General features: G+C 38.1%; 3 protein-coding genes across 5 annotated transcripts; all 3 read left to right on the top strand.

Annotated features, from left to right (window-relative positions):
- The first annotated feature begins 33,517 nt into the window (after positions 1–33,517).
- On the top strand, positions 33,518–91,773 carry LOC134853836 (ATP-dependent RNA helicase DDX3X-like). 3 transcript variants are annotated; one of them, XM_063869770.1, is made up of 11 exons: positions 33,518–33,623; positions 59,156–59,258; positions 59,367–59,534; positions 69,805–70,057; positions 70,137–70,407; positions 70,652–70,864; positions 83,453–83,554; positions 84,934–85,217; positions 86,042–86,211; positions 88,527–88,826; positions 89,520–91,773. In XM_063869770.1, the coding sequence occupies exons 1-11, from the start codon at positions 33,579–33,581 to the stop codon at positions 89,924–89,926; spliced, it is 2,316 nt and encodes a 771-aa protein (XP_063725840.1). In that variant the 5' UTR covers positions 33,518–33,578; the 3' UTR covers positions 89,927–91,773. The 3 variants fall into 3 exon arrangements, with proteins under 3 accessions (XP_063725840.1, XP_063725837.1, XP_063725838.1); XM_063869767.1 differs by having other exon boundaries at positions 59,156–59,534; XM_063869768.1 differs by lacking the exon at positions 33,518–33,623 and adding an exon at positions 58,979–59,057 and having other exon boundaries at positions 59,156–59,534.
- A 12,976-nt stretch (positions 91,774–104,749) lies between these two features.
- LOC134854049 (coiled-coil domain-containing protein 170-like) lies at positions 104,750–112,143 on the top strand. Its single transcript, XM_063870119.1, has 5 exons — positions 104,750–105,069; positions 107,318–108,551; positions 108,770–109,103; positions 109,669–109,860; positions 111,524–112,143. The coding sequence occupies exons 1-5, from the start codon at positions 104,991–104,993 to the stop codon at positions 112,040–112,042; spliced, it is 2,358 nt and encodes a 785-aa protein (XP_063726189.1). The 5' UTR covers positions 104,750–104,990; the 3' UTR covers positions 112,043–112,143.
- Positions 112,144–121,366: 9,223 nt separating this feature from the next.
- LOC134854312 (peptidyl-prolyl cis-trans isomerase B-like) lies at positions 121,367–128,136 on the top strand. Its single transcript, XM_063870518.1, has 5 exons — positions 121,367–121,479; positions 121,656–121,946; positions 124,528–124,684; positions 126,678–126,802; positions 127,800–128,136. The coding sequence occupies exons 2-5, from the start codon at positions 121,668–121,670 to the stop codon at positions 127,929–127,931; spliced, it is 693 nt and encodes a 230-aa protein (XP_063726588.1). The 5' UTR covers positions 121,367–121,479; positions 121,656–121,667; the 3' UTR covers positions 127,932–128,136.
- The last annotated feature ends 6,605 nt before the right edge of the window (positions 128,137–134,741 follow it).

Raw genomic sequence — 134,741 nt, 5'->3', positions numbered from 1 at the left:
TTGACACAGTTTTCTCTAGAAGAAGTTCCTTGACTCTTCTCTTGAAAGACTCAAGAGGAGCGACGATGTCTACACCAAGACGGATCAACTCGTTGACGGGTTTCTCAACGCGATGAAAGAGTAACTTCTCAGTCTGCCACTTCTTTGCTGTTTGAGTTGTGCAGAAGATGGTGGACTTCCGGCTTGTGGTCACCTTAAAAAAGTAATACGCAGGAAACGGCAGCTCTGTAGGACCATGTAACATTTTGCAGAATAATCACACATCGTTGAAAATAAGATGGTAACATGTAGACAGAGTTTTCGTGAGAATTAACTGGTCTTTATAGGGCATTGAACCAATTACCCATTTCAGACAGTTTCGATTAAAACATTGGTTTTTGGTTTGAACATAAAGAAGGAAACCAAACAGGGGATGCATAAAAAATGATACTCTTGATACACATGTTAACAAACATGAGCTTTTTGGATTGAGAGACAGTGAAAGAAAAATAGCGTTTGATAAAATGAAGTGACTTGTTACATGACAGCAGCTTATTATGGATATGTAACATCCAGTTCAAGTCATCAGAGACAAGTAAACGCAGGTCTTTTACTACATTTGCAGTTACGTCCTGGTTGACGACCATCACATGACGAGGAAAATTGCCTTTGAAAACAATGAGACTGTACTTATCGTGATTGACCAATAAATAATTTGCAGTACACCAATATTGATATTGATTTTGTAAAAGAATCAATATCTGTAACATTCGCCCGGAAGATACATATCGACGGATAACAAAACTAAGTCTTAAGACGACTGGCTAGCGTCTAAACAGAGCTTTGCATGTTTTTCACCGTCTCTACCAAGCCAGTACTTTTCGGTGGTCTTTCTTACATCAGGCCGACAAAAACGCTACTGTTCTCCGGCTTCGACCAGAACGCTCAAATTAACTGAATTACATGCAAAATTAGTGAGCTCATGGCTGGGTCTCTGTATCCCCAGACCACGAGGTCACTCCTAAAAACAGGGCTACTACTTATCATATTACTATTGTTTTTGTTCAGTAGATAAAAATCATCATCTCCATCGAAGATGGATCAACCCTTTCCCCCAACTCCTAGCACCTCATCCTTGTCAAAACTAATCAAAATATCAGTTAAATTCAAGTCAGGACATGACAGGATGCTAAAATTCAATACAAGTTCATAAAAGTTCCCGTCCCGAGACCCTTCCGGATTCTTGAATCCGGCGAATCAAGCTCCTTAACCTCAGGTTCACGCTAACTCGGAGGGCTGGTCTTTACCCTTCACCGTTGTTCGCAACGGCCTTGCAACTATTGTAGCAGCACAATAGTTGCAACTCGGAACGTCCTCTGCTGTTCGGTAGTTCGTTGTTGTTTTTTAGTCTCGATTTTCGTACTGTTCGTAATCGCAGATAAAGTTGTTCTGTTTCTTTCTACTATTTTAGCCAAAATGGCCGTTTTAACATTTCTCAGAAATGTTACGTCATTACTTCGAAAATTTAAAATTTAGAATTCCAGAATCTTCTAGCCTTCACCGTTTGGCCAATCGTTCAAATAACGTCCTTATCCGTTCTAAATCGCCAATTCGGAAGGTTCACTGCTAAAATCCTGAATTCTGCAGAGACTGCATTTTGGCCATTCTGGTCGAATGTCACATACTCCCCGGACAGTCCGGTCAATGTCCTCATTGAATCGCGCAATGTTCTAAATGGTTACAGTGTCATCGAACAGAATTTACAAAATGCACGAAATTACTTTTACCTACGTCACATCGACTCACTGCAGAATATAAATGGCATCATACTACATCACTATAGCCTTCAAATTCTTTCATTAATCTGCACATTGAGGATATGACTTAAGATAAAACATATTTTCTGACTTCCAGTGTCAATATCCCGATTGAAACTTTTTCTCCTAGATTTAAAAGGTGTTGGCTTGCAGGACAGTCCTGCCAACCAACAAGCTAAAATTATCCTACTATGCTCCTTCCCTTCGGAAATCTTGCTTGCCTATTGTCCTGAGTATTAAAACTAAGAAACTCTGTGGTTAGAAAGAACAATGCAACAACCTCCCTCCTCAAGAAGTTACTCAAGTTTTTCATGTCACCACAAAGTTATCAGTCTTCCTAAGTGATTAAAAACAATCATGCAGGCTGGAATATTTAAATATACTCTTCCCTCAAGCCTTTCTAAATAAATAATAAGTGAGTGTCTCTAAAGCCACTTCAACTAAAACCAAAATGCAAATTTATAAATGCAACAATTTCCAAACTCAACTTAAATGTTTCAGTTTTCAATTACAACTTGGTTGCTTGGTTTCTCACTTGAGTTTTTCACACACATAAAACAATTCTGAGTTTTAACTTTTCTTCATCATCCCTTTGTTCTCTTCTTTTTTCGTCGTTTAGAAGTTCTAAAACTTCTAAATTCTTCTAATTTTCTTTCTTGCTGCCTCTTGTTTTCTCGACCATTCGTCAATGCTCCATTTCCTCCTCCTGTGACACTGACCCCGCACTCTCGGTTTCCGTGTCTTGTAGCACGTCATTGACTATCCTGACGCTGTTGGAAGCCGTCCTCCAACACTTCTGCTCTTCCACCCTCTGTTTACAGCAAGGTAGGGGATCCACGTTTGATTCTCTGTTTCTACAGAAGCTGTTGTGGAGACACAACGTCACGTTTCTCTCCAAATCTTCTTTCAGCATCTCTGCCTTCTCATTTCCACTACGCTCGCTCGTCCTGGAAATTCTTTTCACAGCGGTGGTCACTGCATTCCGATGGGTCACGAAAGCTCGCTTGAAAGCTCCTGCCCCAATGTCCAGCTGATATTCACTGTACACTCTGCCATGTTTCGACATATGCTTTTTCGCATACTCGTACAACCATGCAGTCATGTTAGCTCTGAACCATGGCATCAATCGTTTTCTTGCCCATATCTTCTTCACTTCCATCGGAATGTTTAGAACTTTGCACATTGTCTCAAAAAGATCTAAATCTTTTAGACAATCTAATTTCTGCAATTGTTCTCTCGTCGGTGCCTCCTGTCTATTATTTTCTATCACATGAGCTTCCAGCCATCGTATCGCCATCATAACTCCCACTATCACTATTGTTATGGGCTGTGATGAATCTGGTAAACCCATGGAGAGCAGCTCTCCAGAGTCCCAGATCAACACCAGATTACTACGCTTGGGATACCACCAGGTCTGCAGCAAGCAGTGGCAAGGAAACTCGTCATGTGTCAACATGATGCTCCTCCAATTCCGTTTTCCCGAAGCTTCCAGCAATGGCTCCACTTCCATCATCACTCGGTGGATCTCATCATTCTCATCTACTGCATTGTAATCTGTGACAGTTGATCCTCTCTGTTTCTGTTTTTCAAAGTCACTGAAGTTCCCGCTCACATATCCCATGAACTTCTTTCCTAGTATTGACTCCAACTCCTCTTTGGTTCTCTCTGGAACTGCTGAGAACATCTTACATAGTAACTCGTAAGACTTTTCAGACATTCTCGCCAATCTCACGCACTTTGGCACTGAGAAAGCTTGATCCACGATCGTTCTTGTACTCTTCACGTCCACAGCCACGAAATGTACAGGGTATCTGCTCTTGCACATTGGAGCCAACGTTGAACCCACCAAATATCGTGCTCCTGATGGTCTACAATAAGTTTCGCTGTGTCTGATGTTCATCTCCGTTTCGATTGCTTCCCTCCATTTTCCTATATACTTCTGCTCAGTCTGCAGAACTCCTGGGAATACTTCTACGCTGATGGCTGTGACCATCTCATGTTTCTGTTCTAGATTCAATAGTGACTCTAAAGAACCAAACATGCTGTAGAATCCTAGTGCTGTCACCAGATTCACATCGGTTCCTCCATGGCAATCTGCTATCAGTTCCGTTTCCGTTCTTGCTTTCATCACTACATTTCCAAACAATACCGTCAACTGCTTGTGTTGTTTCTCCAGGGTTTTCACACAGTCTAGACTTCCACAAACGTGACCCTCTAGTCCACAGACTTCCGCCAGACAGCTACCAGGTTTGACCCAGTCTTCTGGTCCCCAGCCAGGCAACTCCACTCTATCTTCTCCGTTGCTCTTAGAGGCTGTTATCATCACATTATATATGATGTTGAGGTCACGCAGGTTACAGTCCGCATTCAGTTCCCTCTGTATGTCCTGTGTCGCCCGTAATATTGAGTCAGCGTTGGGACTAGGACACCACGATGGCTTCATCAATTTCCACACTGCCATCAAGCTCGTTCTCAGTAATTCATCTGAGAATCCTAACCCAAATTCCACTCTCTTGTCGGATTTTGGTACTGAAGGTGCAGTCACCTCTTCTTCCAAGACCAATCCCAATTTGGCCTGTGGATTGTTAACGCTCTTAGTCGTCACAATTCTGGACGTCCAGAATCTTAGTAACACCGCCTGCTCATAATCAAAGAAGCAATCACGTATGTCTTCACTCAGGAAAGGATTGTATGCTATCCCTATAATCCCGGACACATAGCTATATGACTTCTTCTTGATCGGTCCACAGTATTCACTGGATTTTGGCAATGCTCCCATAGATTCTTTAGTGAGCCTCAACTCCTTGTTTGAGAATCTCCTGATCTCGTCTATCTTTTTCATGGGTTCCAATTCTTCAGGTTCTTTCATGTTCACCCTCATCGGTTTACTTTGCTGCATATCCAGCATTGCTAGTAAGAACATGGCTTTCGTTCGCTCATCGCCTTCCTTCAACATTTTAACACAAGTGCTTAATGCAGGTACTGAGATCTGCTCTATCAGGAATCGAATGAAACAGAGAGCGTCTCTCCGCTTTGCACACGCTACTGCTGCTCCCTCCTGGACTATCAGATCCCTCAGATTCGTCATAAGGAAAACTTTTTCCTCCTTTGATCTCTTCCTTTCTTCCGAATCATATTCTTCGCGAGTCAGTCCCATCATGCACCAGGCGGTGTCGTCAATTGCCTAAATATCTTCACGTGTTGTCCAATCGGCGCTCTCGCCGTCAGGAATCTTCCTGGCCTTTCTTCACGATTCCTCTCATCATGGTTCAATCTCACATCTTGCAACGGTCTTGCATTCACAGGTCCTATTGTGTTGTTGGAGGGCAGTCCCTCCAAGTCGGCAAATCTCAAGGCCGTCGTGGAGCTGAAATTTATGCTAGCGGCTATCAACCAGTCTACGCCGGTTATCGAGTACAATCTGCTGATGGATAGCGTCGCTCCATTCAGCATCCTCCTTGCATCTTCGATGAAGCTCACTCTCTGTAGGTCCAGCTTCATTAGTTCTTCTTTGTATATATGCCAAGGAGACGGTATGGATCGCGACCACATCAATGAGCCTCTGCTCGGTCTTTCCTCTCGACTGGTACTCGTCGTCTCCGATCTAGTGTCCGATCTAGATGTGCCGGCTACTTCTTCGATTGGTTGGTTGACAGGTCCTATCCTTCTCCTAGGATGAATTGTTCTCCTCATCGGTGCCTCTCCCAACCGATCCTGTACATCTGTTCTTCGACCTGGTTCACTGGAGCTTTGTTGCCGGTAATTTATGGCGGCTGGGACCGTACCCAAGCGTGTTTCCAGGTTAGGAGGCACAAAGGTGGTGATCACCGTATCACTCACCGTTCCCTCTTCCTTCAGCACTCCTGTGTCAAAGAGTTCTGCTTCCAGCTCATCCAACCGTTCTTGGAAGACTCGATTCAACCAAGCTTGTCCTTCGACACTGTCGAAGTGGATGCCATCTGTGGTCAGTCTGGCTTGATCCATGGCTCTCAATTCATGTTCAATGTCCATGAGGATCATTCTTCCGGCATTTCTATTTGCTAGGTTTCTCAAGATGTTGTTCCATCTCATGACTCCCTCGTTGTGCCTTCTTCCTGATACTGTCAGGCTTCTTGTGTTCATTGGCACAGTGCAAACGGTCAGTACCGCGCAACTGAACTTCTGCCAGAGAGTAGTAAACAAACACACCATCATTGCTTCCCACAGTGCTTCCTGCTCATCTGATCCTCTGGAGATGTCATTCGTCCCAACTAAGATCATCACATTGGGTATCTTCCCTGGATTCATCAGCTCCACCATGCGATATAATTGGGCAATCGTCGCGCCTCCAAAGGCCATCACCGTGGTGACCCACGAGGTCCTCAAATTCGACAGCACTCTGACTAAGCTGTCTCCCAATATCAGGTGAGATGTCCCGAGTGGTGGTTGCTGCAGGTTCACAGCCGGGCTCCAGGTAGCTCGATTGAAGCAGGCTCTCGGATCTGTCTCCGGAACTCCCGTGAAATTATACTTTAATTGATTATTCTTCTGCACGTCCATTACACGAGACACTTTCTTCGCTGGCATCTTCCTTACTTTTCTCTCTGTGATCTTCGAACTCCCCCTGAGTGGCGTCACGTCACTTATCCCTTGTCTGATTATTGTCTGGGAGAGTTGTACTCTGCCCGTATCGTCAATCGTTCCATAGGGTGCAGTCACCCCGGAACCTGGTGCATTCTTGTTAGCGACCAATCGTCCAGCGGTCTCTATCAGTCTTCTCACTGTCTGTTCTACGACGGGATCACCCAAGGTGTCACTAGGATCCGGGATTGTTACTCGGTTCGTCTCTGCTGGAAGCCGTGTCTCCGTTGTTTGACTCATTTCTCGAGGTGTCAAGAGCTCCATCGGGGACTGCCCACGAGGAATATCCCTTGTAGGTATCACTTTCTCAATGGACGTCGTCAACGCCACCTGCTCCGATCGCTCTTTGTATTCCTGCCTTAAGCGTTCGATCTCTTGACCCTGCTTTTTGTTGCAGTCTTCAAACAACTTTCTCCACATGTCCCGGTCTTCCTCCATCGCCAGCATGGTCTTCGTCATATCGTTTAACTCCTTCTTCGTACTTCTCAACTGATCGTTCATCTCGTCCAGATCTTGTATGGTTTGGTTCGTCTGAACCTTCTGTGTTACTTTCGCCCCTTTTGGTGGCACAGCTGCTCTCAGTGGTGAACCAGACGAGGTCGCCTCGCTGTTCATCTCCCGATGCATTCTCGTCAGCCCAGGTTTGGGCTTGGAGGGCATTGGCATCTCACCTGGTTGGTAAGTCCTAGAACTTCCCAACCCAGGCTCATTCGCCAAGTCACTCCCTGAGAGAGCCCCGTTTCTCCACCTCATCACTCTCATGTTCGGGCGGTCTAGTACTCCTCTTTCTCCATATGCTGCCATCAACAGGACTTCCGTGGGGCGGTCCCCACGGTTGTCGTGCCCCAAGATGTTAATCAGGGCGGTCAGCAACATGACCACCTCTGGGTCCTCCAGAGCGAAGTCTCGTTCGATCAGCCGACGATAGATCGCATCTACCATCGGTCCTACATATGCCTCTGCCAGGTCCATCAATTCATCCAGGTTGAAATTGTCCATACTGTTCTTTCCAAGTTTGATTTGATTTCGATTTCAAGTTTTGACTCAAGTGAGCAATTAAATGATCAATCAGGATCTAGAAAAGAAATCACGAATGTCACACTTGTCAATTTCACCTTAACATACATCGTTAAAATTTGCTTAAAGACAGTTCAGATAAAAAGATATTTATCCTAAAATTTATTAAAATCAATTGGTCTCTAAAATTTTGGAATTCGACCTAAGATTGGACAGTCCAAACTTTGGATCTATTCCCAAGATCGTCATTTAGTTGTTCATGGTCACTAACCCCTACTTACCCATGATCTTAATAACCTAACACATAACATAACATAACGCACCTCTCACATATTACACACAACTTAGTCTTTGGCCTAACACCCTCTCGCACATCACTCAGCCTATACTTAAGTAATATTTCTTATGTAGATACACTTGTATGCTCGTATCAGAGAATATCACGTGTACAAGCGCGTACAATTCCCGAGGATGCAGTCTTCCTCTATTTGGATCGTACACTGGAAGCGAAAGCTCCTTCACGTCCATTTCCACAAGGAAGTCCCTCAGCCTCGTCAAAGACAAGACTAGGTTTTCTGGGTCCACGTGCTGCTTCTCTGTCGCCCTCGTTACCAAGAAGCATAAGTACTTTCCCGGTATCTGCGACACCGCCGGGGGTAAGGCTGCTACGCCCCCTATCCCTGGTCTTTGCTTCCAAAGGAATTCCACGTTTTTATATTCCCTCTTAAAATCTGCCGCTAGCGCCGTCCTAAAACTCATGTCTGCGGTGATAGCTACCGCACATGTTCTGTTTGTGAGTATGAAATCACTGTCTGTTAGTATTATGTTACTAGAATATTCATTTGGTAAATTAAAATATGACTCAACTACCCTGCCTATGTCAGGTTTCTTAGGTTCTTCACCTGTTTCTGCTTCTAAGTTTCCTGTTTCTCTTGCTATTCTCAATTTTTTTATTATCAAGTTTTCAGTGTGGGTAAGTCCTACCCCCACTCCCCGGACAAAAATATCCATCGGCGTCCCCGTCGATCGCATACCGGGTATTAAGTCAAGATTAGAAGCTGGAATGAGAAGTTGTCCTTCCTGGGCAGCCCAGGAAGGATCATCTTGTTCGGTCTTAATGTATTTCGCGCTTTCGCGATCTACGTCTTGAATCGTAACGCTGGTCTTTTCAGGGTCTGATGTCATTTCGTTCAGCCACTCTAAGACACGCAGGTTCGTCAGGTCTTGTTCATTTGACTGCTGTTGCTCATCGTCGAACTCCACCTCGGGTTTCGACCAGTCGTCAACCCACTCATCGTTGTGATCATCGATTATGTCAATGTCCTGTGACACTGTTATTTCCTCTAAACCCACTACTTCCTCCACTATTTTCTTTAGATCTATCCTATCCACTACAAAGTCGTCACCGTAAGGATTGTATTTCTTTCTTAGTCTCGTCCCGTCTTTCTGACGAGTCTGCATCGTGAACGGAAGATCTGGTTCCATGTTCTTGGGAACCTCTGTCTGTTCGGAATCCTGCCAATCTTCCTCTGCGTAGGGCAAGGTTTCATCGTCCGCTTCGATCTGTTCGTTTGGATCCAGGTCCAATGGTGTATCCGTACCTTCCTCTACGACTTCGTTTCCATCGTTCTTCTCCCTGGTGCCTTTTTCATTGACCTCACAAGCAGGATCCATCATTAGATAATCCCCTTCTTCCATGTCTGCAGGTATACACCAGTCTTCTGTCGATGGATTGTGTGGCTTGATGTTCTCGTAGTGGGCGGCTCGGCCAGTACTCAGTCTATAAAAGCGTCCCTCTTGGTGCACCTCTGTAATCATGAAGGGTCCCCTCCACTTCTTCAGAAGCTTTTTTGTCCCTTTCGGTGGTATAACGTTCTGAAATACCCATACGTAGTCTCCCACCGAGTAAGCCTTCGCACCAGCTGCTTTCTTGTCGAATCTTTTCCTCTGCCTTGCCTGTGCCTGCTGAGTGTTTCGTCTACACAAGTCGTTCAACTCCTGTTGGCGTCTGATCACATCCCTCACGTAGACCTGTGGGGATGTTTTCTTTCCCTCATACTCTGGGTAGAAGAATGTCAAAGGTAAAGACTTCTCGTGTCCCGTCAGCATCATGTGTGGACTGACTCCAGTGGTGGAGTGTTGCGTGCTATTATAAGCTCCCATCACCTGTGGAAGGTATCTGTCCCAATCGGTCATGTACCTGGAACAATATACCCTCAGCATCGACACTAACGTCCTATTCTGTCTTTCTACTAAGCCATTCGTCTGAGGGTGGTATGTCGTGGAGTGAGCCTGAGCGACTTGTGACCGTCTCATAAGCTCTTTCGTAAGCTCGCCTACGAAAGCCGTTCCATTGTCCGATTGAAACGTCATTGGACATCCGTGTCTTGCTATCCACGTATTGATCAGGTGGTCGCATGTCTCTTCCGCCGAGGCAGTTATGCAGGGCACGGCCTCTGCATACTTCGTGAAGTGATCTATCATGACCAAGACTTGGTTGTAACCGCTGTCTGTCATGCATATCTTCTGGTGATCTATCTGCACCACCTCGTTGAATTCAGACGACTCAATTGATTGTAAAGGAAATCGCAACTTCCTAGGATCCTTGACCTGTTGGCATGACAGACATGCTGTCACCCATTTCTCGCATGCCTTTTTCATCCCAGGCCACTCAAAGCGCTTCAGGATCCTCTGATACACTTTGTCGATCCCTTGATGGCCCATCTGATCATGCGACCTGAATAAGAGTTCTGTCTGATAGAGTTGCGGCAACACTATCGCGTTATATTTGTATAAGACCTTGTCTTCTTCTCTTCTCCTGCAAGCCACGATCCCGTCCTTGTTCAGATATAATCTCCCCTCCTTCTGCATGAAGTATTGTCTCAGGATCCTATAGCTGTCTTCTTCCAGATCACCTTTGTCAGGTGCACCGTTTTCTATCCACCTTTTTAGGTTGCTTGTCATGCGATCATTTCTCTGCGCCCTTAGAAGGTCCGAGAGTCTGTATCTCGCCTTCAAGTACGTCTTCATGACTCTCATCTGACTGTTCAGCTCGTTGGGCTGATGTGTGTCTTCTTCCATCTTAACGCACCAAATCTTCGCCAACGGTTGTGTTTCTTGTTGAAACGGCTGAAGATCAGTCCTGACTACCTCTTTCTGCGGCAACAGGCTTATCGAACGTTTCGATACCGCTATCGTTTCTAAGTCATCCGCTGCGTTGTCAAAGACTCTTTCGCTTGGTATTAGGTAGCGATCACTGTCAGGATCCTGGTACACCTCTCTGTCCAGGTTTCTCGCCCGAGTTTCCACTAGTAGCGTGTGTATCGCCAGTTCTGACAGTTCTGATCCCGAGGTCGAATCCCTGTCTGAATAGGTGTTCATTCTCGAGCTTTCTGACTTATCATCCGTCGAAGGTGTTGTGCTGGAGACTGCACGCTCCTCCAGATCATGTCCGTATTTCCTTCGCATCCATCTGAACTCCCCGGACAAAACTTTGTTCTCTAGGTCCTGTTTCTCATCAGGAATTTTCTCGTCTATCTCGGACTCCCCGGACAAATTCACTTGTCCCGGGTGTTGATCTTGTGATTGCTGGTTTTTCTCCTCATCCTTCTCCCCGGACAAATAGTCTTGCAGCAGATTTTGTTCTACCTCTTCACCCTCTTTTTCCCGGTCTACAAAGGTGACGGTTTTCTTTCGCTTGCTGCTCCCCTGTTCTTTCCGTCCGTAAGAAGTACTGGTTAAATTCTCTTGGGGTATTGAGGATACTAGTTGCTGAACTATTGTCCTACAATCCCTCTTGTTCTCTTCGTGCTGTTGTCTGGACGGCATGATCTTCACTTCCTTACTGACTGTTAGCGATGCCACTGCTGCTGTCCACTCGGGGTCATCTCTGGTCACTTCTCTTTCTAACAATCCACCCAGCATCCGCATTACTTGTGGTGTGACTTGCACCGTTTTATCCAATAATGAGAGGCTGTTTATATTCATGCGAGAGAGTTCTTGCTGGACCAGGTTCGAGCGCAGCAACAAATCCAAGGGGACCGGGTCCTCCCTTGACAGGATCTTTATCTCGGCTGCTTTCTCTACAGGTAACTCAGGATGCCCCGGAATTGGATGTCCAGACTTATCCAACCATCTCGTTAAGGGAAGCGCTTCATAAGTTTCTTTGTCCAGAAACGAGAATCCCTCCTTTACTTCCACCTGATTGGCCTGCTTCTGCTCCAATCTTTCATAGAACTCAGTTTTCTTGCTGAGACTGTCAGCATTCTGATGTTTATCACGCATCCTATGTTCGATTATCATATGGTAGCCATCCAATCTGACTATCCATCTACCAATATAACTCTGATCCATCGAGTAGGTCTTCAACCAGGATAACGCTCTGTTGTCCACGCGTAACTTGAAGGGAGCGCTCCCCAAGTATGCACGGTAATTTTCCACGAAGGTGACTACTGCAAACATTTCTGCTTTCGGTGCGCCATATTTCATCTCTGTGTCACTCAAGACCTTGCTGCCGTATGCAATGGGACGGAGGACTGTTCTTCCGTTCCATTCTTGCTCTTGATGCAATATTCCTGAGATCGCCACCACCGATGCGTCTGTGTCAAGAACATACATGCCCTTTTCTGTAGGCATGCCCAGCACTGGCGCTTCGCACAGTTCCCGCTTTATGTTCTCGAAAGCAACTTGTGCCTCATCGTTCCATTCGAACTTTTTCCCTTTGTTGCGCATCAGCTTCTGCATCGGGTACACCTTGTCCGCGTATCCTTTTATGAATTCTCGGTAGTAATTGGCAAACCCTAGGAAGCTCATGAGCTGTGTGTCCGTTCTAGGAGCTTTCCATGTCAGCACAGCCTCTACTGCTTCTGGATCTGGCCTCACACCATGCCGGTCCACCATTCTTCCCAGGTACTTGATCGAATCCCTAAGGATTTCACATTTCGATGGTTTGCATTTCAAGCCTGCTCTTTTCATACATCCGAAGACCTCATCGAGTCGATCAATGTGATCCTCCAGGGTTGGTGTCGCTATGACTACGTCATCCACGTAGCACATCAAGAGATTCCCGTACTTTTTTGTCACTCCTGTCAAAGCCTGAGCCATCAGCCTTTGAAAGGTTGCTGTTGCATTGCACAAGCCGAAGGGCATCCTCTTCCACTGGTACAACCCCAATTCGCACGCGAATCCGATTTTCTCCCTGTCCTTCTTTCGCAGAGGAACCTGCCAGAAGGCAGAACCCAAGTCCAATGTGGTGAAGAACTTTGCATCACCAAGTTTGGATAGGCTCTCGTCTATTCGCGGTATCGGGTACGCATCTTTAATCGTTACCGCGTTCAAGTAACGAAAGTCGCAACAAAATCTAAGCTGCCCCCCTTTCTTTTTCGCCATTACTACTCCGCAAGCCCATGGTGATTTCGAGGGTTCTATCATGTCGTATTCAAGCAACATTTCTATTTCCGCTCGGCACGCTTCCGATTTATGTGGCGTCATTCGCCTTGCGCCTTCCCTATGGGGAACGGCGCCCTCTTCTAGTTCGATTTCGTGTTCGACGAAATTACAGCAACCGATGTCCGCCTTATGTTTTGAAAATACTTCGGCGTTCCGATCTAGGAGGTCCCGCAATTTTTCAAAACCTCCCTCACCTATTTTTCCTTTTAAATGTTCTATTTCTGGCAAAACCGGTTTGTCAGAATCTAGTTCATATGACGAGGGGCGTTCCGGAAAATTCGAGCAGCTTGATAAGCCGTCGTCCGTTTCGGATTTCATTGAAAACAATTTACGAATAGATTTTAATTCATTAATTCTCTTTAAGATTTTATCTTTATTTGCATGATAAGGACAGTCTTTCACACTATATTTCTTCAAGTTTTGTGTCTCTTCATAGTCGGTCCTCATCGGCAATGCGTAACCAAGCTTCTTTCCACGCTGGATTGAAACCGTGGTGTCCAGTGTGTTCAACAACACACTGACACACAGTCCGTTTCGCGTTACCGAGAAGCTCCGGCCTAAAATCACCGAACTCTGACTATTTGGATTCGGTACTAAGCAAACCTGTTTACTATCACTTAACGAATTTAAATTTCTCATTCTAAAAATCGCTACTACAGCTTGTCCTGGTTGTAACTTTACTTTTCTATCCAAAAAAACTGGTACCTTGTTTTCATCTGTTATTATCCTTTTAATGGGTCTCTTAACATACTTTCGGTCCGGGTTTCTAATCCGTATTAGACCGTTGTTCAAGTCAATCATCACGTCAAAATTCCTGACAAAATCTCTGCCCAAGATGAATTGGTCGGCGTCGTCCAGATTCTCTACCACCAGGAAGCTCATCCAAAGGTTCCGTCCTCCCATGTGAAGGACCGTCACCGGTGTTCTTCCGGCTACGTAGATAGCTCCTCGATTTGCAGCGGCTAGTCGGAGATTCGTAGGAATCAGATCTTCCCGCGTGAAGCCCATTCTCTCCCAGGTTTTTATCGGCATCACACTCACCACCGCGCCTGTGTCCAGAAGCCCTGTGACTCCGATTTTTGTTCCGTTGGTGTCAAGCAGGTGTGCTGTCACATCTGCTTCATATCCAATATGTACCGCGTCTTGTTCCATCATGGCGTCATGGCCTATCCTGCGGACTTTGAGTTCCTCTTCACCCAAATAGATCTGCCCCATTTGGTCATCATCTGTTGTTATGTAAGTCCTGGTGTAGATGCTGATTCCATCCACGTTCAGCATTATTTGATACGGCCCATAGACCTCCAAGTAGCGTCCATGAAGTTTCTTCATGCGAGGGCCACCCGTCGTTAGTAGTGCTCGCACAGCTCTCGACTCAGTGCGTGGCTCCACCTGCCTCAGATAATCTGCATATGTGTCCAAATGCATTAAAGTGAACTCTGATGGTTCACTCAAATTTCTTATTACCTGGTGTCCAGCCACTGAGATTATCGACTGTATCTTCTTTCCTTGCGGCGCCATGCCGAACCTCTTACCGGAGATCACTTTAAGTTTCATATCTAAACTGCTTGGTGTTTTCGTCTCCTCGAACTCCGTTGCCTCGAAGGTATTCAGTTGCTCCTGAAGCTTTTCATTTTCCAGTTCAAGTTTCACTTTTTGTTCGATCTCTTTCGTCACCAATTCCTGCTGTACTCTATTTAGAGCATCCTTTGCGGCTGCCTTATAATCGATCTTGAAGTCATCGGCCGCAGTTGCTGGTTCCGGTTCACGTGCTTCTTCTGTTACCGCTTGCATTTTCTTTGCCGCCAGCTCTTGAGGTTTGTCCTTCCTGCGTGCCTCTGCTTCGCTCAAGAGTCGAGCCTTGCTTGCTTTCACTCCTGACAAAGCTTCTTCATGCCTTGGATGCTTGATGTCTGCCACTGCATCCCAGAATTGCGGACAATCTGATTTAAAATGACCTTCCAAGTTGCAAAAGAAACACCTCGGGCCGAATTTCGCAATTACTCCTCTCATGAAATCCTCATGGTCCAACTCTGACGCATCTTCGTCCTCGAGGCTAAAGCCTATTGCTTTCATGCCTTGTTTGTAAGCTGGGCATGCTGACACATGATGGTCTGTTGAACTGCAATTAGCACAAGAACGTCTCTTGTCCATATCATCCCTCGGTTTGTACCAATTGTTCCCTTGGTTAGCTGGTCCGTTGTTAAAATTGCCATAATTGTTCTTGTAATATCCAGATCTCGAAGGAGGTTTCAACAAAAGATACTCTTTTGATTTGAGCCTCAACTCCTCCGGTGTTGGCGCATTAGTTGATAGTGGTGTGTAATGCGTTGCTAGCATCGTACGAAGTTCATCATTTTTCACACCATCGATGAATTTTGAGGCTACGGCCAGGTTCATCCTTCGGTTTGACTCATCCGGTTGGCTGCGTCTTCTCAGCATTTCCAAATCATCGAGAAACTTGTCTATTGTTTCATCTTCTCGTTGCCTCCGTTTCTCGAAGCGCATCATCGCCTGGTGCCCCTGCACCCCTGATCCGAAACGGTTTAATAAGATTTCGAAGATTTTCTCAGCAGTGTCACGTTGATACTGTTTCTTGGCCATGACACAGTTCAGGGCTGTCCCTTCTAAGTTGCTGGTGAGCGCGCTGCATTCCTGTCTCTCAGACAAGTCTTCTTCCTCGAAATGCAGCTTCATTACCTCTATCCAGGTATCAATACAGCCATCAGATTCGTCTTTGTAGCATCTTGGTTTCTTAAAGACTCTTCTGGACTTTTCACTGCGTTCATTGGTTCTAGATAACCGCGTCAGGAATGTCTCCAAAGACCTGTTCAGGGGTTCAAATGCTGTGGCCATTGCCGTAGCATCCCTTGAGTGTCCCGCCTGAGTGTCCTCACACCTTGTCGAAGGCTCTGTGTGCGGTGCATCCCTGCAATCCGAATCACCATGAGCGTTTCCCGCTTGGCCCATGTGACTCCTCCTCGGGCTTGTATGCCCCATGTTGCCAGAATCGCTTCTCCCGGTCGCATGTGTGCTTTGCGTTGGTCGTTCGTTCGAGGTTTGTCTGTTCCCCGTTGAACTTGCTCTACTGTTCGGGCCCCATGCTGTATTACCCCTTGTGGCATAGCCTGATGAACTGCCCCTGCCTCTAGTGGATCCATTTGTCTTCCTCCTTTGATGTTCATTGAAGTTCACCCTCGGTTCCCTGCTGGGACCTCCCGAGTTCGGCTCTCCTTCTTTTGGTCCACTCTTGCTGCTTAGTAGCCCGTCCAACCTATCCATGATAGCCTGCGTTCGCCTCTCCATCATCGCGTCTATCTTTGTGTCAAGAGACCCAAGAGACTGCTCTTGCTGAATTCTTAACTTCTCCATGTCGGCTCTTAAGCGTAACTCCCTCTGTTCCGCCTCTCTTGTCATTCGCGACAAGTTCCTCGTCATATGTTCGTCCGTTCTTTCTTTCAAGCGTTTTTCGCTTCTGCCAACTTCTTGTCTGTTGCGGTTTATTTCTTCCCGCAGACTTTCTCTTTCAATGTGAACTGCTCTTTCCAGTTCACTCATCCTTATCGACATCTGTTCATTTTGTTCTCCTAAACTGCCCACTATGTTGTTTAAGGCTTCCTCTAGTGCTGCCCCGTTATCCATGAGTGGCGTCACTAGTGGTGGTGTAACTCTGTCGGTCCCAGGTAGCTTCGTGCTGGTAGAGATCCGGGCCTTGACTCTCTGTCTTGACGTTTTATCATTATTTATTTCAGGATCCGCTAACGCGTTGCCAAGCCCTCTGGTTCTACTCTCTTCAGGTTGTGGCTCCGAACTTGTCCTAATCGTGAAGTCCTTCGACTGGCCCGGCGTGTTTGCCTCTTTGCTTATCGTTGTCACTACACCAAATTTATCCATGGTTCCAGTCTCTCTTCCGACGTGTGCCTCACTCTCCTGGATCGAACTATTGAGACTGACTTGAGATCCAAAGTCCCCTTGCTCCTCTTCATCCTCTTCCTCCTGGGACTCCCCATCGTTTCCTGCTCCTCCTCCCATGCTGAATGGAAAGATGTTTCCGAAGGTGTTCTTCATTCTTTCTGAGAACGATGATGAGGTTGTTTGTTTTCCAGTTCCGCTTGCCATCATAGTGTTGTCTGTCGGAGATCTTCTAGTTGTCGTTACTTCAGTTGAGATGTCGGACAGTTCCGACATCTCCTCTCGATCCAACGTCCCGGTGGAAGTGGCAAAATCATGGCCTTGTTCTACCGGAGTAGATTCACTCGCCAGCCTTCTGCCTCTCCCTTCCAGTCCATTTACTCCCTGGTTGTCGTTCATGGTATGGTCCGTATTGACCTCCACTTCTAACAGTTCTCTTCGCTCTTCTGAGGTCTTTTGACTTCTCGTTTCAACCATTCTGCCTGAAACCGTCCCCTCTTTATCGGACCGGGTTCGCTTGATCCAATCCACAAAATGATCGGTCATCGTTTTTCTTTGCTTTTCAGGTATGAATTTCCTAGAGCTATTACCTCGTTTTGGTATCCTTGACTTGTCTAAGCTCATTCTCTATTTGTCACTTTCCTATGCCTACTCTTGACTCAATTGCTAGAGACCTTATAGTTTTATTAACAATAATAATGACACAACACAATAAATTTCACCAGATTCTATTAAATAGTGACCACGAATCCCTGTATGTTGTCAGAGTACAGTTTGTATAAAATTTATTCACACTAACCGATTATCATATCGTTTAACTCCTTCTTCGTACTTCTCAACTGATCGTTCATCTCGTCCAGATCTTGTATGGTTTGGTTCGTCTGAACCTTCTGTGTTACTTTCGCCCCTTTTGGTGGCACAGCTGCTCTCAGTGGTGAACCAGACGAGGTCGCCTCGCTGTTCATCTCCCGATGCATTCTCGTCAGCCCAGGTTTGGGCTTGGAGGGCATTGGCATCTCACCTGGTTGGTAAGTCCTAGAACTTCCCAACCCAGGCTCATTCGCCAAGTCACTCCCTGAGAGAGCCCCGTTTCTCCACCTCATCACTCTCATGTTCGGGCGGTCTAGTACTCCTCTTTCTCCATATGCTGCCATCAACAGGACTTCCGTGGGGCGGTCCCCACGGTTGTCGTGCCCCAAGATGTTAATCAGGGCGGTCAGCAACATGACCACCTCTGGGTCCTCCAGAGCGAAGTCTCGTTCGATCAGCCGACGATAGATCGCATCTACCATCGGTCCTACATATGCCTCTGCCAGGTCCATCAATTCATCCAGGTTGAAATTGTCCATACTGTTCTTTCCAAGTTTGATTTGATTTCGATTTCAAGTTTTGACTCAAGTGAGCAATTAAATGATCAATCAGGATCTAGAAAAGAAATCACGAATGTCACACTTGTCAATTTCACCTTAACATACATCGTTAAAATTTGCTTAAAGACAGTTCAGATAAAAAGATATTTATCCTAAAATTTATTAAAATCAATTGGTCTCTAAAATTTTGGAATTCGACCTAAGATTGGACAGTCCAAACTTTGGATCTATTCCCAAGATCGTCATTTAGTTGTTCATGGTCACTAACCCCTACTTACCCATGATCTTAATAACCTAACACATAACATAACATAACGCACCTCTCACATATTACACACAACTTAGTCTTTGGCCTAACACCCTCTCGCACATCACTCAGCCTATACTTAAGTAATATTTCTTATGTAGATACACTTGTATGCTCGTATCAGAGAATATCACGTGTACAAGCGCGTACAATTCCCGAGGATGCAGTCTTCCTCTATTTGGATCGTACACTGGAAGCGAAAGCTCCTTCACGTCCATTTCCACAAGGAAGTCCCTCAGCCTCGTCAAAGACAAGACTAGGTTTTCTGGGTCCACGTGCTGCTTCTCTGTCGCCCTCGTTACCAAGAAGCATAAGTACTTTCCCGGTATCTGCGACACCGCCGGGGGTAAGGCTGCTACGCCCCCTATCCCTGGTCTTTGCTTCCAAAGGAATTCCACGTTTTTATATTCCCTCTTAAAATCTGCCGCTAGCGCCGTCCTAAAACTCATGTCTGCGGTGATAGCTACCGCACATGTTCTGTTTGTGAGTATGAAATCACTGTCTGTTAGTATTATGTTACTAGAATATTCATTTGGTAAATTAAAATATGACTCAACTACCCTGCCTATGTCAGGTTTCTTAGGTTCTTCACCTGTTTCTGCTTCTAAGTTTCCTGTTTCTCTTGCTATTCTCAATTTTTTTATTATCAAGTTTTCAGTGTGGGTAAGTCCTACCCCCACTCCCCGGACAAAAATATCCATCGGCGTCCCCGTCGATCGCATACCGGGTATTAAGTCAAGATTAGAAGCTGGAATGAGAAGTTGTCCTTCCTGGGCAGCCCAGGAAGGATCATCTTGTTCGGTCTTAATGTATTTCGCGCTTTCGCGATCTACGTCTTGAATCGTAACGCTGGTCTTTTCAGGGTCTGATGTCATTTCGTTCAGCCACTCTAAGACACGCAGGTTCGTCAGGTCTTGTTCATTTGACTGCTGTTGCTCATCGTCGAACTCCACCTCGGGTTTCGACCAGTCGTCAACCCACTCATCGTTGTGATCATCGATTATGTCAATGTCCTGTGACACTGTTATTTCCTCTAAACCCACTACTTCCTCCACTATTTTCTTTAGATCTATCCTATCCACTACAAAGTCGTCACCGTAAGGATTGTATTTCTTTCTTAGTCTCGTCCCGTCTTTCTGACGAGTCTGCATCGTGAACGGAAGATCTGGTTCCATGTTCTTGGGAACCTCTGTCTGTTCGGAATCCTGCCAATCTTCCTCTGCGTAGGGCAAGGTTTCATCGTCCGCTTCGATCTGTTCGTTTGGATCCAGGTCCAATGGTGTATCCGTACCTTCCTCTACGACTTCGTTTCCATCGTTCTTCTCCCTGGTGCCTTTTTCATTGACCTCACAAGCAGGATCCATCATTAGATAATCCCCTTCTTCCATGTCTGCAGGTATACACCAGTCTTCTGTCGATGGATTGTGTGGCTTGATGTTCTCGTAGTGGGCGGCTCGGCCAGTACTCAGTCTATAAAAGCGTCCCTCTTGGTGCACCTCTGTAATCATGAAGGGTCCCCTCCACTTCTTCAGAAGCTTTTTTGTCCCTTTCGGTGGTATAACGTTCTGAAATACCCATACGTAGTCTCCCACCGAGTAAGCCTTCGCACCAGCTGCTTTCTTGTCGAATCTTTTCCTCTGCCTTGCCTGTGCCTGCTGAGTGTTTCGTCTACACAAGTCGTTCAACTCCTGTTGGCGTCTGATCACATCCCTCACGTAGACCTGTGGGGATGTTTTCTTTCCCTCATACTCTGGGTAGAAGAATGTCAAAGGTAAAGACTTCTCGTGTCCCGTCAGCATCATGTGTGGACTGACTCCAGTGGTGGAGTGTTGCGTGCTATTATAAGCTCCCATCACCTGTGGAAGGTATCTGTCCCAATCGGTCATGTACCTGGAACAATATACCCTCAGCATCGACACTAACGTCCTATTCTGTCTTTCTACTAAGCCATTCGTCTGAGGGTGGTATGTCGTGGAGTGAGCCTGAGCGACTTGTGACCGTCTCATAAGCTCTTTCGTAAGCTCGCCTACGAAAGCCGTTCCATTGTCCGATTGAAACGTCATTGGACATCCGTGTCTTGCTATCCACGTATTGATCAGGTGGTCGCATGTCTCTTCCGCCGAGGCAGTTATGCAGGGCACGGCCTCTGCATACTTCGTGAAGTGATCTATCATGACCAAGACTTGGTTGTAACCGCTGTCTGTCATGCATATCTTCTGGTGATCTATCTGCACCACCTCGTTGAATTCAGACGACTCAATTGATTGTAAAGGAAATCGCAACTTCCTAGGATCCTTGACCTGTTGGCATGACAGACATGCTGTCACCCATTTCTCGCATGCCTTTTTCATCCCAGGCCACTCAAAGCGCTTCAGGATCCTCTGATACACTTTGTCGATCCCTTGATGGCCCATCTGATCATGCGACCTGAATAATAGTTCTGTCTGATAGAGTTGCGGCAACACTATCGCGTTATATTTGTATAAGACCTTGTCTTCTTCTCTTCTCCTGCAAGCCACGATCCCGTCCTTGTTCAGATATAATCTCCCCTCCTTCTGCATGAAGTATTGTCTCAGGATCCTATAGCTGTCTTCTTCCAGATCACCTTTGTCAGGTGCACCGTTTTCTATCCACCTTTTTAGGTTGCTTGTCATGCGATCATTTCTCTGCGCCCTTAGAAGGTCCGAGAGTCTGTATCTCGCCTTCAAGTACGTCTTCATGACTCTCATCTGACTGTTCAGCTCGTTGGGCTGATGTGTGTCTTCTTCCATCTTAACGCACCAAATCTTCGCCAACGGTTGTGTTTCTTGTTGAAACGGCTGAAGATCAGTCCTGACTACCTCTTTCTGCGGCAACAGGCTTATCGAACGTTTCGATACCGCTATCGTTTCTAAGTCATCCGCTGCGTTGTCAAAGACTCTTTCGCTTGGTATTAGGTAGCGATCACTGTCAGGATCCTGGTACACCTCTCTGTCCAGGTTTCTCGCCCGAGTTTCCACTAGTAGCGTGTGTATCGCCAGTTCTGACAGTTCTGATCCCGAGGTCGAATCCCTGTCTGAATAGGTGTTCATTCTCGAGCTTTCTGACTTATCATCCGTCGAAGGTGTTGTGCTGGAGACTGCACGCTCCTCCAGATCATGTCCGTATTTCCTTCGCATCCATCTGAACTCCCCGGACAAAACTTTGTTCTCTAGGTCCTGTTTCTCATCAGGAATTTTCTCGTCTATCTCGGACTCCCCGGACAAATTCACTTGTCCCGGGTGTTGATCTTGTGATTGCTGGTTTTTCTCCTCATCCTTCTCCCCGGACAAATAGTCTTGCAGCAGATTTTGTTCTACCTCTTCACCCTCTTTTTCCCGGTCTACAAAGGTGACGGTTTTCTTTCGCTTGCTGCTCCCCTGTTCTTTCCGTCCGTAAGAAGTACTGGTTAAATTCTCTTGGGGTATTGAGGATACTAGTTGCTGAACTATTGTCCTACAATCCCTCTTGTTCTCTTCGTGCTGTTGTCTGGACGGCATGATCTTCACTTCCTTACTGACTGTTAGCGATGCCACTGCTGCTGTCCACTCGGGGTCATCTCTGGTCACTTCTCTTTCTAACAATCCACCCAGCATCCGCATTACTTGTGGTGTGACTTGCACCGTTTTATCCAATAATGAGAGGCTGTTTATATTCATGCGAGAGAGTTCTTGCTGGACCAGGTTCGAGCGCAGCAACAAATCCAAGGGGACCGGGTCCTCCCTTGACAGGATCTTTATCTCGGCTGCTTTCTCTACAGGTAACTCAGGATGCCCCGGAATTGGATGTCCAGACTTATCCAACCATCTCGTTAAGGGAAGCGCTTCATAAGTTTCTTTGTCCAGAAACGAGAATCCCTCCTTTACTTCCACCTGATTGGCCTGCTTCTGCTCCAATCTTTCATAGAACTCAGTTTTCTTGCTGAGACTGTCAGCATTCTGATGTTTATCACGCATCCTATGTTCGATTATCATATGGTAGCCATCCAATCTGACTATCCATCTACCAATATAACTCTGATCCATCGAGTAGGTCTTCAACCAGGATAACGCTCTGTTGTCCACGCGTAACTTGAAGGGAGCGCTCCCCAAGTATGCACGGTAATTTTCCACGAAGGTGACTACTGCAAACATTTCTGCTTTCGGTGCGCCATATTTCATCTCTGTGTCACTCAAGACCTTGCTGCCGTATGCAATGGGACGGAGGACTGTTCTTCCGTTCCATTCTTGCTCTTGATGCAATATTCCTGAGATGGCCACCACCGATGCGTCTGTGTCAAGAACATACATGCCCTTTTCTGTAGGCATGCCCAGCACTGGCGCTTCGCACAGTTCCCGCTTTATGTTCTCGAAAGCAACTTGTGCCTCATCGTTCCATTCGAACTTTTTCCCTTTGTTGCGCATCAGCTTCTGCATCGGGTACACCTTGTCCGCGTATCCTTTTATGAATTCTCGGTAGTAATTGGCAAACCCTAGGAAGCTCATGAGCTGTGTGTCCGTTCTAGGAGCTTTCCATGTCAGCACAGCCTCTACTGCTTCTGGATCTGGCCTCACACCATGCCGGTCCACCATTCTTCCCAGGTACTTGATCGAATCCCTAAGGATTTCACATTTCGATGGTTTGCATTTCAAGCCTGCTCTTTTCATACATCCGAAGACCTCATCGAGTCGATCAATGTGATCCTCCAGGGTTGGTGTCGCTATGACTACGTCATCCACGTAGCACATCAAGAGATTCCCGTACTTTTTTGTCACTCCTGTCAAAGCCTGAGCCATCAGCCTTTGAAAGGTTGCTGTTGCATTGCACAAGCCGAAGGGCATCCTCTTCCACTGGTACAACCCCAATTCGCACGCGAATCCGATTTTCTCCCTGTCCTTCTTTCGCAGAGGAACCTGCCAGAAGGCAGAACCCAAGTCCAATGTGGTGAAGAACTTTGCATCACCAAGTTTGGATAGGCTCTCGTCTATTCGCGGTATCGGGTACGCATCTTTAATCGTTACCGCGTTCAAGTAACGAAAGTCGCAACAAAATCTAAGCTGCCCCCCTTTCTTTTTCGCCATTACTACTCCGCAAGCCCATGGTGATTTCGAGGGTTCTATCATGTCGTATTCAAGCAACATTTCTATTTCCGCTCGGCACGCTTCCGATTTATGTGGCGTCATTCGCCTTGCGCCTTCCCTATGGGGAACGGCGCCCTCTTCTAGTTCGATTTCGTGTTCGACGAAATTACAGCAACCGATGTCCGCCTTATGTTTTGAAAATACTTCGGCGTTCCGATCTAGGAGGTCCCGCAATTTTTCAAAACCTCCCTCACCTATTTTTCCTTTTAAATGTTCTATTTCTGGCAAAACCGGTTTGTCAGAATCTAGTTCATATGACGAGGGGCGTTCCGGAAAATTCGAGCAGCTTGATAAGCCGTCGTCCGTTTCGGATTTCATTGAAAACAATTTACGAATAGATTTTAATTCATTAATTCTCTTTAAGATTTTATCTTTATTTGCATGATAAGGACAGTCTTTCACACTATATTTCTTCAAGTTTTGTGTCTCTTCATAGTCGGTCCTCATCGGCAATGCGTAACCAAGCTTCTTTCCACGCTGGATTGAAACCGTGGTGTCCAGTGTGTTCAACAACACACTGACACACAGTCCGTTTCGCGTTACCGAGAAGCTCCGGCCTAAAATCACCGAACTCTGACTATTTGGATTCGGTACTAAGCAAACCTGTTTACTATCACTTAACGAATTTAAATTTCTCATTCTAAAAATCGCTACTACAGCTTGTCCTGGTTGTAACTTTACTTTTCTATCCAAAAAAACTGGTACCTTGTTTTCATCTGTTATTATCCTTTTAATGGGTCTCTTAACATACTTTCGGTCCGGGTTTCTAATCCGTATTAGACCGTTGTTCAAGTCAATCATCACGTCAAAATTCCTGACAAAATCTCTGCCCAAGATGAATTGGTCGGCGTCGTCCAGATTCTCTACCACCAGGAAGCTCATCCAAAGGTTCCGTCCTCCCATGTGAAGGACCGTCACCGGTGTTCTTCCGGCTACGTAGATAGCTCCTCGATTTGCAGCGGCTAGTCGGAGATTCGTAGGAATCAGATCTTCCCGCGTGAAGCCCATTCTCTCCCAGGTTTTTATCGGCATCACACTCACCACCGCGCCTGTGTCCAGAAGCCCTGTGACTCCGATTTTTGTTCCGTTGGTGTCAAGCAGGTGTGCTGTCACATCTGCTTCATATCCAATATGTACCGCGTCTTGTTCCATCATGGCGTCATGGCCTATCCTGCGGACTTTGAGTTCCTCTTCACCCAAATAGATCTGCCCCATTTGGTCATCATCTGTTGTTATGTAAGTCCTGGTGTAGATGCTGATTCCATCCACGTTCAGCATTATTTGATACGGCCCATAGACCTCCAAGTAGCGTCCATGAAGTTTCTTCATGCGAGGGCCACCCGTCGTTAGTAGTGCTCGCACAGCTCTCGACTCAGTGCGTGGCTCCACCTGCCTCAGATAATCTGCATATGTGTCCAAATGCATTAAAGTGAACTCTGATGGTTCACTCAAATTTCTTATTACCTGGTGTCCAGCCACTGAGATTATCGACTGTATCTTCTTTCCTTGCGGCGCCATGCCGAACCTCTTACCGGAGATCACTTTAAGTTTCATATCTAAACTGCTTGGTGTTTTCGTCTCCTCGAACTCCGTTGCCTCGAAGGTATTCAGTTGCTCCTGAAGCTTTTCATTTTCCAGTTCAAGTTTCACTTTTTGTTCGATCTCTTTCGTCACCAATTCCTGCTGTACTCTATTTAGAGCATCCTTTGCGGCTGCCTTATAATCGATCTTGAAGTCATCGGCCGCAGTTGCTGGTTCCGGTTCACGTGCTTCTTCTGTTACCGCTTGCATTTTCTTTGCCGCCAGCTCTTGAGGTTTGTCCTTCCTGCGTGCCTCTGCTTCGCTCAAGAGTCGAGCCTTGCTTGCTTTCACTCCTGACAAAGCTTCTTCATGCCTTGGATGCTTGATGTCTGCCACTGCATCCCAGAATTGCGGACAATCTGATTTAAAATGACCTTCCAAGTTGCAAAAGAAACACCTCGGGCCGAATTTCGCAATTACTCCTCTCATGAAATCCTCATGGTCCAACTCTGACGCATCTTCGTCCTCGAGGCTAAAGCCTATTGCTTTCATGCCTTGTTTGTAAGCTGGGCATGCTGACACATGATGGTCTGTCGAACTGCAATTAGCACAAGAACGTCTCTTGTCCATATCATCCCTCGGTTTGTACCAATTGTTCCCTTGGTTAGCTGGTCCGTTGTTAAAATTGCCATAATTGTTCTTGTAATATCCAGATCTCGAAGGAGGTTTCAACAAAAGATACTCTTTTGATTTGAGCCTCAACTCCTCCGGTGTTGGCGCATTAGTTGATAGTGGTGTGTAATGCGTTGCTAGCATCGTACGAAGTTCATCATTTTTCACACCATCGATGAATTTTGAGGCTACGGCCAGGTTCATCCTTCGGTTTGACTCATCCGGTTGGCTGCGTCTTCTCAGCATTTCCAAATCATCGAGAAACTTGTCTATTGTTTCATCTTCTCGTTGCCTCCGTTTCTCGAAGCGCATCATCGCCTGGTGCCCCTGCACCCCTGATCCGAAACGGTTTAACAAGATTTCGAAGATTTTCTCAGCAGTGTCACGTTGATACTGTTTCTTAGCCATGACACAGTTCAGGGCTGTCCCTTCTAAGTTGCTGGTGAGCGCGCTGCATTCCTGTCTCTCCGACAAGTCCTCTTCCTCGAAATGCAGCTTCATTACCTCTATCCAGGTATCAATACAGCCATCAGATTCGTCCTTGTAGCATCTTGGCTTCTTAAAGACTCTTCTGGACTTTTCACTGCGTTCATTGGTTCTAGATAACCGCGTCAGGAATGTCTCCAAAGACCTGTTCAGGGGTTCAAATGCTGTGGCCATTGCCGTAGCATCCCTTGAGTGTCCCGCCTGAGTGTCCTCACACCTTGTCGAAGGCTCTGTGTGCGGTGCATCCCTGCAATCCGAATCACCATGAGCGTTTCCCGCTTGGCCCATGTGACTCCTCCTCGGGCTTGTATGCCCCATGTTGCCAGAATCGCTTCTCCCGGTCGCATGTGTGCTTTGCGTTGGTCGTTCGTTCGAGGTTTGTCTGTTCCCCGTTGAACTTGCTCTACTGTACGGGCCCCATGCTGTATTACCCCTTGTGGCATAGCCTGATGAACTGCCCCTGCCTCTAGTGGATCCATTTGTCTTCCTCCTTTGATGTTCATTGAAGTTCACCCTCGGTTCCCTGCTGGGACCTCCCGAGTTCGGCTCTCCTTCTTTTGGTCCACTCTTGCTGCTTAGTAGCCCGTCCAACCTATCCATGATAGCCTGCGTTCGCCTCTCCATCATCGCGTCTATCTTTGTGTCAAGAGACCCAAGAGACTGCTCTTGCTGAATTCTTAACTTCTCCATGTCGGCTCTTAAGCGTAACTCCCTCTGTTCCGCCTCTCTTGTCATTCGCGACAAGTTCCTCGTCATATGTTCGTCCGTTCTTTCTTTCAAGCGTTTTTCGCTTCTGCCAACTTCTTGTCTGTTGCGGTTTATTTCTTCCCGCAGACTTTCTCTTTCAATGTGAACTGCTCTTTCCAGTTCACTCATCCTTATCGACATCTGTTCATTTTGTTCTCCTAAACTGCCCACTATGTTGTTTAAGGCTTCCTCTAGTGCTGCCCCGTTATCCATGAGTGGCGTCACTAGTGGTGGTGTAACTCTGTCGGTCCCAGGTAGCTTCGTGCTGGTAGAGATCCGGGCCTTGACTCTCTGTCTTGACGTTTTATCATTATTTATTTCAGGATCCGCTAACGCGTTGCCAAGCCCTCTGGTTCTACTCTCTTCAGGTTGTGGCTCCGAACTTGTCCTAATCGTGAAGTCCTTCGACTGGCCCGGCGTGTTTGCCTCTTTGCTTATCGTTGTCACTACACCAAATTTATCCATGGTTCCAGTCTCTCTTCCGACGTGTGCCTCACTCTCCTGGATCGAACTATTGAGACTGACTTGAGATCCAAAGTCCCCTTGCTCCTCTTCATCCTCTTCCTCCTGGGACTCCCCATCGTTTCCTGCTCCTCCTCCCATGCTGAATGGAAAGATGTTTCCGAAGGTGTTCTTCATTCTTTCTGAGAACGATGATGAGGTTGTTCGTTTTCCAGTTCCGCTTGCCATCATAGTGTTGTCTGTCGGAGATCTTCTAGTTGCCGTTACTTCAGTTGAGATGTCGGACAGTTCCGACATCTCCTCTCGATCCAACGTCCCGGTGGAAGTGGCAAAATCATGGCCTTGTTCTACCGGAGTAGATTCACTCGCCAGCCTTCTGCCTCTCCCTTCCAGTCCATTTACTCCCTGGTTGTCGTTCATGGTATGGTCCGTATTGACCTCCACTTCTAACAGTTCTCTTCGCTCTTCTGAGGTCTTTTGACTTCTCGTTTCAACCATTCTGCCTGAAACCGTCCCCTCTTTATCGGACCGGGTTCGCTTGATCCAATCCACAAAAGGATCGGTCATCGTTTTTCTTTGCTTTTCAGGTATGAATTTCCTAGAGCTCTTACCTCGTTTTGGTATCCTTGACTTGTCTAAACTCATTCTTTATTTGTCACTTTCCTATGCCTACTCTTGACTCAATTGCTAGAGACCTTATAGTTTTATTAACAATAATAATGACACAACACAATAAATTTCACCAGATTCTATTAAATAGTGACCACGAATCCCTGTATGTTGTCAGAGTACAGTTTGTATAAAATTTATTCACACTAGCCGATTATCGGTCCAAAGATCTGGAAACTAGCACAATATGATGTTATCAGTCAATTTAAAAGATAGTGTAGTCACCACCCAATCAAGCACAGTTTAGGTTGATTTAAAATCAAAAACAAAAAAATATATATATTGACACAATATGAATGTATATATAAAAAAAACGTATGTGTCTTGTACTCTTAGTCGGTCGCAGTACAATAGTCGAACCTGTCTTTTAAAGAAAAAGCTTTCCCTGCTTGGTGCTGCACCAAACAGACAAAACTTTGAAGGCAGTAATTTTCTCAAGTGGGCGTCTATTGCACCCACCGAGTACTGTGTTACCTATCTGCCTTCGGACTGCCCGAGCTAGACCTACTAAAATCCTCTGGGCAGTTACTTTTCCCAAAAACGTATTATGTTTCAATCCACACCAATGAGTCACGCTCTTTTTAATTTAGACTTAGTGTCGCGAATATCCGAGTTCGGACCTGTTTTGTATTAGTCTGGTTCTTTTTGAGAGGCAAGTTACCAGTGCAGTCACTGATACCTAGCCTGTGTATTAATAACCTAATACCTCTCGCTTTTTAGTCTTTCTTTCGTTTACCTAAGTCCTTAATAAAATGATACCCCTCCGGATTGGCACAAATAGGACCCTTCCGGACTGTCAGAATATAGACCCCTCCGGATTGGGACCCCTCGGAATTAGTAACTATAAGACCCCTCCGGATTCGGACCCCTCCGGTTTTGTGGAAAGTAGACCCCTCCGGATTCGGACCCCTCTGACTTTGAAAAATTTCGACCCCTCCGGATTGGGAGCCCTTAGCTCTGTCAAAGTAGCTTTTTGTAGTTTTCTTAATTTCAGCTTATACCCCTCCGGATACGTTCTGCGTTGCTTTTATGCTGTTTGAATTAACTGGGAAGGGTATAGGGTCCTTTCCTAGACCCCTCCGGATTGAAGTTAAGGCACTTATTTGACAATTCACACTAACGGTGAAGGGTCTTATCACTTGCCTAACTTCGACTCTATTATGGTTGTCTTGTGCCTTCAGCCTTCCCTTTTTGTCTAGAACTGTCCTAAGTTACTTAGTTCAATCGCTATCAACTTTTGGTAGGGGTATAAGGGTTTTTCAGAAAAATTTATAAAACGTGAAGGGTGTACCCCTCCGGATTTGTGTAATTTGCTAAAAACAATCTCAAAAACTTTTCCGAAAAATTTCTGATCCTATTAGTAAGCTCAGCTAATTTCTGATCTATTGGTACCAAGATCAACTCGATATGATCAGTAGTTCCAAAGTTATTAACCAAAACGTCTTTTTTCCGAACTCAAAACATTTTCTCTCTTATAGGTTCCGCCTAACTTTTTCTGCAAATCTGGTCCTTTCGACCTAAAAATTATTGATCCGAGCTCAGAAGGCCTATACTCTTCTAGTTCAATGCAAAAGACCCAATCTAAAACGCTATTGTAGAAAAATTTTGCGAAAAACTATGCTACCTGGACCCCTCCGGATTGATGAATCCACCAAATCAAACACGTTATGTTCGATTTCTCTGCAACCCGGAAGGCTTTCGGGTAGCGGATTTTCAGACTTGTAGATTCACTAGTGGACGTTGTCCGAACAACTATTTTTACTGTCCTACCTCAAAAATTTCAAAAAATTTTCTAAATTTTTAGTGTTTCTTACTATCAAAAATTGGGAAAATTTGGTTTTTGGTACCAAACTAGTTCCAACCACTTCCGAACTAAAGTTTAACCGGTTCTACTTATTACAGTAGTGCAGTTACGATGTAACACACTAACTTAGCGCTTTTTTCCGTTTCAAAAAATATCGATATCTCAAAAATCGCGACTTGTGGGGGAATCAAAATATCGCTATTTTGACCCTAAAAACCGGTCTGTTTTCGTTGTTTTTCACTGAAAAACGATATGTGACTATTAATATAGGCTATATGAATAATAATATTAGTAATACTATACCCCTCCGGGTTTGTTTATTATCCGAATTAAGGTGCTTAACTCGGATATTCGCAGTTCGGTGAAGGGTCACTACAGTGCAGCACTGTCGAGCCCCCCACAGATTACTATCTTACTTTTTGTACCAAAAGGGATACAAAACTTGTTAACGATACCCAACAGTCGATTGTTGTTGTCGTTGAGCCCCTTCTTGTTGCTCCTTGAACTGCTTGCCGGATCGGTCTTCACCCAAGACCCTTCCGAATTGAGCGCAAATCAGCTGACCCTTCCGGATTGAGCGCAATTTATCATTAACGTGCTTAAATGCTCAAATAACCCTACAGTACAAGCCTCACAAACGGGCTACAAAATTGATCGTAACGATCCTGACTGATATAAATGCCTGTAACAACAATATATCTATCAACAACAAACGGGGGGGTTGAATCACATCTTGTCTGGGGGGATGATTTCTACTGATTTTTTACTTTTTTACTGTTTTTGGTTTTTTCGGTTATTTTTTATGTTTTTTGTTTTTCTTGGGTACTATACTACTTTTTGTTTGGTTTTGCTGATATCTTTAAGTGTTTTTGGTCACAAACCACTCAGGGGATGAGGGGTTCATGATTCCCCCCACCCTTCCTGGTTCGTGAATTTTCGGTCTTAACTAGGTTAAAAAACTATTCACGGTAATCCGGAAGGCTTCGCGTTCCGAACTACCCTTCCGCCCCGGCAGTTTAGGCCTATTAAGGGCGTTAATGTGAGCATCCGCTCGGCGCGGAGTGCTCGTTAACGGTTCCGCCGGTCATGATGTTATGAAAGAATAACACCCAGGAGCGCCATAAAAACATACATGTAACATTCGCCCGGAAGATACATATCGACGGATAACAAAACTAAGTCTTAAGACGACTGGCTAGCGTCTAAACAGAGCTTTGCATGTTTTTCACCGTCTCTACCAAGCCAGTACTTTTCGGTGGTCTTTCTTACATCGGGTCGACAAAAACGTTACTGCTCTCCGGCTTCGACCAGAACGCTCAAATTAACTGAATTACATGCAAAGATAGTGAGCTCATGGCTGGGTCTCAGTATCCCCAGACCACGAGGTCACTCCTAAAATCAGAGCAACTACTACTTATTATATTACTATTGTTTTTGTTCAGTAGATAAAAATCATCATCTCCATCGAAGATGGATCAACCCTTTCCCCCAACTCCTAGCACCTCATCCTTGTCAAAACTTATCAAAATATCAGTTAAATTCAAGTCAGGACATGACATGATGCTAAAAGTTTATGTGAGTTAATAAAAGTTTCCGTCCCGAGACCCTTCCGGATTCTTGAATCCGCTGAATCAAGCCCCTTACTCTTGATTTCTTGCTAATCCGGAAGGCTGGTTCTCACCCTTCACCGTTGTTGGCAACGGCCTTGCAACTATTGTAGCAGCACAATAGTTGCAACTCGGAACGTTCTCTGCTATTCTGTAGTTCGTTGTCGTTCTCCAATCTCGATTTTCGTACTGTTCGCAATCGCAGATAAAAGTTGTTCTGTTTTTTACTCGCTTTTTTGTTAAAATGGCCGTTTCAGCATTTCTCAGAAATGTGACGTCATCATTCGAATTTTTGAAAATTTAAAATACTAGAATATTCTAGCCCTCACCGTTTGGCTAAACGTTCCAATAACGTCGCTAATCCTTCGAAATCATCAACTCGGAAGGCTTACTGCTCAAAATTCGAATCCTGCATAAATTGCATTTTGGCCATTCTGGTCGAATGTCACATTAAATCTAGGAGAAAAAGTTTTAATCGGGACATTGACACTGGAAGTCAGGAAATATGTTTTATCTTAGGTTGCATCCTCAAAGTGCAGGTTAATGAGAGAATTTGAAGGCTATAGTGATGTAGTATGATGCCATTTATATTCTGCAGTGAGTCGATGTGACGTAGATGAAAGTAATTTCGTGCATTTTGCAAATTCTGTTCGATGACACTGTAAACATTTAGAACATTGCGCGATTCAATGAGGACATTGACCGGACTGTCCGGGGAGTATGTGACATTCGACCAGAATGTGAAAAATGCAATCTCTGCAGAATTCGGAATTTTAGCAGTAAGCCTTCCGGGTTGGTGGTTTTTAAGAACTAAGGCCGTTATTGGAACGTTTAGCCAAACGGTGAGGGCTGGAATATTCTAGTATTTTAAAATTTCAAAAATTCGAATGATGACGTCACATTGCTGAGAAATGCTGAAACGGCCATTTTAACAAGAAACGAGAGAAAAAACACAAATACATTAGTTGCGCTGACGAGAACAACTTTATCGAAATTGAGGAAATCGAAATTGAAGAAGACGACAACGAATTACAGAGAACGTTCCGAGTTGCAACTATTGTGCTGCTACAATAGTTGCAAGGCCGTTGCGAGCAACGGTGAAGGGTGGAAACCAGCCTTCCGTGTTATCGTGAAGTCGAACTCAAGGAGCTTGATTCACCGGATTCAAGAATTCGGAAGGGTCTCGGGACGGAAAACTTTTATTGACTCGTGTGAACTTTTAGCATCCTGTCATGTCCTGACTTGAATTTAATTGATATTTGGATTAGTTTTGACAAGGATGAGGTGCTAAGAGTTGGGGGGAAAGGGTTGATCCATCTTCGATGAGATGATGGTTTTTATCTACTGAACAAAAACAATAGTAATATAATAAGTAGTAGCCCTGTTTTTAGGAGTGACCTCGTGGTCTGGGGATACTGAGACCCAGCCATGAGCTCACTATTTTTGCATGTAATTCAGTTAATTTGAGCGTTCTGGTCGAAGCCGGAGAGCAGTAACGTTTTTGTCGACCCGATGTTGGAAAAGACCACCGAAAAGTACTGGCTTGGTAGAGACGGTGAAAAACATGCAAAGCTCTGTTTAGACGCTAGCCAGTCGTCTTAAGACTTAGTTTTGTTATCCGTCGATATGTATCTTCCGGGCGAATGTTACAAACGAATTTTAAAATTTTTTATTTCGTCACTTCGAATTGACCTTTCCTAATTCGTTAAATCGTACGATTAGTACAGTTAATCTTCCAAAACTGTCAAGCTTCCCAGTCAATGGTTACAATAAACTTTCGAAGTTGTCATGCATTTTGGCGCCATTCTGCTCGAATGTCACAAATTCCACAATTGTAACAAACAATCTGGAGGATAAAACAAACAAAATATTTAACACTTACCTATTATTTTTGGATGTTTTTCATGATACATAATAAGTTGGATATGGGGCGATGGTGTCGCTTGACTTAGTTAAACGTTTTTTTAAAAATATCACTCATTTAAGTTCTCGTTTTAGGTGTATTATGGTCAGAGAATTCTACGCAAATGGAACTAGCCTAGAACAGAACGTATGTATATTTGGTTTGTTCATTAATAAAAGTCACGCATCCAGTTTTTTTTTGCAAGAGAGGGATCAGAAGCAATTGAAGAAACTTTTGAATTTGTTTCTTCTTCTTTAAAGCGAAATATGCTCGAGAACGTATTTGCTCCTAAAGCAGACTGTGTCCAGGACATCAGCGAGTAGACTGCGAAAAGTTTTTTGATTTTTTCCAAACGCATCACACACAATTTGAGATGGAACTATTGTGATACGTGGTTTTTTCCCGGCCAAATATAGGTGCCTTAACAAATTTGTACTGAACCAAGTGGTTATCAAATTAAGTGGTTGTCAAGCCCTTTCACAGTGACAATGATTAGGTAAATCTATTTCAATATGTCTTTCAAAGTAAATGAAAGAAATGAAACACTTATTTTGGTCGTGTTTTTGTTTGTCTTAAAGAAGTGTCCGAAAAGTAGTCTACGGCCAATTTTACTGCCTTTTTATATCAAAATCATTTGATAAAGGAAGGCAAGTTTTTTTTTAAATTGAAAAAGAAATTATAAAAAAATCATCAACTTTTAGTTTAAAAAGTGATTTTAATCTGATATTCTAGTGGAATTGAAATTTTATCGTTTGATCTATTTTTCTCAAATGAGGTTATTTCATCATATAATTGTCAATCATTAAAAATGCCCGAATTTCAAAGAACTTAAGCGTTTAATTTCCTTGACAATTCTGTCTGTTTGTTATGTTATTGGTTTGGAGAAAGAAGTTCTGTTTATTTTTACTTTTGAGGCCGAACTTCTACCTGAAAGGTAAAATTGAGGTGGAATTTCTATTTTTTCCAAGGCTTATTTTCTCAAAAAAGCTGCTTATTTCAGGGAATTTAAGCAATTGTCGTTTGATAAATCCCTTTTGACCCTAAAAGTTTGCTGGCTGTGCCCGAAGTTTTTCTAATTATATACTGTATTCTGAGTTCGCGCAGAAAAATTTTTTTTGGTCAGTACTTTTTTAAAGGACTGAGTCACTTTTTTCTCTGACTGATTTGAACAGCCTGAATCGGACAAATTGGAACTTGCAAGCATTGATTTCAAAGCGAATAGCAAAACACGCGTAAAAAATTGAAAGTTAGTTGAATTAACTCATCATTTCAGTTGATTTTAACCAGTCAAATCAAGTAAAACAGAATTAATAAATGTACTGAATGCTTTTTTTGTAAAAATCAATGCTTCAAAGCTTTGAAAACAAATTGTTCACGCGTAATTCTCCAAGTGTTTTTGAAGTTTTGACAGTCGCATGCAATTTGCCAGCTGCGTGTAGTTTTAATTGAAATTCAGGACGATAAATTGCCAGAAATAGTTCTGCAATCCCACTTTTGTTTGTTTCGGATTGAGGAGACCAGTTTCAGCAATGCCGCTCTTTTTTGTTTCGGATTAAGGAAAGAGTTCAGCAATCCCGCTTTTGTTCGTTTCGGATTGAAGAAATCAGAGAAAAATTAGATCTAACAAAATAAGTTGCCTACATAGTGCAAGCACAGAAAGATTTTGTAGACCAGATTGGTAACCAGAAAACCAAGAAGCCCAACAGCGAAGCTTACGTAATTTAGTCACCGTTGCAACTCAAACAAATGAATGATATAGAATACTCAAGACACACGAGTTGAGTAAACGGTGTCCTACAATTTACTACCATACATTTCAACACCGTACATTTTAACACCTAGTCTTTTCACTACTAAAACTAAACAATTTAAATCGACAACAATTTAACTTATATTTTCCAGTTTAACACAGTTGACTGATTTGAACAGCCTGAATCGGACAAATTGGAACTTGCGAGCATTGATTTCAAAGCGAATAGCTAAATATGCGAAAAGTTGAAAGTTAGTTGAATTAACTCTTCATTTCATTTGATTTAACCAGTCAAATCAAGTGAAACAGAATTAATAAATTTACTGAATGCTTTTTTTGTAAAAATCAATGCTTCAAAGCTTTGAAAAACAAATTGTTCACGCATAATTCTCCAAGTGTTTTTGCAGTTTCGACATTCGCCTGCAATTTGCCAGCTGCGTGTAGTTTTAATTGAAATTCGGGATGATGAAGTGCCAGAAATAGATCAGCAATCCCACTTTTGTTTGTTTCGGATTGAGGAGATCAGTTTCAGTAATGCGGCTCTTGTTTGTTTCGGATTGAGGAAATAGTTCAGCAATCCCGCTTTTGTTCGTTTCGGATTGAAGAAATCAGAGAAAAATGAGATCTAACAAAATAAGTTGCGTACATAGTGCAAGCACAGAAAGATGTTGTAGACCAGATAAGTAACCAGAAAACCAAGAAGCCCAACCGCGAAGCTTACGTAAATTAGTCACCGTTGCAACTCAAACAAATGAATAATATAGAAAACTCAAGACACACGAGTTGAGTAAACTGGGTGTCCTACAATTTACTACCATACAATTCAACACCGTACATTTTAACATTTAGTCTTCACTACTAAACAATTTAAATCGACAACGATTTAACTCATATTTTCCAGTTTAACACAGTTGACTGATTTGAACAGCCTGAATCGGACAAATTGGAATTTGCGAACATTGATTTCAGTGCGAATAGCAAAATATGCGTGAAAAATTGAAAGTTAGTTGAATTAACTCATCATTTCAGTTGATTTCAACCAGTCAAATCAAGTCAAACAGAATTAATAAATGTATTGAATGCTTTTTTGTAAAAATCAATGCTTCAAAGCGAATAGCAAAATATGCGTGAAAAATTGAAAGTTCGTTGAATCAACTCATCATTTCATTTAATTTAACCAGTCAAATCAAGTGAAACAGAATTAATAAATGTACTGAATGCTTTTTTGGTAAAAACAAATGCTTCGAAGCTTTGAAAAACAAATTGTTCACGCATAATTCTCCAAGTGTTTTTTGCAGTTTCGACAGTCGCCTGCAATTTGCCTGCTGCGTGTAGTTTAATTGAAATTCGGGACGACCAATTGCCAGAAATAGTTCAATAATCCCACTTTTGTTTGATTCGGATTGAGGAGATCAGTTTCAGCAATCGCGCTTTTGTTTATTTCGGATTGAGGAATTAGTTCAGCAATCTCGCTTTTGTTTGTTTTGGATTGAGGAAATCAGAGAAAAATGAGATCTAACAAAATAAGTTGCTAACATAGTGCTAGCACAGAAAGATTTTATCAACCAGATTGGTAACCAGAAAACCAAGAAACCCAACTGCGAAGCTTACGTAAATTATTCACCGTTGCAAATCAAAGAAATGAATAATATAGAATACTCAAGCACACTAGTTGAGTAAACTTGGTGTCCTACAATTTACTACCATACAATTCAACACCGTACATTTTAACACCTAGTCTTTTCACTAGTAAACAATCTAAGTCGACAACAATTTAATTTAACTCCTATTTTCCAGTTGAACACAGTTGACTGATTTGAACAGCCTGAATCGGACAAATTCGAATTTGCGAACATTGCTTTCAGTGCGAATAGAAAAATATGCGTGAAAAATTGAAAGTTAGTTGAATTAATTCATTTCAGTTAATTTTAACCAGTCAAATCATGTGAAACAGAATTAATAAATGTACTGAATGCTTTTTTGTAAAATCAATGCTTCAAAGCTTTGAAAAACAAATTTTTTGCGCTTAATTCTCTAAGTGTTTTTGCAGTTTCGACAGCCGCATGCAATTCGCCAGCTGCGTGTAGTTTAATTGAAATTCGGGACGACCAATTGCCAGAAATAGTTCAATAATCCCATTTTTGTTTGATTCGGATTGAGGAGATCAGTTTCGGCAATCCTGCTTTTGTTTATTGAGGAATGAGTTCAGCAAGCTCGCTTTTGTTCGTTTCGAATTGAAGAAATCAGAGAAAATGAGATCTAACAAAATAAGTTGCTAACATAGTGCTAGCACAGAAAGATGTTATCAACCAGATTGGTAACCAGAAAAGCAAGAAACCCAACTGCGAAGCTGACGTAAATTATGCACCGTTGCAAATCAAAGAAATCAATAATATAGAATACTCAAGACACACTAGTTGAGTTAACTTGGTGTCCTACAGTTTACTACCATCAATTCAACACCGTACATTTTAACACCTAGTCTTTTCACTATTAAACATTTTGAATCGACAACAATTTAAACTTCTATTTTCCAGTTTAACACAGTTGACTGATTTGAACAGCCTGAATCGGAAAAATTGGAATTTGCGAACATGATTTCAGTGCGAATAGCAAAATATGCGTGAAAAATTGAAAGTCAGTTGAATTAACTCATCATTTCATTTAATTTTAACCAGTCAACTCAAGTCAAACAGAATTAATTTATGTACTGAATGCTTTTTTGTAAAAATCAATGCTTCAAAGCTTTGAACAACAAATTGTTCACGCATAATTCTCCAAGTGTTTTTGCAGTTTCGACAGTCGCATGCAATTTGCCAGCTGCGTGTAGTTTAACTGAAATTCGGGACGACCAATTGCCAGAAATAGTTCAATAATCCCACTTTTGTTTGATTCGGATTGAGGAGATCAGTTTCAGCAATCCCGCTTTTGTTTATTTCGGATTGAGGAACTAGTTCAGCAATCTCGCTTTTGTTCGTTTCGAATTGAAGAAATCAGAGAAATTGAGATCTAACAAAATAAGTTGCTAACATAGTGCTAGCACAGAAAGATGTTATCAACCAGATTGATAACCAGAAAACCAAGAAACCCAACTGCGAAGCTGACGTAAGTTATTCACCGTTGCAAATCAAAGAAATCAATAATATAGAATACTCAAGACACATTAGTTGAGTTAACTTGGTGTCCTACAGTTTACTACCATACAATTCAACACCGTACATTTTAACACCTAGTCTTTTCACTACTAAACATTTTAAATCGACAACAATTTAAACTTATATTTTCCAGTTTAACACAGTTGACTGATTTGAACAGCCTGAATCGGAAAAATTGGATTTTGCGAACATGATTTCAGTGCGAATAGAAAAATATGCGTGAAAAATTGAAAGTTAGTTGAATTAACTCATCATTTCAGTTAATTTTAACCAGTCAAGTCAAGTCAAACAGAATTAATAAATGTACTGAATGCTTTTTTGTAAAAATCAATGCTTCAAAGCTTTGAACAACAAATTGTTCACGCATAATTCTCCAAGTGTTTTTGCAGTTTCGACAGTCGCATGCAATTTGCCAGCTGCGTGTAGTTTAATTGAAATTCGGGACGACCAATTGCCAGAAATAGTTCAATAATCCCACTTTTGTTTGATTCGGATTGAGGAGATGAGTTTCAGCAATCCCGCTTTTGTTTATTTCGGATTGAGGAATTAGTTCAGCAATCTCGCTTTTGCTCGTTTCGAATTGCAGAAATCAGAGAAAATGAGATCCAACAAAGTAAGTTGCTAACATAGTGGTAGCTCAGAAAGATGTTATCAACCAGATTAGTAACCAGAAAACCAAAAAACCCAACTGTGAAGCTTACGTAAATTATTCACCGTTGCAAATCAAACAGATGAATAATTTAGAATACTCAAGACACACTAGTTGAGTAAACTTGGTGTCCTACAATTTACCACCATACAATTCAACACCGTACATTTTAACACCTAGTCTTTTCACTAGTAAACAATCTGAGTCGACAACAATTTAACTCCTAGTTTCCAGTTTAACACAGTTGACTGATTTGAACAGCCTGAATCGGACAAATTCGAATTTGCGAACATTGCGTTCAGTGCGAATAGAAAAATATGCGTGAAAAATTGAAAGTTAGTTGAATTAACTCATTTCAGTTAATTTTAACCAGTCAAATCAAGTGAAACAGAATTAATAAATGTACTGAATGCTTTTTTTTAAAAATCAATGCTTCAAAGCTTTGAAAAACAAATTGTTCACGCATAATTCTCCAGGTGTTTTTGCAGTTTCGACAGTCGCATGCAATTTGCCAGCTGCGCGTAGTTTAATTGAAATTCGGGACGACCAATTGCCAGAAATAGTTCAATAATCCCACTTTTGTTAGATTCGGATTGAGGAGATCAGTTTCAGCAATGCCGATTTTGTTTGTTTCGGATTGAGGAAATAGTTCAGCAATCCCGTTTTTGTTTGTTTCGGATTGAGGAAATCAGAGAAAAATGAGATCTAACAAAATAAGTTGCTAACATAGTGCTAGCACAGAAAGATGTTATCAACCAGATTGGTAACCAGAAAACCAAGAAACCCAACTGCGAAGCTTACGTAAATTATTCACCGTTGCAAATCAAACAAATGAATAATTTAGAATACTCAAGACACACTAGTTGAGTAAACTTGCTGTCCTACAATTAACTACCATACAATTCAACACCGTACATTTTAACACCTAGTCTTTTCACTAGTAAACAATCTAAGTCGACAACAATTTAATTTAACTCCTATTTTCCAGTTTAACACAGTTGACTGATTTGAACAGCCTGAATCGGACAAATTCGAATTTGCGAACATTGCTTTCAGTGCGAATAGCAAAATATGCGTGAAAAATTGAAAGTCAGTTGAATTAACTCATCATTTCATTTAATTTTAACCAGTCAAGTCAAGTCAAACAGAATTAATTTATGTACTGAATGCTTTTTTGTAAAAATCAATGCTTCAAAGCTTTGAACAACAAATTGTTCACGCATAATTCTCCAAGTGTTTTTGCAGTTTCGACAGTCGCATGCAATTTGCCAGCTGCGTGTAGTTTAACTGAAATTCGGGACGACCAATTGCCAGAAATAGTTCAATAATCCCACTTTTGTTTGATTCGGATTGAGGAGATCAGTTTCAGCAATCCCGCTTTTGTTTATTTCGGATTGAGGAATTAGTTCAGCAATCTCGCTTTTGTTCGTTTCGAATTGAAGAAATCAGAGAAATTGAGATCTAACAAAATAAGTTGCTAACATAGTGCTAGCACAGAAAGATGTTATCAACCAGATTGGTAACCAGAAAAGCAAGAAACCCAACTGCGAAGCTGACGTAAGTTATTCACCGTTGTAAATCAAAGAAATCAATAATATAGAATACTCAAGACACATTAGTTGAGTTAACTTGGTGTCCTACAGTTTACTACCATACAATTCAACACCGTACATTTTAACACCTAGTCTTTTCACTACTAAACATTTTAAATCGACAACAATTTAAATTTCTATTTTCCAGTTTAACACAGTTGACTGATTTGAACAGCCTGAATCGGAAAAATTGGAATTTGCGAACATGATTTCAGTGCGAATAGAAAAATATGCGTGAAAAAATGAAAGTTAGTTGAATTAACTCATCATTTCAGTTAATTTTAACCAGTCAAGTCAAGTCAAACAGAATTAATAAATGTACTGAATGCTTTTTTGTTAAAATCAATGCTTCAAAGCTTTGAACAACAAATTGTTCACGCATAATTCTCCAAGTGTTTTTGCAGTTTCGACAGTCGCATGCAATTTGCCAGCTGCGTGTAGTTTAATTGAAATTCGGGACGACCAATTGCCAGAAATAGTTCAATAATCCCACTTTTGTTTGATTCGGATTGAGGAGATCAGTTTCAGCAATCCCGCTTTTGTTTATTTCGGATTGAGGAATTAGTTCAGCAATCTCGCTTTTGCTCGTTTCGAATTGAAGAAATCAGAGAAAATGAGATCCAACAAAGTAAGTTGCTAACATAGTGGTAGCTCAGAAAGATGTTATCAACCAGATTAGTAACCAGAAAACCAAGAAACCCAACTGCGAAGCTTACTTAAATTATTCACCGTTGCAAATCAAACAAATGAATAATTTAAAATACTCAAGACACACTAGTTGAGTAAACTTGGTGTCCTACAATTTACCACCATACAATTCAACACCGTACATTTTAACACCTAGTCTTTTCACTAGTAAACAATCTGAGTCGACAACAATTTAACTCCTAGTTTCCAGTTTAACACAGTTGACTGATTTGAACAGCCTGAATCGGACAAATTCGAATTTGCGAACATTGCGTTCAGTGCGAATAGAAAAATATGCGTGAAAAATTGAAAGTTAGTTGAATTATTTCATTTCAGTTAATTTTAACCAGTCAAATCAAGTGAAACAGAATTAATAAATGTACTGAATGCTTTTTTGTAAAAATCAATGCTTCAAAGCTTTGAAAAACAAATTGTTCACGCATAATTCTCCAGGTGTTTTTGCAGTTTCGACAGTCGCATGCAATTTGCCAGCTGCGCGTAGTTTAATTGAAATTCGGGACGACCAATTGCCAGAAATAGTTCAATAATCCCACTTTTGTTAGATTCGGATTGAGGAGATCAGTTTCAGCAATGCCGATTTTGTTTGTTTCGGATTGAGGAAATAGTTCAGCAATCCCGTTTTTGTTTGTTTCGAATTGAAGAAATCAGAGAAAATGAGATCTAACAAAGTAAGTTGCTAACATAGTGGTAGCTCAGAAAGATGTTATCAACCAGATTAGTAACCAGAAAACCAAGAAACCCAACTTCGAAGCTTACGTAAATTATTCACCGTTGCAAATCAAACAAATGAATAATTTAGAATACTCAAGACACACTAGTCGAGTAAACTTGGTGTCCTACAATTTACTACCATACAATTCAACACCGTACATTTTAACACCTAGTCTTTTCACTACTAAACAATCTAAGTCGACAACAATTTAACTCCTATTTTCCAGTTTAACACAGTTGACTGATTTGAACAGCCTGAATCGGACAAATTCGAGTTTGCAAACATTGCTTTCAGTGCGAATAGAAAAATATGCGTGAAAAATTGAAAGTTAGTTGAATTAACTCATTTCAGTTAATTTTAACCAGTCAAATCAAGTGAAACAGAATTAATAAATGTACTGAATGCTTTTTTGTAAAAATCAATGCTTCAAAGCTTTGAAAAACAAATTGTTCACGCATAATTCTCCAGGTGTTTTTGCAGTTTCGACAGTCGCATGCAATTTGCCAGCTGCGCGTAGTTTAATTGAAATTCGGGAAGACCAATTGCCAGAAATAGTTCAATAATCCCACTTTTGTTAGATTCGGATTGAGGAGATTAGTTTCAGCAATGCCGATTTTGTTTGTTTCGGATTGAGGAAATAGTTCAGCAATCCCGTTTTTGTTTGTTTCGGATTGAGGAAATCAGAGAAAATGAGATCTAACAAAGTAAGTTGCTAACATAGTGGTAGCTCAGAAAGATGTTATCAACCAGATTAGTAACCAGAAAACCAAGAAACCCAACTTCGAAGCTTACGTAAATTATTCACCGTTGCAAATCAAACAAATGAATAATTTAGAATACTCGAGACACACTAATTGAGTAAACTTGGTGTCCTACAATTAACTACCATACAATTCAACACCGTACATTTTAACACCTAGTCTTTTCACTACTAAACAATCTAAGTCGACAACAATTTAACTCCTATTTTCCAGTTTAACACAGTTGACTGATTTGAACAGCCTGAATCGGACAAATTCGAGTTTGCGAACATTGCTTTCAGTGCGAATAGAAAAATATGCGTGAAAAATTGAAAGTTAGTTGAATTAACTCATTTCAGTTAATTTTAACCAGTCAAATCAAGTGAAACAGAATTAATAAAGGTACTGAATGCTTTTTTGTAAAAATCAATGCTTCAAAGCTTTGAAAAACAAATTGTTCACGCATAATTCTCCAGGTGTTTTTGCAGTTTCGACAGTCGCATGCAATTTGCCAGCTGCGCGTAGTTTAATTGAAATTCGGGAAGACCAATTGCCAGAAATAGTTCAATAATCCCACTTTTGTTAGATTCGGATTGAGGAGATTAGTTTCAGCAATGCCGATTTTGTTTGTTTCGGATTGAGGAAATAGTTCAGCAATCCCGTTTTTGTTTGTTTCGGATTGAGGAAATCAGAGAAAATGAGATCTAACAAAGTAAGTTGCTAACATAGTGGTAGCTCAGAAAGATGTTATCAACCAGATTAGTAACCAGAAAACCAAGAAACCCAACTTCGAAGCTTACGTAAATTATTCACCGTTGCAAATCAAACAAATGAATAATTTAGAATACTCGAGACACACTAATTGAGTAAACTTGGTGTCCTACAATTAACTACCATACAATTCAACACCGTACATTTTAACACCTAGTCTTTTCACTACTAAACAATCTAAGTCGACAACAATTTAACTCCTATTTTCCAGTTTAACACAGTTGACTGATTTGAACAGCCTGAATCGGACAAATTCGAGTTTGCGAACATTGCTTTCAGTGCGAATAGAAAAATAAGCGTGAAAATTTAAAGTTTGTTGAATTAACTCATTTCAGTTAATTTTAACCGGTCAAATCAAGTGAAACAGAATTATTAAATGTACTGAATGCTTTTTGTAAAAATCAATGCTTCAAAGCTTTGAAAAACAAATTGTTCACGCATAATTCTCCAAGTGTTTTTGCAGTTTCGATAGTCGCATGCAATTTGCCAGCTGCGTGTAGTTTAATTGAAATTCGGGACGACCAATTGCCAGAAATAGTTCAATAATCCCACTTTTGTTTGATTCGGATTGAGGAGATCAGTTTCAGCAATCCCGCTTTTGTTTATTTCGGATTGAGGAATTAGTTCAGCAATCTCGCTTTTGTTTGTTTCGAATTGAAGAAATCAGAGAAAATGAGATCTAACAAAGTAAGTTGCTAACATAGTGGTAGCTCAGAAAGATGTTATCAACCAGATTAGTAACCAGAAAACCAAGAAACCCAACTTCGAAGCTTTCGTAAATTATTCACCGTTGCAAATCAAACAAATGAATAATTTAGAATACTCAAGACACACTAATTGAGTAAACTTGGTGTCCTACAATTAACTACCATACAATTCAACACCGTACATTTTAACACCTAGTCTTTTCACTAGTAAACAATCTAAGTCGACAACAATTTAATTCCTATTTTCCAGTTTAACACAGTTGACTGATTTGAACAGCCTGAATCGGACAAATTCGAATTTGCGAACATTGCTTTCAGTGCGAATAGAAAAATAAGCGTGAAAAATTGAAAGTTAGTTGAGTTAACTCATTTCAGTTAATTTTAACCGGTCAAATCAAGTGAAACAGAATTAATAAATGTACTGAATGCTTTTTTGTAAAAATCAATGCTTCAAAGCTGTGAAAAACAAATTGTTCACGCATAATTGTCGAGTGTTTTTGCAGTTTGGACAGCCGCATGCAATTTGCCAGCTGCGTGTAGTTTGAATTGAAATTCGGGATGATGAATTGCCAGAAATAGTTCAGCAATCCCACTTTTGTTTGTTTCGGATTGAGGAGATCAGTTTCAGCAATGCCGATTTTGTTTGTTTCGGATTGAGGAAATAGTTCAGCAATCCCGTTTTTGTTTGTTTCGGATTGAGGAAATCAGAGAAAAATGAGATCTAACAAAATAATTTGCTAACATAGTGCTAGCACAGAAAGATGTTAACAACCAGATTGGTAACCAGAAAACCAAGAAACCCAACTGCGAAGCTTACGTAAATTTTTCACCGTTGCAAATCAAAGAAATGAATAATATAGAATACTCAAGCACACTAGTTGAGTAAACTTGGTGTCCTACAGTTTACTACCATACAATTCAACACCGTACATTTAACACCTAGTCTTTTCACTACTAAACATTTTAAATCGACAACAATTTAACTCTCTTTTTCCAGTTTAACACAGTTGACTGATTTGAAAAGCCTGAATCGGAAAAATTGGAATTTGCGAACATGATTTCAGTGCGAATAGCAAAATATGCGTGAAAAATTGAAAGTTAGTTGAATTAACTCATCATTTCAGTTAATTTTAACCAGTCAAGTCAAACAGAATTAATAAATGTACTGAATGCTTTTTTGTAAAAATCAATGCTTTAAACTTTGAAAAACAAATTTTTCACGCATAATTCTCCAAGTGTTTTTGCAGTTTCGACAGCCGCATGCAATTCGCCAGCTGCGTGTAGTTTAATTGAAATTCGGGACGACCATTTGCCAGAAATAGTTCAATAATCCCACTTTTGTTTGATTCGGATTGAGGAGATCAGTTTCAGCAATCCCGCTTTTGTTTATTTCGGATTGAGGAATTAGTACTGCAATCTCGTTTTTGTTCGTTTCGAATTGAAGAAATCAGAGAAAATGAGATCTAACAAAAAAAAGTTGCTAACATAGTGCTAGCACAGAAAGATGTTATCAACCAGATTGGTAACCAGAAAAGCAAGAAACCCAACTGCGAAGCTGACGTAAATTATGCACCGTTGCAAATCAAAGAAATCAATAATATAGAACACTCAAGACACACTAGTTGAGTTAACTTGGTGTCCTACAGTTTACTACCATACAATTCAACACCGTACATTTTAACACCTAGTCTTTTCACTACTAAACATTTTAAATCGACAACAATTTAAACTTCTATTTTCCAGTTTAACACAGTTGACTGATTTGAACAGCCTGAATCGGAAAATTTGGAATTTGCGAATATGATTTCAGTGCGAATAGCAAAATATGCGTGAAAATTGAAAGTTAGTTGAATTAACTCATCATTTCAGTTAATTTTAACCGGTCAAATCAAGTGAAACAGAATTAATAAATGTACTGAATGCTTTTTTGTAAAAATCAATGCTTCAAAGCTTTGAAAAACAAATTGTTCACGCATAATTTTCGACTGTTTTTGCAGTTTGGACAGCCGCATGCATTTTGCCAGCTGCGTGTAGTTTGAAATGAAATTCGGGATGATGAATTGCCAGAAATAGTTCAGCAATCCCACTTTTGTTTGTTTCGGATTGAGGAGATCAGTTTCAGCAATGCCGATTTTGTTTGTTTCGAATTGAGGAAATAGTTCAGCAATCCCGTTTTTGTTTGTTTCGGATTGAGGAAATCAGAGAAAAATGAGATCTAACAAAATAAATTGCTAACATAGTGCTAGCACAGAAAGATGTTATCAACCAGATTGGTAACCAGAAAACCAAGAAACCCAACTGCGAAGCTTACGTAAATTATTCACCGTTGCAAATCAAAGAAATGAATAAAATAGAATACTCAAGCACACTAGTTGAGTAAACTTGGTGTCCTACAATTTACTACCATACAATTCAACACCGTACATTTAACACCTAGTCTTTTCACTACTAAACATTTTAAATCGACAACAATTTAACTCCTTTTTTCCAGTTTAACACAGTTGACTGATTTGAACAGCCTGAATCGGAAAAATTGGAATTTGCGAACATGATTTCAGTGCGAATAGCAAAATATGCGTGAAAAATTGAAAGTTAGTTGAATTAACTCATCGTTTCAGTTAATTTTAACCAGTCAAGTCAAACAGAATTAATAAATGTACTGAATGCTTTTTTGTAAAAATCAATGCTTCAAAGCTTTGAAAAACAAATTTTTCACGCATAATTCTCCAAGTGTTTTTGCAGTTTCGACAGCCGCATGCAATTCGCCAGCTGCGTGTAGTTTAATTGAAATTCGGGACGACCATTTGCCAGAAATAGTTCAATAATCCCACTTTTGTTTGATTCGGATTGAGTAGATCAGTTTCAGCAATCCCGCTTTTGTTTATTTCGGATAGAGGAATTAGTACTGCAATCTCGCTTTTGTTCGTTTCGAATTGAAGAAATCAGAGAAAATGAGATCTAACAAAAAAAAGTTGCTAACATAGTGCTAGCACAGAAAGATGTTATCAACCAGATTGGTAACCAGAAAAAGCAAGAAACCCAACTGCGAAGCTGACGTAAATTATGCACCGTTGCAAATCAAAGAAATCAATAATAAAGAATACTCAAGACACACTAGTTGAGTTAACTTGGTGTCCTACAGTTTACTACCATACAATTCAACACCGTACATTTTAACACCTAGTCTTTTCACTACTAAACATTTTAAATCGACAACAATTTAAACTTCTATTTTCCAGTTTAACACAGTTGACTGATTTGAACAGCCTGAATCGGAAAAATTGGAATTTGCGAATTTGATTTCAGTGCGAATAGCAAAATATGCGTGAAAAATTGAAAGTTAATTGAATTAACTCATCATTTCAGTTAATTTTAACCAGTCAAGTCAAGTCAAACAGAATTAATAAATGTACTGAATGCTTTTTTGTAAAAATCAATGCTTCAAAGCTTTGAACAACAAATTGTTCACGCATAATTCTCCAAGTGTTTTTGCAGTTTCGACAGTCGCATGCAATTTGCCAGCTGCGTGTAGTTTAATTGAAATTCGGGACGACCAATTGCCAGAAATAGTTCAATAATCCCACTTTTGTTTGATTCGGATTGAGGAGATCAGTTTCAGCAATCCCGCTTTTGTTTATTTCGGATTGAGGAATTAGTACTGCAGTCTCGCTTTTGTTCGTTTCGAATTGAAGAAATCAGAGAAAATGAGATCTAACAAAAAAAGTTGCTAACATAGTGCTAACACAGAAAGATGTTATCAACCAGATTGGTAACCAGAAAAGCAAGAAACCCAACTGCGAAGCTGACGTAAATTATGCACCGTTGCAAATCAAAGAAATCAATAATATAGAATACTCAAGACACGCTAGTTGAGTTAACTTGGTGTCCTACAGTTTACTACCATACAATTCAACACCGTACATTTTAACACCTAGTCTTTTCACTACTAAACATTTTAAATCGACAACAATTTAAACTTCTATTTTCCAGTTTAACACAGTTGACTGATTTGAACAGCCTGAATCGGAAAAATTGGAATTTGCGAATATGATTTCAGTGCGAATAGCAAAATATGCGTGAAAAATTGAAAGTTAGTTGAATTAACTCATCATTTCAGTTAATTTTAACCAGTCAAGTCAAGTCAAACAGAATTAATAAATGTACTGAATGCTTTTTTGTAAAAATCAATGCTTCAAAGCTTTGAACAACAAATTGTTCACGCATAATTCTCCAAGTGTTTTTGCAGTTTCGACAGTCGCATGCAATTTGCCAGCTGCGTGTAGTTTAATTGAAATTGCCAGAAATACTTCAATTATCCCACTTTTGTTTGATTCGGATTGAGGAGATCAGTTTCAGCAATCCCGCTTTTGTTTATTTCGGATTGAGGAATTAGTTCAGCAATCTCGCTTTTATTCGTTTCGAATTTAAGAAATCAGAGAAAATGAGATCCAACAAAGTAAGTTGCTAACATAGTGGTAGCTCAGAAAGATGTTATCAACCAGATTAGTAACCAGAAAACCAAGAAACCCAACTGCGAAGCTTACGTAAATTATTCACCGTTGCAAATCAAACAAATGAATAATTTAGAATACTCAAGACACACTAGTTGAGTAAACTTGGTGTCCTACAATTTACTACCATACAATTCAACACCGTACATTTTAACACCTAGTCTTTTCACTAGTGAACAATCTAAGTCGACAACAATTTAACTCTTATTTTCCATTTTAACACAGTTGACTGATTTGAACAGCCTGAATCGGACAAATTCGAGTTTGCGAACATTGCTTTCAGTGCGAATAGAAAAATATGCGTAAAAAATTGAATGTTAGTTGAATTAAGTCATTTCAGTTAATTTTAACCAGTCAAATCAAGTGAAACAGAATTAATAAATGTACTGAATGCTTTTTTGTAAAAATCAATGCTTCTAAGCTTTGAAAAACAAATTATTCACGCATAATTCTCCAAGTGTTTTTGCAGTTTCGATAGTCGCATGCAATTTGCCAGCTGCGTGTAGTTTAATTGAAATTCGGGACGACCAATTGCCAGAAATAGTTCAATAATCCCACTTTTGTTTGATTCAGATTGAGGAGATCAGTTTCAGCAATCCCGCTTTTGTTTATTTCGGATTGAGGAATTAGTTCAGCAATCTCGCTTTTGTTCGTTTCGAATTGAAGAAATCAGAGAAAATGAGATCTAACAAAGTAAGTTGCTAACATAGTGGTAGCTCAGAAAGATGTTATCAACCAGATTAGTAACCAGAAAACCAAGAAACCCAACTTCGAAGCTTACGTAAATTATTCACCGTTGCAAATCAAACAAATGAATAATTTAGAATACTCAAGACACACTAGTTGAGTAAACTTGGTGTCCTACAATTTACTACCATACAATTCAACACCGTACATTTTATCACCTAGTCTTTTCACTACTAAACAATCTAAGTCGACAACAATTTAACTCCTATTTTCCAGTTTAACACAGTTGACTGATTTGAACAGCCTGAATCGGACAAATTCGAGTTTGCAAACATTGCTTTCAGTGCGAATAGAAAAATATGCGTGAAAAATTGAAAGTTAGTTGAATTAACTCATTTCAATTAATTTTAACCAGTCAAATCAAGTGAAACAGAATTAATAAATGTACTGAATGCTTTTTCTTGTAAAAATCAATGCTTCAAAGCCTTGAAAAACAAATTGTTCACGCATAATTCTCCAAGTGTTTTTACAGTTTTGATAGTTGCATCAATTTGCCAGCTGCGTGTAGTTGAATTGAAATTCGGGACGACCAATTGCCAGAAATAGTTCAATAATCCCACTTTTGTTTGATTCGGATTGAGGAGATCAGTTTCAGCAATCCCGCTTTTGTTTATTTCGGATTGAGGAATTAGTTCAGCAATCTCGCTTTTGTTCGTTTCGGATTGAGAAATCAGAGAAAAATGAGATCTAACAAAATAAGTTGCTAACATGGTGCTAGCACAGAAAGATGTTATCAACCAGATTGGTAACCAGAAAAACAAGAAACCCAACTGCGAAGCTTACGTAAATTATTCACCGTTGCAAATCAAACAAATGAAAAATATATAATACTCAAGACACACTAGTTGAGTAATTTTGGTGTCCTACAATTTACTACCATACAATTCAACACCGTACATTTTAACACCTAGTCTTTTCACTACTAAACAATTTAAGTCGACAACAATTTAACTCCTATTTTCCAGTTTAACACAGTTGACTGATTTGAACAGCCTGAATCGGACAAATTCGAGTTTGCAAACATTGCTTTCAGTGCGAATAGAAAAATATGCGTGAAAAATTGAAAGTTAGTTGAATTAACTCATTTCAATTAATTTTAACCAGTCAAATCAAGTGAAACAGAATTAATAAATGTACTGAATGCTTTTTCTTGTAAAAATCATTGCTTCAAAGCCTTGAAAAACAAATTGTTCACGCATAATTCTCCAAGTGTTTTTACAGTTTTGATAGTCGCATCAATATGCCAGCTGCGTGTAGTTGAATTGAAATTCGGGACGACCAATTGCCAGAAATAGTTCAATAATCCCACTTTTGTTTGATTCGGATTGAGGAGATCAGTTTCAGCAATCCCGCTTTTGTTTATTTCGGATTGAGGAATTAGTTCAGCAATCTCGCTTTTGTTCGTTTCGGATTGAGAAATCAGAGAAAAATGAGATCTAACAAAATAAGTTGCTAACATAGTGGTAGCTCAGAAAGATGTTATCAACCAGATTAGTAACCAGAAAACCAAGAAACCCAACTTCGAAGCTTACGTAACTTATTCACCGTTGCAAATCAAACAAATGAATAATTTAGAATACTCAAGACACACTAGTTGAGTAAACTTGGTGTCCTACAATTTACTACCATACAATTCAACACCGTACATTTTATCACCTAGTCTTTTCACTACTAAACAATCTAAGTCGACAACAATTTAACTCCTATTTTCCAGTTTAACACAGTTGACTGATTTGAACAGCCTGAATCGGACAAATTCGAGTTTGCAAACATTGCTTTCAGTGCGAATAGAAAAATATGCGTGAAAAATTGAAAGTTAGTTGAATTAACTCATTTCAATTAATTTTAACCAGTCAAATCAAGTGAAACAGAATTAATAAATGTACTGAATGCTTTTTCTTTTAAAAATCAATGCTTCAAAGCCTTGAAAAACAAATTGTTCACGCATAATTCTCCAAGTGTTTTTACAGTTTTGATAGTCGCATCAATTTGCCAGCTGCGTGTAGTTGAATTGAAATTCGGGACGACCAATTGCCAGAAATAGTTCAATAATCCCACTTTTGTTTGATTCGGATTGAGGAGATCAGTTTCAGCAATCCCGTTTTTGTTTATTTCGGATTGAGGAATTAGTTCAGCAATCTCGCTTTTGTTCGTTTCGGATTGAGAAATCAGAGAAAAATGAGATCTAACAAAATAAGTTGCTAACATGGTGCTAGCACAGAAAGATGTTATCAACCAGATTGGTAACCAGAAAAACAAGAAACCAAACTGCGAAGCTTAAGTAAATTATTCACCGTTGCAAATCAAACAAATGAAAAATATATAATACTCAAGACACACTAGTTGAGTAATTTTGGTGTCCTACAATTTACTACCATACAATTCAACACCGTACATTTTAACACCTAGTCTTTTCACTACTAAACAATTTAAGTCGACAACAATTTAACTCCTATTTTCCAGTTTAACACAGTTGACTGATTTGAACAGCCTGAATCGGATAAATTGGAACTTGCCAACATTGATTTCAGTGCGATTAGCAAAATATGCGTGAAAAATTGAAAGTTAGTTGAATTAACTCATCATTTCAGTTGATTTTAACCAGTCAAATCAAGTGAAACAATTAATAAATGTACTGAATGCTTTTTTGTAAAAATCAATGCTTCAAAGCTTTGAAAAACAAATTGTTCACTCATAATTCTCCAAGTGTTTTTGCAGTTTCGACAGTCGCATGCAATTTGCCAGCTGCGTGTAGTTTATTTGAAATTCGGGACGACGAATTGTCAGAAATAGTTCAATAATCCCACTTTTGTTTGATTCGGATTGAGGAGTTCAGTTTCAGCAATCCCGCTTTTGTTTATTTCGGATTGAGGAATTAGTTCAGCAATCTCGCTTTTGTTCGTTTCGGCTTGAAGAAATCAGAGAAAAATTAGATTTAACAAAATCAGTTGCGTACATAGTGCAAGCAGAGAAAGATGTTGTAAACCAGATTGGTAACCAGAAAACCAAGAAGCCCAACAGCGAAGCTTACGTAAATTAGTTACCGTTGCAAATCAAACAAATGAATAATATAGAATACTCAAGACACACGAGTTGAGTAAACTGGGTGTCCTACATTTTAATACAATACAATTCAACACCGTAAATTTCAACACTTAGTCGTTTCACTACTAAACAATTTAAATCGACAACAATTTAACTCATGTTTTCCAGTTTAACACAATACGTTTTAAAACGTAGTTATTTCGCTACTGAAATTCATGCTGTATGAATTCCTTATCTTAACTCTCATCACACCAAAGTGAATCCTGCAATCAATGCACGCACCACAATGAAAAATTTTATGTTAGTTATACATGCTAAAAGAAGGCTTCCTAAATTACTTAAGACTCTCATCGACAAGTTCGTAAATTGTTTTCAGTTAGACTTTTCGCTAAACCATTATGATCACTAAAAAAAAACGCAAACACAACAAACACATTATGATAGTCTTCTTTCGAATTCAGTTTCATCTAAAAAGAAGCCAATTCTTCTAGCGTCTGGTCACAAATTTTATTTCAAGCGAAAAAGTAAGTTTACCGAAAACTGGATTTGCTCAAAATATAAAGCACATAAATGTCGAGCAACTGCCATTATTACTGCCATTACAAAAAATAAATAATTAATCGATACGCGTGGAGAGCATAACCATGACATTTCAGCGGGAAAATTGGAGGCCCGAAATGTCGTAAAGCTTTTAAAAGATCTCAGCGAGAGATTTGCCCCTACTGTCGCGGTTGCCAGTGCGGTTTTGCCAGGTACAAACGCTAATTTTCGAGATCCTTGAAGTTTTTGAGATTTTTATCCGGTATGACAGTGGATCAAATCATCACGAGCGAATCATTTTGTGCGGCGATCCGGAAGTGCTGAGAGTTTCCTTGCAGATTCCCGGAAACGTAACCAAACGCAAGATTTTGACTCGTGCCTTAGCAATTTAAGCCCAGGACAATCGCCCTGATTTTCGGGATGATAGATTGGGACTACGGGCTGGCAAACACTTAAGCTTTGCGTTTATGTGCCAACAGTTCAAATAAAGCTGACAAAGCGATCATGTCATAAGTTTAAGTTTGAGAATCGTTGTAAAAAAATAATGATTTTAGGCTTTTGGCATTGGTTAAAACTTTTTAAAGTTTCTATAGCGGCTGTAAATGTCTAAAATTTTTAGTCATATTATTCAAAGGACGTCTAATTTATTGCGGGCTTTTGAAGTTCATTGAACTATTGCTTGTTTTTGGTTCATTTTGGAATGATTCTTTGAAAATATTGGCAAGTCCATTTCATTTTGGTTTGAAATGATTCATTGAAATTTTTTGCAATGTCATTTCTGTTCAAAACTTACGCGGATTGAGTAGCGCGAAATTGTCTGGCTTTTAATGGCAAAAATGTCTCTCGTTTATTTCTTTGATGTTTACCGAAGTCCTCTTTTCAGTAAGTTTTCTTTAAAACGGCGTTAAGTCTTAGAAATGGTTTTAAAGTATAGCGATGTTAAATTGCTAAGGCAACAAAAACAGGGATTGAAATTGTATCGTGTTAAGTTGCTTAGATTTAAAAAAAGGGGGAACCAGTAAATTGTACTTCTTATAAGGCGAAACAGAGAAAGGGATAGTGCGTTTGATGTAATGAAATACTTTAGAGCGTTTTGCCAATTTAATGGATATATGTACAGGCCAATCAAGTGAAGAAGAAATTGTGACGCCCAAATTTTTAACACTTTCAACATGTTCATAATTGTGGCCATTTAAAGCAATAGCAAATGTGTAGATGTCATTGCGAAATTTTATCAGTTTCGTTTTTGATGCGTGGAAAGTCATGTTGTTCCGTTGCGACCAAAAGCTATTAGATCTTGCTGCAAGCTGTAATTGCTTTTAAACCAATCCCACTGAGTTTGGCATCATCAGCAAATAGTGAACACAAAGAACAGACAGCTCCGTCGGGTAAGTCGTTTATGTAAATTAAAAACAGAAGAGGCCCTAAAACACTGCCTTGAGGGTAATTTAACGCTGCCAATGCGCACACATTGAAATCTGCCCCTGAGGTGAGATGTTGAATGAAATCGTCGTTTTTGTAACAAAATAGTGTAGTCAACGTTTTCGAAGGCTTTCTGAAAATCGAAATAAACTTAAGCAGAAGGAGTATTTGAATCTCCGTACATTAATAATTCGTCAACAAAGGCAAGTAGTTGAATTACAAGATATCCTTTTTTCATGCAGCCGTGCTGCTGGATTGAATGTTTATCACAGACTTTCGACTAAATGAAGTTGAAAACTATCCGCTCCAAAACTAAAGAATTTCCGGAAAAATAGTTATACTTTGTAGCATTAGACTTCGATCCTGATTTATAGAGAAGAGTGACATAGGAACTTTTCCACTCAACGGGCCAAACACAAATTAGGAGTGCAAAAGTAAAAGGAATGCAGCGAATATGCGATAGAACTGTATGGTATCAAGACTAATTTAAAAAGGAAATACCGTCCAATGATGTTTTAGCTGAATCATCGATCTTTGAAAAAAGACAGTCACTCATAGAAGTTTAGATAGGAATATCAGAAAGTGATACTTGGCTTTTTGATGCAATATTAGTAATAGGAAATTGAGGTGTGGAGATGCTGAATATACAACGGAAATAGTCATTGAATAGAACTGTTTTAGCGAGAGTGGCAGTTCGAGGTGTATCGTTGCAAGAATTGGCGAAGAGGAGCTTATTGACCTCAGAAAAATAAAGCATTCTAGGATTGAATAACGTCTGATGTTATTACAAAGAATAACTCTGGTTGCTGAAAAGGTTGTTGAAGTTTGGACAGTCGTATCTTGGAAATTGAACTGGCTTTTTCGTGACGTCTCATTTCGGTTTGAATTTGGTTGTGAAGATGGAGAGAGTGTGAAGAATAGTAGAAAGGTAACACTCGTCGCTTGTGTCGCTTTGTACTGGACGATAGATAAATTTTTTTTTAAAGAAAGTATAGAAATGTAGGAAAAAGCTGGCAGGATCAGCATTCGAATAGTCAATAACTTAGGTAGCTGATGAAGACCCTCGATATTGTCCGTGAAGACGGAGGAGTTAAATGATGATTTTCTAAGCGACAGAGCAGAGCCGGACCGAAATTTCGAAGCACTAGAAAACTCGAATGCGATGAGTGCTAGAAATTATGCAAGCTAAAGGCCGGGCTCAAGATCCACGAGAAATAGAAACGAATGCATGAAAGGCCGGCATGTAGCTTCACATGAAAAATGCGACACATCGAAACAACGAATCACAGGAACAGCCATCAATTGTGCGATTAGTGCAAATATTGGCAATAAGCAACAAATTTTGGCTGTCGCCAGAGGACATGTCGAAACCAAGCAGGATGGCATGCCAACTAACATGACGAGCGCCTGAAGAAGGTGTACTTTTTGGGTTGTGTTAGTTTTGTTAATGACGTCCCACCACAAGATAACTACTTCCTCTCTCGGGGATGTTTTCACAAGTTATTGTTTTTGTTTGTTCGCGTGCGGATTTACGCTGATGTCTGGGATAGTTGCGATGAAATTCGATTATCTTTGTGTCTTCTTTGGCAAGAAGCTAACGAGTAATGAAAGCACCAGCTATGGTATGAACAATCAAATTCCAGCCTTTCCCACTGGGGGATGATCCCTGCCAGTTTCTTGAAACTCGGTTCAGTGTTAAAGTCGATTCAAAGGATTAAGTCAAAGCATAAGGCGGGAGAATTTATTAAAGAGAAGCCGGTAGCGAAATAATCTTTGAGTCAATATCTTACGGAAAAAAAGTTAATTTTTTCAAGAGTTAGATTGAAAGCATTTCGAAGGATGTTTATCAAATGTAAAAGCACGAAAATTTTTTCACTTAAAAACGTGATGATTTTTTTGTTATATTTGTCAGGATAAGACTTCAAGCTCAAATGAGTTTTTTTTGCGGTTTGAAGTTTGTTTTCTTTTGATTTTTGCTTTTCTTCCGTTGTTTAAATAACTCAACGTGAAAAATATGAATGACTTCAGTTTCAAAAATAAACCTGTTTTTTGAATTTAGTGGAAAAATTTTACCTATTGTGTCAGTTTCTTCTAAATTGGATAGTTTTAAGAAGTGTGAGTCGTAAAAATTTTGTCTCTGGTAGCGAGTATCCGATTTTTTGAAATTAATTTGACTTCTGTGACGGTTCTGTGTCACATGGCAAGTTTTTTGCCCGAAGTGGATGAAATAATCAATCCGATGCGGGATGAATTACTTCACGTTCTCGTTTGCTCGCTGCACATTGTCGTTTGAGTTGTTTTTCGTCTTGATTTTGGGATCCTCCTGCTGCCTGCTACTTGTATCCTGCTGGTTTTTGTCAGGTCTGAAGTGGCTATTTTGGTTTCTTGACCACTTCCCATGAACTAGCACATACCGTGTGTTCTCGCTAGAATTCTGAGCGAGAAAAAACCAAGGTCGTAACTAATGAGTTTTCTGGTGAACGAAGAACAGTGTGAAAAAAAGACGAAAACTGAGAGATTGAAACAAAGTTGACAAATTGTTCAGGCGCTGTTTTAAAGTTGATTTTTAAATGTTTTCATTTTGCGTATTTTATAACATTGAATTCTGCATTTAAATACCGAAATTTATGTCAGTTCGATATTCTTTGTTGACTTGTAATTTCCGATAATTACGGTTAATTTACGTATGAAATGAAACGTTGTCAATCAGCCAGCTACCCGAAATCGATCTGCCTCAGAACCGAAACGAGGCAGAAATACCGTGCCCCCTTATTTTGTGCGTTTGAGCCACTTAGTTTTTCTCGACACTGTGATAACTTCTTAGAGTCCAAATGAGGACTAAAAGGGCTTCAGTTTGATACAGATCACTTATCTGTTAGGAGACTCCCTTTCAACCAGAGTTTTGCTGGTAGCGAACTAATCTTCTGAGTCAATGTCTGACCCATTAGGCTTAATTGTTTTCCAGAGTTAGGGTGGAAGCATTTGCTAGAAAATTTATCAAGTGTAAAAGCGCGAAATGATTTTCAATTACATAAATCGTGATGATTTTTTTGTTTTTTTTTCCAGGAAAAGGCTTCACGCTAAAATCTGGCTTTTTCGCAGTTTGCAGCTGACCTCTTTCTATGTGCACTTCCTTCTGTGTTTTAAGGAAGGCAAACTCAATATGAAAAAAAAAATAAGTTTCAAAATTTGGCTTAAGTTTTAAATTAACAGCGGAGTAGAAAGAAACAAAGAATTTATTTCTCCAATTATAAATTTGTCGCAAACAAAGATATAAATATAACCAAATTCCGAGAATTGGAGAGGACAGACAACGGGAACTTCGGACCCACCAAGTGTCTGGGATAATTTTAGGAAAAATGTGTCAATCATGAGCAATTCTTGGCATTGAAACTTTTTGCTGGAGGCGAGTTTCCTATTTTGTGAAATTGATTTGTCACGGCGCTTTTTTTGCCCACGTCAGATGGATTAATGCATCCGATGCGGGGATAAACCACTTAACGATTAACCAATTTGATACAGGCCAGTTTTTTCCCTCATGAGACGCCTTTTCGATTTCTGTCCAATGCGAGCAAACAGGCTTTTAAGTGATATAAAACAGGACTTCATACGAGCTTTTACTAGAGAACCTTAATTTGGTTGGGAAAAAATAAGCGTCGTTGAGCGTAGCTCTTCTCGTCCTTATTTAGTAATGTGCGCGGAAGAATGAGTTAGCAACTGTAAAATCTGATTGGAACTATCGTTCGATACTGTTTGAGGCTTGTTGTCTCGAAAGTTGTCCAGCAGTTTCTTTGCTTCATTTCAAATATTCAAAGGATACTGTTTGAGGCTTCTTGTCTCGAAAGTTGTCCAGCAGTTTCTTTGCTTCATTTCAAATATTCAAAGGACTAGGCCCATACAGGGGCGGATTTAGGGGGATGAGGACGTCCCACCTCAGGGATTCGACCCCCTGCCGACCCAAAGGTTCACCTCTTTGTACTATTTTGAGATATCCATATTTGTTTGTTGACGGACCCTAAAATTTTTCCAAAGCGCGATTTTTTGGTCAAAATTTTGGAAACCATTTTGGCCTTTTTTGGCTGTTTTTTCAAAATTTTGCCTGTGGTTTGGGGGAGCTTTGCCATTTTAGTGCTTTGGGGGAGCTCCTCAAAAAATCAATTTGGCCGATCTAAAAAAAAGGTCGACAAAATTTTCGAAAAATAACTGGCTGCACGATACATTGGTGTCCAGTTAGCTAAAACGGTTTAAAAGCCAACAATGATTTCTTGCAGGTCACATTAGTTGTAAATTGCCAGATCACGGTAATTGTAAAAACGATGTAAAAGATGTTTTAAAAGTTGAAGGCAGGGCGATGAATTTTCCGCTCATGCGTTAAGCATGAATGTCAGAGTTGTCCAACACCATAAGCAAGATATTTCAACAGCATCTGCTCTTTTCAACGGCTTGGTTTTTCAGACTAAATGATTTATAGTCTATTACATCCAGTTATTCGATCGCGTCTAGTCATGAATTCTGCCTCTCTTACACAGGGAGTAAGTGCCCTGTCGCGATCTTATTGTCGTGGCCATTTTAAAACTTTTTCAATTTTTCTATGGATGAACTGATTTTGTAAGTGTCGATTTTTGTTTAGTTTTCTGCTCTGGGGCTTGGTGGCTCTGCCGGTGCTGGACACAGAGCCGGGGACCACCCTCAGCAAATCCAACAATACCCCCACCCAGGAGCACAATTCGGAGGTAACCAGCCTGCGAAATATGTCCCTCCTCACCAGCGAAGTGGGAGAGGGGGGCCGGGGCCAGATGGTATGCCACCCATGGGGGTTCAACCAATGTTCATGCCACCAGGTGTAGCTGTGGGACCACTTCCCAGTGGAGACACCAGCCAGGGATGGAACCAGCAGACGGCAGCACCAGCTTACCCTCACACTCCCCAGGCAGACTTCAATCGAGGAGGTCAGGCAGCCAATGAGCCCAGACAACAACACCAGAACGGGTTCATGCGGGGACAACAAAGTAATTACCTCGACATTCTTTTTTTGAATGCCCTATCCTTACCCTTGCAGTAAGCAAGGGCATTGCAACCGGGTAGTAGACTTTTTTGCAGTAAACAACATTGTTCAAATGGTTAATTTTACGAGAGCTGTATTATCAGCATGGTTCGAGTGTATGAACTACATATATAAACTTTGGGTGAACGTTACGAGTTTCAATTAGTTTTTATTTGTGCCAAAATATTTCGCTAGATTTTCGGAACCGAGGTCGGTCGGCTTTGTTTCTGTCTGCCGTTTTTCCTCACGTTTTTTCTTTTTATTTTCGTTGTTATTACGCTTGCGATTAGCAAGCGTTATCAAACCGTAATGTAGACTTTCCCGAGTTAGCAACCTGGTTAACAGAATCACTTGATAACTTATTCATAATGAATTCAAACTTCTAATTCAAACACTTAGTCTGTAGGTAACTAATACGCCTGGGACAGCAAAGGTCCTGGGTTCGAATCTGAGCAGGGACTGTTTTTTTTTCAAACAGTAAATGTTTCGTTTCGAAAAAATGTCAGCTTATGTTTTGTCGGCTTAGTTGCCACATCTAAGAATTGTTTTTTTTTCTGCGCGCATTTTAAGTATATTTTTCTCTGTTTGATTTACGCCTTTTATTTTAGTTACCTTGACTTCGTTTTCCTTCTTTGTTTTTTTGTTTCGCTAAATTATTTCGGCCTGTTTTTTATCGTCTGAATGACCTAATTTTGGGTCGTTTCAAGGAGACACAATTTTAACACTACCCTCCTCTTTCCCAAGATGTTGTTTAATAACCAATCGATTTGTTGAATTTCTTCTTTTTTTTCTTTATGGAAAATTATTTCCAAATATATTGGAAAAATTTTAGCTTTTCTCAGAAACTTCTTCTGATTCATAAAAGGGGTATCGATTGAAAGACCGCGTACTCCAATATGTGCCTGCATACTCCGCTGTTGCCTCCCTACTCTGAGCCTCTTTTTGCATAAACGGCTACACCCAAAACTTTAAGTAATGAGTAAAAATAATGCCACGGAGTAGTCAAATTTTTGTTTTTGACCGTTTTGTGAATCTTTTTGACTTATCTCGAGAACTAGCCGCCCAAATCTGGTTTTAGGGTTCACTGGAGATAATGGGTAGTGGGAAGCTCCCCTGATTTAGCGGCCTCATACAACGTTTTTTTTTTCACAAAAGTTATCGTCCTCGAAGTCAAATTTTTGGTTTTTGGCCGTTTTTTAACTTTTTGAATCGTCTCGAAAACTACCATGCCATATCTAAAATTTTGGGTTCTAAGAATCTCATTTGCCTATGCAATTACTCCCGAATTTTTCTGACACCAAACTTCATGACCAAATTTTATTTTTTCTGACACCAAACTTTTTTTTTTAAATGTTTTGACTTTTCTCGAGAACTATGCTCGCAAATCTGAGATTTTGGGTTCAATTGAAAATACAGGTTGCGTGAACCCTTTTCCGTCAGCGGCTACGCTCTATTTTTTCACACATGAAGCTATGTTTCTCAGAAATGTCAAGTCAGATATCATAGGTTTAATCAAAACAACAGTTTGTTGAAAGCTTAGGTTTATGATTGGCTATGCCGTTTGTCTTACAAAACTTATAACCTTGAAAGCAGTCAATTTTTTGGAAGTTAAACAATTTCTCGGAAACTTCTTGACTTTACGCGGAAACTACCGTGCCAATATTCAGGTTGTGTTCAATCGAGAATCTCAGCTTTGGGAATCTTCTCTGCGTAAGTCATTAAGCTTATGCCATTAACCTGTCTAGACAATGCCATAAATCTGCTGCTTAGTGTTTATTCAAACTTAAGTATTTTTTTTTTATTTTCTCAGATTTATTTTTTTTCCCTTTCTTTGAAGATCTCAAATTTCGTATTTCATTTGCTAAAACGGGCATTGCTCTGTAACCCAATTGGCTTCGTTGACTGTCCCCTCACTGTCTCTGGTGCTTCATGTTTTAATTCTCGTTATATGCATGTTTGCCATTAACAATGAGAAATAACTTCTTTCTTTCTTTCTTTAAGTGGCCACAACCTGCTTTTTAGCAGCAAAAAAAAAATATTTTTTTTGGAAAGAAATTGGTCCGTTTTTTCTAACTTCACCGTTTTTTTGGAGTTTTTTGCTTTCTTCTTCAATTTTACACAACAAATCTGAGATCGAAAGATCAATTGAAAAAACCGGTTGCAATAGTTGTTCCCGCAAAAGCGGCGAATCCTTTAATTCTTCTTATGGAAATCTTACCTCCTTGGAAAAATTGATTATCTCAAAAATTTTCACTCCCACTTATTTTAGAGAAACAACTAAGTTTTTGGGAAAAGCTTATTTTTTTAAATCTTAGATCTTTTTTGCTGAATGCAGTTTCATTTTAGTTGGTTTCTATGTTTTATTTTACTCCTGCAGTTTTTAATTCTACTAACCTTGACTGCGTATATTTATTTTTTTCACTTTTTTTTGCCGATTGTTTGTCTGCTTTTCGTATATTTTTTGGCCAATGATGTGTCTGCTTATCTGTTGTCGGCTTAGTTGTCACATCTTGGAATCCTTTTTTTATTGCGCGATTTTTTCTTTTTATTTGATTTAAGTGTCTGATTTACTCCTTTATTTTGTAATTTTACATATGTTGACTTCGTATTTTCTTTGTTTTTTTTTTGCTGAAAAATTCATTAGCGCAAATTATTTTGGCTTATTTTGTATCGGCATAATGACACTATTTTTGGTCGTTTCAAAGGAAACACAATTTTAACACTCCCATCCGCACTTCTCAAGTTGGTTATTTAGTTACCAATCGGTTTGTTGAATATATTTGTTTTCATGCACTCATCTGATTTTGTATCCTGAGTCTTGCGAAGCCCGGCTTCGCCTCTGTTTAAAAAAAAGTTTTTGAAAGTACTCAGATAGACTTAATTGACACAGCTATGTTTAGGCTTGTTTCTGTCGGCCTTTTTCTTGTTTAACAGAATCACTTGTGCCTTGTTTCACAATGAATTCAAATTTTATGCGTTCCGGGATAGCTTTGCCTGGAGTTAATGAATATGCGTGGGACGGCAAATGATCTGGGTTGGCGAATGAATCTGTGGGGGTCCTGTTTTTTTTTCAAACAGGAAATGTTTTAATTCAAATAAAATTGTCGGCCAGCTATTCATCTGCTATTCTGTTGTCGGCTTAAACGTCACATCTTGAATTGGTTTTTTTTTCGCTGTTTTTTTTTCTTGATTTTATTGTTTGATTTATTCCTACACTTTGAAATTTTACTTACCTTGACTTCGTATTTCGTTCCTTGTTTTTTTTCGCTAAAAATTATTTTTCGACCCAAATTATTTTGGCCTTATTTTCATCGGTTTAATGACTCAATATGGGGTCATTTCAATTGCAAATCAATTTTAACACTCCCCTCCGCCTTTCGCAAGGTGGTTGTTTGTTTACCAATTGTTTTTTTTTAGTTTTTGAAAATTATTTCATTGGAAAAATTTTAGTTTTATCAGAAATTTCCATTGATTCTCAAAAAAGGGGTTTGAATTGAAAGACCGCGTACTCCGTTGTGTGCCTACAAACTCCGCTATAGTCTCTCTTCTTTTAACCTCTCCTTGATTGCATAAACGGCTACACCCAAAAAATGTTCACTCCTAGAATTAAGGCCCTCGGTGTGGTAAAGTTTTTGAATATCGACAGTTTTGTGAATCTTTTTGACTTATCTCGAAAACCAGCCGCCCACATCGAATTATTAGGGTTCACTGGACACTGGAGATAATAAGTAGAAGGAAGCTTTCCTGATTTAGCTGCCGCCTAAAAAGTTTTTTTCACAGAAAATTATCGTTATCGGAGAAGCCAAATTTTTGATTTTTTTGCCGTTTTAAAACTTTCTGAATATTCTCGACAGCTACCTGCAATATCTTAGATTTTGGGTTCAGTTCATGGGAAACCCAGATTTTGGGCTCAGTTGTGAGGAGCTCATTCGCTTATGCACCAAAAATTATGGCACTCGGAAAAGTCAACTTTTTGATTTTTTGACCGTTTTTTTTTTAAATGTTTCACTTTTCTCAAGAACTACGCTCGCAAATCTGAGATTTTGGGTTCAATTGAAAATACAGGTTGCGTGAATCCGTATTGCGTTAGCGGCTACGCTCTATTTTTCCACTCACGAAGCTATGATTCTCGGAAATGTCAAGTCAGACATCATAGGTTTAATCAAAACAATAGTTTGTTGAAAGCTTAGGTTTATGATTGGCTATGCCGTTTGTTTTACAAAAATTATTAACTTGAAAGAAGTCAGTTTTTTGAAAGTTACACAGTTTTTTGGAAACTTTTTAACTTTACGCGGAAACTACCGTGCCAATACTCAGGTTGCGTTCAATCGAGAATCACAGCTTTGGCAATCTTCTCTGCGTAAGTCATTAAGCTAATGCAATTAACCTGTCTCGACAATGCCATAAATCTACTGCTTAATGTTCATTCAAACTTGAGTATTTTTTTTCCAATGTTTATCTTTGTTTTCAAATTTATATATTTTTCCTTTTCTTTGGAGATCTCAAATTTCGTATTTCATTTGCTGAAACGGGCATTGCTCTGTAACCCAATTGGGTTCGTTGACTGTCCCCTCACTGTGTCTGGTGCTTCATGTTTTAATTCTCGCTATATGCATGTTTACCACTAACAATGAGAAATAATTTCTCTTTCTTTCTTTAAGTGGCCACAACCTGCTTTTAAGCAGCAAAAAAAAATTTTGGAAAGAAATTGGTCCGTTTTTTCGAACTTCACCGTTTTTTTGGAGTTTTTTGCTTTTTTTCTGAAATTTTACACTGCAAATCTGAGATCTAAAGATCAATTGGAAAAATTGGTTGCAATAGTTATTCCCGCAAAAGCGGCGAATCCTTTATTTCTCAAAGAACTATCTTCGCAAATCTGAGATTTTGGGTTCGATTGAAAATACAGGTTGCGTGAACCCTTTTCCGTCAGCGGCTACGCTCTATTTTTTCACACATAAAGCTATGATTCTCGGAAATGTCAAGTCAGACATCATAGGTTTAATCAAAACAATAGTTTGTTGAAAGCTTAGGTTTATGATTGGCTATGCCGTTTGTTTTACAAAAATTATAACCTTGAAAGAAGTCAGTTTTTTGAAAGTTACACAGTTTTTTGGAAACTTTTTAACTTTATGCGGAAACTACCGTGCCAATACTCAGGTTGCGTTCAATCGAGAATCACAGCTTTGGCAATCTTCTCTGCGTAAGTCATTAAGCTAATGCAATTAACCTGTCTCGACAATGCCATAAATCTACTGCTTAATGTTCATTCAAACTTGAGTATTTTTTTCTCCAATGTTTATCTTTGTTTTCAAATTTATATATTTTTCCTTTTCTTTGGAGATCTCAAATTTCGTATTTCCTTTGCTGAAACGGGCCTTGCTCTGCAACCCAATTGGCTTCGTTGACTGTCCCCTCACTGTCTCTGGTGCTTCATGTTATAATTCTCGTTATATGCATGTTTACCATTAACAATGAGAAATAACTTCCCTCATTCTTTCTTTAAGTGGCCACAACCTGCTTTTTAGCAGCAAAAAAAATTTTTTTTGGGAAAGAAATTGGTCCGTTTTTTCGAACTTCACCGTTTTTTTTTTGAGTTTTTTGCTTTTTTCTTAAATTTTACACTACAAATCTGAGATCTAAAGATCAATTGGAAAAATCGGTTGCAATAGGTATTCCCGCAAAAGCGGCGAATCCTTTATTTCTCAAAGAACTATCTTCGCAAATCTGAGATTTTGGGTTCGATTGAAAATACAGGTTGCGTGAACCCTTTTCCGTCAGCGGCTACGCTCTATTTTTTCACACATGAAGCTATGTTTCTCAGAAATGTCAAGTCAGATATCATAGGTTTAATCAAAACAACAGTTTGTTGAAAGCTTAGGTTTATGATTGGCTATGCTGTTTGTCTTACAAAAGTTATAACCTTGAAAGCAGTCAATTTTTTGGAAGTTGAACAATTTCTTGGAAACTTCTTGACTTTACGCGGAAACCACCGTGCCAATATCCAGGTTGTGTTCAATCGAGAATCTCAGCTTGGGGAATCTTCTCTGCGTAAGTCATTAAGCTTATGCCATCAACCTGTCTAGACAATGCCATAAATCTGCTGCTTAGTGTTTATTCAAACTTAATTATTTTTCATTTTATATTCTCAGATTTTTTTTCCCTTTCTTTGAAGATCTCTAATTTCGTATTTCATTTGCTAAAACGGGCATTGCTCTGTAACCCAATTGGCTTCGTTGACTGTCCCCTCACTGTCTCTGGTGCTTCATGTTTTAATTCTCGTTATATGCATGTTTACCATTAACAATGAGAAATAACTTTTCTCTTTCTTTCTTTAAGTGGCCACAACCTGCTTTTTAGCAGCAAAAGTTTTTTTTTGGAAAGAAATTGGCTGTTTTTTTGAAGTTGACCGTTTTTTAGAAGTGTTTTGCTTTTTCTTAAATTTAACACAATATATCTGAGATCAAAAGATCAATTGAAAAAACCGGTGGCAATAACTGTTTTTTTACTCTCACTTATTTTAGTAGAGAAACAACTAAGTTTTTGGGAAATTTTTACTCTCACTTGTTTTAGTAGAGAAACAACTAAGTTTTTGGGAAAAATCCATGTTTTTAATCTTAGATCGTTTTTGCTGAATACAGTGTCATTTTAGTTGCTTTTCATGTTTTTATTTACTCCTGCAATTTTTAATTCTACTAACCTTGACTTCGTATATATGTTTTTTCACTTATATTTTTTGGCCGATTGTTTGTCTGCTTTTCGTATATTTTTTGGCCAAGGATGTGTCTACTTATCTGTTGTCGGCTTAGTTGTCACATCTTGGAATCCTTTTTTGGCTGCGGGAAGTTTTCTTTTAATTTGATTTAAGTGTCTGATTTACGCCTTTAATTAATAATTTTACATACGTTGACTTCGTATTTTCTTTGTTTTTTTTCGCTGAAAAATTCGTTAGCCTAAATTATTTCGGCTTAATTTGTATCGGCATAATGACCTAATTTTTGGTCGTTTCAAAGGAAACACAATTTTAACACTCCCATCCGCACTTCTCAAGTTGGTTATGTGTTTATCAATCGGTTTGTTGAATATTCTTGTTTTCATGCACTCAGCTGACTTTTGCATCCTGAGTCGTGCGAAGCTCAGCTTCGCCTCTGTGTAAAAAAAGTTTAAAAAAATACTCAGATGTTTTTTTCAGCTCGCTTACGCTAGTTTCTGTCGGCCTTTTTTCTTGTTTAACAGAATCACTTGTCTTGTTTCACAATGAGTTCAAACTTCTATGTGTTCCGGGCCAGCTTTCCCTTGACTTTACGACTATGCGTGTGACGGCAAATGATCTGGGTTGGCAAATGAATCTGTCGGAGACCTGTTTTTTTAGAACAGGAAATGTTCTAATTCAAAAAAATTGTCGGCCAGCTATTCACCTGCTATTCTGTTGTCGGCTTAGACATCACATCTTGAAATAGTTTTATTGCTGTGTGCTTCTTTTTATTGTTGATTTTATTGTTTGATTTATTCCTACCCTTTGAATTTTTACTTACCTTGACTTCGTATTTCGTTCCTTGTTTTTTTTCGCTAAAAATTATTCGTCGGTCCAAATTATTTTGGCCTTAGTTTCATCATTTTAATGAGTTAATTTTGGGTCTTTTCAAATGAAACTCATTTTCAACACTCCCCTCCGCCTTTCGCAATTTGGTTGATTGTTTACCAATCGGTTTGTTTTTTTTTTACTTTTTGAAAATTATTTCCAACTTCATTGGAAAATTTCTTTAGTTTTCTCAGTAATTTCTATTGATTCTCAAAAAAGGGGTATGAATTGAAAGACCACGTACACCGTTGTGTGCCTGCGAACTCAGCTATAGTCTATCTTCACTTAATCTCTCCTTGATTGCATAAACGGCTACACCCAAAAAAAATTTACCCTAAAAATTAAGGCCCTTGGAGTAGTAAATTTTTTTAAATTTTGACCGTTTTACGAATCTTTTTGACTTCTCGAAAACCAGCAAATATTTTAGGGTTCACTGGACACTGAAGGTAATAGGTAGTGGTAAGCTCCCCTGGTTTAGCGGCCGCTTACAAAGTTTTTTTTCTCAAAGTTATCGTCCTCGGAGAAGTCAAATTTTTGATTTTTTTGCCGTCTTAAAACTTTCTGAATGTTTTCTAAAAGTATTCTGGTAAGTCTGAGATTTTGAATTCAGTTTAAAGAAAACGTTGTGCGGAGCTCATTTGCTTATGCACCAAAAATATGGCCCTCGGACAAGTCAACATTTTGATTTTGTGACCGTTTTTTTTTTTAAAAAGTTTGACTTCTCTCGAAAAGATCTTAGATTTCGAGATCAATCGAAACTACAGGTTGCGTGAATCGCTTCTGCATAAGCGGCTACGCCTTTTTTTTGCACACAAAGCTACGATTTTCAGAAAAGTCAAATTTTTGATTAGTTGATCTTTTTTGGATTTTTCTCGCTTACTATACTACGAAATCAGATATCAAGGTTTCAATCGTTTTAACAGTTTGTTGAGAGCCTATTTTTAGAAATCGCTTTGCCCCGTTTTTTTTTTAATATGGCCCTCAAAGAAGTCAGTTTTTCGAAACTTTGACAGTTTTTTGGAAATTTTTTGGCTTTACGCGAAAACTACCGCGCCGATTCACAGGTTGTGTTCAATCGAGAAACTAGGCTTTGGGAACCATGAGCGGCCACAACCTGCTTTTTGCAGAAGAAGTTTACACAATTTACATAATCAAATCTGCGATAGAAAGTTCAATTGAAAAACTGGTTGTAATAGTTGTTCCCGGAGAAGCTGTGAATCCTTAATTTTGTCTTCCCGAAATGTTATCTCCTTGGGAAAATTGATAATCTCAAAATGTTAAATCTCACTTATTTTAGTAGAGAAACAACTAAGTTTTTGGGCAAAGTCCAACTTTTGAAATCACATTTTTGATGCCGCATCAAAATAGCAAGTGCATTCAATATCTAACATGTATCTCCAGCTTTAGCTGGCCCCTTACTTGGTTTTAATCGAGACAAAAACCGAAAAATTTAGTTATGCTAGTTTTTTTCAACATTTCATTTTTTTTCACTTTTTTTATTTTTTTTTAATCGCAAATGGTGCGAAGCTCAGTTTCATCTCTGTGTTAAATGAATACGGATGAACCCTAACAAGATATTTTGAGTAATCTAACTCGTTCTGTTCGGCTATCTCCAATAATATTTTAAAAATAAACAAATATTTGTTCAAAGTTTTCAATTCTTTTTATAATTAAAAAAAAAACGTTTTTCGCCCCGTGAATAAATTTTAAAAGATAAAGTTCGTTTAGTAGTCGGGTCGCAACCTCGACTGAAATGATAGCAGCAATTTACCGCTGAAGATTTATTTTTGACTTTTTAGCTTTTTCAATGCCTGCTCTATTCGAAATTGTTTTTTATGTTGGTTGTAATTTAACCAACTCGGATTGTTAAAATTCATGTTTTTTCTTTTCTCTTTTTTCGACTGGATAGGTTTCCGCATGAGTTATATCGGCTTAGAGCCCTCACTTTGCGTCGTTCTACGAGCTTAAATTTGTGTGTGTGTGTGTGTGTGTGTGTTTGTGTGTGTGTGTTTTGACGGTGAGGGGTACTTGATGACTTTTGATAAGTCTTTAATTTTTTGAGTTTTTTCGGCCTTTTTATTTTCCTGTTTTTTCGGCTGGATAGGCTTCGACCTCTATTATATCTGCTTGGCCGTCTCATATTGTTTCATTTGGCGATTGAATAAAGTTGTTTTTGTGTGTGAGGGTAAGGGAGACTCAATATTTTTCAAAAGTCTTGTTGAATTTTTTTACGGCTCAAAGGGTTTATGCTCGGGTATTTTCGGCTTTCTCACCTCTTGGTATTTTTTTTCGATCGATGCTATTTTTATATTCTTTTGTCTTTGCATGTTTCAAAAGCAGCCTGTTTTCTTTTGATAGATTTCGAATTTCGACAATTTGGATTTTTTTTTCGACTTAGCGGTTTTGGTCTTTATAGCAAGTGGTGCGAAGCTCAGCTTCACCTCTGTGTAAAGTTATTAATCCTAACATAGTTGTCGCGAAAAAATGAAATGCTAAGAGCAAGCCATGCAATATCTCTCGGTGACACTCATTTCAACAACTAATGACAAGAAAGAAATATCAACTAAAAGAAAAGTCAACTGCTTAAACTACTCAAGGTCGGATGCTAATACGGGTGTATGAACAAACATGAAATCTATGATGATGAATGTCTTAGTGCCTGGCAGCGGTGGACCGGCTCAATTCCAGTCTGGAAACTGGGGCGCGCAGGACCCTATGCAGGGTGGCGTGTATGGAGCATCCAACCGAGGGGGTGGAGGAATGTATGGGGCTCCTCCTCAAGGAGGGGGAGGGGGATACAGAGGTGGCCCCCCGAGAGGGGGATTTGATAATCGAAGAATGAACAATACACCCATGCAGGCCCCTGGAGGAACGAGATATGACTCCAGATTTGAAGGTGAACGGGACGGGTAAATGATTAAATTATACTCAAACCTATGATGAATTCAAACCTGGAGATTTAGAACACTAGATTTGATGGTTTCTTAGTCGTTACTCTGGACGAAGAGATTACCACCAGCAGGCTGGAGATCAAAGAGGAGGTGGGGGTGGGGGTGGGGGCTATGGCAGAGCCCAGGGGCTCATGGAAGGCGGCGGAAGTGGCGGTGGGGCTGGGGACGACTGGACGCAATTGTTGCCCCCTAACCAAAGAACTGAAGCACAGCTGTTTGCAAGTAGCAACACTGGAATCAATTTCGACAAGTACGAGGACATTCCGGTAGAAGTGACGGGAAACAACCCGACCAAGGGAATTGAAAACGTTAGCTGCTTCTTAACTTTGAAGAATCATGTGAATTTTTTAATTGGTTTTGAAAAACAACCTTTAATTCAAGATTTAATTCCCCCAAGTTTTAATGTTCATTTCTCGATGTTATTATATAGTTCTCTCCGTTGAGATAATGTTGTCGTTATCTGTCACTTCTCTAAAAAAACATCTTTAAAACTAGTCATTTAAAAAATATATTCCCCTCTCCATTTTTTGTGGTATCAAGCTTCGTGTTTAGTTTCTGGACGTTTCCTTCTGCCCTGTCATCCGCAACAGCATTGACCTGGCCAAGTACGACAAGCCAACCCCAGTGCAGAAGTACTCCATACCAGCAGTGCTGGCCGGGCGGGATTTGATGGCCTGTGCCCAGACAGGGTCCGGAAAGACAGCCGCCTTCCTGATCCCCATGTTGAACAACATTCTGTCCCACGGACCGGCCCAAATCGAAAACGTTAATGGCTATTATATTTATCATTACTTATCTCATTTTTTTTGAAACAATCACTTGTTTTTTCAGGATTATAATTTTTTTGTAATGAGTTCTTTTTTGTTCCAGAAACTTGTTTCGAACTATTCCAAGTTGTATTTTTTTCATACATCAAGTAGAGGTTAATTTTTCTTTTCTTTTTGAATTCAATTTCAAATTCATTTGCTGAAAAGAAGGCAAATAACGCTCTCTACTTAAAAAAGAAATGGTGCGAAAAAACATTGAATGACTTCTAGTTTCGAAAGGGCGATTTATTTATTACACTTGTGTCAGCTTAGTGTGTTATTAAGAACCTTTTTTTTCTAACCTAAGTCCCAAGTGTTGGTGCCAATTTTTGGGCACCTTTACAGCTTTTCGATAACATGTGCTTTGACATTCGAATAGTAATAAGTTAAAACAGTTGATGCATTTTTAATGCATCAAATGAACCAGAAAAAGCTATTTGTCTCAAAGAACATAACTCAATAAAACTCGATTTCAGAAATTTTTAACTCAATATAACTGGCAATTTTTTGAAATGCATAATTTATACATAATATGGCTTTATGATATGCGATTTGTTACATGCAAAGTTAGTGAGGATGCCTTCAATTTGTTGTATTCCAAATTATTAATTGCGAAATTGAGTCTCTTCGTATTTGGTGCTGAATCGCATTGGCAATTTATAAGCATATGTAGCTGCTTTGGTCGTGACTAGCGTTTGCCGGTTGTTAAGCTTGTTTGTCGGGTGTTAGTGGCTGAGGGGATAGTGCGTGAGACTCAAAATCTCTTGATTGCAGTTGGTCGCAGATTTTGCTAATTCGAGACTTATTTCTACTATTTTATTTAGAGCTGCTTTTTGGTCGTGTTCTCGCAAGTGTTTGCGAAGTGCAGCTTCGGTTCAGTGTATATTCTAAATTATTACTTGCAAAGTTGCGTCTATTTGTATATGGTGCCACTTTTGCTGAATGGCATTGGTAAAGCATCAGCATATGTGGCTGCTTTGTTCGTGACTAGTGTTTGTCGGTGGTTAAGCAAGCGTGGTTGAGTGGTTAGTGCGTGAGACTCAAAATTTCTTAATTGCAGTAGGTCGCAGATCGAATCCTATACCTAAACAAATTTTTTTAATTCGAGGCCTATTTCTGTTTTTCTTATTGCACTTTCTAGAGCTGCTTTTTGTCGCTTCGCTTGTGTTAGATTTCTTTGCGAGTTGAAAGTTTTTTTTTCATTCAGGCTAGTCACCTTAAACAATAATTTGTCAATAATGAAAAAATGAGGTTCGAAGAGCTTTTATGTGATTTTTTTTGCGCTTGCAATTAGCAAGTGTTATCAAACCGGAAATAGACGTTTTTTCTAGTTAACAGCTACATAAACAAAATCAGTTAAATCAAATATGCTGACATGCTCATTTTCTTGACAATTCAAACTTAACTACCGGGTACTACTCAAACTTTTGAATGTATAATTATAAAGTTCTGCTGCTAATTTCCTGCTCATGATTTTTCGGCTTCATGGTTTTCGACTTGAGCGCTGTAGATTTAGTTTCCAAATTATCTAGTTCCTGTTTGATAAAAGTAGGTATTATGAAATTGAGTGAATTCGGGTTTTTTTTTGGAGAGACCTCCCCTTCCCCTGTATGACTGCATAATGCCCTAATCTCTTATTACCTTTACGGAATTTCTACAGACTTCGAAAACTACCCTCCCAAATTTGAGATTTTGGATTTAATCGAGAGACGGAGTCGCAAGAAGCTCGCCTGCATTAGCGACTACGCCCAAACCTTTTCGCCCTCGGGAGAGTCAAACTTTCGTTTTTAAACCTTTTTTCTTTCAAACTGTTCGACTTTCTTCAAGTTCTTTCAGCTTCAGCCGGTCTCTAATTAACTTTGCATACGCTACTGGTATATCTATCGTGGTATGTTTTTTGAGAAAAGTTTCAGCTTATTGGATGTCAGTTTCAATTCTTTCGGCTTTTTTATCGATAATTCTGATTAACTCATCTGATAATTTTCTTTCCTGAGTGGTGCGAAGCTTAACTTCGCCATTGTTTAATTTTTTTTTAATACTCAGATATTTTTTTTCAGCTCCCTAACTTCATTGACACAGCTCTGCTTACGCTTGTTTCTGTCGACCTTTTTCTTGTTTAACAGAATCACTTGTGTCTTGGTTCACACTGAATTCAAACTTTTATGCGTTCCCGGCCAGCTTAGCCTGGACGTAACGAATATGCCTGGGACGGCAAATGTCCTGGGTTCGAATCTGTCGTGGACCTGTTTTTTATTTCAAACAGGAAATGTTTTGTTTCAAATAAAATTGTCCGCCAGCTATCTATCTGCTATTTTGTTGTCGGCTTAGACGTCACATCTTGAAATAGTTTTTTTGCTAAGCGCGTTTTTCTTTATTGCTGATTTTAGTGTTTGTTTTATTCCTACAACTTGACTTCCTTTTTCGTTTTGTTTTTTTTTCGCTAAAATTTTTCGTCGGCCCAAATTATTTCGGCCTTAGTTTTATCGGTTTAATGGCTTAATTTTGGGTCGTTTCAAATGAAACTCAATTTTAACACTCCCCTCCGTTTTTCTCAAGTTGGTTGTTTGTTTACCAATTGGCTTTTTTTTAGTTCTGAGAATTTTTTTTTCGATTTTTAAAAAAAAAGGCGAATCAATTGAAAGGCCGCCTACTCCCCTGTGTGCCTGTATACTCTTCTAGAGTCTAGACCCATATTTTTGAGTTTTTTCGATTTTTCGAAAACTACCCCTCTCAAATATGAGTTTTTGGTTTCAATAAATAGAACTGCCTGAAAAGCTTTCTGCATTAGCGGCTACGCACAATTTTTAACGCATAAAGTTATGGTCCTCGGAATAGTCTTTTTTGACCGTTGTTTAATTGTTTTGAAAATTCTGGAAAACTACACTGCCAGATCTGAGATTTTGGGTTCAATTTTAAAAACGGGTTGTGAAAACCTCATTTGCTCAACCAAAGACTCCCGAGTTTTTCCTGACAGCTTAAGTTATGGCCCTCGGAAAACGTCAAAATTTTGATTTTTTTGACCGTTTTTTGTTGAATTTTTGACCTTTCTCGAACTACCATCCTAAATCTGAGATTTTGGATTGAATCGAAATTGCAGGTTGTGAATCATTTGTGCATCAGCGTCTACGCTCCATTTTTTCACAGAAAGCTATGATCTCGGTTATGTCAAATTTTTGATTATTTGACCCGTTTTTGGTCTTTTCTCGCTCTCCTGCCAAATCTGATATGTTAGATTTTATCGAAACAACAGATTGTTGAAAGCCTATCTTTTTAACTGATTATGCCCAGTTTGTTTGAGAAAAATTATATGACCTTCCAAAAAGTCGAAGTTTTGAATTTTTGACGTTTTTTTTTCAAACTTTTTGACTTTACGCGAAAACTACCGTGCCAGTTCTCAGGTTGTGCTCAAACGAGAAACGCAGTTTTTCGAATCTGCTTTGCTGAAGCGACGACAACTTGCTCTTTACAGGAAAAGTCATGGTCAAAAGTTCTCAAAATCGGTCAAAAAGATTTCCAAAATCCATGCTTTTTCCTGTAAAGAGCAGGTTATGGCCGCTTAAGCAGAGAAGATTCCCAAAACCGGGTTTCTTGATTGAACACAAACTGAGAATTGGCCCGTTAGTTTTCGGGTAAAGTCATTCAATTCCAAAAAAAAACTGTCGATTTGTTTGAAGGCCACAATTTTTTCTCAAACAAACTGGGCATGGCCAGTTACCAAAGTATACTTTCAACAACCTGTCGTTTCGCTTAAACCTAAAATATTAGATTTGAAGATTTGACGAAACCCCCCCCCCCCCCAAAAAAAAAAATTAATAAAACTCAAAAGTTTCTACAAAGTGGTCAAAGGTTCTCAAAACCGGTCGAAAAGATTTCCAAAATCAGTTTTTTTAAACTTTTTGAATTTTACAATTTCGACAACCAAATCTGAGATGAAAAGTTTAACTGAAGGAACCGGTTAGAATAATTATTCCTGCAGAAGCAGTGGTTCCTTTTCTTGTCATAGAATTTTTATATCCTTAGGAAAACTGATTACTCCTCTCACTTAATTATTTTAGCAGAAACAACAAAAGTTTTGGGAAAACTAATTTTTAAAGTCGCTTTTTTCGTGCCGCATCTTGATAGCAATTTCATTCAATATCAATAACACATCTCTAGCTTTAGCTGGGCCCTTAATTGTTTATTTATCTTAACCTACGAAATTTTTAGTTCACCTAGTTTTTTTCAGCCTAGAAATTTTTTTTCTACCATGTTTTTTATGTTTGTTGTATCGAAAGTGTGCGAAGCTCTGCTTGGCCTCTGTGTAATTATTTCTGTTCGGTAAAAGCAGCTTTTATGAAAATGTTTTGTTTTTTGAGATGCTTTTAGAACTCTAATTTTCTCGAAAACTATTTCAGTTTTTAAATAAGTGGTACCAATAGAAAAACTGGCTGATTCCCTGTGTGCGTGCGTTTTTTACTTGAATGTAGTCGCTATGGCCTGGAAAATTTCAATGAAGGATATTTTGAGACCATTCTTGGACTTCTTCATTTTTCTCGTCATCCAAAAAGGGCTCAGCGGAAAGAACTAGTTGTTGGAATGATCCCAGCCTAAAAACAAACGGCCTAATTTGTGCAGAGAAAATTTACTGTCTGCAAGAAGGCCATTTTTTGACACTTTGACCGTTTTCCGTTTTCGTGAAACGGTTTGTGTTGCCGAAGCAATTACATTTTTCCCAATATTTGTGAATCAAAAGTCACTGTGATGAAACATTTGTAATCTCTTTGATATAGACACTCTCGAAACAAACCAGAACCAAGAAAGTTGACGTTTTTCTTGGTTTGAACTACTTGTATATTCAGCTGGAATTTGGGCATCTCCTTCATAATTATTAGAAAAAAAAGAAAGAATTGAGAACAAGAGGAAGAGGAATAGTTGAACCAAATACAAGCAAAAGAAAACCAAGGTTAGATGTGGGCGAACAATTTTATTGAAGCTTAACCCCGGATTGTCGTCGCAATTTTTTTCTCACACACTTTCAAAAAAAGACAGAACAAAAAAGCCTACTCGAGTTTTTTTGTTTTTGTATTAGTTTTCTTTTCTCGCGTCTCTAAATGTTTTGATAACTTATTTCAATCCTCCTCAAAAAAGTGAGCCTTATTTAGAAGTAAAAGAGATAAACCAATTCCCTTTCTGAAAATGGTGAAAGCAAACAACCTTTTGTAGTATTCCTTGGTAATTCATCTTGTTATGTTGTAATTTCGCAAAATATAACAATTATATTCGTTCGAAATATTTGTACGTGAAAGCAAAAAGTTGAACTTGAATATTAAAAGCAATTCAAACAAATAACGTTTTCTGGATTTTTTTTTCAGTAACTCTTGTTGAAATGTAATTTGAAATAGTAAAAATAACAAAAATACTGGCAGTCGATGCTGTAGATTTTGAATGCTATGTTTGAATACTCTAGTTTAAAATGTTGACTAGAATTGCATTTTAGTATTGAAATTAAAAACAATTAAGTGTTGTCATTTGGTTAGATTTAAAAATTTAACGCCTAAGAACTTGAAACTAGACTTGAAATATAGATAATTAGAATTTGATGGACCTAATTAAAACATAACAAGAAATCTAAAAACATAACAAGAAATCTTTTTGACAGTTCATCAAACAACTCTTGATTGTTTTTTAAATTTTGTTTGGCTTTGATTGCCCATGCCTGAATTGTAGAAAATAATTTTATAAAAAAAAACATTTAAAATATATACACTTAGACAGAACTTTCAAAGTTTTCTGAATCGTAATCGACTGCTGGTTTTGTTTAATTTTCTTCTTTTTACTAACTAATTTGCGAATCGTCTCGGTTTTTTAAAGCCGTTCTCACAATCTGCATACGACAGGATCTTCGTAGAACAACTTCAATTGCAAAAAAAACTGTGTCATCGTGGAACAGATTCCGCATTTGCGAAATGCAACTCAATTGATCTCTCGACTTCTTGGAGAAAAAACTCTGCTCAGTAAAATCAACTTGTTCTTTGAGATCTTATAGTGGCAGCAGCAGAAACCAGATTACAGGAACTCAATCAACTGTCAGCGGTAATCATGAACACCGGATCGCCCGAACAAATTAAGTTTGTCTCGTCAAAAGCTACAGACATCGCAGTACGCCTCTTCCAACTACAGAGTGACATCAAATACAGACTGACTTTTCTCGATAACTACCCTCCCAAATCGGGGATTAAGGGTTCAATCGAAAGAGCAGTTTATGGAAATTTTCGCTGCGTCAGTGGCTACGCTATAATATACCATACATGGGGATTATTCAGGTCTCTATTTTGAGATGAGTCATGGGGGTACAGCATTGTTCTCAGCTGATTTCCTTGATTTTATTTGGATGAATTTTTGGACACATAACTTAATGGATTTTCAAATTGAACTTTTCGTTGAACTGCACGGTACTGGCAGCTCTTTTAAAGTGTCACAGTAAGTCGTATGACCTCTCAATTTAGTTCTCTTTTCGCAATCCTTTAGTCATCTTTTTTGTATGCGGTCTTGTTACTAACTATCCATAATAATTTCTTTGTTTCATCGTGCCTCCCATTATCACTCATTGCGCTTTATCTTGGTATCTTTACAATATATTCAACAATCATCAAACAAGTACCTCCAATTTTATCTGGGCCACTGGTTAATAATCTCATTTTTGAAAAAAAAGCTGTGTGCTGTGCAAGTAGCACATCAAGTTCCGACCACAATCATAGAAAAAGTTTTTCATTTTTTTTCCTCAAATTGTGATTTTTAATCGTGGCTTGATAAGATCCAAACGATGCCTAAAATTTTGGAACATTCGATAATTTTATAAACGTACGTATGTTCTTCAACAGTTATCCCCCAAAATAGAAAAAAGTTTAATTCTGAAGAAGGCGCTTGAAGAAACTTCGGAATGTAAATTTTAACGGAAAAACAGCTTATCATGAAGAATCAGACTATAAGAGGCATGTTATAAGCCTGCTCACTTGCTTTATTCGCTCGAAATAAGAACAGAACTCAAAATATCAAACCTGGTTTTCTCGACTCTGGGAATTTTTCTTCTTTTCTTAGTGTGTTTCGAATCACGGCTGAAAGGGCTTTGCCGTAAATTACTCAACCCGTTCCAATTATTATTTGTGGTGCTTGATTTTGCATGGAAAAAATGGGAAAACTAAATCAGACGAAGACCAGTTCCTCGCCCTTTTTCAATGGTCGGAATACAAAATGTAGAGATTAGTTTTTAGTTTTGGAAAAGAGGACGAATTTATGAACAAAACTGTACTGCTAACTGCAATGAAGCCGAACTGGTTTTTCTGATTGAATTGGTTTATGATTTAGTTCTCATGCTGAGCTAGTTAACCCTTGCGATAATCGGGCACTATACTTTTTGTTGAGTATATATCACTGAACTGTTGATTTCTAGTTAATCTTAATTGTTTCTGGTTTCAGAGTAATGTCGCGTAGCCATTGATTGAATTGAGATCATGACGAACTCGTTTTTATAACAACAGGTTATGGGCCGAGACAACGTTCGTAAGTAGCATTCTTGTTGTTTTTTCGCTGGTTTTATTCAGTTACATGGGTATTGTTTGCTGTTATATCTTAGTTACAGTCAGTAACAGGTTGTGAACAGTTAGTTCAGAATGGAAAAGTCAAGAGTGTTCGATTTTCCAAAGCTAGATGGCAGCAATTGATTGGAGTTGGTACATGAAGTTGTACTTGCTGGACAAAGGTTTGTTTGATTATGTGGATGGAACCATAGCGCAACCAGAAAATGCTGCTGCAGTTTCAGCGTGGCAGCGTGAGGACAGGAAAGCACTCGCAGCAATTTGTTTAGCTGTTGAACCTTCGCAGAGAGTCCATGTGATGGTGACAGAGACGTCCAAGGCTGCGTGGGACGCATTGTCAGGTCAGTTTGTCAGAGTTTCTTTGTCACAGAAGTGTAGACTGAGGAAGAGGTTTCACTCACTCAATTTGGAGAGAGGAGGAGACGTTGTACATCATGTCAATGATTTGATGAATTTGCACGAGGAGTTGCGACAGATGGGAGAAGAGATCTCAGACAAAGATCTAGCGATGACATTGATTGGAAGCTTGCCACACGAAGTTTTCCAGTCATTGATTGTTTCATTGGATGTGATGATGGAGGAGAAGATGTGTTTCGGCATGGTGAGGAGTTTGCTAGTTTGTGGGGTAGACAGAAAAGCAGAAAGCAGTAATGTTTTAGATGCCAGAACAGCGATGATAAAGTTGAGTGGAAGATGCAACATTTGCAAGAAAGTTGGACACATGGCCAAGAATTGTTTCCAGAAGAAAGGGCAGAAGTCTTCGACTCCAAGAGGTGTCGAGTGTCACAATTGTGGGAAGATAGGCCACATTGCGAAAAGTTGCTGGAAGAACAATGATGCGAAAGGAGGGCGGTCAAAAGCTGCAGTTGCCTGTGAGAAGGAGGAAGAGATAGCGCTGAAGTGTTCGACGAAGCATAGCAAGGTTTATTGGATTTTTGACTCAGGAGCATCTCAGCATATGACTCCGAACTTAGATCTTATCGACAATTACAAGAAGTACGAAGTTCCGCGAGCAGTCAAGTTGGGCGATGACGCCGTTATCCCAGCTTATGGCTGTGGTTCTATGTCAGTCAAACTGGAGAATGGAGAGATACCAAATGTACGGCTACACGATGTTCTCTATGTACCAGATCTCGGCAACAGTTTGTTGAGTGTTCCGTCAATGACGAAGCGTGGAGCACAGATTTTGTTCAGCGGAGACCAATGTACAATCATGAAAGGCAGCAAAGTTGTTGGAAAATCAGCAACTAGTGGTTATGTTTTGAGTATTGAAGTAGCAAAGTCCGAAACAGCTCAATTTGCTCTTTCGGAGAAATCGATGAAATTGCGGCATGGACGTTTTGGCCATGTAAATGTTCAGTCGTTAAAGAAAGCCGCAAGCAGTAAAGCATTTCTCGGGATGGGGGATGTTGCGTACGAGAAGTTCAACTGTGAGAGCTGTGCAGATGGCATACAGCACAAGACCTCGTTTCCGAAGTCAGTTAACCAGTCGTCAGAGTTACTTCAAGTTGTGCGCAGTGATGTTTGTGGAACAATGGAAACAGACTCACTTGGTGGTTCGAGATACTTTGTAACCTTTTTTGATGTTAAGTCCAAGTATGTACATGTGTATTTCATGAGTCACAAGAGTGAGGTCACAGAAGTGTTCAAGAAGTTCTGCAACATGGCAGAGAATCGGACAGAGAGACGAATCAAGATTCTGAGAAGTGACAATGGAGGAGAGTATCGTTCGAAAGAAATGGAGAAGTTCCAGAGTGAGAGAGGAATAGTTTGGCAGACAACAATTCCATACACACCAGAACAGAATGGAGTAGCAGAAAGGATGAACCGAACAAAACTGGAAACCGAGAATTCAATGTTGTCGTTTGCGAAGTTGGACAAGCCTTTCTGGGCGGAAGCAGTCAGCACTGCAGTTTACATACGGAACAAAAGTCTTCCAAGCAACGACAGTGTTACACCATACGAGAAGTGGTTTGTTACAAAACCTGATGTTTCGAACCTTTGCATTTTTGGAAGGTTCGAAACAAGGAGCATGGTTGTAAGTCGAGATGTCAATTTCTTGGAGAGTCAGTTACTTAAAGATAGTTTCCTTGTCACTGAACTGTCAGGAGGAGAAGAGTTTTCTAGCCAGCAGAAACAGATTGCGATAGAAATTGTGCAAGATGAAGAAGGTGCCACGACAATACCAGACGATACCACTGTGGTTCAGGTGGAGCCAGTAGTTGAAACAGTGACTGAGGAACCACAAATGCAGCCGACGTACGAGAGAACGTTTATGAATTCAATTGAAAACCTACCAGACAAGCGAAAAAGGAAGCCCGCAGCAGTTTGCTGTGTCGCGAATGATGTAGTTGAAGAACCGAAGACACTGAAGTCAGCTCTCAATTCCGCACACTCTGAGGAGTGGATGAAAGCAGCGGAAAGTGAGTTTCAGTCTCTTACGAAGATGAAGACGTGGCAATTAGTTCCTAGAGAGAATGAATGTTGTTGGTAACAAATGGGTTTTCAAAGTGAAGAGAAATTCAGATGATACCATTTCAAGATTCAAATCTCGTTTAGTAGCTCAAGGATTCAGTTCTCAGATATACGGAACAGACTGAGGATATACTTAACAGATAATTGGAACAGACGGAACAATTGAGTTCTCAGATATTTGAGTGGTTCTTGTTTTACTGGGTTGTGTTATTCAGCTTTTTTACAGAAGCAAGTTATTCTTACTGGGTTTCAGACGCTAACTGGGTAAATGATATCAATAATAGAATTTCCACTTCCGGTTTCGTTTTATTTATTGGGAAATGTTGTGTTAGCTGGAAATCGCATAAACAGCGATGTGTTGCACGTTCAACAACTGAAGCTGAGTATGTTGCGCTCAGTGAATTTGTGCAAGAAGCTATTTCACTGAGACGGTTACTCAGTGAGCTGGGTTTTCAGCAAACCGAGCCAACTAAAATTTATGAAGACAATCGTGGTGCAATCGAGTTGAAAAATCCCAAGTTTCATAATCGTACCAAACATATCGATATTGCTTATGATTTTACTCGTGAGAAAGTGTTATTTGGAGAAATTATTATCGAATTTTGTAGATCTTATGAGCTGCTGGCAGACTGTATGACCAAGCTTCTCCCGAAGCCTATGTTTACCAGTTTCTTAGAAAAACTGAATGTATATCCTGATGAATGAAAGTAATCAACATGGAGGAGGGTTGAGTATAAATGACTGAGCTGTTGATTTCTTGTTAATCATAATTGTTTCTGGTTTCAGAGTAATGTCGTGTAGCCATTGATTGAATTGAGATCATGACGAATTCGTTTTTATAACAACACTTTTTTACCGCAAATAACTGTTCATAGGACTTCTGGGTTCCTCTTGTTCCCCTTTGTTTCATAGTTATTTTCCTTGCGTTTAGAAAGGGTATTGCAATCGGTTACAAGCCTTTTTTCCAGTATACAACTTTGTCTACAGGACTCTTCTGGTCTCATCTCTAGCTTGTTTCATAATGTATCAAATTTTTTACAGTTCTCGGCCAATTTAGGCTGGAGGTAACGAACATGCCTGGGACGGCAAAGGTCCTGGTTTTGAATCTGACAACGACCTGTTTTTTTTACGGGAAATATTCTGTTTCAAATAAAATAGTTCGCCAATTTTTTGTCTGCTTATCTGTTGGCGGCGTAAATGTCACATCTAGAATTTCTTTTTTGCGCGCATTTTGCTAATATGGTTTTTTAAGTGTTTGATTTACGCCTTTAGTTTGTAATTTTACTTACCCTGACATCGCAATCCTTTTTTTTTTTAGCAAAGTATAGCATCAGTATATCAAAATCATTCAATATGAAACACGTACTACCAGCTTTAGCTGGGGCCCTAGTTGTTTTTATCGAGACATACGAAAATTTTTGTTCAACTAGTTCCCGGTCCATTTTTGGCGTTCCCGGTCCATTTAGTCTAGAGGCAACGAATACGTTTAGGATGGCAAAGGTCCTGTGTTCGAATCTGACCGGGCCCTGTTCTTTTTAAGGGGAAGTATTCTGTTAATAAAATTGTCGCCAATTATATGCCTGCTTATCTTTTGTTGGCTTAGTTTACCTATCTTGTAATCGTGTTTTTTTTTGCTGCGCTCATTTTTTTTTTCTCCTGCAATTTGTTTTGTTTTTTGATTTACTCCTGCAATTTACTCCTTAAAAACTATTCGGTCCAATGAATTCGGCTTAGTGACCTAAATGTTGGTCGACTCTAGGGAAACACATTTTTTACGCTTCTCTTCTTTTTTTCTGTTAGTTGTATTTTTATCACTCGGTTTGTAATTAGGGTTTGTAATCATGGTATATTTTTTTGTTTTTTCGCTTTGTTTCGGCTTGTTTTATATTGGCTTAGTAGCCTCTCTTTGCGTCGTTTGATGCGCGAAAAAAGTTATGTGCGCTTGTTTTTGCGTTATTTAGGGAAGGAGGACGTTAAAGTTTCATTTTGTTTTGAAATCAAAGAAATATCAGCTGACACTTCTGGTCAGGTATTTACGGCTTTGTCACCGCATGGTTGTTTTTGTTCCGATGCTGATTTTGCATTCTATTGTTTCGGCATGTTTTCACAACTATCTTCATTAGTTTTGATAGATCTAGTTAAATCGCAAGTGATGCGAAGCTGAGCTTCGCCTCTGTGTCACTGTTTCTATTTCGCTAATTTGTTCATCAGTGGCCTTTCTCTTTGATTCTTCTTATTTTTGATTTCGTAATTATAGATATAATTTTTAGGCTAGTTATTTGGATTTAAAACACCGAAATTTTTGCAGCTACTCAAAAAAATTTAAATCAAGAAGTTAAGTCCCCTCAAAATGTAGCTATTTAAAGTTAAATATAAAAGTAATAGCTATGAATTATTTTAATTGTTTGGGTATATAAGCGGTTTCTTGACTTCACAATCGACAATTTTATGATAATTTAATTTATAGTAAAAATAATTGGTTTGATTGATTGTTCCAGACCGGAGGACGAGGATACGAGAGACGGATGCAGTACCCGCTGGGTCTGGTGCTGGCGCCTACCAGAGAACTCGCTCTTCAGACATTCGAAGAGGCCAAAAAGGTAGAATGGTCATATACTATGGTCCTTTACTAAATAACCTCGCCCTTCCTAGATAAGGAAGTTTTATGTTGAACATGCATGAAAATCGAACAGAGCAACCAAATTTTTGTTCGAAAACCCAAAGACGAACAAGCCGAGCTATCAGAATTGGTGCTGCTGAAAATGTTTAGAATATTAAGGTACCACGAATGAGAAAATTAATCAGAATTGAGGAGTTCTGTTCGATTGTAATGCTCTACTTTGTTCACAGAATGCCATTTTAGTAGGAATGGTAAATATTACGTCCGACATGCTCAAATTCTTGAAATTCAAATAAAACCATCATTCGAGTAGTAATTAAATAAAGAACTTCAGCTTGTAATTAATTTTCAAAAAATTCTCAATTTTTTTCGTGTTTCTTTTGTTTCAGTCGGTTCATTTTCCATTTTGTTTTTAACGCCATTTTTAAAATTCTGATAAGGTTTTTATAGCTGACTTTCTAAAGGATAGGTTTTGTTACAATTGAAACAGTTTTTACTCTAACTTAAAGTTCAGTAGTTAGTAAATTTACAAAGTCTGATTTTGGCTACTTTAACAGTTAATGTTATTTTTGTTAAGTCAAATTGTATTGCGTAGAAAGAAAGAAAGAAAAAAAAATTATTTCTCCAAATCATTTCAAAGTAAGAAGTTTGAACAAAAATAACAGCAAAGAATATACTAGCACCTTATTTTGTCCTCTTTAAAGTTTGATAGATCCTCTTTAGTCTGTTTGATATGATTCTTCATTGCATTGTCAAAACTTTGTAGGAGAGAAAAAAGTATATGTTTATTAATACTTATTTTGCAAAAAGAAAGAGAAAGGACGCTAAATAGGGGAAACTATGTTCGTGTATGATTGTGTTTCAGTATGGATGGGTCGTAAAAAGTTATTTAGCTTCTTGAATTTTTTTGCTGACAACAGTTTTGTTTCCAGCTCGGCAGGTTTCGACCCAAAATTTGTCGCCTTGTTGCCGCTAGTTGAATGATTTCCTATTGTTTTTAAGGCTGTTTTTGAAATTCATCTGGTACAACCATGAAGTTTTTGTAGCTGTAGTTTTTCCAACTTTCGAGTTATTTTTTCAAGTTATTTTACTTTTTCGGACTTCTATTTTTTCCATTCACTATCTTGTAGCGCAATTCAATGTTTTTCAAGCTAATTCAATACTGGCTGTTGTATTCTGCCACAGGTTTCCATAAATTGAGTTTCATTTTGAGACAAACATTTGAAATTTTTGGGTGTTTTTTGGCGTTTTGTCATTTTGTTTTGCGATAAGGTGGATTTCTGCATCGCAAGTGGTACAAAGCTCAGCTTCGCCTCTGTGTTCATTTTATGTTCTTATATCTCAATTTAATGATTTCAGTTCTCCTATCGTTCGCGTGCTCGACCCTGCGTGGCGTACGGAGGAGCTGACATCGGATCCCAGTTGCGAGATCTGGAAAGAGGATGTCATCTGCTGGTGGCGACTCCTGGGCGTCTCGTTGACATGTTGGAGCGAGGCAAGGTTTCCCTGAGGCACTGTCGTTTTCTGGTCCTTGACGAGGCCGACAGAATGCTGGACATGGGATTCGAACCCCAGATCAGAAACATCGTTGAGAAACAAGATATGCCAAGTGGTTATGACGGAAGACAGACACTCATGTTCAGGTAATATTGTGTGTTTTAAATGAAGTAGCTGCTGTTATCCATCTGTCAGATTTTATTTTTAAATCCTTCATTTCACAGTTGCTTTCACAAAGAACAATCAGTCAAATATTTAATACGCTTGCCATTAGCAAGCGTTATCAAATTGGAACATAGACTGTTTTTTCGAGTTAACACATTGTTCAACAGAATAACTTGTATATTGGTTCATAATGAGTTCAAACTTCTATGCATGTCCGACTGGAGGTTAAAAGTACGCCTGGGATGCCGAAGGGTAAAAAGTACTGGAGGTTAAAAGTACGACTCGAAGTATCCTACAAAAAGTCGGCCTATAGTTAGTCTGCTTATGTTTTCCTGCATTAGTTGCCCTATCGTAGATTTGATTTTTGTATGCTTTTTTCAAATATTTTTAAAGTTTTTAATTACTGCGCAATTTTAAATTTTTCTATATTTGCCTTGAATTCTTATATTTTGCAGTTTTTGTTTTTTTTTCGCTTAAAAACTGAATTCGACTTAAAAGATTTCGGCTTATATTTTATCGGCTTAGTGACCTAATTTGAGGTCTTTTCAAGAGAAGCATAAGTTTTATGCTTCAATGCGGATCGCACAAAATGTTGAAATTCCTAGAATAGAATTTATAGTTCAAAATTTTCCATGAAAAAAAAATATTTTAGGTTCTATGGGAAACTTCAAGTTTTTTCGGCTCAGTTGCCGCTTTTTCCAGACAACATTTTAAGTTTTTGTTGGACTTTAGCAGACAGGAAATTGTTTCGAAATTGCTGCAATTGTAGTTTAATCAATTGTGGAGTAGCTTATTGGTGTTTTAGTGCAACGTTCCCAAAAGAGATCCAGATGTTGGCGAGGGACTTCCTGCAGGACTACCTGTTTCTGGCTGTGGGTAGGGTGGGCAGTACCAGCGAAAACATCACCCAGAAGGTGCTCTGGTGTGAGGAGGAGAATAAACGCTCGCTGCTGCTCGATTTACTGGAGGCATCTGGTAATTAAATTGTCCTAGCATGTTTTTATGGCTGTTATCCTAGTTCTTATCCAAATAGTTCCTTCCAAATTTGAAGAATTTATAAAGTTTAAGGTTCTTAAAACATTAAATGCTACTTTCAATTTTGTTGATAAGTGGTAATGAACGAAACAAGTTATCACTTATTGCGGCCCTGCGTTTTTAAGTTTATTTTGCAGCTGCAAGTTGTTCACGCTCAAATTCGATTTTTTTTGCAGTTTAACTCATGATTTCTTTTCAAGTTGAATTCAAATTCATTTGCTAAATGGCAGCCTCATTTAATTAGGTGAGGCGAATACACTTGAATTACTTGGTCTGAAAAATGAAGACTTCAACATTTTACAATTAAGACTTCAGTTCCAAGAGTATTAGTGTTATTACACTTGCCAGCTAGCGAGCGTTGTGTATTAGTATGAACCTACTATTTCCCAACCTAACTTGCTAATGAAAGTGCTCATTTGGCGGCACTTTTGCTGTAATCACGATCTGTACTATATGAAATTTCATAGAATCTGTTCTCTGCTTTATTTGTGGCTAGTGTTTGTCAATCATTGGCGCCCGTAAGGATTTTATACTCTAAATTTCGAGGTCGCTGATTCGAATCCGTCGTGAAGCGAAAGTTTCACTAATTATAGGCCTATTTGTTTTCTCATTTTAACTTTATAGAGCTGCTTTTTTGTTTTCTTGCTAGTGATTGCGAGGCGCAGCTTCGCCTCTGTGTTACGCTTGAAATTAGTAAGCGTTAAAATATCGGAATATTGTTGTTATAGGTGAACGATTTCTGACCACAATGGTCCAGTGTTTAATGGGTCATTTTTTGCAACTTTGATAAGAGTTGATGAACGTAGTGCAGACTCTTATATAGGTGACGATAATTTTTTAAAGGAAAAGTCCTGAAATTTGTTCAGGCTCAAATTTTTCTGTTTTCGGGGTTTGACTTTGATATCTTTTTAAGTTCTAGTTTCGAAAGTGGAATTTAGTTTTCAGATTTCCCAGCGGAATAAAATTTTTTTTCTATTGATCCAGTTTTCTGAAATTGGATTAATTCAGTAAAAACGGGCAATCATAAATTGTTCTAGTTTAATTGAATCCTCCTTTATAAAGTGAGTAAGTTGGTTATTGAGCCTCCAGTAGATTGTCATATGAATGATCGAAATCATCGTTGTAGAAGCTGTTCTCAATTAGGTGCTGTATCTTGGGTTCTTTGTTGCAAAAGTCCCTGGCTGTTTGAGGTAGTGCGAAGATGGCTTTTGAGGGTGAGCTTATAGCTCCAAAGACTAATCGCGTGTACTGATACTGCTTAACTCCTTGGTTATTAGGCCACAAGGATCGCAGTACACTTTGATTGTCCTCTTTTATGCTCATCTGCAGAAAAATGACTTCTAAATCACCAGAGACCGCTAATGGTTTCTCTCATTAACAAAACAAAAGTGTTGCTTAGTAGATTCGGTCCCGTCTCTAAACAGAAATTAGAGAAATTCCTTTGAATTTGGATGCAGCATTCGTTAAGCGTCGAATTTGACCAAGTTTCTGGGGATTTATATTAGGATGGTTTGGTAGGTAACAAATTTGTAACGGTGGCGGATGTAGAAATGTCACAGGTATCATAGCCTTTTTGAGTATCAGTGGATATTGGTTAGTCCTTTTGTAGTCGTCGCTAGTAAAGTGTCAGCTGTGCTTTTCAGGACTTAGGAGCAGCTGCTACGTTTTTCCAGAACTGTATAGCAATGAACCGCTGGTTTGTTGTTGAATAAAGTAATTGGCGTAAACTGGAGATAATATGTCACCAATTTCTCATCTTCATAACTTGATTTGCGAATCTTGAGAGCGACCCTGCGTTGATTAGTCTAAGTATTTTTTTTTATCAGAAGAGGTTTGATATACAATTGTTTAATTTTCCGACTTATTTTATCAACGTTGTATGTTACATATGAATATATAGCGGTCAAGTTTTTGTGAGACGAAGTGCTAACAAATAAATGTAGCTTTGCCAATTTGAGCTCATTTCTCTTGGTTCAAAATAGACATTATACATTGTAAATAGTAGTAATGATACAATTCTATGCTCTTGTTCAGTGTTGGTAATATATATTTTTTAAAAGCCAAATAGATGCTTTTATTTTGGCGATCTCTTAAAATTATTCCAATTGTAAACTCTCTTGAAAATTTTTCGATAATTTTTACGTAATTAAAACGTAACTTTCAAGGTTCAAGGTGTCGTTTATGAACAGAGTATGATTCAGTTTGAGAAACCAGAAATGATACGCTAAGAAGTAACAAGACGTAGTTTTGTTCAGATCCGAACACTTTGACTTTAATCTTTGTGGAAACTAAGCGGGGAGCGGATGCGTTGGAAGACTTCCTGTACCGCGAGAAGTTCCCGGTGGCCTCAATCCACGGCGACAGGACTCAGAGGGAGCGTGAACAGGCTCTCAACTCATTCAAGCAGGGGGAGACACCCATTCTGGTGGCCACTGCAGTGGCCGCTAGAGGGCTCGACATCTCCAATGTGAAACACGTGATCAACTTCGATTTGCCCTCTGATTTCGATGAGTATGTGCATCGTATTGGAAGAACGGGCAGAGTGGGAAACACAGGTACATCCCTTCAGCTCCACTTCCTTTCCTATCTGTCTATGATTCTAGTCGTATTTTTAACAAACTTAACGATATTTTCATCAAGAGTCGATCAACGTTGTTCAGACTCTTGTATAGGTTGCGATAATTTTTTTTTCAGGAAAGGTCTTGAAATTGTTCAGGCTCAAGTTTTTCGCGTTTTGACTTTGATTTCTTTTTAAGCTCAGTTCATTTCCATTATCGAACAGCCAAAGTGATCGCGAAAAAGGTGATCGACTTCAATTTTTGAAAATGGAATTTAATTATCGGATTTCCCAGCGAAACAATTTTTTAATCCAGTTTTCTCAAATTGGGTTAATTTTCATCAAGAAAGTACCAATCATAAATTGTTCTGGCTGTCTGTTTGTTATCTTTTAGTTAAACGGGGGGGGGGGAGTTAGAGAAAGAAAGGCTGAGACGAAGATATCAGCAGCGGATGTTATCAAAGTAGCATTAAGAAAACGTTATTAGCTCATTTAATTTACGAGAAAAAAAATTAAATGCGTAATTTTATAGTGTAATTTTAAAGCGCTATAGCTGTTCTGGTGGAGTCTGTTATCTAAAACCAGAAATGTTTTATGGTTTTAATGTGGCCAATTTCTTTCTCCGATTGATTGTAAATTAGGCAAATTTTTAGGATGATCAACAGAACAACCTTTTGTTTCTTTCTTTCAGGGCTTGCCACTTCGTTCTTTAACGACAAGAACGTGAACATCGTGCGAGATCTGGTTGACCTGTTGAAAGAGGCCAAACAAGACTGTCCTGATTGGCTGCAAACCATGGCTGTGGAGAAGCAGCGTGCCAATTACTACAAGAGCCAGACGAGCCGAGGTCGGGGCGGGGGCGGAAACAGATTCGGAGGTCGCGACTACCGACAACAGCAACAGTACGGTAAACCTGGAGGTCCTCCCGGAAGGGACAACTTCGGCGGAGGAGCGTCCGGGGGTGGATTTCAGAGATTCAACAGTGGTGGAGGAGGAGGAGGTTATGGAGGTGCTAGTCGCGGAGGAGGGGCTTACGACAACGGCGGGTCGTTCCAGCCTCGGGTGCAAAATCAAAACATCGATTGGTTCAACGACTAATCTTTGCCCTAATGTGAAAGAGCAAAACATCTGCCCGCGATTCATTTCAAAGTGCAAAAAAAACAACTAAACCAATCAGCATTAAACGTGTATTATTCAAAACTGATGTGATTGTTGATTTAACACCAATAGCTTCTCGTGAAATGAAAAAACGGGCGACGTTTTCTGCATTTTGCCATTAAAAATACAGAAGACAGCTAGCAAATAAAATACAATCTCGCTACTACAAGTTGCCGCCGAAACAACTCTCCATTGAAGTCTACTAGCATGCACTTGGATCTCAAATTGTCGTTTCCCTTCAACTCTCCTCCTACACAGCTGGAATTCTGGAAGTGTACACGGCGGAATTCTGACTATCATCCATGGCAAACCTCCCTCCTTATTTAGTCATTTAACAGTAACAATTGCTACTCTGGGATTCAGATTCGACAGAAATTTTCACAAAAAAAATCACGGAAATTTTGAAACAGATCAAGCCAGAGAACTTTTTCATATTTAACTACTGTCCAGATTAGCACATGTTTTGGTTCCAGCGGAAGGCGAACTGCGCATCAGATTTTGGATTGGATGCAGATGTCAATCAGTTATCGCCGCGAACTAAAACTCAACTTAAATTATTCAATACTGGGAAAATGTCAATAATCTGCATATCATTTTAAAATGCTATCTTCTTTCCAGCGGCGAAACTGGGGAAAACCGGTTCATTCCAATACAATCACAGCAAACAAGAATGAAGGACAAAACTCAAGTCAAAACTCATTTTTGCATCTTTTAATCAATGGATGGATAACTTTCAGCCGTGCTCAGTTTAACTCTTGGCTTTCTGAAGCTAGTATGGTGCAATTTCAAAAGGTGCATTTTGTCCCAATTTTCTCCTCTAAGCCGCGTAAAGCCCAGTTTAAATTTTAGTTTTGACCCGGAGATATTTCATACTTAACTGTACACGAAATGATAAATAAAGTATGAAAATTTCTAGGCTCTCTGATTCAGCAACTCGCTTCCAAATGTTTGATATTTGCAAGGTGCTCATACTTAATTGTTTTTATCATTACCGCAATCTGTTTGAAATGATAATTGGGCACTTAAAGAGAACTCTCTGATCGTCAAAATATTCTTGCTCTTCTCAAAGCAGAAGGCAGTGGCGATTTCCTTAATCTAAGTTTTAGAACAATCTGGCAGTTGAAAGTGAAAGTGTAATAAATTAGTTTCTATTAGCTAATGTTGCCAAACAACTTAAACATCGAAACTTGCCCAGGAAAAACTCATTTTGCATTTTTCCTTCTGTGTAAATGAAACAATTTGAAAAATTACTTTGCCTGAGCTAGTTTCGTGTGTTTTGCTAAATAACGTTGCTCACTTAGCGAAAACTGTGCAAAAGTGAAAATTAATCTCGGTATTTTACTCAATGTCCAAGATTTATTGCTTCCTCCCATCAGAAAATCAAACTTTTGTCCTAAATATTTATATTACTTAATTTATTTAACCTCTAATTTTGGTTCGTTTTTACTATGTTACTGTGATATGTTTATTTTCGTCCCAAGACTTTCGTGTGACTTTTTGTTAATTGTTATAGTTGAACAAGATTATTTTACTGGTTGAGTGTTTGGATTTGACATTAAGCGAAGTTTAGGTGTTGGATCCAAGATCAACTACTTTCCCCTTCCTTCCCTTCCCTTCCCCATCCCCTTCTTTGTTGCCGTGGATTCAGTTGAGTTGAAGTGATGATTTGAGTATTATTTTACTTAAATGTGACGTCGACGTCTCACATTTAAATACAAACCAACACAGTAAATTTATATGGCAATTTGTGTAGCGATAGATTGATCAATTCAAATCTTTACTATCTAGTTTTAACCTCAGTTATGACTAATCACTGCACAACAAACGTTTTGCTGTAATACGAGTTCATTTTGTTCGGACTTTTTGCTCAAGTTGATACGAGCACGGTTTAGTAGCATGTGTTTTTATTACATGAGTTTCTCTTCTGACACGAAGCGAAAAGCTGTTTTTTGCATAATGATATTTCTGATTATTTTACTCACTTGTGATCCTGAAATAATTTTTCCCCGTAATCAACTTCTTTGCAAACCCGTGTTTCGTGCAGTTAAACTTGCATACAGACTGATGACATGCTCAATTTCTTGAAAGTTCGACAAAACTACCGTTATTTAGCTAAAATTTAGGTGGAACTCATTTTAAGCAGTAATAATTTTTTCGGAGAAATTTATTGAAAAAGTGCAGTTTTTTTTCGGTTTTTCAATTTTGGTCCTTATTTCCGTGGTTTGGTTTTCCGTTTTTTGAAAAGTCAATAAACTTGGGGAAACCTTGAGTTTCGCGGCTTGACTTATAATAATAATAATTTTATTTCCAAATCAAAACTTATAAGCATATACATTCAATGAACATGTACGTTTACAATAAAGTTCGGCTTGCGAGAATACCAAAAAGGCGTCATTTGTTTTTTGCATAATGATATTTCTGATTATTTAACTCACGAGAGCAAAAGTGCTTGGGATCCTGAACTAATTTTTTCCCCGTAATCAACTGCTTTGCAAACCATTGATTCGTTCTGTTAAAAGTGCAAACAGACTGATGACGTGCACAATTTCTTGAAAGTTCCATAAAACTACCGTCATTTAGCTTATAATTAGGCGGAACTCATTTTAAGCAGTAATATTTTTTTCGGAAAAATTTATTAAAAACGTGCAGCTTTTTTTCGGTTTTTCAATTTTCGTCCTTATTTCCGTGGTTTGGTTTTCCGTTTTTTGAAAAGTCAATAAACTTGAAGGGAAAACTTGAGTTTCGCGGCTTGACTTATATTAATAATAATTTTATTTCCAAGCCAAAACTTATAAGCATATACATTCAATGAAAATGTACGTTTACAATAAAGTTCGGCTTGGGAGAATACCAAAAAGGCGTCATTTGTTTTTTGCATAATGATATTTCTGATTATTTAACTCACGAGAGCAAAAGTGCTTGGGATCCTGAACTAATTTTTTCCCCGTAATCAACTTCTTTGCAAACCATTGATTCGTTCAGTTAAAAGTGCAAACAGACTGATGACGTGCACAATTTCTTGAAAGTTCAATAAAACTACCGTCTTTTAGCTTATAATTAGGTGGAACTCATTTTAAGCAGTAATTTTTTTTTTCGGAGAAATTTATTGAAAAAGTGCAGTTTTTTTTCGGTTTTTCAATTTTGGTCCTTATTTCCGTGGTTTGGTTTTCCGTTTTTTGAAAAGTCAATAAACTTGGGGAAACCTTGAGTTTCGCGGCTTGACTTATAATAATAATAATTTTATTTCCAAGCAAAAACTTATAAGCATATACATTCAATGAACATGTACGTTTACAATAAAGTTCGGCTTGCGAGAATACCAAAAAGGCGTCATTTGTTTTTTGCATAATGATATTTCTGATTATTTAACTCACGAGAGCAAAAGTGCTTGGGATCCTGAACTAATTTTTTCCCCGTAATCAACTGCTTTGCAAACCATTGATTCGTTCAGTTAAAAGTGCAAACAGACTGATGACGTGCACAATTTCTTGAAAGTTCCATAAAACTACCGTCATTTAGCTTATAATTAGGCGGAACTCATTTTAAGCAGTAATATTTTTTTCGGAAAAATTTATTAAAAACGTGCAGCTTTTTTTCGGTTTTTCAATTTTCGTCCTTATTTCCGTGGTTTGGTTTTCCGTTTTTTGAAAAGTCAATAAACTTGAAGGGAAAACTTGAGTTTCGCGGCTTGACTTATATTAATAATAATTTTATTTCCAAGCCAAAACTTATAAGCATATACATTCAATGAAAATGTACGTTTACAATAAAGTTCGGCTTGGGAGAATACCAAAAAGGCGTCATTTGTTTTTTGCATAATGATATTTCTGATTATTTAACTCACGAGAGCAAAAGTGCTTGGGATCCTGAACTAATTTTTTCCCCGTAATCAACTTCTTTGCAAACCATTGATTCGTTCAGTTAAAAGTGCAAACAGACTGATGACGTGCACAATTTCTTGAAAGTTCAATAAAACTACCGTCTTTTAGCTTATAATTAGGTGGAACTCATTTTAAGCAGTAATTTTTTTTTCGGAGAAATTTATTGAAAACGTGCAGATTTTTTTCTCGGTTTTCAATTTTCGTTCTAATTTCCGTGGTTTGGTTATCGCGGTTTGACTTAAAATAATGCTAATTTTTTTTCAAGCCAAAACTTATAAGCATATACATTCTATGAAAATGTACGTTTGCAATAAAGTTCGGCTTGGGAGAATACCAAAAATGCATCAGCCTGTCGGGTGGCATCTCCATGTGCAAAATCTGTTAGTCTACTTTTTAAACTAAGATCATATAGACAAAAGGACCGCAAAATTGCTTCAAATATCAGAAAAAAAAACTAAAAGAGAAAAAAATATGTTTGGTTTGGTGTTGTCTAACAATCAAAAATAAATGTTGCAAAAGTACTATACAAGGGGTTGAAAATTACCATAACATACTTAAAAAATATTCGTTCTCAAGTATATATGTATCTTATTCAATCAAAAAACGAGTCCAAAGATTCATTGGTAGTTGTTAACGCTTTAAGAAGAATTTTTTTTATCTAACTGTAAGAATTAATTATACCGAATACGGATCTTATTTTCGATTTTTTTTGCTCTTGTAGTAAGCTTATTTCAGCTGCATAGTTTTTTTCTTATTTTGCCTGTTTTGATAGTATCTGTTATCTCCTGTTCACTTATGTATTCTTGAAATTTTTTATTTCCACGAAATTTAAATCATTAGTTTATATATGTAACTCTCGAACCAAATAGAGCTTATGCTTGTCTCGAATTTCCTGTTTCAGTTGCTGTATACAATGCTCAATCATCAGCAAACAGTACAACTTAATTAAGCCTACAGACGTTTGGCAAATCGTTTATATACAGCAAAAACAACGAAGGACCCAGGACTGAACCTTGCGGTTCACCATAGTAGATTGTTTTTCTGTCTGATTTTGAATTGTTATAACTAACGTACTGTTCACGATTTTCAAGGTATGATCTCAAAAGACCAATAATTTTATCTCGTAAACCGTATATTTCGCATTTTTCCAGTAAGATATGGTGATCAACTGTGTCGAGCGCCTTTGTAAGATCTATCAGCGTACACAAGGAGCCAATTTTATCTTCCAAAATCTGCACAGTTTGCTCACTGAGTTCTAAGATAGCATCAACTGTTTTTTTTTAATTTCGGAATCCGTACTGACATGCTGTTAAAACATCATCTTTTTTCAGAAAACTTCTCAAGCGATTATTAACCAATTTTTCGAAATTTTCCCCATTATTGGTAGCATAGATATAGGTCTGTAGGTACCACAATCTGACAATGTGCCATTTTTATGAATTGGTTGAACGTTTGCAATCTTGAAAATTGAAGGTTAATATGACAACTCAGTAGACAGCTCCACACACTGGTTAAAAAGGCAACTCAGTACTCAGATATAACCGGACTTATATTTTTTGTATTAGGTTGTTACTTATTAGGTTGTTTTTTTTTCAGGCTTTTAATTACTTCATGAACTTCCTGGGGTGAAATGGTTTTAAAAAAACATTGTATTTTCATTCTTTGCAACATTTTTAAAATTTTGTGTTGTTTTAGTTTCGATTAGCTTCTGACCAAACTCAATTTACAAAATCTTTAACTTCTTCTGCACTCGGAATGCTGTGTTTTGAACCCACTTGTTCTTCGTTTTCTCTAATCTCACCAATGACTTCATAATTTTTTTCGAACCTTTTGAAAGTCTTCTTTCAAAGAAAGTTTTTTTTCTTTTCGAAACAAGCTTTTTATTTTTTCCGTTGTTCCTGGAAAATATCAAGATTACAATCACTCTCATGATCAAGTGTTTTTGGTACAATTCAATCTTCTCATTACTCTCAATTTTAATTGCTGCTATTCAACTTTTCCTTTTTTTTATTGGAAGCTTGGGAATGAATTTTTCACAGGTAGACTGGATAGCTATTAAGAGCTGTGATAAGTAATCATTTACATCTTCAGTCTCTTTTTTCAACTCAATTTTTTCAGTGGTCTGACACAGCTCAAAATTGAACTTCAGAAAGTCTCATGCTTCTCAAAACGTTCCAGTTATCCTAAAATTCCAGAATTTGTTTTTAAGCAAAGTTTTGTTTTCAGGTAGAAATGGTGCATCTAATTCTACCATCTCCTGATTCGATATTGAGTTGTGTTGGACCATTACTAACAAAAAAAATCGTAGAAAATACATCTATTGTTGACTGGCTGCTTTAAGTTATTCGAGTACTTCACTTTTCGTTAATTTTATCACAAACAAGCAGGCTGTTTTCAAGATTTAGAGAGTCACTTGTCGACTTAGACACATCAACATTCATGCCTCCACATACAGTGTGTATATCTCTAGGCTGCATTTTCAACTCGAACAGATAAAGTTGTAAATGATCAAGAAACTTACAATTGTTCATATGAGATACGTTATAGACAAAAGTTATAAAAAAAGTTTTCTCTCCATCGTTGTCGCATAGAATGATTAAAAATTGCAATTCGTCTGAAGTCAGTTCTTCAATTTTTTATATGAAATACCTTCGCTTACGTAGAAAGTAGCACCTCCGCTGCGTCTGTTCCTATTCACTGTTTCCATGGATTGGTAAATGCCAATTTGAAAATTTCAAACTCCATATAATATTTCAGCCATGTTTCAGTAAGAGCTATACTTTGCCGCTTATTATTTTTAGTTTCATGAAGAAGCTCTTAGGATTGGTGAATTTGCGCTAATAGGCGAATGTTTTGGAAAAGAATGGACATTCAGCTTAAGGTATCACTCCTTTTTCTGACCTTTTCCTATTATTTCTGTGGGCAATATACTTTAGATTATGATTTTTAATAATGTTTGTTCAAATTTTCAGAAGTACTTTGGTGTATTTTTAATCAGTTTTCTTTTACCATGAAGTGATTTGATCAACATACTGATGAGATTTGCAATCTGATTCAAGTAAAAGCTTTTTGTTACTTCAATCGGTTTTGTTTTTTCTTCGAAAATTCATTTAACTGTTTTTTATTCTGTTCAACCACAATTGCTGAAAATCGCAACTATAGTTCTTTATCTAATTTATAGACTTCCTATCCCGGTTGCTGAAAATCGCAACGAGAAAAAGGTATTTGTTTTTGGACGAACTTAGTTGCTGAAAAGCGCAGCTACACTCGAAAATGCTAATTGAAAAAGTTAAGAGAGAAAAAGAAAACCAAGAATTGAGGTATACGACTTCTTAAAAACCTGATTCAATTGCAATTTTTTTTAAAATAAAATCGTTAATGAGAATCGCAACTAGTCTCAATTTCAAGCTTTTTTCACCCTTTTTTTGCTTTTTTTGTTGACTATTGCGTTCGTTTTATAGATCACTGAATTGTTATAAACTGAGATTTAGAACCGTGTTTTTTGTACCGTGTTTTTAAGCTTGTATTTATTCTAAGCCATATTGAACAAAAAAGAAGAGTTCTTTCGCGTTTAAGCGAACTCTTGACAGTTGTCTAAGGGTGAAAAATTATGGAAAAACAAAACAGTTAATGAGTAAACCTTAATTTTTCGAAAGTAAATAATTTAATGTGTAGAGCCAAAGCTCATTCAACTGATGTAAAGTTAATACTTGCATCATGTATATTAACTCTAAATTTCACTTTTGAGGGACTGCTCTCATCTCCACAACTAGAGTTCCTAAGAGTTCACATGCTTTACTTTTCCTAGTTTTTTTTTTATTTCGGGAGAAAAACTACCATACAGTTTCATTGTTCTCTCCTCATTTTCCATTTCAGATGCACCGCGCTTAGAACTTGTCGCCCTGTTAGTGGGTTGTGTTTTGATAGCATTTACTAAAGTTTTTAAATCGTCCATTTTTTCATTACGATCTTTCCCACGGTCATTTTTGTACTAAATCGACACGCTGCAATGCCAGGTGTATTGAAACCTTTTTTGATTGCCTCATGGTTTTTGTTTGATTCAATAGGAGGGAGACGCTCGTTCATGTATATTTAACTATTCAGTTTGTTGCTTTTGTTATTCAAATTTTTTCGTAACTTGTAAGTTGCTAATTTGTCCTCCGACCTGACAAATTTCACAACCGTAGGGGTCAATCCATGAGGTAGATTTTCGGTAACCGGCATACTGTGGTACGCACTCAAGAGGATCTCCGTAACTTCTCGGAAAAAAACTAGCAAATCGCCAAAAAATTTGTTTTTCGTAAAAATCCCCCGATTATTTTCTCAGATCAAATGGAGGATTTTGGATTACGATGGAATCCTTACTGGTATAACGTTCCTGTACCCTCAACCGTTCATTCAATTTCTAACAAGAAGTTTACAAGTCGCTCACCTTTTTTGCAAGTTCACTCCTACCAGATACCAATTTGTTTGTCATCAGCAGCAACGCCTCTCACATTCTTATCCGTATCCTGATTGATGATATCTTTCATGTGCTGTGGAATATCCATTATGTAAAGAAAAACCTTTTTAATACAATAATTATTAATAATTGAATCCAAAGATATTGTCTTTTTGTTAATTCAAACAACGTTACTCAAGTTTAAAATCGGCCGTTCAAAATTTTTAGAAAAAAAATTTGCTTTGAAAGGTCAAGAAAAAGGGCAACTGTTTCTCAGCTGTTTCATCACTTTTGATTTGTTAAAGTTCAGTTCGTTTCCTTTCTCAGAAAGAAAAAAACTCCACTATCGAACAAAAAAGTGTAAACAGGGGTGGATCTAGGAATTTATCGAGGGGGTTGTTTTTCAAAAAAAGGTTTAAAAGGTTTGTCGACCTTTTTTTAGGTCGACCAAAGTGATTTTCTGGAGCTCTCCCGAGTTGGTAAAGACGCCATTTGACCAAATTTTTTGCGCCGCTGGCAAATTTTACAAAAAAAAACAGGCCAAAAAGGGCGTTTTAGGGCACTTTTTGGAAAATTTTGATCAAAAAATTGTATAAACTTGCGCCCAAGGCCCCTTTAGAAAGTTTTTAGGGTCCCGCACCAAAAAAAAAGATATGTCAACATAGTGCAAAGGAGTACCCTTTGAGTCGGCAGGGGGTCGAATCCCTGAAGAAGAGAAAGCATCCCCCCCCCTAAATCCGTTATTGAGTGTAATTGTCACGAAAAACGTTCTCGACTTCTTGTTTCGAAAGTGGAATTTTGTTTTTAGAATTTCCAGCTGAATAATAAATTCACTTATTGATCCAGTTATCTCAAACTGGGTTAATTTTATTTTTTCATAAAAGCGTTAATGTTAAGTTGTTCCAGAATTTTAAAGAGCTTGAGGGCTGTTTGTTTTTTGTTTGAATTTCGAAAACAGATAGTGTTCATTGTCTTTTGTTTGCAACTGTCTGTTGGTTATGTTTTAAAATGCCTTTTTCTGTTTGGTGTCTGTCAAAAAGTTTTGTCGTCTTAGTTGCTAATTGGTAAGTGACTCAATATTTTTAAGGCTGCTTATGCACATCATCTGAGGCAAGCAAAGAAAGTTTTTAGGTGTAGTTTTTTTCGAGTAATCATTTCAATTTAGTTTTTAAAACTTTTTTTTCTTAACTGTTACTGGAAAAAAAAGAAATTCGGTTTTCCATTTTGTGTGGTTTTTTGTTGTCATGATTTTGTTTTAATTTAGTTTCGCTTCAAGTTCGTTGGCTGAACGGTAAAAGCATACCGCTCTCCAGTAAAAAAAATGTTAAGTGCGTAGAAAGTGGAGCTAGAGTTTCAAACGAGAACTTTGATATGTTTCCTTGTGTTCTCAAAATTTAGTAATGTTACCAATGTAATTTTAATTATTAAAGATTGATTAATTAAATGAGCTGAGGACTTCAATTTTTTTGTTGTTGATTAAAAACCTATACATTTTTCATTTGTTTCTACAAACATTTTTTTGTAGAATCAAGCTCATTTAAACTTACAAAATTACTTTTTAAAAGTTTTCCGGAAAAAAATCAATGAAAAAAAATGCTTATCATACAATTTTCATAAATGGAAAGCCATAGAGCCCATGCATGGAATTGTATGAAAAGCATTTTTTGTATGGAATTGTATGATAAGCATTTTTTTCTATGGAGCTCAACTCGGGAATACTAAAGACTTGAACAAACTTATCCGAAAATTTAAGGGAACTACAAGTCTGATTTTGATTTTTTTTTGAATTTTTTGTGTGTTTTCGGTTAAATGGTTTTGGCGTATAACATATCGGCTGAGTCAATTTGTGCGTAGTTTTCGGGGGAAAATTACGTGTGTAATTTTAGTTTCTTCTTTCGGTAGAGATGGGTCGTGTATGATGTGATGGGAACTTTGTTTATTACTTGCCCAGCAGCTTCATATCCGCTCTTCTCTGTTTATAGACTTGTTCAAAGTTCATTTCTCAACAAACCCAATGACAAACTTTCCTTATTTTTATATTGAAAAATCTACTTGAAAACATCAACATACGACGCTTTAATCTGAAAATAGATTAAAATCTCGCTGACAACAAACAAAAAATCAATCAACAAAAAAAAATACAAATAATATGTTAACAATGAGAACCCAGAAGTATGATTTTTTTTCGAAGGTTATGATGGATAGGTGTGATGCCAATGACTTAGGTTCATATCAATCTGAGTAGAAAAACTCAAGCTTAGGTTCATATCAATCATTTTGAAACTTTACCACCTACGCTGGTTCTCATGGAAGATGATAGCCACGTCATAGTTCCTCTCATCTCGCCACATTCAAAAGCTTACATAATTTTTTAACAATGATTCATTACTGCATTTTCAATGTGATCTGAATTTTTTATGCTACTTGCACAGCAGCTACACTTTTATTTTAACTTTTTAACTAGATCTCAAATAATTTTCTCTTACAGTGTTTACTACAATCCTGATTTGGCGACAAGAATCAATTGACCACGGTTCTAAACGACTTCGGAGAGAGTTGGATTCTTTTGCTTAGATTTCAGCAGTAATTGTTATGCGTACTTTTGGACAAACTTCAACCTTCAATTGTCCTTTTCAAAACCCTTTTCAAGTAAAATACTTCCAGTTAATTGTAAATCGAAGTTCTTTGTTTCGTTTTTCACACGGTCTTGAATGTGATTTGGCACTTTTCTATTCTTGACTGGTCTCAGAGTAAGAACACTTTGAAATTCGCGAAAACTGTGGTTTTTGACCTACTCAACGTAGAAAACGTGCTGAAAACGCCCGCTTGAACACGTGGGCATACCTTTCTTTGGAAAGCTTTTTTAAGAACTCTGAGATTGGGTCTAGTACAACGCCCTCGGTTATTAAATTGACGTCCAACGATTTCTTCTGAGTAGTCTCAAACCCAGATCTTTGTGCGGTTTAAGTCCCATCAGGTTTCTGGTCCGATTTTCCGTGACCAAGAATGAAACGGCACTAATATTTCATCCGTTAGCTGAGATTAGGATAACGATCGTACAATATATCTTAATGGGCATCTTTTTGTGGTACACATACATCCTACACAATGAGTGTCTGGTTGCATCTTTAAAAACAATACTGAGGATTTCTGGAGAAAAATATTCGCCATACGTAAATTGAGAAAGGATACCGGACTCCCGGTATCGATGGTAGCGTAAAAGAAAGTCTGGTTTTACCTCAGCTGAACACTCAGGCTGCTTGGCTTTCCTGTATTCGACTGCATAAGTTCTATACTGTGAATCTGGGCCCCCTCTTCGATCAAAAAGACCTGGTGTTCCTGTTCGCTGTCGTTTTTGACGTCAATGAAATCACAGTCTTGCACAGGATGAGGGCAGGAATTATCCTCACGCACCAAATTGACTCGCCGTTTTGAAGAATTGCAACACGTTGCAAAATTCCCCTTTTCTTACAGAGGTTACAATTGATCTCTCTCGCGGGTCTCGACATCCGATATCAAGATAGAACGCATTGCCATAAAAATAAAATGCCTTACCGCCCTTTCTCTGCTTTGAGGAACGATTACTGTAGCCTCCTCGAACGCTGTAGTTGCTCTTGCCAGGTTGAATCGAAAATATCGATCCTTTTTGAGCTTCGTTAATCCGGGACTCTGGTTCTAGGGTGATAGCTTCTGTAACTGTGCTGATGTACTCGCCCCCTATTCACATTCCAGCGCCTTTTTGAGTGCATCATACAGGTCTACTTTTGCCTTGATAAGTTGTTGCCGGACCTCCACGTCTTGCATGCGTCTAATAAACAAGTCTAATATCCCATTTTTGAGCGTGCGGTCACCTGTGCAAACAATAGGGGTTAGAAAAAAGAAACTATCTGTATCCCTCATGAATATCGTGTTGTTTAGTTTAATCCGCTCTTATGTGTAATCACGATCTGTTTCAAATAGCGCATCACAGCTGGCATGGAAATCCATGAGTGAACACGCGTTGAAATTAAGGCGTTGATATGAGTCTGAGAACCGCCGTTTACCTTCATTTCCCTGAGAATATAACAATCGAGACCTCAGTCGCGCTTCGGCCTCATAATAAACCGATTTTAGCCAATCGGATGGCCTTTGCGTCTCCTCTATGCGTTCCAATCGTCTATCCTTCAATCAGCTGCCTGATCACGGCGTGTTCTAACATCTTGAGGTGGAGCTTCTCTGTGGATGCCGGAGTCTGTTATTGGGGTGCCAGCTCATCCGCAAGCTCCACTGGATCTGCTAGGAGATCGTTTGGAATGATGTCCTTAAGTCCATAAGGTAAGAAAAAGTGGCCGATCCAAGTCTCCCGTGAGAACGGTGGGTTGATTGAAATGTTTCGCCCAAACAGGCGAAATACCGAACAGTTCAGTCATGTCTGTATTCACAGGAACTGCTGGCTGAGCCATCACAACCCGCTTAGTTCTGACTCAAAACTGTAGAGTTAAAAGGAAATAGTAAGTTATTAGACAAAAAACATAAATAAATGAGAATAGATAGATTCGATACACTGTGTCAATTGACTGAAATATGATTGACGCCGTTTTGGTGAGTTAAACAAAGTACTTAGCAAATAATGAAACTGCTAAATCCCAAAGAGTACAGCGCAACCGAAATTATTGCAAAGAGAACGTGTACACACATTAACAGGTTGAATGTGACCTTGAGCATACGAAATGTTAAGCATAAAACAAGTACTAACATAAACAAGACTGCTCGTATCAGGGCGAAGCCCTTAAAGTTCCGACTGCCTTTTAACGTTTATGAAGCAGTAATAACATGAACAACACAAAAAAATTAAATGAAACAAAATAAAATGAAAAACTTTTTTTCTGAAATTTGAGAATGTTTTTTTTTGAAAATAAACCCCCACACGCCATATAAAGTACAAAACAATAGATTTCGCACCTTTTAACAAATCAATCATGGCAAATAAGCTTCTTTCAACCAATTTGGAACAATTTCTAAGACGGATTAAATCTCCGCTTACGCGTTAATAGCGCGAATTATATCGCGTGTTAATTGTCCCAATTTGGTCAAAATGGCAAAAATGGCAATCTTTAAACCCTCATAAGTTTACGGAAAAAGATCACAATAAAATATCTTTTCAAATTAAAGCCCAAGACAACAAAAAGTTTCAAATGATATTTAAAAATTCTGTCAAAAATGGCTAGTTAAAAGTCGAAATTTTTCTGAAGAAAAAAACCCACCCGAGCACAAATATTCCGTTACTTTTGTAATTTTCCGATCAAAGTTTTAAAAAATACAAAAAAAAAATTAAATTTTGTGTCGTTTTTTCTGCGTGTGATATAAAGCCTTTTTTCTGCGTGTGAGTGTGATATAAAGATTGAACGAAAAAGTAGAATCTAGGCATATTCGACATGCAGAGTAAAATAGGTCAATTAGAAAACACTTTTTGTAGACAAATGACTAGAAAAACGAAAAAAAAATGTTAAAAAATTCATATAAATTTTTTAACGTTTTTTTCAACTTTTTGGCAGAAGGTTTTCGAATTTTGAAGTCTTTGCTTGAAATTTTTGATTCTCAAATTGGCGCTAAAAACACCAAAAACTAACTTTAATCGAACTGAAACTAAATTTTCACGCCTTAAATTAAGCATAAATAAGCTTTTGCAAATCTGCTCAGCCTCAGCTTTTAAGCTTGACATTAGACCAAAGATTAAAAATTTCAAACTGGTTTTTCTCGACACTTTTATGTCATTCGATTTTGGGCTAAATGGGCCTTAAAACGATATATCATTCGACCTATACCGATGATTTCTTTGTGCTACCTGATTTTGCGTGGAAAAAAAAGAAGAGGAAAAAACCGAAACCCCAAATATAAAGTTCCTCCATGTTTTTCAAATGGTTGCAACAATAACTCTTCCTTCTGTTACGATTTCTCTGCAAGTACAATGAGAGCTGCTTTTCATGCTAGTTTTGCTATTTCACTTGCACAAATCCACATGCGACTCAACATTGGAATATGTGAACCAAGAAGACAACAAAAAGAAAGATCAATACACGGAAAGCATCAACATGCTTAGCATTTTCACTGAAACAAACCAGTAAATAAGAGCTGTTTACGAAAGGCAATCTACAGGTGTGATAGCAGACTGACTTCGGAGTTTTCAAACTGAAATGACGCTTTTTAGAAAACTCATCACCTACGCAGGTCACTGGAACATTCATGGCTGTTGCGTCAGGGCTTTTAGTTCTGTCTTTAGCTTATAACTGGACACAGGGGCTCATCTTCTCAACACAAACGCACAATTTCATGTCTTCAAACGCTCTTTTATCTTCTGACCATTGTAACCACTTGTCAGCATTCAACATAACCACATGCTCAATATGGCATTCAAAGATGTACTCTTTGTTGTAACAGTTTATTTTTGCACGTGTAATAAACAGCATTTTTGCTCTGCTGAATAGTAAAATACGTTTGAGCTATAAAGAAGCTTTTTATTTTGATCAATAAATCAGAGCTGAGGCATATGCAGGTTGGCTGCGCTTTATTTGTCCAAAGTAAATTGTTGATTTTAAAGCAAGCTTTTTCAATATAATATTTTCTTTCCACTTTTGATTTCAACGGGTGATTTTTCCTGACAGTTTATCCAGGCTCCTGTCTATCTATCCACGGGTTAGTCATCATGACTGAAGGTAGGCGTGAACAGATTAGCATAGATGACTTCGGAAACCTCTTGACCGGCAGATCCCATATTTGTACTGGTAAGTTTCAATTTAGGCTCTTTTCGGCTTTTTTTCCTTTTCACCCCACCTCAAATATACACCAATTTTATGTTGTAACGAGGAGGTTTACAAGGTTAAGTATGGAGACCAAATATGTTTGTTATAGCCTAATTAGTCCGCATACCAACTTTTGTAACAATCCGATCATGTGAACAAAATTTTACTAATAAAATTTCGCTGGTGGGGGGAAAGGAAAAAGAGCCGTCTTTTCCACCCACACATTTGTTTTTCAGCTGGGCAAACAATTTTTGGCTCTTTTCCAGTCCCCCCCCCTTTCAAATTCAATTTTGAAAAGGCTATTTAACATTGTCATAATGCAATGAAGTTTGGCGTGGCGTACAAAATAACTATTGTGAACAGATTTGTTCCCAATATATTACATGATTACCCGCACTGACAAAAATGGATTAGGATCGATTTTGGTATGAAAAAAGTACGTTGATTAAATTTAGATCGATTTTACTATGTAAAAAGTACGTTGATTAAACTTAGATCGATTATAGTATGAAATTATAGTATGAAGATTAAATTTTAAAAATGAAGATTGATTTGGATCGATTTTAAATCGATTTAAATTGATCTTAAATCCCAGCTAAAAAAAAGTTGATCGAAATCGATTTTATATCAATTTAAATGCATTGTTTTCAGTCTAAATTTGTTTTTATTTTTAAGGGGATTAAAACGGATTAAAATCGATTTAAATCAATTTTTTTCATTCGAGATTTATCAGTTTCGAATTTTTATTGCATTTATTCTTTGCCTATCATTTTTCATTTTACATCCATAGCGTATTGTAGCATAAAAAAGACCAAACAAAAAGACCAAAAAATCGATAAAACTCTATAAATTTCTTGCATATTTTGAGTTCAAAAACTGATCTACAATGATCCTTTTCTTGATTCGTTTTATCCGAAATTTTGCCCGAAATCTGATTTATCTTCAAAATTTTCTATGATTTAAATGCATATTAATGAGATCAAATTTTAATTTTTTCTGACCCTTTTCTTGTTTGTTACATAGGGTTTACAATCACGCTTACAACGATAAAAATTTCTATTTTCAATTATGTGATAAGCAATTTTTGCGTTTTGCGATAAAGTATCGCAATTGGTTACTTTTTCTCGTAATCAACTTTGATCACAAAATTAATTTTTCTCGGATTCAAAAATGTTAGCTAGATTTTTGGCTCTGATGTCCTCTTATCTGTCAGCTTGTCTTCCTTATCTTTTTATTCTATTAATTTTTGTTGGTTCTGTAAAGATTGAACTCTAACAAAAATGTTTTTAATTGCTAAGTCATTCTCTCAATCCTACCTAAAAATAGGAAAATTGAGCATGAAATTTTGTCATTTTTTTATTATATAAAATCAATTTTCGACTCTTTAATTCGTGTTTTATAAAAATTTCAAAATGTATTCACTATCCATTTCGTCTCCCCTAGAGATAACATTCATGATTGAGGCAATAAAAACTTGTGGTTCGAATCCCGTAGAGACATTTCTTCGGCAGGGAAAACTTCTGGTTTTCTGGCTCTCGTCCGTTTCTTTTGTTGGTAGATCTAGCTTTCCTCGATACCATCACATTTTTTCGTTTACTTAGCGGCTTTCGTCTCAGTTTCTGTCTACTAGTTTAGTTTGCTTTTTTAGGTTGTATCACAAGTTTTCTGCTTTATGGGTGTCTACTTAATTCTGTCGGATAGTTTAATTTCCAAATTGAATATACCACCTTGCATTCACTCCATATAAAGCACATGTGGGCAGCAATTTCGGATGCTTTTCAGCTTTTGACTGTCGGTTGTTTTTTTTCTATCCAGTGTTGTTTCCTACAAACGTCTGGTTTTATTTTTAAGATCGATAAGACTCTGGATCCGTATTTTGAAACACTTAAAATCAACATCACAAGGAGCTTGTATACAAACACAAATAATTTTAATCGTGAAAAAACTTTTTTCATTTTTAAAAATGTTTGTTTATCTCGTCCTTGTTTCAATTTTTCGTCGCTCGAAGTCATCTTTGCTGCTTCTTCAGCATGATGTTGTTTTTATCCTATACTTGTTGTATGTAAAGTGGTGCAACGCTCAGCTTCGCCTCTGACAAATGTGTTTGGGGCTTCCATTTCGTTTTCTGAATATGCTTAAGAGTTTCCTTCAACACAACTCTTCTTGCTTTATCCGAAAATGGATTGCGAATATAAGATGAATTCTCTCTGATTTTGCATATCATTTGCAGGAAACACACACGCCTACACAACTACAATGAGCAGCCGAGGAGGAGACAATGGCCTCGTCGTCTCCACCGGACAACTGCAGGACGAGATCCAAGACCAGATCCAGTGGTACCGGAAGGAAGTGGAGCGCAAGGAGCGCCTGGTGGACGACTTGAGGAAAAGCGACAACTTGACTCAACACGAGCGTGAGCAGAAAGAGTACGAGCTGAATGTTCGGGACTCTATGGTGAAAGAGTACAGAATGAAGGCTCATCAAGCACGTGAAGAGCTAACAGACACGATTGCAAAGCTACAAGCTATAGAGGCAGACATGAGGGAGTTGAAAGAGAAACTAAACTCTACCAGTAGCGAATACTCCATCCTCAAATGCGAACGAGATCGTCTTTCCGAGAACAATAGTCGACAGGCGGGCTTGATCCACACTCTTCGGGAAGACACCAGTTACTTGCAGACTAAAATTACCCAGTTTGAAGAAGAAGCCAGAAGTTTGAGCTCCCAAGTAGAAGTTTTGAAATGCGAGAAATCAAGTTTTGAGAGTGAAATTGCAAAGTACAAAGAAATCATTCTTGAGTTGGAGGTAATTAAGAACTCGTTAATGGGAGAAAAAGGCGACTCGGTCTGCAAAAGACGAGAGCTTTACATCGCCGTGTTGTCAGCCCTCGGTGAAAGTTCTTCAGCTTGGGATGCTCGCATTCCGGACGATGTCGGTGAGCTCACGGCGAAGATCGAACAGTTGCGATCCGAACGAGACTCGGCGCAAGCAGAGCTCACGACTTGTAAGGCCGAGATTGTGAGGCTGACTTCGGTACTTGAGCAGTCGGAAACCGAAGTTAAAGCTGGCCGCGAGACGATAATGCGACTGGTTGCCGAGACAGAACGAACGCATCAGAGCGAAACAGAATTGCGAGTTCAAATTGCAACTATCGACGGTGAAAAGTCAGCAGCCGTTGGGGAAATGGAGCGACTCAAAGTTCTGATTGCGACTCATGAAACAACAATTAGTGAGCACGAGGACAAAGTAGCCGAGTTGCATGCGGAGATTGAGTCGTTGCGAAGTGAACTCGTGACTATTCGAAAGGACCATTCGGCCGAACGAACTGGATACGATTCGCTGAAGGGCAAATACGAGAATCTGCGAGAAAACATAGCGGCGCTGCTGTCGTGTAGCTTTCAGTTCGTGGACAAAACAGATGACAGCATTGTGATTCGACTGAAAGAGTTTCTAAACGACTACAGGTTACTTTGCAGCCTTGCACATTGTCCACATTTTGTGAAATAACAAAATGGACTGAAGTTTTGGATGTCCCATGATAATGATGATTAAAAATATTTCAAAAACAATGGGCGTTCTTTTCTTCACTCGTCGCTAGTTCTGTGGCTCTAAAATGAATTTGAAACAATTAGTTTTTGAAACGATTGACTTATAACTTTTTGAGAGTTTTTTGTTTTTGGAGGTCTCGACAACTCACAGTTGAGAGCCTAGAAGTGAAGCAGAGCGAGCTTAGCTCCCTCATCGCAGAAGAACGACAGAAGTACGAAGAGCTCCTGGAGAAACTGTCGGCTCACAAAACGACTCAAGAGGACTCCCCGGCCACTCACGGCGAGCGGGTCAAATTTCTCCAGTTCATCGCCAAGTTGTCCGAATTGCTGAAGATGGAGTCCATAAGTGGGGAATTGGGTCTAGATGTCAGTTCCGATGCAGTTCTTCACCGAGTGAAGTCTCTAGTGGAGAAGGAAGACTCGGCTCTGGCTGAAAAGACGTCTGGAATGTACCAGCTCCAACGAAAGGTACGCTTGTCTTCTAGCAAGCATAGCATTCGATAATGGATGCATTTTTTGCTACGTTGAATTTGGTCTCCAAAAATACAATAGATTGACCTAATTAAAAGCTTGTAATTAGTATGAGACCACCGAATGAGAGTAGATTTTATTACTTAGGAATATTAAGGTTTTGTTCAAGTCATATGCATTAATGTAATGCGCAAGATACAGAGATCGATCGCTGAACTGAATTGATTAGCGATGAATGGGAAATGAGTTTGCTCGTTACCTGTGGCTTAGTGGCAATTAGTTCACAGATGCGGGAGAAAGAAGAAACTTGAGATGGAGAGAGTTCTTCTTTTCCTCACATGGAAGTTGCCTTTGTTCTACTGTTGCTCTGGTGAGTAGCTGAAGGTGCTGTTTAGATGACAGCAGAGTAGTTGTCATTGTTGATCAGCAATGTGAATAATGTGGAGGGAAACTTTGGTCGGCTAATTGACTCATCTGCCCTGTGCACTACTCTACTCTACTCTACTGTACTGTATTGTGTTGTCATGTGTAGTGTGTTGTGTTGTATTGTGTTGTGTGGCAGGTGAAGCAGTTGAAGGAGGAGTTGGAGGGGAAGGAGTTGCACCTGGACATGATGAGGAAGAAGGTGGCCTCTCTGGAGGAGAAGAGTGGGGGCAGGATGGAGGTGTGGAGGGAGAAGGAGGAGTTGGAGGGCAGGAGCAAGAAGATGGAGAGGATGAACGAACGACTCAGGGCTCAGCTGGGCGACTGCAAGGTCAGTCCGCCAGTCAGTCATTCTGCAGCTGCAGCCACCACTCAACTCCTCTCCCACCAGACAACACTGTTCCCATTTCTCATGACTCATTATCTAAACAAACAAACAATCAAACAAACAAACAAACAAACAAACAAACAAACAAACAAACAAACAAACAAACAAACAAACAAACAAACACAAGGCACCTCATAGCCGCCACTTAGTGAACACACCCATCCGCTCTACTCATATAACTCTCTTGCTTCCAAGTCACACGAAACGTTTCAATAAGGCAGTTTTTTATTTAAAAGTATGGAAAAAAGTAATATGAGGCCCGGGTTGACCTTCATACACCGAAAATGCTTATCATACAATTCCATACATCAAGTGTGTGGGAAAATGCTTGTCATACAATTTTCATACAATTTCTAAAAATAGTTGAAAACTGGTATTAACTCATTTCTGTGGCTGTTTGATTCTAATAAAACAATCTGGTGATAAAAAACTGAGGTTTTCGTTTTTTGAAAAAAATGCTTATCATACAATTCCCATATATAGAAATTGTATGACTGGCATTTTTTTGGTGGCGACACAAAAAATTTTTCAAGTTGTTTTGAAAATTTAGCCCAAAAATTTTTTTGTTTTTTTTTCAACCGCAAATCGATTTTCGTACGCAAACAAACATTTTTCAAAAAAAAAATTTTGCATGCAAAATTTACTATTTTGTGTGCATAACGTAGTCCTGGATACAATAAAATTGGCTTAATTTTTTCTTTTCACTTAATTTGTTTTTTCAAAAACGCTGAAATTTCTTCTCTCTTTTGTATGGGGTGTTAATGTACGCCTTGATCAATGTCTGATAATTTGAAAATTCAAAAATTTAATATAATCATCATTAAAAAATTTTGCCAAAAAATAAAAGTTTGTTACTTTTGTTATATCAATTGTGAAAGACAGCCAAATTCAGGTCGTTTTCTATGCATTGTAAATGCAAGACCGTCCAACCTTTGGTGTTTTGAGTAACCAAGGCTTTTGTAACTTGTGTTCGGTTGCAACTACAACCGAAAATTTTTCAGAAACTAAATTTAGAAAGAAAAAATCAAAATTTTTTGTTTATGGGAAAACATCTATCATACATATGGAAAAATGCTTATCATAGAGTTTTCATACAATTTTCTGTACGTATGGAATTGTATGAAATTGTATGACAAGAAGTTTCTCATATATGGAAATTGTATGATAAGAAAATTTGGTCAACCCGGGGGACTAGTATGAGTATAGTAATGAAACAAAGAATCAAACCTGTACCCCAGCTTACTGACCAGCTGTGGTCAATGCGGTCGCATCGTGTGGTGATTAAGAAGACGCCCACATTGAAAAAGGTAGCATAGACCCTGCTGTGTCATGACTGTGATTTAAGGTCAGTTCAGTTGCTTTATAGTTGACACCTCACACAATCCAGATTACACCAGCTTTAAGAAACATTCAAATTGAGATCAAGTTCACCGTAAGAAGCTTAGAATGAACTGCAGCAGAAAATGGGCGTGGCTTAAAGCACATCCCCCAATGCTTCAGTGTTTAACTAGAATGAGTGCAACTCGCATCTGAACTATTTCAAAATCATTGCCACTTGCTTTCCTTCCCCCCCCCCCTTTACATTTGTGTGTTGTGTGTGCTGCAGGTCCAGATAACGAGTTTGAAGGCAGAACTCTCCGACATTCAAAGTGTGAAATTGAGAACGGTGGAAAAAGACGAAGAGATTCGAACTCTGTTGGACAAACTTGACCACCTGGAGAAGACGAGAAACAAACAAGCCAAACAGCTCGCTGGACTCAAGCAGGAACTCAAGTTCGTCGACCAAGAGTGCAAGAGCAGCACTCACATGAAGGAAGAGAACATTTCATCGCTAGCTGAGCAGCTTAGTCACGCAAAACGTGCTCTGGAAGAAGTGGCCAAACGTGAGCGACAGTTAGTTCAGTTCAGAGCACTGGTTGCGAAAGTGATGGGCATGGAGGTGTGTTCACTCACAGTTCCAGACTATGAAATCATTTCGAAACTGGAACAGTTGCTTGGACACCATCATCACGTGGCAGGCACTGGTCCAGGGACATCGACTGACCTGGATAACTTCTGGGAGGGCTACGAGAGGGCAAAGGAGCGACTGACAACTAAGAAGAAGCCAGTTCAGACAGCATGGTAGTTTGTGTGGGAAGAACTCTCTATTATCTGTCCATAGTTATCTTTTTATAGAGTGTTGTTAAATGCACATTTGTTTGAATTAAAAAGTAAATTAATAAGAAACATCTTCCAAAACATTTTGAAAGCTAACTAGAAGCAATTTCATGAAAGCAGACGAATGATTACTTTTGAAGCCTGAAATTCTTGCTACAAGGTAAAAGACCGGAGGAGGATTGGCTGAGTTAATAACAGATTATATAATTTTTTCAAACGTGAAACATAAAAAATAAAAGCTCCAATAGTTGTTTTTCGCGCAGAAAATAATGTGTTTTAAAGACAGAATGCGCAATTGTTCAGATTATGTAAAGGAAAAATGTTGTTCACTTTGTAATTACCCAAAGCAGGTAGCGAGCGTAATGTGATAGTATGTATTTTTCCAACCAGCGTCGCGAATGAAAGTGCAGATTTGATGGCAATTTTGCTATAATCACGATCTAAAGCATTGGAAAATTCATAGCGTCTGCTCTGCTTTATTGATGGCTACTGTTTGAATATCTCCATGTGAGCTGAGCGTGCGCGGAGGGAGGACGTGAGAATTCTAATCAGCTGGCCAGCTTCATTGCCCTACTTATCAATATTAGTTTATATTCGGTGGCATTTGTTTTGAATTATTAGCATCTGCATCTAGTAGTTGTTTTAATGTAGCTAGTGTTGCCAATTTTTAAGGGCCATGGCGGAGATGTGATTACCTAACACTCATTATCCCCAGTTTGGCAGTTCCAAGTTTTCTTACTCATCACTTTTTCTTACCTCCTATTCTTCTTCCTAGATCTGCCTCCCGTCCTTTTCTCTCTTTAGTATGCCAAGTGCAGCTTCGCCTATCTTTCAAAAAGTCTACTATACTTCTTGAAAGACCTTTAAAACCTCTCATGAATCCTCAAAACACCCCTTAAAATTTTTGAGCTGTTAAGAAAAGTAAATCACGAGAAAAAATATTATGCTTGTGAACACCTTTCCCGGGTTGACCTCCATAGACCGAAAATGCTAATCATACAATTGCATACACTTAGTCTATGGAAAAATGCTAGTCATACAAATTTCATACATTTTTGCAAAATGAGTTTAATCGAATTTCAAAGGTATTTTATAGTTGTTTTGGTATCGAAATTGGTATCTCTTCATGAAAAAAGGAAAAAAAATTGTATGAAAAAAAATGCTGACCATACAATTTCCATATATGGAAATTGTATGATTAGAATTTTTTTTTAATGTTTTTTTTTGTGAAAAAAAAAGCTTTGAACAATCAATTCAACTACTGGCAAAACATTGAAGCGTTTTTTGGGCTGCTACGACTGAAAACTTTGACTTTTTTAATTTTTGTTTTCTGAAAAAAAACACTAGTCATACAATTTCCATATATGGAAATTGTATGACTAGCGTTTTTCTGAAGGCGACGACAAAAATTTTCCGTGTTTTTTTTTCAACCGCAAATTGATTTTCGTATTCAAACAAACATTTTTTGAAAAAAAAGTTTTGCAAGCAAAATTTAGTTTTTTGTGTGTATAACGTAGTCCTGGATATACTAAAATTGGATTTCTTTTCCTTTTCTCTTCATAACTTTTTTCAAAAACGCTTAAAACTCCTCTTTCTTTTGTATGAAATGTGCTTGTATGCCTTGTTCAATGTCTGGTAATTTAAAAATTCAAATTTTAGAAATAATCATCTTTGAAAATTATTGCCAAAATTTAAAAGTTCCTTACTTTCGTGATATCATTTGTCTGCGACAGAAGTAACACATATCAGGCTGTTTCCAATGCATTGTAAATGCGAGACGGTCAAACCGTTGGTTACTACGTTTGAGTAATCAAGGCTTACGTCATTTTTTCGGTTACGAACACAACCAAAAAATTTTGAGAAATTAAAATGTAAGAAATCAATATTTTTGGTTTATGGAAAAATGCTAGTCATACATTTTCCATATATGAAAAAAATACTTATCATAGGCCTTTCATGCAATTTTCTGTACGTATGGAATTGTATGGAAAGTGTATGACTAGCATTTTTCCATATATGGAAATTGTATGACTAGTATTTTTGGTCATCCCGGGTTACGGCAACTGGCTCTCCGTGTTGTTCCGAACACTCTCAAAGAGTCGAAAGGAACTATTAATTAGAGCACGTTTTTCTAACACCTTCAAGCCAGTTCTGACTACCTCAAATTAACATAGTAAGGGGTAAGGAGTGGTAGCTTTTTAAATACCTATTGGTCGTGATTTGGAAAAAAAAAGAGACGTCTCGATGTCAAGGGAAACAACTCTTTACCTTTTTACTGAGAACTTGCAGAGAAGCTGACCTCCCTGCTTAAAGTCATCTTTAAGTTTCAAACATTTTCGAAATATATTGTTTCCGCGTTTTCGTCCATTTGAAACCTATTTCAACTACAATTTCCAGACAAAATATAACAGGAAAATTAGACTGCAAAGATTGTAAAAATAAAATGTTTGTTTTTGCTTGTACTATTTTTTTCGTTTTTTTTTAAATCTTTTTATCTTAATCAATTTTTCAGCACAATCTGTGCATGTTGCAGCAACCATCTGATATTGTTTAGACTCCTTGTCGAATTCAACGTTAATTCTTGGAGTTTCAAAACAAATGTTTTCTTCAGAGTTTTCCAAAACAATTTCTATGAGCTAAAAAATTTTCAAGTTTATCTACCATCTCCTTCATTAATTAATAATATTTGAGCTTTATTTTCTAATCAGAAAAACTGAACAAAACTTTTTTTCTGAATTACTAATTCGTTATCCAGCTGATTTCCTAATTATTTATTTCATTATCTAGCTCAATTTCTCATTGAATCCTGAATTATTGAGTTGAAAAATTATTGAGTTGAACTTTTTATGAAGACACATTATTAGTTTATATTCGGTGGCATTTGTTCTGAATTATTAGCATCTGCATCTAGTAGTTGTTTCAGTGTAGCTAGTGTTGGCAATTTTTAATGGCCATGGCGGAGATGTGATTACCTAACACTCATTATCCCCAGTTTGGCAGTTCCAAGTTTTCATACTCATCACTTTTTCTTACCTCCTATTCTTCTTCCTAGATCTGCCTGTCGTCCTTTTCTCTTTTTAGTATGCCAAGTGCAGCTTCGCCTCTCTTTCAAAAAAACTACTATACTCCTTGAAAGACCTTTAAAACCTCTCATGAATCCTCAAAACACCCCTTGAAGTTTTTGAGCTGTTAAAAAAAGTAAATCATGAGAAAAAAAATATTATGCTTGTGAATACCTTTCCCGGGTTGACCTCCATAGACCGAAAATGCTAATCATACAATTGCATACACTTAGTCTATGGAAAAACGCTATTCATACGAATTTCATACATTTTTGCAAAATGAGTCAAATCGAATTTCAAAGGTATTTTATAGTTGTTTTGGTATCGAAATTGGTATCTCTTCATAAAAAAAGGAAAAAAAAATTGTATGAAAAAAAATGCTGACCATACAATTTCCATATATAGAAATTGTATGATTAGAATTTTTTTTAAAATTTTTTTTTGTGAAAAAAAAGCTTTGAACAATCAATTCAACTGCTGGCAAAACATTTAAGCGTTTTTTGGGCTGCTACGACTGAAAACTTTGACTTTTTTTATTTTTGTTTTCTGAAAAAAAACACTAGTCATACAATTTCCATATATGGAAATTGTATGACTAGCGTTTTTCTGATGGCGACGACAAAAATTTTTTGTGTTTTTTTTTCAACCGCAAATTGATTTTCGTATTCAAACAATGATCATGAACAAACATTTTGATGTGAGTTCCAAATCTTCAATTTTTTCTCATCAAAAGACTGAAAAATTTATTGAACTTTTAAACACCAACGCAAACCTCAAAAAAATTCTGATTTAAGCTAAAACTTGAAATGTCATTTATTTTTCAGAAACAAAATAATAATAATAATTTCAAACGTTTTTTTTAGAAAAAAAGAAGTTTTGTGCTTGAATCCTGTCTCTTCATACATCAACCAACATCTCTCTCAAACTTACGTGTTCATTCATCTCTCAATACTGCAGCTAACCCCGCGTTTTTGAAATTCAATTTTTGTCTTTTCCTATCAGTGAATTTCATTAGATCCACCAAGACAGTTCACTGAAATTTTTGCTGGTCGTCAAAAATCGAACAAAGTTTTTATAGGTACAAAGAAAATACCATAGTGTACATAACGGAAACGAACATGTTGAATCTAGAAAAACAGCATAATGTACACAGGACCTGCAGGAAAAAGAAAATGAAGGATCTTCAGGAAGTGGAAAAAGTGGACCAAACGAAAATAGTCACATGATAATGTGGCAACGAATCGCGAGGCTACTTCTGCGGAGTACATTGATTATGATGGTACAATGGATTCGAGTAATGAAGAGGAAAAATTCTTAATGTAATTTTACTCCAACGAAACGATATTGAAAAACGAACCCTCAAAATTAGAGAAAATATGGATAGTTCTACAATTCCACAATGGGTATCACAATTTTTTGAGAAGGATGTTTACAAGCAATCAATGACCAAAAATCAGTGCGGACTTGTTATGGTTCAGGAGGCGTATGATATGGAGTTTTGAAAGTGACTAGGACAGAGTGATTACCGGAGAAAATTACCAAGATGGAACGACTCAAACCACTGTTCAATAGAAACCATCGTGTAATGATTGCAAAATTACGGGTTCTCTTCACTTCTCTGCGTGTTAATGAGAAGAGAAAACTCAAATTTCAGTCCAAGAAGAAAACTGACGCCTCAAATGCGACCAACTTGTACATATCGCAAACATCATTGAGCGGCAAAAATTTTGTTATACACAGTCAAATGAAGCAAGTAAAAACACCTGAAGTTTTCAGATGGCTTTACAAGGTAAAAAAGTGTTTGCTGCTTTTGTTATAAGAAAAAAATGAACAACATGTACTATGAACAAGCAGACGCTTGATTAAAAAAGTCATGTGATACAAGTTTTCACAATTTCAGTATAGATTATTAGTAAAAATAACCTCAAAAAAGTCCAGAAAAAATTTTCCTTAAATTTTTCTCTATCATGTTTTAGAGCAGCAATTTTTTCCAAAATTTCAGCGAAAGGTAACTGACAGTGAAGATCTCCCAGTTTTGTTAATCTTTTAATCTTCTTTTGGTAAGGTAAACATTTTGATGTGAGTTCCAAATCTTCGATTTTTTCTCATCAAAAACTGAAAAAGTCTGATTTAAGCTAAAACTTGAAATGTCATTTATTTTTCAGAAACAAAATAATAATAATAATTTCAAACTTTTTTTTAAAAAAAGAAGTTTTGTGCTTGCATCTGATAATGCGCATTGAGAAATCATTAACAAAAAAACTGACATAAAAAAGAAAACGCCAAACATTAACAAATTCAGGACGAAAGAGAATAAATCAAAAACTTCGAAAAACTGCCTAAATTTTAATGGACACGAAAACGAATTTAAAATTTTTTTTGAAAAGTTGTTTTAACAACAAAAAAAAACAGCTTTCGTTTTCTTAACCAAAATGAAACATTGAGATATCAAAAAAACAATTTTAAGCGACAAAAAATAAATTTTAAAAATCCATCAACAAAAATTTAACAAAATTTTAGAAGCAATTTTGTGTTTTACTATGTTTAAGGAATTTCTTTCCTTTGTGAACCTAAAAATAACAAGGAGAAAAGAAAAATAGAAGATATGATTGTTAATATGAAAATAAAATGACTGACAAAACAACTATAAAAACATCCAAAACATCGAAAATTTAATAATTCTATAATTTTGATTAGTTGTTCAATAATCAGCCATTGAAATTTGAAATTTTTTTTTTGGACATACAAAAACTGAAAAACCAGTTTTAAATTTATATATATTTATATATATATGACAGGTGGAACTATTTTTTGAAAAAAGACTAAAGGGCCTAATTAAAATCAGCTTATGCTAATGATAAAATGGTTTATTCTCCTTGTATAAACAGGAAAAAAGTTTAGAAAGAAGAAAAAAAATTTTACCATTTAAGGATGTATTTGTAAAAATGACGAGACAAAAGGTTTATGTGTTTAAGAACAAGAAAGCTGTTACTGAACATTCTATTATCCTGCTGGGAAAAAAATCCAACAAAGTTTTTTTAAGATCCAATCGAAATCTAATAGTGGAGTTCACGTTTTATTCACTTCATTGAAACCTAGGAATCATTCTTCTCAGAACATTCGTGTTTCTTCTCCTGTTTTGAATTCAACGAATATCCAATTTGCACCACCACTCGTTTATAAGTTTAAACTAACTAAGATTAAAATAATCTGAATTGGCTTGTATGAGACTGATGACAAAAATTTAAATCATTTCGGAATATTCCTTGGAAGGTTTGAGATTAATATCGGAAGTTAAGGTGAAAAATTTTATTGCATTAAATCAGTTTTGTTTAAAAAATTGATTGTTCTTACCAATCTATTGTTCATTACTGATTGATATCTCATTTCAGTTGACTTGAAGTTTGAAAGCTAAATTTGCTTCTGTGATTAAATTGGTGCTAGTGATATCACAGTTCACTCGTTTTCCAGAATATTGTTGATGTTAAATGAAGAAAAGACAAAAAGTTTGAAAGTTTTTTGTAAAAACTGAGCAGAAATAGGTTTAAAAATTTTCTGACTGTTCTGCAACGTTCAAATATAACGGAAATAAACTTAAAAGAAAATAGTTTAACTATAAAAGTAAAGGATGGAAAATTTTTGATATCTAGAACGATAACTTTTGTCCTTTTAAGGTCTAAGTGTATGGGCATCCAAGCGATTTTTAACTACAACTTGGATGAATTTTCTGATCTGTTCCATTTCGGAGTCAACTTTTAAAATAGACACCATCGGCACAAAAAATCGCGAAAGTATTAAAACTGAATTTAAAATTTAATTTTCTCTTCTCAATAGCACGCGGAGAAGTGAAGAGAACCTGTTCCATTGCATTACAAGATGTTATTTCTTGAATAGCGGTTTGATTCGTTCCATCTTTGTCCTTTTCTCCGGTAATCACTTTGTCCCGGTCAAAATTTATATTCCATATTGTCACATACGCCTCTTATCATAACAAGCCCGAAGTGAGTCTCTGTCATTGGTATTCTAAGTACATTGTACACCAAAAAGTTTCGAATTAATTGTGGAATTGTAGAACTATCCAATATTTCTCTAACAATGAGGGTTAGTTTTTCAATAATATTGGTCTTGAATATTGGAAACAATGTACTGACCTTTTTCCTTTGGTCCATTTTTTCCACTCTTTGAAGATGATGCAAGTTCCAAATCCTGAAGGTCCTATGTACACTATGCTTTTTTCTATGTACACTATGTTCGATTTTGTATGTACACAATGGTGTTTTTCTATGTATTTACGTACACTCTGTTCAATTTATGACGATCAGCAGAAATTTCGGTGAAGTGTTTTGGTGGTTGTAATCAAATTCATTGATAGAAAAAGCAAAAACTTCGTGGAAATTTCCCAGTAGATTTGATATTTTTTATCTGTAAAGATAAAGTCTATGTCATCAAAACACTTATCTTTGTAATCACCGGATTCACTGGAGTTTTGAGAAATTGCTCAACACCTAAGTTTGGGAGAGATGTTGGATGATGTATGATATTGTCAAACCTCTATCATTTTAATGTTGAGGTAAGAGGTAAGCTTCAAAAACGCTCACCGATTAGAAACTTTAAATGGGACATACTCAAATTTCGCCTAAAATTAACAAATAGTAAAGATTTTTTTCGATAAATGAAACTGCAAGAGAAAATCAATCATGAGAGAACAGCAAACTTTACATTCAACCTGATAAAGGTCCGAATTTTTTCATAAAAAGTTTCCCCGTTAAAGAAAAAAAACTATGAAACATTGGATGAATTAAATAGATCTTAATCTATTAAATAGATCTACAGTTTTTGTAGAAGGACCTCAATGATCATTCAAAATTCTAATTTACTAAAATAATCTTCTATTCTTTTTTCAAAAAAACTTCTTAAACTTATTTTTTTGAAGAGAGTAAAACTTTGAACAAATTGGACTTTTCAATGGTTTTTCAAATTTTTGTCGTCTTCATTTTCGAGTTCGTTTAAAGTATTTTTTGATAAATTGAGAACATCATTTCTTCTGTTTCTTTTTTGTTTTGTACAAGAATTCCTTCAACATTGTTTTTATTTTTTGATTCAGGAAAATCAGACACATTTCAGTTTCGATTTTTGAAATTGTTAACCATTTTTCTGTAGTTCGTAAATTTTTTTTCAAGTTTTCGTTTTAAAAGCAAAATTATTTTCAACCTCGCTATGTCATTTTCAGAAATAAAGTAGATGTCATATTTAATAAAGTTTTGTGCGTTTTGGTTATTTTTCTCATCATCCTTTCCATATTTCTTGTTTACAGTTTTATTTTTGCAATAAATTCATTTTAAGAGTTTCTAAAGTTTTGTTAAAACTTTTTTCCATTTAAGTCGTAAAATTTATTCAAGTTTTTGTGTTGAAGCAAAAATCATTTTCAACTTGCCTGTCATTTTTCAGAAAAAAAGTGCCAACTTTTAGAAGTTTTTGAGATATTTTTCAGAACAGCTTCCAGTTTTTTTTTGTAGTCAGTTTTATATTTGTTTCAAACTCAACTTGAGAGTGTCGCAATTTTTGGAACTTTCCATTTTTTGAAGATTTTTTTCTGGTGTATCCGAATGAAATTAATTCCGATGTAACAATATCACATCTGAAATAAAAGATGAAAATCTTTTGAAAGAGTAATTTTTCCATATTTTTCTAAATTTAATCATTTTCTTATTTGTATTAACTCAACTCAATTTGAGTGTTTCTCAAATTTTGTAATTTTCTGTTCTTTTTATATATTTTATTCTGATATCTTTAAATGAAACTATTTTCGATGTCAGAGAGACCTTTATATATAGACCTTGAAGACGAAGAACTCAATAGGTTCTTCTAAACCATCGAAAACCAAGTAGAAAATTAGAATAAGAAATTATCAGGAGTGGCTGCAGATGCATTCTTCTCCTATTCGCTAGTTTATTAGGTGCCAGTTGATATGTTTTAGTGGCGTACCATTCTTCCAAGTGAAGAAACCAGTTCGGACACGTATTGCTTACGTGTTCCTCAATAATCTGTTGTTTTATAAATGTTTCGAACAAAAGATCACCGGGATCTCCTCCAGTGTCGCCAGTGAAATACAACACGACGATTAAGGCATTCGTGGCGTGTTTGTAACATTTGGCCTTGCATAACAATGGAAAGTTGGAGCAAGCAATGCGTGTGATATGTAATTCACTTCGTGTTGGAAGTGTGTGGTATGTTATGGTGTATTTGTTAGAAGCGGTTATCACGAGAGAAAAAGTTTTGTTTGGTCTCTCACTTGAATCTGAATCTGAAATTGCAACTAGTTACTCTTCATAACAACTATAAAGTAGGTCAACTTCAAGGTACAATTTTCTAACATTTCCAACTTAAGGCCATTTTTCGTGAAATTACGAAGTATTTTCTTTCATTTTATTTCACGAAAAGTAGCAGAAGTAGCAACTTCTGTCATATATTAAATTGTCATCATTGAAAACAAAAACTCATCTTGCAACTGTTTTAAAGATCGTGCAAAATATGGGCCAATTTGCCACAAATGTTTCGTCGGTGCTCGTCCTCTTGGCTATGTTGGGCAGCCAATCAGCGGTGGGCAAAATGATGGGCCGAGAAGATGCAGACGACGACAAGCCAGAGCTGGACGAGGAGGACAAGTGGACGGTGACTAAGACTGTGTACTTTGACTTCACTGTGGATCTGGAGCCAGCTGGGAGGGTCTCCATTGCTCTGTTCGGAGATGCTGCCCCCAACACTGTCAACAACTTTGCAGCACTCGCCAAGGGCAACTACAGGGGCGATGTACGGAATACTCTAATTAGTTTCCATCCAACCCATTTTCATACACGTAAAAAGAAAAGCACGAAAAACTGTGATACAAAAAAAATATGTATCATTTTTCACGTTTCCTCAGTAATATTTTCTCAATCTGCATCCAAAACAAACGCTTGCATAAGAATAGAACTGATACCATTCAACAAAAAGTTGATCTTTGAAGAATAAGTTGATGGAACCAAATCAATTATAGATTGGTTTGAAGTTGAGTTTTTCAACCTGTGGATGTAACCTCAGCGTGTTTTCTGTATAATTATTTATTACAATTTCGATATAGCGAGTGTGAGTGTATTAGTACGAACCTTCTTTTTTCTAACCTAACTGGCAAAAAAATGGTTCATTAAAAATTTTCACTTATTTGGTGGCACTTTTGCTATAATCACGATCTGTAGCTTTGGAAATTTCATAGCATCTGTTTACTGCTTTATTTGTGGCTCCCGCATCCAGTTTCAAGCGTTAATAATAGGGTATGTTACGATTTTAGTACCAGTCATACTAAAATTGAGAAACAATTGATTTTAATCAATTATCAATCGATTATAATCTTTCTTTTTAAAATCAAATTATAATTAATTATAATACATAACAATCAATTATAATCGTTTATTTATTCGTCTAATTTTTGATACAAATATAATCAATTATAGGTGATTGTAATCCGTTATCTTTATTCAAACTTCTAATTCATTAGTTTTGCACAAAAATCCAATATAATCGATTATAATTGATTATAATCCCTTTTGTTTGTCCATTTTAACTTCAAAGTTGCATGTAAATTGCTTGCATTTTATGCTTTTTATAGACGTTGGTTCCTATGAAAAATGAGACAAAATGTTTTTTAAAATTTTCCAATCAATTCAAATTTATAACGTTTTTTTTTCATTTCTTCCCCATTAGATTTGCTTTGTGATGCATATTATGCTTTTTTAATCACCAAAAAATCAGCTAATTGATTTAGTTTCATGATTGATTCGGATAAATTATTTTTCATCTACCGCGGGAACCTTTCCAATAAAATGAAAGGATCTCTGTGAAACTTTTGTTTCTTGGTGAAACTTTGTGTGCAGATGAACCAAAGTGTTCAAGAGATCTTATAGAGATTTTATTTTTGACGCAAAAATAATAACCCTTAAGAAATATTTCGAATATTGTTTTGGTTTGACAAAATTTTGGTAAAACTAAAAATTATATTTGATTATAATCGACTATAATCAATTTTAAGGGTTCTTTGTAAGAATTACTATCAATTATAATCGATTTTAAGATATTATAATGTCCTGGAAAAAATCACGCTTATGATCAGTTATAAAATTCTTAGACACCTAATTTTGGTAATTATAATCAAATATATTTGTCATAAAATCATCATAATAAACCATTATAATCGATTACTTACGCCTAAGCTTGGTTGCGGGTAGTGCTTGTGAATTTTTAAGCGTCCGTGGCTGCATGTTTAGCGTGTTAGCCTCATAGTTTTTAGGTCGCCGATCGAATCTGAGGCGTAGCTGAACTCGAGGCTTCTTTCTTATTTCTACTTTTTCTTATTGAACTTTATAGAGCTGCTTTTTGTGAAGCACATCTTTGCCTCGGCGTTTGAAATTGCGGCACAATTTTAGAATCATTTGATTTTGGATTGCTAAGTTTTCGAATGAGAGTTTTGCTTCATTAGGGTAACTGTGTTTTTTTGTTCACTCACACTTACCCATAACTTTTTCAATTAATTCTACTCCCAATTTCCATTTTCTACTTTTGCAGCATTCTGTAAACAAGGAAAACCGATTGCTATCCAAATAGCACTGACTTTTTGACCAAAGAGCTCCCAAAAAAACAAATTTAAAAAAGTATTGAATTGTTTTGAAAAAAAAATCATGTATGAACTTCTTTTTTTAAATCAGTTTGGTCGAAACAATCAGTGCTAGTTTAACAGCAATCGGCTTTCCTTGTTTTTGTATAGAACTTTGCATTACTATATTTGTCAGAAGTTAACAAGAATTGTTAGTTGGAAGAATTAAAAAAGATTATTTTTGTCAAAATTATAACAAGAAACCAAAATGAGATGTTTTTGGATACAAGAATTAAAATTGAAAAGTAGAAGATCAAAAAAAAGAGTTGCAATTCTTGCGTAAATTCGCTGTTTTGTTATTCTATAAAACGCAATTGAGTTAGTTAAAAAACATAAGAAATTGGTAGCAATAGTAGTTAAAAAAACGTTGAAAAACAGCGTTAGAATTCTGGTAGAAGTAAAGTTGGGAGGTCAGCCTCTCGGAAAAATTCGTCTAAATTTAGTATGAAACTCGAAAAGTGAAGACCTGTTTTTCTTGACTATGAGTCTTCTGCTTTAATGTTTTAAGAATCCGAATCAAGGCCACTGGGGCTTAATTTTGTACCTCACTTAGCCCATGAAGTAGTTAGAATTGGCTGAAAAAACTTTACAAAAACGGATCCTAGTCCATAGTTGTTTTCCGATCTCCTAGAGTGGTCGGAAGATACTGTTAATTACAAGTAAGCAGTTTCAATAAGTTCAACTGGGCTGTGTGGTTGATTGCAGCCTAAGTTCGGCTACAAGGGAACGAAGATCCACAGGAGTGTGCCGGACTTTGTGATCCAGGGGGGAGACATCACAACTGAGGACGGGAGTGGGGGCAAGAGCATCTACGGACCCTTCTTCAACGACGAACCCTTCTACCACTCCCACGCAGGACCAGGTCAGATCAGATAGACCACACACACACACACTCTCTCTCTCTCTCTCTCTCTCTCTCACACACACACACACACACACACACACACACGCACACCAACAAGTGTGAACAACCCGCATCGGAGTTCCATGGATAATAATCGATTATAATGTAAAAATGTTGTCTAAAATGTCGTCATTATAATCCAATATTGTGGCAAATTTAGACCACGTAATCGATTATGTGGTCATTAAAATCGATTTTTTTCGAAAAATAAAAATCCATTATAATCCATTATAATCGATTATAATCCATTGTTTTTGTCACTGAAATCGATTATTTTTGCCAAAATAATCCATTATAATTGATTATTTTGAAATAAAAATTCATTATAATCCATTATAATCCATTTCATTTTTAGAACTAAATTCGATTATTTTTGCTGGGGTAGGGTAAACTGGGGGGGGGGGGGGGGAGAGGGAGGGGGGAGAGGGAGGGGGGGAGAGGGAGGGGGGAGAGGGAGGGGAGAAGCTGGGGTGGGGGGGAGGGTTTGGGTAAATAAATTCGGGTAAAGTGGGGGAGGGTAAATGGAGGACTGGGGGAGGGTAAATGGTGGGAGGGGGAGTAAGCGGGGGGGGGGGGGGGGTTGGGTAGTAAACTGGGGGCTTAACTATCGGTAAGCGGTAAACTGGGGGGTGGGGTTAAAAAAAACTAGGTTGAAAAAACTTATAATTATTATCCATGGAACTCCGGTGGGGGAAGCTATGAAAATCTAATTCAAACCCCTGAAAATTTAGTTTCATTAGGGTTTTGGTTAAAAAAACAGTGAAATGAAGTGTTAGTTAAATTGCGATGAATCAAAAAAAAGTAGAGACAAAAAAAATATAAATTTTATTCTGAAATGTAACATTTTATGAAACGTAATTCGTAGCAACTGCCTTAAACAGGAAATGAGATAATTTTGAACAAAATTGTAAATTTCAAGAGTAACCTTTCGAAAAAATCCATTATAATTGATTATAATGGATTAAAAATGGATTATTTTGCCTCGAAAACAAGTTTCATTTTCTTTCAAAAATGATCGATTATAATCGATTATAATCGATTATATTCGGATTTTATTGATTAGAAAATTAGTTTCATTATAATCCAGTGCGGTGCGGGAAAGACTCAAACAGCGCATGAACATAACCAAAATTGGTCGCTGTTTTCTTCTAAAATCCATGCTTCACTGCAAAGTTATTCTCTGAAAACACGGATTTTACTCATTTTTTCAGAGAGAAACAGAAAGTGTTTTTTCCTTGAAAGTAATGCAATGTTTTTGGGTTCAGTCTGTTTTCTAGCCACCCATCCATTGTGGCATGTCGCACCAATTGAGTACAATCGATTTCCTCTCTTCTTGTCATCATTTTGTCTCAAACTGAAAGTTGAGATTCAGTTTTTGCTTATTTCATGAATTAATTTCTCGAATTTTCGCGAGTGACTCATAGCGATAAAATGAGATATCTGAGAAAAAAGATTATTTCAATGTGTGTTGGCTAATTTCATTGGCAACTGTCTCAATATGTAGTCTGCAAGAATTTGGCCACCTAAAACACAGAAGGTATTTTCGAGAACATTTCAGCATGTCTAAAGACTTGTCCACGGATTCCAGAGACCTACACACTTTAAATTGTGCGCCTATCCAGTGCACAGTTTGGCCTCGTAACGTAAAGTATTTTTTTGGCTACTGCAGTCGGCACTCCAGAATGCAGCAATCTAAGTAGAGACATCTTCAATTTTTTCTTTTCTTTTGCAAACTATTCAAATCCAAATTTCTGGAGCCGCCTGTGCAAAAAAAAATACTTTTTTGAACAATCATTTCTTGGAATAATGAAGTAGTTCGGCCAAGAACGTGCCTTGAATTAAGTAGAATGTTTCTCCCGACTGTGCGCTCCTTCTGGCTGGGGCCAGTTTGCAGAATGCAGAAGATGGTAAAAATAATAATTGGAATTGGCTCTTATTTGATGCATTGCAGGGTACGTGTCCATGGCGAACAAGGGGGAGAAGGACACCAACAGTTCCCAGTTCTTCATCATCATGCAGAGGACGAGGTGGTTGGACGAGAAACACGTCGTGTTCGGAAAAGTGGTCGAGGGCATGGTGTGTATAACAAAATAATAGCAACAACAATAATCATACTCAACAGAACAGAACCACAGCCCACCAACAGCCATACATGTAATGTGTCATCCACAATCAACACATGCTGTTATTGTTTTGTTTTAAACTATTTGCACTTATAGTGACAAAACAAAACCATCAATCTTAACAAACCCAAAATTAGTTTCAGTTCGATGGGTAAAGGCAGCCTGTTACAAATTTCTACGTACAATGTTTCATCAAAACACTCGATTGCTGCTAGAACTCTAGCCCCTCAATAGTTTGCATTTTGATTCCCTAAGTTTACTAAAATGATAAAAAGTATTCATAAGCAGGAAACTGAACAACATCGAGCATCAATTGTTGGATTCGAGCTAATAGTGGCCTGATAAATAAGGTGTGTTTAGTATTTTAACTATAGTAAGTGTGAAACTTCCTCCTGTTCTTTTTCAAACACACTTTTAGAATATTTTTTCTGCTGAGCCAACTCTGACTCTACCAAACGGTAGAATCCCCCCCCTCCCTTAAACTTTGTGTAAGTAAGTTGGGCTCTCATCCCAAATCTCATCCCAAGTTTTTCCCCCTAACTAAAAGGGTATCCGAAAAATGACCGTCTTTGATTCTCGCTCTGAATCGCCTGAAAACAGGCTTAAGTCACTCTTATGGTGCTCTCTCAAGTGATGTTTTTGTAGAAGAATTATTTATTTGTAATTTGATTTGTGTGGCTGAATTTAAGCAGACTTGCGTGGTGCAAAAAGAAACAGTTCACTCGAACTCAAATTTGACCTTTTTTCTGTGTGAGAGCTCTTCCTGGGTGGAGGTGTTCATTTTACGCTTCCACTTTCGAAGTGGAGTCCGATGGCAGGGCTAGACTGAAAAAGAACAGTAGAGAGTGTTTCTTTCGCTCCCTTTTTCAAATTGCAGAACTAAATGATGGAAATATTTCACTAGCATAAAATGAAAGCAAAAGTGAAGTTGGCTGTGTTGGTTGTTTCAGGATCTGATCAAGAAGATCAACAGTATGGAGACAAACGAAGTGCATGCTCCCAAGAAACTCATCATAATCGAGGACTGTGGACTGGTGAAACACGACCCATACGTCCTACCCGAGAACCAGAGATACGTCTGAACAAAAGACAGTCCCAAATAGTGAACTACTAAATCAAACACAGAAACACACACACCGAAACTGAATGAATGTATTTTGTCGCAAAAAGACAGTTCGCGATTACCCTTTTCAATCGGATATTACATAATTTCACTGAGCAAGACTACTGATTTGACTGTGAAACAAAACTGGAATTGACCACTACGAAATGCAGTTTCATTTGCGTCCTTATTATGTACCATCTACATTTAATTTATTCATCTTCATTTATAATTGCTTATGCTGTTAAACTGATAATACGAATATCCATTAAAACTTTGTTATCCTAAATTTTTAAATATGGTGAAGTGACTTGATTTGCGTATTGGGTGCGTATTGTTGTTCCGGTTTTCGTAACGAAAATAACGGAGTAATGGTGCTCGGGGTGGGTTTTTTTTCTTCGAACAATTTTCGACTTTTTAACTAGCCATTTTTGACCAAAACTTTTAATTCCGACTCTCCTAACGAAAATAACGGAATAGTTGTGCTCGGGGTGGGTTTTTTCTTCAGGCAAAATTCGACTTTTTAACTAGCCTTTTTTGACCAAAATTTTTAATTCCGACTCTCCTAACGACAGTAACGGAATAGTTGTGCTCGGGTGGATTTTTTTCTTCAGACAAAATTGGACTTTTTAACTAGCCTTTTTTGACCAAAACTTTGTTTTTCCGACTTTCGTAACGAAGTAACGGAATATTCGTGCTCGGGGTGGGTTTTTTTCAGACAAATTTTGACTTTTTAACTAGCCTTTTTTTGACGGGATATTTTTAATATCATTCGAAAGGTATTGTTATCACGAGCTCAAATTTGAAAACATATTTCACCTGTGATCACTTTTCGTAAAAATATGGGGGCCAAATTAGGACAATTAACGAGGGATACAATTCGCGCTATTGAGTTGAAGTGTCAGAGGTAGCTTACTCATAGATTAATTTCAGATAAGGTACACCGTCTGTTCGTCGCGCTATCTTATTTTCGGCCGCATAGATACGTGCAACTTTTTAGACTAATACCAATCTTAATCTTACTCTTATATTTTTTAGTCTCAATAGATCTATTGTATGCTGGTATTTGCGAATTAGGTTTATGTAACTTGTTCTAAAGGAGAACAACTGTTTTCTAAGATTTGTTCAAATTGTTTTGGTGCTGAAACTACAAGTCGTTTCAGCATTACAAATAGTTGTCAGTGTTAGTTATGGATCATGATTGGTTAATAAGAAATATTTTACAGAGATAGTTTTGTCAAGAATATAATTGGTAATAAACACTAATTTTAAACTAGTTCCATCCATCCGGGTTTAAAAGAGTTTTTAGTTTTCAAATTGGTTATTGTAATGAAGGATGAATGGAGAGATTTCTGTTCTTTGGAGTAGTTTTCGTTTGAGCGTTTGGAGCAGTGACTGCGTGAAGGAAGGAAAGATGTAGCTATTTTCGTAGAGAAAAGGAAGGCAGATGTTCGTGTGCCAGAAGTGGGTCTCGTGTCAAGATTTCAGATCGATGCAATGATTTGTCGTTGCAATGATGTGTCGATGAGTCGATTTCGATGCGAGAATACGTGCAGGAAGAAGTTTCAACTTTCTGTGTGAAGTGGCAAATGACTAGGATTCCCGGGTCGAGATCCCGCTCAAAAACCGCTCAAGATTTGAGCGGTTTGAGCGGTTTTCCGGCAAGATTTGAGCGGTTTGAGCGGTTTGGGCGGTTTGGGCGGTTTTTTTGGAAAAACCGCTCAAACCGCTCAAATCTTGCTTAAAAAATCGCTCAAAAACCGCTCATTTCTTGCGGTGATTTTTGAACGGTTTTTCAAGCAAGATTTGAGCGGTTTTTGAGCGGTCTTCCCGGGTCGAGGTCCCAGTTGGTAACTCACGTCAACAACCCCACCCCCCCCCGCCCCAACTTACCCCCCTCCCCCGCCAACGTACCCCCTCAACTAGGGACATCAACTGTAGTAAGAGGTGAGGGGGGACATCAACTCTAGTAAGAGGTGAGGGGGGACATCAACTCTAGTAAGAGGTGGGGGGGGGGGGGGACATCAACTCTAGTAAGAGGTGGGGGGGGGGGTTGGTATGCAATCTTATAATCGATTATTTTTGTTATTTTGTAGAGACTGACAATAAAAATCCACAAGTATATTTGTTGTGCATGTCTAAAACATTGAACATATTCAGTAGAACAAATACAGCGAATATTAAGCTTTCATCAAGTCCACATAGGCTAACGGATAAGGCGTCTGACTTCGAATCAGAAGATTGCGGGTTCGAATCCCTCTGTGGTCGACTTTTTATGATTAAATCTTGCGCCGTTTTTGAGCGGTTTTTTTAGATAAACCGCTCAAAACCGTTCAAATCTTGCGCGGTTTTTTTGAGCGTTTTTTTTTAGATAAACCGTTCAAAAACCGCTCAAACCGCTCATTTTGAAGCAAGATTTTGAGCGTAATTGTCTAAAAAAACCGCTCAAACCGCTCAAATCTTGCTTCAAATTAGGTGAAAAATCTCGACTCGGGTTTGTATGTGAGAACAACATCGAGTTGGCCATTGCTCTTTTTCAGTGGAACCTTTTGATGCGATGTTAGGAAAATACTTCAAATCCTGCGAGGGTTAAGACTACGGCAACAAAACAAAAGATTTGCCATTCCAATTTTGGAGTGAGATGAGTTCAGATATGTTGTTTATTAATTGTTTTTGCAAAAATGTTTTTTAATTTCCGTTTTTTGTAAAGAGTCGCTCACCCTAAAGCAATTCTCCTCAAAACGACAGTGTGATTCATAAGCGCAGTTGTAGCGCGCTAGATTAGGCCGGCTATAGAGCATGCTATAGGACGTCATACTGGGTGGTGAGCCCGGTGCGGGAGTATTTTTTCACCGAGTCTTTGAGCAGAGTCTCTTTCTGTGTTCAACTGTCTGTTCTTTTTAAGAGGTGTTTTCTCTCTTTTGTCTTTAGTTGTGTCCATTTATCAAAAACAGATAGTTTTCTTTTGGGTTTTTTTCTTGTCAACTTTTTGTTCAAGTGGTTTTATTAAAACTTGAAAGTGGGTTTCATAGGAGTAAGTTATCCAGTTTTAATCTGGGTTTAATTTAGTCTGAGTACGGTGGGACTTTCTTATACATGCGGTGGATTTTGTGAGGTAAGTAAGCTGCGTTGGCTAGTTCAAGCTTACTTATAATTCCTTCCAACCGGGTTAAAGGAAAGTTAAAATAAATTATAGTTGTTATCAGTTAGATTTTGAAACTTGAAAATCATTTTTCAAACATTTCTCTGAGGGCAAGTTTTGCGAGTTTGGTGGAAATAGTGCGTGAATTAAGGGCGAGTAAACAGACTATTTAAAACTTACAAAAAAAAGCTCACTTAAAAAGCCTAGTTTCCTTGTAACTTATATTCATTTTATTAATTTACTGCTTTGAATTGTTTGAAATTTACTACAAAGTTTTTAATTTATTGCGTTTGAGATAAATTTAACTGCGTTGGTTAATTTATTTTCTTTGTTGAAAAGAAACTTTTTTAAGCTAGAAAAGAAGTTGATGATTTATTGTTTAATTTTTGTTCGTTTAGATGAATGATTGATGAAATCCAAATTAAATACAAATGAGAAATACATGTAAGAATGGTTATTGTCTTGGGGGAGGTTATTGTTGTCTTGGGGGAAAAATCCATAGGGAAAGTTAGTTTTAATCGTGTCTGATGTTACGAGAAGTTTCGCAAGCATGCGCGAATTACGTTTTTAGTACGAAGCAGATGTCAGAGGAGTCCCAGCCCTCTGATGATGTGAATTTCTTCAGTGAGTGGTGAGAATTCATAACTTGTATTTTGAACTATTTTCTGTAATTTGTGGTTGAATTTTTAGTGTTGGGAATATGTTCTAATAGGGTGTTTTCAATGAACTGTATATATTTGTGGAGGACAATTAGTGGGCGAGCGTCATCAATGGGAAAAGTATTGGTCAGTGGGCAGAATATATACATCTATCTGGTGGGTTTCATAAATTTGGAGGATGCCGTGGAGATAAGTCAGTTTAATACAATAAGTCAAGTTTAGGTAAGTAAGTCAAGTGATGAAGTATACTTTGAATTAATAAACAAAAAACGGTGTTGTGGGTTTTCAGTTGGTGAGTTAGATGTGTAATGATGTTGTATAATTTTATAATAAGCGTACGTGTGGGTTAGTTTCGTCATTATGATGATCTCATGCGAGCAGTGAATGCCGCGTTCCTTAGGAGTAAGGAAGTAAAGTGGGAGATCGACTTGTTCAAATTTGTTAAAATAATATTCGTATGCTTTTGTTTTTGTTAGTACGCGAGCAATAATAATATCTAACTTTTTGTTAGTACTGTCTAAGTGGAACAATTATTCAGATCTAATGAAGAAACTTTCTGTTAATTGAGGGTTAGTATTGGGTTCGTCCTCATTTGGGGTGTCTTCCATATATCGAGTTATTGTATGATCGTAGTGATTGATTGAATATCGGTTAGCGCGTTGTGCTATGAATCGATTGAGAGTTTGGTTTAATAAGATGGAGGTGAATTGACTTTCGCGAAAATCAGTGGTAGCTTATGAAAAAGCGAATGACATTGTCTTCGAGGGTGTTTTTGAAGGAAGCGTTAGTGGGTTAGCGAAATGAGAGTAGATAGTTCAAGAGAGTATGGAAAAGAGGACATTTTCGTCAACGTATAAGTTCTGATGGTTGTTTTAGTGGCTGCATAGTATATATAATGAGGGAAAAACAGTAAATTATGATTTAGTTTTTTTTGAAGTTAGTATGTTGTGGATAATAGGAACATAGTCGGGATGATCGTGGACGGCTAATGGCAAATTGAGGTAAAGGCTTAGGCCGTTTTCCTTTGAAAATTCTATGTGCTCCGGTGGGTGCAATGTGGACCGAATCATTTAAGGATTCGGATGTTGAGGCTGAGTGTGTGTTGGTAAATTGTTCTTGCGTTATTTGTGTTATGAAGGTGTTGCTGTTGTTTTATAAAGTTATCTAATTCATGCTCTAATTGGTTATCGGTCATACGCTATGTGCACTTGACATTGGGGAAAGGATAGGGTAGCATGAGTGTATAAAGAGGGGGAGAGAGAGCTTTTATTGGGAAGCTGGGAAGCAATGGGTCGGTAAGGTGGTTGCGAAAAATTAGTAAGGCTTGGTTCTGAGAGAAGGAATTTGTCCGGTGTTTCTACACCTGAGTTATTAAAATTAGAGATGGTATTAAAAACTGTTTGGGTTGAGTCGTTTGAATCCATGCCTGGTGAGTTAGAAGAAAAACTGGGTAGAGGAGAAGAGGTGAGGTCTGAGAGCGAAGTGCGGGAGGATTGGCGGTTGAGGATGGATGGATAAGAAATGTAACGGTTGAGGGTTCCAATCTGTCGGCTCATCGTGTGCTAAAAAGATGGTTGTTTTGAGAACGAAAATTTTTTGTGTATAGTTGTTCTACAATTTGCTCATATGTGTCGTCAATGTTTGGCTGGTAGAGTGTTACATGAGATACTGGACTTCGTGAGAAGCTACTACCTTGAGAAGTATACTGAGTGATAGCTAGTGTTTCTATAATTTTAGGGATTAAAAATAAGGGGTGAATATTCTGTTGACTTCGTAAGTGTGGTGGTGCTGTAGGGGTTGCAATTGAATTGTCTTGTGGAGTGACTTATGAATTTGGTGTGGTAAATAGTTTTTTGATATACTCGCTAATTTGAGCGTCATTAATGATTTTATTGATTGAGGTAGAAAATATTCCAAAAAATCCTGCAAATAAAATGCTTGCTACGCTTGCTTATTTATTTACTTATGTATTTTTTGGACATGTGCTAAAAAAAATTTAATAGTGGGAAGAAAAATCCGAAAAAGTTAAGCATTAAGTATAAAAAGAGTCAATCTTTTATTATAAAGTAGGGTCAATCTAGATAAGTAAGCAGTTCATTTATAAGACTGACAAAGCTGAAAAAATTGATCGGTGAGATATCTTGTGGACGGTAATTTTCACCGTTGAGATATATGTAATCCTTTAAAAAGCCGCTGAAAGCTTGTGCGTAAATATTTGAGAAGCCTAGTGTTTCAGCAAGTTTTCGTTAGTTCTGGTCAATAAACTGTCTTTGTATTGTATCCAATTTTGTAAGAAGTTCTTGAAATTGCTGTGTTCTAATGAGATGTTTTAAGTCTAATCTAGAACAAATACCTTAAGATTGTAAATTTTTGTTAGGTTTACGAGCTATTGCGCGTATGCTTTCGGGTGAAAATTTTCCTAATGGTGACATTAATGTAGGGTATGGTGTAACAAGATAAACTTTATCTTCGTTTGGGTTAAGCTGTTCTCCATTATGGCTATTTTCAGTTCCACGGGGAACAGCTGTTTTCCAGAAATTTGTGCGTCGTCTAGTTTATCTACAAATTGTTTTTTATTTTTAATGATTATAGGGATTTGTTTTAAAATATCTTTTATCTTCAAAAACCTAAAGTGTTGAAACTTTTTTTATCGCATGTGCAAAACCAAAGGATATTTGCTTCATAATCAATGACGTAAGAACTACTGCCTGATAAAAGGTACCCTCTGTAGGGTTCTTTTAAAACTGCTAAAGCGAGCAATTGTAGTATTTGTGTCCGTACGAGTTCACATACATGTTGGAGTGTTTCTAATTTGGAGAGTGACTTTTCTTGAAAAATTCCTTTTCTTGTATATTCTAGTTTCATATCAAGGTTTGTTTCATAGTGGATTGCACCAAACTTAGTTTTATTCATGAATAAAAGCTCCTGTATTCGTGTAGTATCCTAATCTTGATACAAGATAGTATTGACTTGTAAATCATGTTTTAGT

Source organism: Symsagittifera roscoffensis, chromosome 9 (genome assembly GCF_963678635.1).
Source record: "Symsagittifera roscoffensis chromosome 9, txSymRosc1.1, whole genome shotgun sequence".
Taxonomy (NCBI): Eukaryota; Metazoa; Xenacoelomorpha; order Acoela; family Convolutidae; genus Symsagittifera; species Symsagittifera roscoffensis.
The sequence above is the reverse complement of the archived record's forward strand: the minus strand, read 5'-3'. Positions and strand labels throughout refer to the sequence as shown.

Bases quoted from the DNA above. Each gene is read 5' to 3' on its own strand.
- LOC134854049 (XM_063870119.1), top strand. From the start codon at position 104,991: ATGACTGAAGGTAGGCGTGAACAGATTAGCATAGATGACTTCGGAAAC. The intron at 105,070-107,317 runs GTAAGTTTCAAT...TATCATTTGCAG, and splicing joins CAGATCCCATATTTGTACTG to GAAACACACACGCCTACACA. The intron at 109,104-109,668 runs GTACGCTTGTCT...GTTGTGTGGCAG, and splicing joins TGTACCAGCTCCAACGAAAG to GTGAAGCAGTTGAAGGAGGA.
- LOC134853836 (XM_063869768.1), top strand. From the start codon at position 58,986: ATGATTTATAGTCTATTACATCCAGTTATTCGATCGCGTCTAGTCATG. The intron at 59,058-59,155 runs GTAAGTGCCCTG...ATTTTTGTTTAG, and splicing joins CTGCCTCTCTTACACAGGGA to TTTTCTGCTCTGGGGCTTGG. The intron at 70,408-70,651 runs GTTAGCTGCTTC...CTTCGTGTTTAG, and splicing joins CGACCAAGGGAATTGAAAAC to TTTCTGGACGTTTCCTTCTG.
- LOC134854312 (XM_063870518.1), top strand. From the start codon at position 121,668: ATGGGCCAATTTGCCACAAATGTTTCGTCGGTGCTCGTCCTCTTGGCT. The intron at 124,685-126,677 runs GTCAGATCAGAT...GATGCATTGCAG, and splicing joins CCACTCCCACGCAGGACCAG to GGTACGTGTCCATGGCGAAC. The intron at 126,803-127,799 runs GTGTGTATAACA...TGGTTGTTTCAG, and splicing joins GAAAAGTGGTCGAGGGCATG to GATCTGATCAAGAAGATCAA.